This window comes from Schistocerca gregaria, chromosome 3 (assembly GCF_023897955.1).
Source record: "Schistocerca gregaria isolate iqSchGreg1 chromosome 3, iqSchGreg1.2, whole genome shotgun sequence".
Taxonomy (NCBI): Eukaryota; Metazoa; Arthropoda; class Insecta; order Orthoptera; family Acrididae; genus Schistocerca; species Schistocerca gregaria.
In genome coordinates this window covers 94,756,845-94,901,023 of record NC_064922.1, presented here as the reverse complement: position 1 = coordinate 94,901,023, position 144,179 = coordinate 94,756,845, and the positions used below count along the sequence as shown (strand labels likewise).

The following is a 144,179-nucleotide window of genomic DNA, read 5'->3' as shown; positions in this document are numbered from 1 at the left end:
GAGGTCAACGTCTAGGAAAGTGGCATGGGATTTGGAGTAGGACCAGGTGAATCTGATGGAACCAAAGGAGTTGAGGTTAGAGAGGAAATTCTGGAGTTGTTGTTCACTGTGAGTCCAGATCATGAAGGTGTCATCAATAAATCTGTACCAAACTTTGGGTTGGCAGGCTTGGGTAACCAAGAAGGCTTCCTCTAAGCGACACATAAATAGGTTGGCATACGAGGGGGCCATCCCGGTACCCATGGCTGTTCCCTTTAATTGTTGGTATGTCTGGCCTTCAAAAGTGAAGAAGTTGTGGGTCAGTATGAAGCTGGCTAAGGTGAAGAGGAAAGAGGTTTTAGGTAGGGTGGCACGTGATCGGCGTGAAAGGAAGTGCTCCATTGCAGCGAGGCCCTGGACGTGCGGGATATTTGTGTATAGGGAAGTGGCATCAATGGTTACAAGGATGGTTTCCGGGGGTAACAGACTGGGTACGGATTCCAGGCGTTCGAGAAAGTGGTTGGTGTCTTTGATGAAGCATGGGAGACTGCATGTAATTGGTTGAAGGTGTTGATCTACGTAGGCAGAGATACGTTCTGTGGGGGCTTGGTAACCAGCTACAATGGGGCGGCCAGGATGTTTGGGTTTGTGAATTTTAGGAAGTAGGTAGAAGGTAGGAGTGCGAGGTGTCGGTGGGGTGAGGAGTTTGATGGAGTCAGGTGAAAGGTTTTGTAGGGGGCCTAAGGTTCTGAGGATTCCTTGAAGCTCTGCCTGGACATCAGGAATGGGATTACCTCGGCAAACTTTGTATGTAGAGTTGTCTGAAAGCTGACGCAGTCCCTCAGCCACATACTCCCGACGATCAAGTACCACCTCAAAATTCCTGTTAACACAATCTGGAACCACAACACCCCAATTCAGTAGTTAACCTTTCCTCCAAACCCCTCTCCCAATCCGAAACCTCTGTCCTATCCAAAGGCCTCACCTTCAGCCCCACTCCTAGGTTCAACCAAACTGCCCTTGTCAAGGATTTACTGTCCTACACTCGTAGTCTCTGCTGGAAATATCACTTTGCCATGAAGAAAAACAATCCTGATCCAACTCCCCAAGACACTATCCAAATTTAACCCTGCCTGCAACAGTTCCGTTCTCCACCACAGCGGGACCCACCTCCTCTTCCTCAAAATCACCCTCTCCAAACCTTCCAGGAATTTCTCACTTCCAGGCTTGCCTCTCAATCTTTCTTGAAAAACCTTAATCCTACTCCCAACATCACCACAGCCGAATCCCAGGCTATCCGTGATCTGAAAGCTGACCGATCCATCATCATTCTTCCAGCTGACAAGGGTTCCACGACCGTGGTACTTGATCGTCGATAGTGTGTGGCTGAGGGACTGCGTCAGCTTTCAGACAACTCTACATACAAAGTTTGCCGAGGTAATCCCATTCCTGATGTCCAGGCGGAGCTTCAAGGAATCCTCAGAACCTTAGGCCCCCTACAAAACCTTTTACCTGACTCCATCAAACTCCTCACCCCACCGACACCTCGCACTCCTACCTTCTACCTACTTCCTAAAATTCACAAACCCAAACATCCTGGCCGCCCCATTGTAGCTGGTTACCAAGCCCCCACAGAACGTATCTCTGCCTACGTAGATCAACACCTTCAACCAATTACATGCAGTCTCCCATGCTTCATCAAAGACACCAACTACTTTCTCGAACGCCTGGAATCCGTACCCAGTCTGTTACCCCCGGAAACCATCCTTGTAACCATTGATGCCACTTCCCTATACACAAATATCCCGCACGTCCGGGGCCTCGCTGCAATGGAGCACTTCCTTTCACGCCGATCACGTGCCAACCTACCTAAAACCTCTTTCCTCGTCACCTTAGCCAGCTTCATCCTGAACCACAACTTCTTCACTTTTGAAGGCCAGACATACCAACAATTAAAGGGAACAGCCATGGGTACCAGGATGGCCCCCTCGTATGCCAACCTATTTATGGGTCGCTTAGAGGAAGCCTTCTTGGTTACCCAAGCCTGCCAACCCAAAGTTTGGTACAGATTTATTGATGACATCTTCATGATCTGGACTCACAGTGAAGAACAACTCCAGAATTTCCTCTCCAACCTAACTCCTTTGGTTCCATCAGATTCACCTGGTCCTACTCCAAATCCCATGCCACTTTCCTAGACGTTGACCTCCATCTGTCCAATGGCCAGCTGCACACATCCGTCCACATCAAACCCACCAACAAGCAACAGTACCTCCATTATGACAGCTGCCACCCATTCCATATCGAACGGTCCCTTCCCTACAGCCTAGGCCTTCGTGGCAAACGAATCTGCTCCAGTCCTGAATCCCTCGACCATTACACCAACAACCTGAAAACAGCTTTCGCATCCCGCAACTACCCTCCCAACCTGGTACAGAAGCAGATAACCAGAGCCACTTCCTCATCCCCTCAAACCCAGAACCTCTCACAGAAGAACCCCAAAAGTGCCCCACTTGTAACAGAATACTTCCCGGGACTGGATCAGACCTTGAATGTGGCTCTCCAGCAGGGATACGACTTCCTAAAATCCTGCCCCGAAATGAGATCCATCCTTCATGAAATCCTTCCCACTCCACCAAGAGTGTCTTTCCGCCATCCACCTAACCTTCGTAACCTCTTGGTTCATCCCTATGAAATCCGCAAACCACCTCCCCTACCCTCTGGCTCCTACCCTTGCAACCGCCCCCAGTGTAAAACCTGTCCTATGCACCCTCCCACCACCACCTACTCCAGTCCTGTAACCCGGAAGGTGTACACGATCAAAGGGAGAGCCACATGTGAAAGCACCCACGTGATTTACCAACTGACCTGCCTGCACTGTGATGCTTTCTATGTGGGAATGACCAGCAACAAACTGTCCATTCGCATGAATGGACACAGGCAGACTTGTTTGTTGGTAATGAGGATCACCCCGTGGCTAAATATGCCTTGATGCACGGCCAGCACATCTTGGCACAGTGTTGCACCATCCGAGTTATCTGGATACTTCCCACCAACACCAACCTATCCGAACTCTCGAGATGGGAACTCGCCCTTCAGTATATCCTCTCTTCTCGATATCCGCCAGGCCTCAACCTCCGCTAATTTCAAGTTGCCGCCGCTCATACCTCACCTGTCTTTCAACAACTTCTTTGCCTCTGTACTTCTGCCTCGACTGACATCTCTGCCCTTACTCTTTGCCTTTAAATATGTCTGCTTGTGTCTGTGTATGTGCAGATGGATATGTGTGTGTGTGTGTGTGTGTGTGTGTGCGCGCGAGTGTACACCTGTCTTTTCTTCCCCTAAGGGAAGTCTTTCCGCTCCCGGGATTGGAATGACTCCTTACCCTCTCCCTTAAAACCCACATCCTTTCATTTTTCCCTCTCCTTCCCTCTTTCCTGACGAAGCAACTGCCAGTTGCGAAAGCTCGTAATTCTGTGTGTGTGTTTGTGTGTTTTGTTCATGTGCCTGTCTGCCGGCGCTTTCCAGCTTGGTAAGTCTTGGAATCTTTGTTATGAAATTCATGTTAAGTTTGAAATAAAATGTCACTGACAAGGTGTTACAAATACCTCAAGTCTCTTTCAGTTAGGATATTTTTACAATCACTGTTAACATGCTGTGCTACAGAGCTATGAATTGTACAGCTGTCCAAGGAGATATTTACAGAGGTATACCTCTTTTAATGACTTTACTTCAAAGAAAACTGTTTGTTTTTACTTCTCTTTATCTTCTATCAAATTTTTAAAACTTTTTAGTAATTACTAGAAATACTTGAACTAATTAGTATAAACACTCAAATCTGTTTTGAAATTTGTCTTAATCTTTCACATCCAATGATAAACAGGCACTGGACAATATTTAACTAAATACATGTAATACAACTCATTTATAAAAGGATCAACAACTACATCTACATCTATGTTTATACTCCACAAGCCTCCCCGCAGTGTGTGGTGGAGGGCACTTTACGTGCCACTGTCATTACCTCTCTTTTCTGTTCTAGTTGCATATGGTTCGTCGGAAGAACAACTGTCTGAAAGCCTCCATGAGAGCTCGAATCTCTCTAATTTTACATTCATGATCTCGTCGGGAGGTAGCAGTAGGGGGAAGCAATATATTCGATACCTCATCCGAAAACGCACCCTCTCGGAACCTGGCAAACAATATTCACCGCGATGCAGAGCGTCTCTCTTGCAGAGTCTGCCACTGGAGTTTGCTAAACATCTCCATAACACTATCATGGTTACCAAATAACCCTGTAACGAAACACGCTGCTCTTCTTTTGATATTCTCTATCTCCTCCATCAACCTGATCTGGTCTGATATTCCGTAGGCTGTTACTTTGTTTATCAGGTGACAGTGCGGAAGTCAAGGAAACTAGCATCTACCTGGGAGTCTGTATCTAATATTTTCTGAGTCTCATGAACAAATAAAGTGAGTTGTGTCTCTCGCGATTGCTGTTTCCAGAATCCATGTTGATTCAGACAGAGTAGATTATGGGTTTCCGAAAACGATGTGATACTCGAGCAAAAAACATGTTCGACGTTAGAGATATAGGTCTATACTTTTGCGCATCTGCTCGATGACCCTTCTTGAAGACTGGGACTACCTGTGCTTTTTTCCAATTATTTGGTACCTTTGTTCCTCTAGAGACATGCGGTACACAGCTGTTAGAAGGGGGGCTAGTTCTTTCGCGTACTCTGAGTAGAATCAAACTGGTATCCCATCAGGTTCAGTAGACTTTACTCTGTTGAGTGATTCCAGTTGCTTTTCTATTCCTTGGACACTTATTTTGATGTCAGCCATTTTTTCATTTGTGTGAGGATTTAGAGAAGGAACTGCAGTGCAGTCTTCCTCTGTGAAACAGCTTTAGAAAAAGGTGTTTAGCATTACAGCTTTACATGTGTCATCCTCTGTTTCAATGCCATCATCATTCTGGAGTGTCTGGATTTGCTGTTTTGAGCCACTTACTGATTTAACATAAGACCAGAACTTCCTAGGATTATCTGTCAAGTCAGTACATAGAATTTTACTTTCGAATTCACTAAACGCATCATGCATAACCATCCTTACGCTACATTTGACATCATTTAGCTTCTGTTTGTCTTAGAGGTTTTGGCTGCGTTTTCATTTGGAGTAAAGCTCTTTGCTTTTGCAGTAGTTTCCTAACTTTGTTGTTGAACCATGGTGGGTTTTTCCCAGCCCTCACAGTTTTACTCGGCACGTACCTGTCTAAAACGCATTTTATGATTGCCTTGAACTTTTTCCATAAACACTTAACATTGTCGGTGTTGGAACAGAAATTTTCATTTTGACCTCTTAGGTAGTCTGAAATCTGCGTTCTATTACTCTTGCTAAACAGATAAACCTTCCTCCCTTTTTTATATTCCTATTAACTTCCATATTGAGGGATGCTGCAATGGCCTTATGATCACTGATTCCCTGTTCTGCACTTACAGAGTCGAAAAGTTTGGGTCTGTTTGTTAGCAGTAGGTCCAAGATGTTATCTCCACGAGTCAGTTCTCTGTTTAATTCACATGAAACACACACTATACAGAAGTGCTCAACCTATGGTTTTTATTTTTATCTAAGTCTGATGACCTCTAACAATAGTTTACAATGGTATCCAATGCCACTTAAGTCTTGTGTAGGCTTAACTACAATTTTAAAATATTTTTGATTTATGAATGCATTAAGGGATGTGTATCCCTGATAATTAATATACCGTATTCAATTATAATTTTGTTGTAAACAACAAAATAGACTATTTTTTGGGAGTGTGTAACTTTATCCACCCCATTCATATGTATAGATTTGTGTGTTATTCCAAACATTAAAATTGTTAATATTTTGAATCACATATTTCTTCACCTCCTTTGAGATAATTGTGTATGGACTGCAAGGTGACTTATGCTACCAGTACAATGGCTTCACACTGACGGTTTGTCCACCCTCAGCCCACAGATGTCTCTCTTCACTAGTGTGTGCTTACGAATACCACAAGGACATCCGTGTTGCGAACATGATGCAGTATACAAACAATTTGTTGATACACGAAGAGTTACATGTGCCACCAGGGGGCACTAGCCACATTTCTACAGAGTGCACTCATCAGGAAACAGAGGGCAGTGCTATCAAGGAAACACATCCCATCTGCACATGATGTGGTAATGTACATTCAATTGTTTACTCAGTTCCACTCCAGGTGTTGGCTAATTCTCATCTAGCCAAGACCAGCACAGATGCTCCATTCTACACCACACTGCCACTGCACTGCATCATGGTATACTAAACAGTGTGCTGCCCCGCCACCATCCTCTTAACTCCCCCCCTCTACCATCATAATGTTATCACCTTCACACCCTGTGTTTCTGGAAGGCCCGTGCTTCTGACTTCTGTGTCTTCATCGTGGCAGAAGCTGATAAGGGTGCTTGTGTAGGAGGGGCGATGGGAGGAAGAGGAGACATCGACCGGGCGATCTTAGCACTGGCCGAAAGGACGACCGTAGTGCTGAATGTCAGATCGCATGTCTGTATCGCCACCTCCCTAGTAGTCCGAGGAGAGGCGAGGACAGTACTGTACATCCCCGCTGAGAGCAACGTGGGCTTCCTTCTAGCGAAAAGCTTGCGAGCAGCCGAGATGGAGACTCTCTTTGACCTGAATTTCTTGGATACAGCATTCTTCCTTGTAGATGGGACAGATGCGGGAGGACGCTGCATGGTCACCGCGACAGTTCACACGACGAGGAGACGGAGGTGGACAGTCACCCTCATGGGCATCCCTGCCACAAGTCACACATGTAGCCGCATTGGAGTAAGAATGGCGAGTGTGATTAAAACACTTACACTGGTACCAGTGCGAAGGTGTCGGGACATAGGGGCGAACAGAAATAACCTCGTAGCCCTCATTGATGCATGACGGCAGCTGAACACTATCAAAGGTAAAGAAAAGTGTCCGGGTCGGTACAAGGTCATTATTGACCTTTTTCATGACCCTATGGACAGCCGTCACACCCTGCTCAGCGAGGAAAGACTGAATCTCCTTTTCAGTCAATCCGTCGAGTGATCTAGTATAGACCACACCACGAGACCAATTCAAAGTGCAGTTAGCCTCCACCTGGACAGGAGTGTGGCCCGAAGCAGTTTTTGTGAATGAAAGGCGCTCTCAGTTTCTAGTAACGAGGTACCATTACGCAACCTGGTACAAGACTTGACAGATCCGGCTATGGCATCTACACACTTCTGGATAACGAAAGGGTTAACAGAGGAAAAATCCTTTCCGTCCTCACATCGAGAAACTATGAGGAACTGAGGGCCGGCGGTAGTACTTTTGTCACTGGTGGCTGGTCAAGTTTCCATTTGTGGGCAGAAGTCGAGAGAGAAGAAGAAGAGAAATCTATTGCAGAGGAATCCCCCATGATTGCCAGCATCTCCGATGGCGCGCTCCTTCCTTGTGGGGACCCTCTCAGAGGGCACTCCCGCTTTAGGTGATTGTTCACACCTCAGGTCACACCTCCCGAGAAACGGATGGAGGGACCAATCGGCATGGTCGGAAGGTGTCAGCTCAGGCAATCACCTGTCCCTGGGACTGGCCTTTACCAGGGGGTACGTGCGTGCCTTACTTGTCTACCCAGGGCGGGGAATTACGCGTTACCCCGTCACCGGCTACGTGTGCGAACGCGTGGGTCGGCCTTCAGGCATGTACAGGGAGGAAGGAAGAAGAGGAAAAAGAAAGGAGAGAGGGAAAGATAGGACAGACTGTCTCAAACGCCGAAGCGGAGACCAGAGAAGGAGAAGAAAGCAAGGAGAAGATGGCAAGGAGAAGAAGGCAAGGAGAAGAAGGCAAGGAGAAGAAGGCAAGGAGAAGAAGGCAAGGAGAAGAAGGCAAGGAGAAGAAGGCAAGGAGAAGAGTAAGTAAGACAGTGAGATGGAGAAGAACAAAGAAAGGAACCAACCGAAGGAAGGAAGAAACCAGAAGAAGTGAAAAACCAAAATGAACGCAAATATTGGTCGTGATACCATCCGTCTCCGGACGCAGGCGCTAACTAGCCCCTTGAGGGGGAGTTACTCTTTTTAGTTGCCTCTTACAACAGGCAGGAATACCTCGGGCCTATTCTAACCCCCGGACCCACAGGGGGGAGGTTTGTACTGAATTAATACCGTGTTTGTGTGTGTGTGTGTGTGTGTGTGTGTGTGTGTGTGTGTGTGTGTGTGTGTGTTTCAGAAAACGCTGCTCAAAAAAAAAATCATTTTGTTCAGTAATGGAGTGACTAATTTGTTAGCCTCCAAAATGGAAACAATGACATATATATGCACTGTATTAATAGGCAAAGGTATTGCACACAAAAAATGTAGATTTGGAAAATTCCACATGCAAGAGGATCAATGTCTAATTCAGCATTTGCATCATCATCATCATCATCATCATCATCATCATCATCGTGTTCTGTTTCAGTGATGAACTAATGATTGTTCACCATTGAAGTCAAGTTGTGTCAGATACCGTAAAATCTCAAATATTTCCAAACCAGTAAAATCAGACCTGTACTTTTATTATTAGTTTAAATCCAAACAGGTTAATGGGTTAAGTGGAGTTCCAGAAAAACAGAATCTTGCCCTCAATGTAAAGAAGTTTTCGAAAAAGCCACAATGCTGAGGGAAAATTACAAATATTTTTACAGTTTTCTGGAAAATCTGTAATTAATTTTCCTAACATTTTCATTCTGATACCCAAATTATTATTTTAATTAGTGGCACCTGTATTCATCATACAACCCTGTTAGGCTCCTTTTGAAGACAGATTAAGACAGTGATCAAGTCAATTGTACTTTGGTCTACACAGAATCACAGTGACTTGTGATCTTCTTGAACAGTGGAACTAATAAGGAAAAAGGACTGCAGTGGAGAAAAACAGCAAGTATTTGTAAAGGCACATCTGTATTTAAGGGGAAAAGTTAAATTTAAAAAATGATAAATACCTCAATCCCTCAAAGTGGAGATTGCCCGCCTCCAGTATAGGGCACCAATCAACCAGCTGTATTTCCTGTTCCTGAAATAAATTGGTTGTGTGTATGGTATAGAACAACAAACAAACAAATTTACAAAAATTAAATAAGATTATACTATGTCACATTTAAAGCAATTTGCCAATCATTGCATCGGTTTGGAAACCTATCGACACGTGACTATTTATATACAGTACATCATTACAGATAAATGTCATCTCTGCAAAGACTGAATGTCTATTAATATTGCTTGTCTTGTCATCACTATACAATGTAATGAGGATCATAACATGATTTCCTTGCTGGAAGCTACAACTAATATCCGTATCTGTACCTGCCTTATTTTTTGCGTTAGGTTGTAAGTGCCCATGTCATAACCTTACAACACAAATATGTGAAAGTCATTGAGAGCAACTATATGCTAACCCAAATAAACAGAAGGAAACAGATAAAAACAAGGACTTCCTCTTGAAGAAAGGTCCCTAAAATTTGCCATAGTGACATTAGAGGTCCCTAACCAAATATTAACCATCCATTACTCACACGAAAATTCGTGACACCATCACTCGTGTGGATGACTGGTGTCATCCACAAAGCAAGTGAACTATTTGTACACTTTGAATAGTGTTTACGACTGGTTTTATGATTTTTTTATTAAATCTAAATATAATATATTTAATATTTGTACACACTGTAAAATATTCTGTGGTTTGAAACAGTGTGACCATTCGAAGAACAATATCTTGTAGTGAATTACTGGCATTACATAGCCTTTCTTGTTTCTTACCAATGCATTGTTCTAAACCCAAAGTGTAAGCAGTTTTTACATCAACCAAAGCAAACACTTTTAACCCATACTTTGCTGGTTTGCTAGGAATATATTGCCTGAATGGGCAGGTTCTTCTAAATTCCAAAAGCTGTTTGTCAACAGTAAGACATTCACTAGGTGAAAAATATTTTTGGCAATTGTTCATGAAAAGTTCACATACCTCTCCAAGAGCTCTGACAGCAGCCAACTTGTCAATCTCTCTGAGAACACTTCTATCACAGATATTATTGAATCTCAGGCATCTCAACAGAAGGCGGAATTGGTTTACACTTACGCATAAATAACGTAAATCAAGTCTGTTTCCCTTTGAGTTATCCCACAATTTTGATATACTCTTCCTAGAACATCTCTAACATCCACATAGATATAAGAAACCAATGAAAGCTCTGATTTCTACCACCTCTGTTCCTTTAGCATCCCTTTCCTTAGAGAAGTCACCACAAACTTCATTGATGTGTATATTAGTGCATGTTGCGATAATGCTTATTATGTTTCCATCCAAGAACAAATTCAGAATTTCTATTTCTGTCTTTTTATATGAGTTTGCTTTTTTGGTCTAGGCAAATGCATAATAAAATTACAACATCTTCTTCTAACACTGGTAGGATATTTATTTTTCCTCCGTTTAGTTATTCCATCTTTCCCTAAAAAAATGTATCCTCTTGACTTCCTTTTTTTTTTTTTTTTTTTGATTCAGTCTCTGAGACAGTGCCATCACTATTAGCATCTTCATCACTCAGCTCATTGAACCATTCCACCCATACGTTAGGATCCCTACTGAACTCTGTCTGAGATTTTTTGCCTTTGACATTTCTTCCACAATTTAAAAATAAAGACAATACTAAGCAACATGGAAGGCAACTCCAATGAGTTTCAATACATCTAAATTTACACCTATGAAAGATTGACTGAATCTAGGAAAGCAATGAAGTAATAAAGTAATACAGACCTGATTTGTTTCAGACTGTGGCAGCAGAGCTGTTCTCCAGACTATAATAATGTTTCATAAACAATGATTGGAGCTAACGGCCAGAGAGTTAACAGAGAGGTACTGAAAATGGTGTGAACTGAGTCCAGCCATGTCAGAGAAAACTGAGCAAGAAAAATCATGTGGATGATGAGTGCCATCCATGCAAGCAATGAAGGGTTAAATGTCCCTTAAAAAATTGCTATCACTTCTAAAACAGCCTGCATGCAGTATGCTAAAATGGCCAATAATTCAGGCAGCAAACATATAGTGAAACATAAGCATTTCAGAAAAAGATATTGGCTCAAGAAATAGCAAACCACCAATTCATTATTATGACAAGCACAAATTGGTGAAGGATCGCTGCTTATCAAATGGTAATGGCCAAATAGACAGTGCCCAATAAAAGGCCTAGCTAAAACAATCATCTTGTGATGAAAGGGCCAAGAGGTGGCCAGCCAAACCATTGGGAGAGGTTCAATTCCCTGGAGCTTGTTCCTGTGAAGAGAAGACTAGCAGTTATTCCCAAGTGGTACCATCTACCAACAGAGAGCAACAAGGAGATCATCCAAAGCAACGGAAGAGCTAGCAGGTCGAGGTAGGAATGTAGCTTCGGCAGCAGCCTCATTTCTCATCAGACCAACATGACAAGGAAATCGTGGTGGCTCCCTTGAAAGCAAGCAAGTGTAAGCTTTCTTGGACTTGTTGCATTAAGTACAATGAAGACCTGAATGCTCCTGAGAGAATTGGAGCATACGGCCCAGTTAAAAAGTATATGTTGTTGGGTGTACTAGGTGGTCTGACAGAGGAAATAGCTCTGCTCTAAAAATCTACCAGTTTACAGGAAGCTCATAACAAAAATGGTCAGTGCCAGTCACCAAGGCACATCTGACGCCACGGGCTGTCTGAGTCAACAGTCTACATCAATATGCTTCCACTAATTTGTGTGCAAAGGTTGACGAATCCAAACAGAAGAATGGTGTGACCCATACAGGCAATTGAGGGAGGCATCAAAATACAGGGCATAGGATGTGTGGCTGGGCACACACAACGAATGGCATTCATATTAGCCAAGGAGAAGATCATGCCAGGAGCGCAGTTGTAGTTAGGCAGCTTGTGCATAGAGGCTCTCAATGGGACTACGTAAAGGTTGCCAGTGGCCTAACATATTCCACTCTGGTGGATTGGGTTACATCCATGTACAGTGGATGGATGTGTAGATTAATAAATCAAACAGATGTAGTCTAGTTTCAAATGGACAAGGGATCAGTAAAAATGGAGGAGGGTGATCTGATTTAAGCCCAAGGAAATACCGCTTTGGACATGTAGGACACTGATAGACTGGATACAGTGTGTGGCCAAACAAGACATGTGGGAGGGACAAAAAAGTTTCCTAACAAGCACAACTTCCATGAATTTTGTAGTTGCAGTGAAACAAAGAACAATGGGTCCAAGATGTAATGATGGTGGAACCCATTGCACCACTAGAAATTTGTACAAACTGTTTTTTTTCCCAATGGAAAAGCAAAAGCCATTTTTGATGCTGCACAAGTAAGGAGAATCCAGACACCACCAAAGATGTTGGTCAAGGAGATGAGTCCATGGAGAACTGCAATAGATTGCTAAGTCATCAACTAAAAAGGAAGTCCGAGATGCCTGGGGGGAATCGCCTTAGCAGGGTTAATGGCGCTTAGGACAAAGCCTCGAGGCACTCTGTGCTTTTGGATAAAGGTATACAATAAGGGTGAACTACCATGTACCTTGGAAATTTGGTCTTTTAAAGATTTGTACACAATATGGGGCTGGCAGCATGGGAAGCCCCACATGTATATAGTACAAAGGGTACCAGTTCTCCAACTGGTGTCACAGGCTTTCTCTAAATCAAAAAGCCTGATCACAGTCCACAGTTAGTAGATTGTGAGACTCCAGGCTCCACACCAGCTGGCCATGAATCATACATTCCATCATCCTGCAAACATGACTGGTGAGGGTAATGGAGTGGCAGCTAGAAGACACGTATTTTGTCCTTACCAGGCATATGGATAGGTACAAGAGTGGCTTCTGCCAGTGTCGGGAAAACATGACATCTGCCCAAAAGAGTGTGTTACTATGAAGAAGAAAGTGATTCCATTCTCTAGTGGGCAAACAGTGTCTGGCTCTGGGGTGGAGGATTGCGATGAGGTGACAGCACATAAAGGCTACATTGTAGTATTCATAATTCTGAGAGGAGAAGTATATCATCCAAGCTGCCTCCACTCATTTCAAAAGGAGGAAGTTGTGGTGACAGTGAGTGTAGCTATAATTCTACAAAAAATAGTGGCCCACACTGTTGGAGACTGGTGTAGGGTCTACAATGACATCTGCTACAGTCAGACTGGTCATCTGTCAACAGACCTCCATCACAGACGTTGCAGGGTGCACCCTGTGACAGAAGATGAGAAGATGGGGGTGGAACTGTTGAAAGAATTAGTAAAAAAAATTCATTTAGTTTTCTTGCTACCCCGAAGAATGAAATGGCACTGTACATGCAACAGTTTATAATCAATATATTTTGCCATCATGGGATGACAGTTAATAAAGGGGAGAGCACTTCTCTGCATGTAAATTTCATCACAGCATGCCTCAGACCACCAGCTGATCAGGACACAGTGCGGTAAAGAACTGTGTGGTATGCAACATTCTGCAGCAGTAAAGATAATGTTCATCAGGTACTGTATGTGGTTATCTTAACTGGGCAGATGATGTCCGTTGAAGGTAGTCAGGGGCAACAAAGCCTCCAGTTGGCCTTGGGAAGCTGGTAATTGGGTTTACACATAGATGGAGGTATGAGTCGACAAATGGATAGTGCCCAGTAAATGGTTGCTCGGGTATGTGTCAGAGAGAAATGACCACTGAAGATGACAGGCAAGCTGGGCAGTGCAGAACAAGACATCCATAGGTGTGTATGGTGTCTGAAAGGAACTTGGGTGCTGCCGTGTTAAGGTAGATGACGTTGAGTCAGTTGAGAAGGTCAGTCAAGAAGGAACCTATCTGACAGGTTTTCAAACAGCCCCAAACAGGATGGTGGACATTAAAGTCATTGAGCAGGAAAAAAGGGGTGAGGGAGCTGACCATTAAGATGCAATTGTGACAGGTAATGATGGAGGAACAGACCTTGAGAAAAGGTTAAATGAAGAAGGAAAATGTGGACTGCAACAGCTTGCACCTGTGTATTCAATAAGATTGTTTGGCTACAGTCACACCAAATGAGCAGCACAATGAGTGATTTCACTGTAATTTTCCCGTAACTTGGTAAAATCCTGTGTAGACCTGACCTTACTGATATTGGTTTCCAGGAACTAATTAAGCTTGTTTTCAGATTACATAACAATTTGTGGAACTTTAGTTAATATTGTCAGTAGCTGTGGAAGTCATGGATAAAATATTGTAGGTAACAAAACAAATTGTTTCCATCCCATCAAACTAAATATCAGGACCCACAGGCAACTGGGACAATGCAATGGCATTATCATACCCGGTGTTGGGCCAAAAGTGGCTATCATCAAAATAATTGTTGAGAAATATTCCTCAATGGTGTAGTGTGAGCCATCTTTTCAGGAAGTCTGGCCTTAGGTTTAAACAATAGTACTTACTGTTTATGATCCATGACCAACTGAGATTTGGAGCCATACAGGGAAACTTAAAGCTTTTTTAACACCACCTCTGTCAGAGAGTAATTCATTTCGGTGGGTGGAAAGGTCTTAGTCCCAAAGATAATTATCTGCTGTGATGCATCAGTAGCCAATATTATGGTTTTCTTGGGATCAAAGGTTGTAAGGCAATGATCATCAACAATGTTTTAACCACAAAAGGACATTCTGACAAGTGTCTGACCAAACAAATTTTGCATCTTTCTTAAGGAGCTGATTGAGAGAGTGAGAGACCACAGATGCTTTTGGTTTGGATTTGTTTTAATAGTTACCCCTGGCAAGGAACAACAACATCCAGCTCCTTCAAGTTCTGATGTCCAGGCAGCTAATCAACTGGTAGAAAGCAGTCATTTAAGGCATGGCGTTAATACTAGACACGGGGTGCAAAAATGTACAATTTCCCAACCTACAATGCAGACCACTGTCCTCCACACCCGAACCACCACCTGTAAGTACTGAAAATACTGGCAGCACCTCTGAAAAGTAGATCATCCAGATAAGATGCACACTTCATGTTATGGTGAGCTCTCTGCTTTATGACTTTCTCCAACTGTAAGAACACCAAAAGGAAATCTGGTAAACTTATAGAAGCCAAATGTCATATTAGTAATTGGCAACTGCAGTTACATGTATCTCTAATCACTGTTTGAAAAATAATGTCCACCAGCCACCCTCATTAGTATCTCCTTGGTGCCAGTGACCGGATCAAGTTCCACCTCACACTGTTTTTTAATTCTGGCTTTAAAACTGCCACATGATCCAATTACTGCACTGGGTTTTTTTAATCAACATTAACTGTATTGCCTACTGACTCAATGCTGCAGGCAAAATAACCCTTAATTCCTATAGTTTAGCTAATTCAGTGTCAACTGCAAAACTCATAACAAATGGCAAAGTGCAAGCACAGAAAACCTTCGGGTTCACAGGTCACTCTAGCTAAATGTGGGCTAGCAAATCCCTTGCTTCACCCAGCATTGGCTCAAAACACTGTTTATGCAACTGTGAAAGTTATTAAAGGTCACAGAAGGAAATGACTCATGACACTAAATTAATACAATCAACAACTTTGAAATCAAAATGCTGTGAAAGCAACTAATCAAAAAGAATGTTGTCAAAGAGAGATCAACCACCAAGAATGCTACTCGATTCTCCAAATTCTCATACTCTGCAGGCCACAACCAGTTGACCTCTTAATGGAGCTTTTTGGCAACTACAGGAGACACTTTCTTTGCTAAATGCTACACAGCTCATGATACATATGGCACATTTACCAACAAGGCCACAGTGCCAATATCAAGCTGAAACACAACTAGCCATCTCAAAATAGACAAGTGCATTATGAGATTGTGGGCTGTTTACCTGATTTGTGAGCTAGGCATGGAAAATGTGTTAATTGACAACTAGTCCGCATTGTAAACACTCCACTCCACAGCATAGACATCAGTGATGTGGCTGCTGTGGTTGCACCTGACAACACCTTTGTTTACATGCAGACATTTCCAGCACTTATGTTGAGTGTAGCAACTGAGGCATGCCCTACAATATAAGAAGCTTACCAGTGCCAAGGAGGTGGCAGGTATCTTCTCTTATACTGGACAACAAATTGTGATACCACTGCACCTTTCATATGAAGACATGTCCACTAATGGGGAAAGCTTGTCCCTACTGTCTGTCTTATTAAGTTGCTTAACAGAGCTGGAGCAAGACTGCTTTTTGACAACTAATAGTGGCAGGTGCAGATAAGCCCCAAGGAATGAGACCCTATTGTGTCATCTGACAATTGACTACAGGAACAGCTACAATCGTCTTACGCTATATGGCACTCATCAACAAATGCTTCCCAGGTCTGTGCAGACAGCTTGTATGACCATACCAACTGTGCTATGTCATCTACAGATACATCAGTCAACTGAAGACTTCACTTTCAACAACTGATTAAAAAGGAACCTCATAATTATATCACAGATAATGGCATCTACATAAGATATGCCACACTGATGACATTCAAACTTACAATTTCTAGACATATTATGTAATTCTGCTATCCACTCTGCATCCAATTTTTTAGCACACATCTATCACCAATTTTTTAGCACACATCTATCACCAATTTACCTTAAGCTACATTGCCACAACTTGCAATTTACATTCAACATTTGCAGTTATTGATTTACACTAACAATCAAATTTCAATAAGTTGGGATCACACCAAATTATAAAGAAAGGAACTAGAATGAATGAAGTCTGCACTCACAGCCAGTTCAGGCATTTGTTCCATTTCATACATACATACATACATACATACATACATACATACATAATAACGTCTAGAAATTTGGATGGGTTAGGGGAAACGGGAAGGGTGCCTGGTGTCAGTGATGTGTGTTTCTATAGCTTCTCTCAAAATGACAACACTTGAAGAAGGTGAACTGTCCAGCATGTTGTTACTATATTGCTCCTGCTGATGCCGTTGCTACCGCCATAGTTCTGTAAAGTGGCTGCATGAGATGATGCAATTGTATCGATGGATGCACGAGCCACAATTGTCACCACTTTTACAACTCACTCAAAGGGTTCAAGTTCAGATATGCTAGGTCACAAATCGGGGTGGGGGGTGATGACATCACACCCTATCCAGCCTATACCAAATTGTGAACATCAGTAATTTGAACTTTCGAAGAACTGAGCCAATTCAACACTAGACAGAAAAGGGAGCATAATACATCAATAGAGGAAACAGGCCACATCTATGACTGGTAGAATATCAGCAGGCCTGACTTTTAAGCAACCACCCTACCAAAAGCATCAAGTCAGTGGTTACCTTCCGTTCCCTTTATGCCTCATAAACCAGAGGCTTTTCCAACATACATGATTAAGTCAAGCTCTGTCAGCAGACACTGTAACTGCACCCCATTTGCTGGCTGCTAGCATTGTTGTTTCTGATCTGAGAAGGGGCTAGGCAAGTGAAGGAAAATGACTAGTGAACGAAGGTTGAGGCCAGTAGGGTTACAGAAATGTTGGGTACATTCTAAGGAGAGTTCACTACTGTGAAGTTGAAAAACGCTGATGTTGGTAGGAAGAATGCAGAAGGCACAGGCTGTGAAGTAGTCTTTCGAGGGAAGAACATGTCAGGCAGCATGCCCTCCAACTGGGTGGTCTAGCTGTCTCTCAGCAACAGTATGTCAGTGGCCATTCATATGGAAATACAGCTTGCCGTTTGCTATGCTCATGTAGAATGCAGCACAGTGATTGCAGCTTAGCTTGTACATCATGTGACTTATTGCATAGGTGGCCCTGCCTCTTGATGAGGTAGGTGATTTTGTGACTGGACTGGAGTAGATGGTGGTGGTAGGAGGAAGTACAGTCCAGGCCTTGCACCAAGGTCTATTACAGGGATATGGGCCAACAGACAAGAGATTGGGAGCAGGGGTTGTGTAGGGATGGGTGAAGATATTTTGTAGGTTTGGTGGGCAGCAGCATACCACAGTTTGAGAACTGGGAAGGATAGTGGGTAGGACATTCTTCATTTCAGGCCACAATGAGTGGCAGTTGAAACCCTAGGAGAGTATGTGATTCAGTTGCTCCAGTCCTGGATCATAATGAGTCATGAGGGTAATACTCCTCTTCAGCTGGACAGTGGGACTTTGGAAGATGGTGGGTGACTGGAGACATCACAGGCCTCATCTCTCCAGTCATTCAATCACCCCCTGTAAGCCCCACCATCCGGCCACAAAGGAGCCTTCTCCTCGTGACTCAGTACCACCCAGCAGCGGAGTAACTGAATCACATTCCCTACTAGGATCTATTGCCATGGCCTGAAATAACCAATGTCCTTCCTACTAACCCTCCCACCCATCCCATAGTGGTATTCTGCCACTCACTAGAACTACACAATAACTTCCGCAATCATTACACAACCTCTATTCCCAAACCCTTGCCAGACCAAGGTTTCCCACACCAACACAACCACCACCACCACCACCACCACCACCTACAGTCCCATCAGAAGCAATTACTATCCCATAAAATGCCAGGCTATTTGTGAAACAAGTCATGTGATGTACAAGCTAATCTGCAACCACTGTTCTGCATTCTACTCAGGCAAAACAACAGATAAGCTGTCTGTGTGTATGAATGGCCATGAACAAAGTATCTTGAAGAAACAACTGGACCACCCAGTTGAGAAAGCTGTCCAACACTGTGTTGTAATGACTGTATCCACCAATGGGCTGCCTGCCAACTGCAACTTTTTAATACTATACTGATAAGATATATGTTGTTGTTGTTGTTGTCTTCAGTCCTGAGACTGGTTTGATGCAGCTCTCCATGCTACTCTATCCCGTGCAAGCTGCTTCATCTCCCAGTACATACTGTAGCCTACATCCTTCTGAATCGATTTAGTGTACTCACCTCTTGGTCTCCCTCTATGATTTTTACCCTCCAGGCTTCCCTCCAACGCTAAATTTGTGATCCCTTGATGCCTCAAAACATGTCCTACCAACCGATCCCTTCTTCTAGTTAAGTTGTGCCACAAACTTCTCTTCTCCCCAATCCTATTCAATACCTCCTCATCAGTTACATGATCTACCGATCTAATGTTCAGCATTCTTCTGTAGCACCACATTTCAAAAGTTTCTATTCTCTTCTTGTCCAAACTATTTATCGTCCATGTTTCACTTCCATACATGGCTACACTCCAAACAAATACTTTCAGAAATGACTTCCTGATACATAAATCTATATTCGATGTTAACAAATTTCTCTTCTTCAGAAACGCTTTCCTTGCCGTTGCCAGTCTACATTTTTTATCCTTTCTACTTCGACCATCATCAGTTATTTTGCTCCCCAAATAGCAAAACTCCTTTACTACTTTAAGTGTCTCATTTCCTAATCTAATTCCCTCACCATCACCCGATTTAATTTGACTACATTCCATTATCCTCGTTTTGCTTTTGTTGATGTTCATCTTATATCCTTCTTTCAAGGCACTGTCCATTCCGTTCAACTGCTCTTCCATTCCTTTGCTGTCTCTGTCAGAATTACAATGTCATTGGCGAACCTCAAAATTTTTACTTATTCTGCATGAATTTTAATACCTACTCCAAATTTTTCATTCGTTTCCTTTACTGCTTGCTCAATATACAGATTGAATAACATCGGGGAGAGGCTACAACCCCGTCTCACTCCTTTCCCAACCACTGCTTCCCTTTCATGCCCCTCGACTCTAATAACTGCCATGGGGTTTATGTACAAATTGTAAATAGCCTTTTGCTCCCTGTATTTTACCCCTGCCACCTTCAGAATGTGAGAGAGAGTATTCGAGTCAACATTGTCAAAAGCTTTCTCTAAGTCTACAAATGCTAGAAATGTAGGTTTGCCTTTCCTTAATCTTTCTTCTAAGATAAGTCGTAAGGTCAGTATTGCCTCACGTGTTCCAACATTTCTACGGAATCCAAACTGATCCTCCCCAAGGTTTGCATCTACCAGTTTTTCCATTCGTCTGTAAAGAATTCGCGTTAGTATTTTGCAGCTGTGACTTATTAAACCGATAGTTTGGTAATTTTCACATCTGTCAACACCTGCTTTCTTTGGTATTGGAATTATTACATTCTTCTTGAAGTCTGCGGGTATTTCACCTGTCTCATACATCTTGCTCACCAGCTGGTAGAGTTTTGTCATGACTGGCTCTCCAAAGGCCGTCAGTAGTTCTAATGGAATGTTGTCTACTCTGGGGACCTTGTTTTGATTCACGTCTTTTAGTGCTCTGTCAAACTCTTCACGCAGTATCTTACCTCCCATTTCATCTTCCTCTACATCCACTTCCATTTCCATAATACTGTCCTCAAGTACATTGCCCTTGTATAAACCTTCTATATACTCCTTCCACCTTTCTGCCTTCCCTTCTTTGCTTAGAACTGGTTTGCCATCTGAGCTCTTGATATTCATACACGTGGTTCTCTTCTCTCTTTCCTGTAGGCTGTATCTATCTTACCCCTAGTGATGTAACCTTCTACATCCTTACATTTGTCCTCTAGCCATCCGTACTTAGCCATTTTGCACTTCCTGTCAATCTCATTTTTGAGACATTTGTATTCCTTTTTGCCTGATTCATTTACTGCATTGATAAGATATATAGCAGCGTGAATTCCCCTGTTCCCATAAACCTACTGGTCTGTACTTTAACTACTTAACTGCTTGCCTGTTCCCACTCCAGCATCACACAACCTTTATTCCACAAGAGCACTCATAGTCTTTTTCCTTCCCTCATTCCCCCAGTTCCCCTCCAATACACCATGTGAACTCCCCAATGCATCTCGCTGTCCTACCCTCTCCTCACCATATCCCTGCATAAAACTTGAAACAACATGGGTTGGACTAGACACACTGAAATCTTGAGGGTGGCAGGGATGAAATACAGCGAGCAAAATATTATTTGCAACTTCAGAAACCAGCTGTAATTGTAAGAGAAAAAAAAACAGATAAATATGGGCAGTGCAGTTGAGGAGAGAGGGAGACAAGATTATAGCCTATCCCAAATGTTATTAAGTACACATTTACACCTACAGTTATACTCTCTGCAGACTGCAGTGTAGTGTATGGTAGAAGTACTTCCTATGGTACCATTGTTTGGGCTTCTTTTATATTCCATTCATGTATAGATCTTTGAGAGAATAACTGCTGAATTCATCTTCCTCAGTATCCATAAATGATATAAATATGGGACTTAACCTTCTTCAATCTATTTTGATAGGCAAATTCTAAAGACAGTATTGACATTTCTGCAGTACAAAATCTAAACTTCCTAGAGATAATGTTCTATCTTTTTATTGACAGCAGTCACATCTCCCCCAGGAAATGTCAGTTTAAAATGTGGTGTCAAAATATCTATCTCACCATTAGATCTATTAGAAAGCTTCCAGTGATCCCAGATATTTCCCAAATATACAACCATTTTTTATTGTAGCTTGCATTTCATATTCTCCTCCTCCTCCTCCTCCTCCTCCTCCTCATCATCATCATCATTCATTATTAAACCTATTCCATAATTACTGCTATTTAACTTTGTGTTGACAGCCCTGAAATGCCCTGACCAGGTATCCTATTCTTTCTTCCACAGTATTTTACTAGTTCTCACTACATATATCTTTTCATTACAAAGGAAGATACAGAAGAATTGGTTCAGTTTCCTTTTTACACCACTGCAAAGATGACTGATGTAGATATTAGTGTCACTGGAATTCAGAAACAGCTAAAATCACTAACATTGAACCAGAATTAAGGGCCTGAAAAATTCTTGTCGTTACCTATATACAATTTCCAGCTGAGGTAACTCCTGTTTTCACTCTAATACATTACACCATAAATACCTCGAGCTAACAATCTGTGCCCAGTGATTGGAAGGAAGAACAGGACATACCTATCTACAAAAAGGATATTAGAAGTGTTTGACAGAACTAACATACTATTTCATTGACATTCATGAATTGCAGAACCTCAGAACATATTTTGAAATCAATATTTGAACAGAATTACATACTAGATGCAAACCACCAAAGATTGCATGCTGTGCGAAATGTTGGGCGAAGGATGTAGGGACAGTAGTTTACAATAGGTTACCATAGGTTAGCATAGGTTACCATAGGTTGAGGGCAGGATGAATTCTGGAGCAGTGAATGTGCTGTAAGGATAACTCCCAGCTTCACAGTTTGGAAAAGCTTGTGGTGGTGGAGACAAACCAGATGGCCTGGGCTGTGAGGCAGCAACTGTAATTTGATAGGTTATGTTCATTTGCATGTTGTGCACTGTGCTCCACTTTGCTCTTGACCACGTGTTACGTTTACAATGAGCATCAGTCTATCCTTTATGGAACTGCTTTTTTGTCGTCAGTTATCTGACTGGTTTGATGTGGCTCACCATGAATTCTTCTCGTGTTCCAACCTCTTAATTTCAGAGTAGCACTCGCAACCGATGTTTCAATTATTTACTGGATGTATTCTAACTTGCGCTACAATTGTTTCCATCTACAGCTCTCTATAGTAACACAGAAGTCATTCCCTGATGTCTTGACCCATGTCCTATCAACCTGTCCCTCATCCATATCAATGTTTTCCACATATTCCTTTCGTCTTCAATTCCGGCAAATCTTCCTCATTCCTTAGCTTATCAGGCCCTATATTTTTCAATATTCACCTAGAGCACATAATCTCAAATGTTTTGATTCTCTTTTCTTCTGGTTTTTCTGCTGTCCATGTTTCACTATCACACAAGGCTGTGCTCCAAACATACATTCTCAGAAATTTCTTCCTCAAATTAAGGACTATGTTTGATACCAATTGACTACTCCTGGCCAGGAACACCATTTTGCCATATCTAGTATCCTTTTGATGTCCTCCTTTCCCAGCTATCATTGGGTGTTTTGCTGCCTAGGTAGTAGAATTCCTTGGTATCATCAACCTCATCACCATCATTTCCAATGTTAAGTTTCTCATTCTTTTCATTTCTGCTACTTTTCATTACTTTCATCTTTCTTTTAATTTACTCTCAATTCAAATTCTGTACTCATTAGATTGTTCGCTCCATTCAGCAGATCACTTGATTCTTCTGCACTCTAGCAAATGTAATCAGTGAACTGTACTACAGATATACTCTCACCTTCAATTTTAATCTCATTACTGATTTTTCATCATTGCTCCTACGCTGTACAGATTTTAACAGTGGGGGCAGAAGATTACATCCCTGTGTTACACCACTTTTAAACCAAGCAATTTGTTCTTGGTCATTCACTTATTTATCCATATTAGCTATTGTAAATATTGTATATTACCCATCTATTCCTATAGCTTACCCCTATTTTCCTCAGAATTTCAAATATCTTGCACCATTTTACACTGTTGAAAACTTTTTCCAGATCAACATATCATATGAACATGTGTGTATTTGTCTTTAATCTTGCTTCAATTATGAACTAAAACATCAGTAATGTCTCTCTCATGCATTTACCTTTCCTAAAGACAAACTGATCATCATGCAATACATCCTCAATTTTCTTTATGATTCTTATTCTTATCAGTAACTTGGATGCATGACCTGTTAAGCTGATTGTGTGATAATTCTCACATTTGTCAGCTTGCAGTCTTTGGAATTGCATGGACAATACTCTTCTGAATGTCAGATGGGATATTGCCAGACTCATACATTCTACACACCAATGTGAATTATTGTTTTGTTGCCACTTCCCCCAATGATTTTAGATATTCTGATAGAATGTTATCTACCCACTGTGCCTTATTTTATCTCAAGGGTTCCAAAGGTCTTGAATTCTGATTCTAATACTGGATACCCTATCTTTACCAGATGGACTCCTGTTTCTTCTTCTACCACAGCTGGCAAATCTATCCCTTCACAGAGGCCTTCAAAGTACTTTTCCACCTATTTACTCACTTCCATGAATTTATCAGTTCAATTCGAATTACATTCTTAATGTTACCACTCTCACTTTTAATTTCAGCAAACATTGTTTTGACTTTTCTACATACTGATTTAGTCCTTCTGACCATAATTTCTTTTACGATTTCTTCACATTTTTCATGCAGTTATTTCATCTTAGCTTCCCTGTTCCTTTTTATTTCATCCCTCAGTGACTTATTTTTGTATTCCTTAATTTCCCTGAACAGTTCTGTACTTCCTTCTTTTATTGATCAACTGCACTTCTTTGTGTATTGAGTCTTCATGACCAATCTCTTGAATGTCAGCCTTCTCTTCACAACAGCTGACACTATGAATTAAGTAACTGAAAGGCCAGTAGATTCTGAATATTTAGTTTAGATATTCAAGAAAATGCTTCTATGATACTAGACAGTCAATTTATTTTTCTGTATTGGGGAAGAAATGTAAATTATGAACTTCATAGTTTTTCTGGTGTAAATTACAAAGAGTTACTCGTCACGTTGCCTTTATTAAATCTAATACAAATTTGAGTCAGCACTTACAGACACAAATAATGAAACAAGAAAGATAAATGAAAATTTCCAAGTGGCATTGAAATGTTCAACTGTCATTTTACAGATAATCCACATGACCAGGATAAATAAAGGTTCTTTATCTTCAGAACATAATAAATCTTGAAATTTGATGCTGCTCTCTCCTGGGTACCATTATGTCCTGATTGGTTTTCCAAGCAGGTTACCCCATTAGGCTGTGATGTTCTGTTTCTTTGCTTGACAAATATTTTTGGTTTTGTTGTGAACCATAACATTTTGTTGGTGTTCCTTTTCTGCTAGCAAAAAATTCAAAACAATATTTGATCTGAGTATTTTGAGACCTGCAATGAGATGGTGGTTCTTTTTGCTATAGTTGTGGAGTAGATATAATACCATGAAATGCTGTAGCATGTGTGTTAGATACTGTGGCCATTTATCTGTCATTCTTTGGCAGTGTTCTGTGAATGTTCTGGATGAATTCTCTCTACATTAGAGTTATAACTTGGGGAGAACTGTTCACTGCTGAATGATTAGATAATAAGTTAAAGTCATCTCAGGTGAAATTTGACGCTCTGTAAAAACTGAACATGCAAGTCTAGACTTGGGAATAACTTGAGGATTTGAAGGAAAGATTCCTGTTTCTTTGAAACAGTCAGCTCACCTTGTGCCATTTCTTTCAGCCAGGCACTTCCAACAACACATGTGACTGGTTTATCTCTTCCAATTATCCAGTACTTAGGTCAGCAACATCCCAAAATATTCAGATGGTTTGAAAATACCCTTTTAAAGTAGGGAATGTTCACATTTCTAATTTCTTTAGAAGCAATAAAGTATCTATTGTTTAATTAAGCAGCAGCAACAATAATTGGCATCACGACATGATTTACCTCCATTAACAATGAGGGAGGTTTTGTGAGGATACTGGCTATCACTGAGCCTTTTCTGTTACTTCATGCAAGTGTTGCCAGATTAATTAATGTGCCTTTCACCTTTATACATCTTTCCTCTAAACAAAATCATGGGAGCAATACTTTTAAGTACAGCATTTACATGTTCAACTACTGCTACATTCTGAGCTTGTTCATGAGCAGTAATCTAAAGTCCTCTTATTACAACAAATGTATGAAGCAAGTGCCACCAAGGTTTTATTAGAGACCTACTTTTCCTCATTCAGCTACTCACTAGCTTCATACCACAAATAAATTTGCAAATTTAATAACTATGTCCTAGTAACAGAGAAATGAGCTTTTGAGGCATATATAATGACAGTTTTCTTACAAATTACTTTGGATATCTGAAGAATTCACATTATTTGAAGCTGGTCTAATGTAGCACTCTAACCGAATTTTTCAAGGGGCGAAGGGGGAGGGGGGGGGGGATAAATGATATCATAGCTTAAATACATTACTAGTGCTTAAGCATATACAAGCAGAAGATTCAGTGCAAGCTGCAATATTCCACATCTCACTCATACTTTCAGAACTGTGAGCTGTGGGTTTCATTTGAAACTAGAAAACTTACTTCTTTATGCCCCATTCGCTCATAATAAATTATTCACAGTAATCAAGTTAAAATAATTGGAAACTAAAACAGTTTCCACAGTAAAACTTTCTCTCAAAACCTGGCAGAAAATCCAAAGAGATTCTGGCCGCATGTGAAGTATGTTAGCAGGAAGAAACAATCAATGCCTTCTCTACATGATTGCAATGGAGATACTACTGAAGACAGTGCTACCAAAGCAGAGTTACTAAACACAGCCATCCAGAACGCCTTCACAAAAGATGATGGAGTAAGTATTCCATAACTCAAATTGTGTAGAGCTGCCAAAATGAGTAACATAGAAGTAAATATCCTCGGAGTAATGAAGCAACTTAAATCATTTAATAAAAGCTAGTCTTCTGGACCAGACTGAATACCAATTAGGTTCCTTTTGGAGTATGCTGATGCATTAGCTCCATACTTCATGGTCATATACAACTGTTCGCTCATTGAAATATCTTTACCCAAAGACTAGAAAGTTGCGCAGGTCAGGAACAGTAGTAGGAGTAACCCACTAAATTACAGGCCCATATCATTAACATCGATATGCAGCAGGATTTTAGAACATATATTGTGTTCAAACATTATGAATTGCCTCAAAGGAAACGGTCTATTGATGCACAGTCAACATGGGTTCAGAAAACATCGTTCCTGTTAAACACAACTAGCTCTATTATCACATGAAGTGTTGAGTGCTATTGACAAGGGATTTCTAAAAGGCTTTTGACACTACCACACAAGTGACTGGTACTGAAATTGCGTGCTTATGGAATATTGCCCCAGTTATATGACTGAATTTGGATTTCCTGCCAGAGAGGCCACAGTTTGTAATAAATGAAGGAAAGTCATCGAGTAAAACAGAAGTGGTTTCTGGCATTCCCCAAGGAAGTGTTTTAAGCCCTTTGCTGTTCCATATCTATACAAATCATTTTTGAGACAATCTGAGCAGCCATCTGAGTCATTTATCGACTAATAAAGTCATCAGAAGAATAAAACAAACTGCAAATTGGTTTAGAAAAGATATCTTAATGGTGCAAAAAGTGGCAATTGACCATAAATAATGAAAAGTGTGAAGTCATCAACATGAATGCTGAAAGGAACTTGTTTAGCCTAATCTAAAAGCCACAAATTCAACTAAGTACCTAGGTACTGCAATAACAAACAACTTGAATTGGAAGGAACACACAGAAAATGTTGTGGGGAATGCCAACGAAAGACTGACTTTTATTGGCAGTTCAGTTAGAAAATGTAACCGACCTATTAATGAGACTGCCTACACTACACTTGTTCATCCTCTTTTAGAATACTACTGTGCAGTGTGGGATCCTTACCAGATAGGATTGACAGAGTACATCAAAAAGATCAAAGAAAGGCACCACATTTTGTCTTAATGAGAAATATGGGAGAGATCGCGAAAGAAATGATACAGGATTTGGGCTTGAAATCATTAAAAGAAGGCCGTTTTTCATTGCGATGGAATCTTCTCACAAAATTTCAATCACCATCTTGCTCCTCTGAATGCGAAAATATTTTGTTGACACTGACCTACATAGGTAGGAACAATAAAATAAGGGAAATCAGAGCTCATATGGAAAGATGTGTGTGTTTCTTATATAAATAGCAAAACTACTTTACTACTTTAATTGTCCCATTTCCTGATCAAATTCCATCAGCATCATCCAACTTAATTCAACTACATTCCATTATCCTCGTTTTGCTTTTGTTGATGTCCATCTTACACCATCCTTTCAGGACACTGTCAATTCTTTTTGACTGTTCTTCGAAGTCCTTTTCAGTCTCTGACAATTAAAATTTCATCGGCGAACCTCAAAGTTTTTATTTCTTCTCCATGGATTTTAATACTTACTCCAAATTTTTCCTTTACTTCCTTTACTGCTTGCTCAATATACAGATTGAATAACACCGGGGAGAAGCTACATCCCTGTCTCACTCCCTTCCCAACCACTGCTTACTTTTTGAATCTCTCAACACTCATAACTGCCATCTGGTTCCTGTACAAATTGTAAATAGCCTTACACTCCCTGTATTTGACCCCTGCAACCTTTAGAATTTGAAAGAGAGTATTCCAATCAACAATGTCAAAAGCTTTCTTTAATTCTACCAATGTTAGAAACATGTGTTTGCCTTTCCTTAATCTTTCTTCTAAGATAAGTCATAAGGTCAGTATTGCCTCACAAGTTCCAGTATTTCTATGGAATCCAAACTGATCTTCCCCAAGGTCAGCTTCTACCTGTTTTTCCACTCATCTGTAAAGAATTCATATTAGTATTTTCCAGCTGTGACTTATTAAACTGATAGTTCAGTAATGTTCACATCTATCAACACCTGCTTTCTTTGGTATTGGAATTATTATATTCTTCTTCAAGTCTGAGGGTATTTCACCTGTCTCATTGATCTTGCTCATCAGATGGTAGAGTTTTGTCAGGACTGGCTCCCCCAAGGCACTCAGTAGGAAAAGGGAGAGAAGGAAACCTAGTAGGTGAACATGTATTGGAATGTTGTGTAATCTCGGGGCCTTGTTTCAACTTAGATCTTTCATTGCTCTGTCAAACTCTTCACATAGTACCTTATGTCCCATATCATTTTCATCTACCTCCTCTTAAACTTCCATAATTTTGTCCTCAAGTACATAGCCCTTGTGTAGATGCTCTACATAATCCTTCCACCTTTCTGCTTTCCCTTCTTTGCTTAGAATTTGGCTTCCATCTGAGCTATTGATATTCATACAATTCTGTAGCCAGTATCTATTTTACCCCTAGTGAGATAATCCTCTACATCCTTACATTTGTCCTCTAGACATCCCTGCTTAGCCATTTTGAACTACCTGTTGATCTCATTTTTTGAGTTGTTTGTATTCCTTTTTGCCTGCTTATTTTAATAAATTTTGGGTGTTCTTCTTCTTCCATCAATTACATTCAGTATTTCTTCTGTTACCCAAGGATTTCTATTAGCCCTCGTATTTTTACCTACTTGATCCTCTTGCCTTCATTTCTTCATCCCTCAGAGCAACCCATTCTTTTTCTACTACATTTCTTTTCCCCATCCCTGTCACTTGTGCTTTTACACTCTCCCTGAAACTTTGTACAACTGCTGGTTTATTCAGTTTATCCAGGTCCCATCTCCTTAAATTCCCACCTTTTGCAGTTTCTTCAGTTTTAATCTACAGTTCATAACCAATAGAATGTGGTCGGAGTCCACATCTGCCGCTGGAAATGTCTTACAATTTAAAACCTGGTTCCTAAATCTCTGTCTTACCATTATGTAATCTGTCTGATACCTTCTAGTATCTCCAGGATACTTCCAAGTATACAACCTTCTTTTATGATTTTTGAACCAAGTTTTGGCTATGATTAAGTTATGCACTGTGCATTAATCTACCAGGTGGCTTCCTCTTTCATTTCTTACCCCCAATCCATACTCACCTACTAGGTTTCCTTCTCTCCCTTTTCCTATTATCAAATTCCAGTCACTGTCACTATTAAATTTTCGTCTCCCTCCACTACCTGAATAATTTGTTTTATCTCATCAAACATTTCATCAATTTCTTCATTTGCAGAGCTAGTTGGCATATAATCACATACTACTGTCATAGGCATGGGCTTCACGTATATCTTGGCCACATTAATGTGTTCATTATGTTGATTGGAGTAGCTTACCCAAACTCACATTTTTTTATTCATTATTAAACCTACTCCTGCATTACTTCTAGTTGATTTTGTATTTATAACCCTGTATTCACCTGACCAAAAGTATTGTTCCTCCTGCCACCGAACGTCACTAATACCCACTATATGTAACTTTAACATATCCATTTCCCTGTTTCAAATTTTCTATCCTACCTGCCCGAGTAAGAGATCTGCCATTCTACACTCTGATCCATAGAAGACCAGTTTTCTTTCTTCTGATGACTATGTCCTCTTGAGTAGTCCCCACCCGGAGATCGGAATGGGGGACTATTTTACCTCTGGAATATTTTACCCAAGAGGACACCATCATCATTTAACCATACAGTAAAGCTGTATGCCCTGGAGAAAAATTATGGTTGTAGTTTCCCCGTGCATTCAGCTGTTTGCAGTACCAGCACAGCAAGGCCATTTTGGTTAGTGTTACAGATGAGTCTATCATCCAGGCTGTTGCCCCTGCAACTACTGAAAAAGCTGCCCGCCCCTCTTCAAGAACCACACGTTTCTCTGGCCTCTCAACAGATACCCCTCCATTGTGCTTGCACCTACGGTATGGCCATCTGTATCACTGAGGCACGCAAGCTTCCCCACCAACAGCAAGGTCCATGTTTCATGTGGGGGATTTATCTTCAAAAATAGATTAAGGGAAGGCAAGCCTATGTTTCTAGCATTTGTAGACTCAGAGAAAGCTTTTGACAATGTTGACTGAAATACTCTCTTTCAAATTCTGAAGGTTGCAGGGGTAACACACAGGGAGCAAAAGGCTATTTAGAATTTGTACAGAAACAATATGGGCGTTATAATAGTCAAGGGTCATGAAAGGGAAGCAATGGTTGGAGAAGGGAGTGAGACATGGTTTTAGCCTATTTCCAATGTTATTCAATTTGTATATTTAGCAACAAGTAAAGAGAAAAAAAGAAAAAATAGGAGTAGGAATTAAAATCCATGGAGAAGAAATTAAAACTTAGAGGTTCGCCAATGAAATTTTAATTGTGTCAGAGACAGCAAAGGACTTGGAAGACCAGTTGAATGGAATGGACAGTGTCTTGAAAGGATGATATAAGATGAATATCAACAAAGCAAAACAAGGGCAATGGAATGTGGTCGAGTTAACTCAGGTGATGCTGAGGGAATTAGCTTAGGAAATGAGACACTTAAAGGAGTTTTGCTATTTGAGGAGCAAAGTAACTGATGATGGTTGAAGTAGAGAGGATATAAAATGTAGACTGGCAATGGCAAAAGAAGCGTTTCTAAATAAAGAGAAAATTGTTAACTTTTTGTATAGATTTAAGTGTCAGGAAGTCGTTTCTGAAAGTATTTGTATAGAGTGTAGCTATGTATGGAAGTAAAACATGGATGATAAATAGTTCAGGCAAAAAGAGAATAGAAGTTTTCGAAATGTGGTGCTACGGAAGAATGCTCAAGATTAGATGGGTACATCACATAACTAATGAGGAGGTATTGAATAGAATTGGGGAGAAGAGGAGATTGTGGCACAAGTTGACTAGAAGAAGGAGTCGGTTGGTAGGACATGTTCTGAGCCATAAAGGGATTACCAATTTAGTATTGGAGGGCAGCACAGAGGGAAAAAGTCATAGAGGGAGACCAAAAGATGAATACACCAAACAGATACAGAAGGATGTAGGTCAGTAGATACTAGGAGATGATGAAGCTTGCACTGGATAGAGTAGCATGGAGAGTTGCATTAAACCAGTCTCTGGATTGAAGACAACAACAACAACAACAACAACAACGACAACAACAACAACAACATATGAGATGGGAATAATAGAGAATTGTGACGGTGGTTCTATGAACCATCTGCTAGGGACTTGAATGTGATTTGCAGAGTATGCATGTACATATAGGTGTAGATGTTGATGTAGTGACACTCAATGGAGTGTCTCATACTTTACATAACCCTCAGCTTAAGACAGTGGATCCAGAGGTTAACCATTGATATCCAACATTTTTACACATACATTTTATGTCCCATACAGAGGAAACAGCTCTCAGTAATATAACAGCAGTCTCTCTACAGTTTAAGTAGTAGTTTTTATGTACAAGTGAACACAGTGAAAGAAGTACATGCGTAATCCATAAACACAACCAGAATGATGAGAGGCCAAACTGAAAGCCAAAAGGAGGATGAGGGATAGGTAAAAATTTGTGAGCAGAAATTCGAGTGAAAGAGGAGGCATTTCATTTCGGCTTATGTAACACTGGCTGAAAAACTTAAGAATGATGAAGTTATGCATTTCATTGGTTACAGTACTCCAATGACATTTTCCAGAAACATAATTTTACAGAATCTCAATTTGCTACAGTATCACAATGCAAACAGATGAACAATTTTTGTAAACACCAAGACACATCTGTACATTCATACATAAATATTTGAACAATAAAGAAAACCAGGACTGAATATTGATGATAATAATAATAATAATAATATGAAAATAGTAGCTTGCTACTTACCATAGAGTGGAGATACGATGTATACAGGCACAACAAGAAAACTACCAAACATGTGAACTTATGGCAAACAGCTCACATGCAAATAACCACTGTCTCTGCCAATGAAGGTGGGACTCAGAGCAACTGCACATGATGGGAGAAGCCATCTGGGTGGGCAGGGCAGATATGAGGCTGGGGCAGGAAGGGGGGGGGGGGGGGGGTGATACCAGGGTAGGGGTACGTGACTGAAGTGCTGGTTGTGGTTGCATACAGTGATGTGGTTGTGTGGTAGGGACAGGGCAGGGGAATTATGTGCAATCAGAATTTTGGACAAGGAAGAGGGATGGGAAAAGGGGGGGAAGGAGATAGGAAAAGGAGAGAATTAGAGGAGGGGGGAAAAAAGACTCCTTGTACTGCGTAGTGGTGCATTTGGAGGACAGGGACTAATAGAGTTTGATGCTGGTGGAAGGGGGGGGGGGGGGTGAAGAGATGAGGTGTGGTCTCCAGGGACATATGACATATTGCAATGGGGAGGGGGCCATTCGCACCTATGCAGTTCACAGAAGCTAGGTTGGGAAAGAAGGGTACAGATGGTGCACGCTGTGAAGCAGTCATTAAAGGGTGGACGCTCTGTCGGGCGGGACGCTCTGTCGGGCAGCATGTTCTGTCAGGCAGCATGTTCTGTCGGGCAGCATGTTCTGTCGGGCGGGACGCTCTGTCGGGCAGCATGTTCAACAACTGGGTGGTCCAGCTATCTCTCTGTGACCATTCATGTGAACCTACAGCTTGTTGGTTGTCTCATCCAATAGAACATGGCACAGTGATCACAGCTTAGCTTTTAGATTACATGACTGCTTTTAGATTACATGACTGCTTTTACAGGTAGCCTTGTCTTTGATGGGATACGTGATGCTTGCGAGCGGACAGGAGTAGGTGGTTGTTCAGTTGCTACACTTGACCGAGCCAATGGAGTACACTGCCCTCTCTCAAGCCATTTCTATCTGAGGGACAATGGCCAAGATGCCACCACTCCTAGTGTGACTAATAGGACACTTGCCACAGCAAGAGGGGGGAACAGTTGTGAAAGAGTACTTAATCTGGCATCTGTCACAGGTCACTGCATATGCTCCTCTTACACTAAAGGGTGAATGTGTGTGTTTTCTTTTGTGTGTGGTAAGTGTTAATTATAAGTGATTCTTTACACACACCCTCATTCACTGCCATCTGAATGGATCTGAACCATTATACATCCTTTAAATTCCCGGTACTCAGATAAAACTGATGATTTAAATTCCTGTCTGTGGACACTAACATTTTGGTCCATGTGGGCTGGACTGTTATGGATTCGATGAAATAGCAAGTTGGGCAGCCACCTGTGGGTGAAAATGCAGTGAGCTTCAATGGAGCAGCATGGGGATGAAGGCAGTGACAGACACGGCACATTATAAGCTAACTACATGGTCTGGTTATTCTGCTTCCTGTAAATTTCCCACTCATTCTGAATGCTGCATCTGCTTACACATGCTTTGCTAACCTTCCATGATGGACAAATTTTTAAGAAAGGAACTTGTTATTACAACCTCAGTGGTGAAAGCATGGCTCACATGTTTGCTGAAGTTTGCAAATGAATTTGGCATAAAGGGGATTTTGAACACTTTGGGTACTACTGTCAGGCTGGAACAGCTCCCAAAGATAGTGGATAAATATGAAGATTCACAGCCACAGAGTGAATTGTTTAAGACATAGACAGACAGACGTGCTGATAACAGGGAAAACTTCAGAAACATGCTATTTGAGGTTTCAAAATAACAGATCATGCCAATGCAGGTGACAGGATTTCATTAATGACGCAACTGACTTGACCAATTCGTTCATTGAGAGGGGTTATGGGACCAAACAGCGAGGTCATCATTCCAGCGATTCCAAAGTTAGACACAGATGAAAGAGAGTCCGCTGAAAGTGTATGCACCCAGTCAGGGGTGTCAAATAGTAAAATAATGAAGATTAAAGAGACGCAGCAAACGCCATAAAAGGTTAGACCAAATCTAAAAACTGGAAAAAGAAAGGAAAAAGCAGAAAATGTGGAGTGGTCTTTCCATGGGGGAGTGTTCATGGGGTCCCACACTGAAAAGACGGTAAAAGAGGTCCCAAGCCCTGCTCTAAGATTACTGAAGTAGAAAATTATATCTGGAAATAAAAACCACTTTCACAAAGGAAACTGAGGACCTGTTCAATCATCCAAGATTCATCTGGTAATATTAAATTTAAGGGGAGCTGGAATAATCCATCTCCTCCATGTTAATTTTAGCAAATAGAAGGAACATTTTTTTCTAAAATCATGAAACATATTGCTCTGAAATTTCACATACATGTTCAATGAGTACTTCTCTACAAACATATATTGCCATGTTAAGAAATATTTATTGGTTTTTCTTTTTTAGACAGATGCTCATTTTTCTCTAAAATTTTGCACTTTTTCTTCTTTAACTCTTGTTATATACAATATTTTTTTACAATTTGTTATAAAAATGAAGGCAAAGAAGTAACCAATATTCTGTATAAATTTCATTGATATACTGTTAGCAGTTTTTGAGAAAATGTTCCTCAAAGATAAAAATTTTAAAGTTACAGGAAATGGCTTCCTAAGTTTTTTAATACATTCCTGTCCCATATGATGGATTATCAGCATCCTCTTCTGTTTGCAGTGTTAGTTTCCTTTTCACTGACATTTTCTTCCCTTTTGCTGCATGTTGTAGGCTTTTGTCTCTTCTTCCTGCAACTCTTAGTCTTTCTCCATCAATTAAGCACTTTGTGGAAATTGTGGTGTGTCCTGGTTGTAAACCTGAACGTTTCAGCACATCATATTTGACAATGTTTCCTTCATTGTATGTTTCCACTGCATCATACACTCCAAAGTGCAATATTTTTGTCTGTACTAGCACACTTTTGGGAATCCTAATCCAAATTAAATTATTTACACCTTCATTTGGTTTTTGAGTTTTCCCATGTAAAAACTTTACCAATAAACTTGGCTGTGATAAATCTCTGAATGTGGGCTTAATTAAATCAATTACAGCATTTGGGAAACACTTTTTATGGGCATATTCCTTTCCTGATAGGTACTTACACCATGAGTCATCACCTGTGGGGCACAATGCATGTTGTCGATGTTCGTTTGTTGATGCAGTATGAAAATGTAATGCCCATATCGCTCTACTCATATGAACAATGGTTCTTGTATTTTGCATAATTGAACACCCATAATATCTCTGTAATCTATCAATTGCTTTGTCTGTCAATCTTCCTCTTCCTCCTAGCGTCTTACCACCACCAAACTTCTGGGATCCTAATGCCTGCTTTAGTTTGCACAAGTGAGCCCCCATGTGCTTCTGCACATGTCCAAAGCACTCCTGTTTTTTAATGTGAATTTCATTACCATAAGGTTTGAGTTCGTCTACAGCTTTATATCCCTTAGAATCGCCATCTCCTAGTTAGTGTATTGTACATCATTCCATTCCTGTGATCTGAAAAATATTGCTTTTACTCCCTCTACTTCCATCGCTCCACTCGTGCCATGAAAATTTGCTTCACAACTTTCAATATGGTCATCCTTGGTATTGCCCTTACATCTACAATGTTTTATGAGAACAACAACATCAATTACTTTGCAACTGTCTCCACTTGTAGCTGTCACAACTCTGTTTAGAGATTTATGACCTCTATGTTGCCTTGATCTATGTAAAGCAATGGTTAAATCTCTAAAATTCCCATTATCTGTTACAGATTTTTAAACTGCTTTCTTCTGTGTTGCTTGAGCAATATCTTCAGCAGAAGATCACACCAATTCATTACAAAATTCAAACTTGGTTGGCGGTTTTGGTAAGTTCATAATTCCACATAACATTTTCCCTGCAGCACTGCCCTTGCCAATGCAACGCAAGCCATACATTAGCCTAACAATTATATCTTACACTTTCATTCCACTATTACCACTATGAGGATTAATGTTAGAAAATGAAGCTTCTGCAGCACATTTGTTACACTTCAATAACATGCCAAACAAATGTTTGAAGTTATTTTCAATTCCAGTCCTCTCTCTTTGCAAATTTGGCATAATGTGTTATGTTTCAAAATATAAGAGAGCAAGGAAAGGTTAGTTATTTCATTCACATCATTACTGTCACTTTCGTAATTTTCAAATTTTTCTTTCCTGTCACAAAGTTTCTTGCTGGAAAAAGTTTTGTCACATTCATTAGGAGTTGTCGGTGAAGCAGTCTGAGCAGCATCTCCCTTTGAAACAAAACAAAACAAAACAAAACAAAAAGATTTCTTCTTCCTTGCAATGTGCCTTTTCTTAAACACTCAATTGCTGAAGCAGGGCATATTGATATCCACAAACCAAATATGTAAAACAGGTATGAGCAAAATTCATCAAATATGCAAAATTGAACAGCTAAACGACACAAAGCAAACTCCACAAGTCAACACATATGGCAAAGCATTTATGTTTACAGATATGAACAGTCACTTGTCACACAGAAAGCCATACCACATCTGAAAACAAAACGTTGTCTAATTCCGCAAAGATACCCTGCTTGCAGTCAGCGAGCACTGCCATCAGAGGTTACACACCAAGTTGCTACAACCATTTATGCGGTGCATCTACTTTGCAGCAATAAGAAAACACACTTAGAATTCCATGAGAAGTGTGAAACTTGATTTGTTTTATTCAGAAAATCCAAATAATTTTATACTGAAAAAAAGAAACATTTACAGGATACCATCAGTCTGGCTCAACAACCACATAGAGGGATGGTGGGGTAGAGGAGGGGGGGGCATTACATAGATTACTTAGGAGGAAACAATGGGTGAGCCTGGTAGGACCAATGCATTGATGGCCGAAAACATTGGACTCCCTCTGAGAGGAGTAGACTACTTGATTGTGGTGAGTTTATTACTATGAGCAGTAGCACACAAGCTGTCATTCCATTTTTGGGCAAAGAGGGATATGACATAGATCCGCATATCCACACCTGGAATCATGGAAGGAAATGGCAGTAAGTATCTGCTTCTCTAGTCAAATGGTTAGCCAGTTCATTCCCAGGGATGCCCACATGACTTGGGACCCAGAGAAAGACAACTGAACAGGCGGCACACTCAGGGGCAGAGAGAAGGGCATGGATAACAGAGACCTAGGATGATGAGATTAGCATTGGTTGATAGCATGCATGCTGCTCATTGAGTCTGAAGTATTGGAACACTTGGAGGGAGGCCTGAGAAACAAAAGTGGAGGGCTCTGAATTGCTAGAATCTATGCTGTGAACACACTTAATGATCCCAGCAGTAAATTTTTCGCTAAGACAGTAGGAGACATGAAAGTGTATTCCACCTTACTGCCTGTCTTATAATGATCAGTGTACAAGATTGTGGCACCCTGGAACTCTTCAAGGATGGCACGTACATATTGGTGGAGAACGAAAGGAGCAACACAGAGATCTTCGGACCATGGAATAGATCAGTCCTAAACCATGGTCTAGTTACAATCGAAAGGGGGGGGGGGGGGGGGGTTATGGAAGGAAAGACACGAGGTGCATTACAGTGAGTGGAGATGGGGATGCTAACACAGGGAAGTGTGACGCATGCCAACTGTCAGTCCCACACAAGAGCGGGTCTCAGGAGCAAGACATCCCTTATTGGTGAACAGCACAGGGTACATCGGATGGTCAGGGAACAGGCAAATGATGACTGCATAAGAAAGTGATAGTTTGCTCTGTTGTATCTGTGGCGGGGGATGCCCCACTTCTGTGAGGGACTATCGATAAGACTAGTGTGAAAGTCTGCAGAGCCATAAACCTGACTACCACAATCTAGTTTGGACAAGGCCAGATCACAGTAAAGATAGAAAAGAGTGATACAGTTTGCACGCCAAGAGACATGGGCCAGAAAGTAGTGAGCATTAAGCTCCCACATACAGTCCTTAGGTGGCAAATGTAGGGCAGCCATGTCAGCTTGTTACCAAAGATAAGGCCCAAGAAACAGGACTGTGGTACAACATCGAGGAACTGGTCACCTAAATAAAGATCTGAATTGGCGTGTACTGTGAGTCTATGGTAAAAATGCATAACCCACATTTTGGAGAGAGAGTACTTTAAGGCATAGGAGGTGGCTCACGCAGAGATCCATGGGATGGCATCTTGGAGCCGGCGCTCACCAGATGCTATTTAGTTGGAGCTACATCACATGCAAAAATCATCAATGTACAATGCCAGGGTAACCAGAGGCTCAACAGAGGTTGATTGCAAAGAGGAAGAGTGGGACACTTACCACCGACCCCTGTGGGATATCATTCTCTAGAATGCCAGGGTGCTGAATGAAGCGCCAGCTTGAACCTGAAAGAGACGCTGAGAGAAAAATTTGTGGATAAAATTCTGAAGCGGACCACTGAAGCCTCAGTCATGGAGGGTAACTAAAATGTGATGGCACCAACCCATATCATGGGCCTTAGGTAAAAAGAAGACCACGACAAGATGTGGGCAGTGGGTAAAAACCTGTAGGTGGCTGTTTCCAATCCGAGTAAATGGTCAGTTGGAGATTGTCTTGCTTGATATGGGGACAAAAGGCACAGAGATTTGCGTACCCAACATAATTTGAAGCTAACCATCCTCTCAAGCAGTTTACATAATACGTTCGTCAGCTTAATTTGGTGGTAGCTGTCGGGAGCTGTTGGGTTCTTCCTGGTCTTAAGGAAAGGAATACCTATACTGTCTCGTCATTGTGACCATAAATCAGATGTGAACCAAATGCAGTTTAAGTTCCAAGACAATCTGGTTGTGGATGTAATCTTGGCCAGGTGCCATGTCCCGTGAAGAGGTAAGAACCTGCAACAATTTCCATTCAGTGAGGGGTTCATTATAGGGCTCCGTGTGGTGTGGGATGAAACAAAGAGGGGTCTAGTCAACACCGCACTTCTGCTGGAGAAAGTTAGTAGGAAAGAAAGATGATGTCAATGCCATCACAAAGTGTGTAGCAAGGTGTTCTGTGAGGACCAATGGATCAGTGCACAGACCACATTCAAGGTTAAGGCCCCGGACAACTGATGGTCACTGGCAGCCCAGAACGCTGCGGAGCGTGGACCAAATCTGCGATGAAGATGAATATGTCCCCAGAGAGGACACATAGTGCTCCCAGCATTCCTTTTTATGCTGCTTAATAACATAATGAGCCTTATCATGGACACACTTAAATGCGAAGAGGTTGGTCTCTGAAAGGTATCACTTAAATTGCTGCAATGCTCATCAGTGGTTATGGACAGCGACTGTGATGCCCTTGACCCACCACAGTATCAGCTGACAATGGAGGACCTGTGGATGGGGGGCACAGCAGTGCCAGCAGCGTGAAGAAGAGTGGCATATATACCTTGACTGACTATATCAATGGAATTCAACATGGAGGTGTACAAATGCATAGCACACATATATAAAGGAAAATTGGCCCTGAATAATGCATAACTTTGAGACCTGTCTGCCTGGCAGCAGCAGGTATACAATAGAATCACTGGAAACTGGTCACTATCACAAAGGGTCATCATGTGATGACAAATGTAGGGAAACCACAAAGGCAGGGGAGGAGATCATGAGATCAATAGCAGTAAAGGTGTCATGATGAGCACTGAACTGGGTAGAGGAACCATCATTGAGGAGACACAAATTCAGGTTTGTAATAAGCTAGTTATTTAAGAGACCCCTACCCATTGAAGACATACTCTCCCATAGTCAGTTGCAGGCATTCAGGTCCCGAAGGAGGAGAAACAGGGGTGGAAATTGCTGGATTAAGGTACAGTGCAACATAAGGAGTTATCTTACCTGGAGAAAAGTGGACACTGCAAATGGTGATTCCCAGAGGTTGCTTCCAGGTTGATACATAGGGGGATCTGGTCACTAATGACATTGGAGTGAATTAAAGGGAAGATCCTACCAGATGCTGCCTGGGGCCAGTACAGTTCTGACAGAAGGTTGCATTTCTGGTAGGTGATTATAGTATCCATGGAAATTCCTCTGGATGATTGTGTGGCCAAAATTCAGGTGAAAATAACACCTTGCTGTTAATAGTCGTCACCGACAAGGATGAGGTGATATACATAAATAAGATGATGTTTCCATTATTATTATTATTATTATTTCTTTCTGATCTCAGACGTTATGTCTGGTCTAAAGTAGAAAGTGACGTGAACCTTGATCAAGTGTGCCTTCCTTTTAACTGTATGGTATATGTTATATTGCATTTAGGAAATTTCGGGTAATTGAACATGTATCAATAATTACGGATATCTGTAGTTGTATATATAAGTTTGGATGTAGGTGTATTGCGTTGTTGTACTGGTGGATATTGTGTAGTATGAGTCCTGTAATTGACAGAATAATTGGTATAATGTCAACTTTATCCTGATGATACATATCCTTGTCTTCCTCAGCCGGTTGGATGTATTTTTTAATTTTTTATCCTGTTTTCTTTTGTATATTTGTCATATTGGGTATTGATATTTCGATTAGTTGTTAATTTCTTCTATTTATTGGTGAGTATGATGTCAGGTTTGTTATGTGGTGTTGTTTTATCTGTTATGATGGTTCTGTTCCAGTGTAATTTGTATTCATCATTCTCCAGTACATTTTGTGGTGCATACTTTTATGTGGGAACATGTTGTTGTATAAGTTTATGTTGTAAGGCAAGCAGTTGATGTATTATTTTTGCTACATTGTCATGTCTCCTGGGGTATTCTGTATTTGCTAGTATTGCACATCCACTTGTGATGTGATCTACTGTTTCTATTTGTTGTTTGCAAAGTCTGCATTTATCTGTTGTGATATTGGGATCTTTCATAATATGCTTGGTGTAATATCTTTTGTTTACTGTTTGATCCTGTATTGCAATCATGAATCCTTCCATCTCACTGATTATATTGCCTTTTCTTAGCCATGTGTTGGATGCGTCTTGATCGATGTGTGGCTGTGTTAGATGATAGGGGAGATTGGCATGTAGTGTTTTTTTTTCCAATTCACATTCTTTGTATCTGCTGATGTTTTGTGATCTAAAGGGTTGTAGAAGTGGTTACGAAATTGCAGTGGTGTGACCGATGTACTTATATGAGTGACTGCTTTGTGTATTTTGCTAGTTTATGCTCGTTCTAGAAAGAATTTTCTTAAATTGTCTACCTGTCCATAATGTAGGTTTTTTATATTGATAAATCCCCTTCCTCCTTCCTTTCTGCTTAATGTGAATCTTTCTGTTGCTGAATGTATGTGATGTATTCTATATCTGTGGCATTGTGATTGTGTAAGTGTATTGAGTGCTTCTAGGTCTGTATTACTCCATATCACTACTCCAAATGAGTAGGTCAATATTGATATAGCATAAGTATTTATAGCTTTTGGTTTGTTTCGTGCTGTCAATTCTGTTTTCAGTATTTTTGTTGGGCTTTCTCTATATTTTTCTTTTAGTTCTTTAATATTTTTATTATCTATTCCTATTTTTTGTCTGTATCCTAGATATTTATAGGCATCTGTTTTTTCCATTTCTTCTATGCAGTCACTGTGGTTATCCAATATGTAATCTTCTTGAATGTGATTTTCACTCTGCAGCGGAGTGTGCGCTGATATGAAACTTCCTGGCAGATTAAAACTATGTGCCCGACCGAGACTCGAACTCGGGATATTTGCCTTTCGCGGGCAAGTGCTCTACCAAGTTTCATATCAGCGCACACTCCGCTGCAGAGTGAAAATCTCATTCTGAAAACATCCCTCAGGCTGTGGCTAAGCTATGTCTCCGCAATATCCTTTCTTTCAGGAGTGCTAGTTCTGCAAGGTTCGCAGGAGAGCTTCTGTAAAGTTTGGAAGGTAGGAGATGGATACTGGCAGAAGTAAAGCTGTGAGTACCGGGCGTGAGTCGTGCTTCAGTAGCTCGATTGGTAGAGCACTTGCCCGCGAAAGGCAAAGGTCCCGAGTTCGAGTTTTTGTAATCTTCTTGTTCAGTTTGTTTTCCCTTGACTATGCTATTTCTCTTACATTTGACTATTCTAAAAGCCATATTTATATAATTGCTGAATGCTTACCTTATCTTTAGTTATTGGTTGAGTTGTTGATTTGTTGCTGCCAGTAGTTTTAGATCATCCATGTATAGCAAATGCGTGATATTGTGTGGGGATGTTCCAGTAATATTGTATCCATAATTAGTATTATTTAGCATATTGGATAGTGGATTCATAGCAAGGCAGAAGCAGAAAGGACATAATGAGTCTCCTTGGTATATTCCACGCTTAATCTGTATTGGCTGTGATGTGATGTTATTTGAATTTGTTTGAATATTAAGTGTGGTTTTCCAATTTTTCATTACTATGTTTAGGACCCGTAGCAATTTAGGATATAATTTGTATATTTCCAATATTTGTAGTAACCATGAGTGGGGTACACTATCAAAAGCTTTTCGGTATTCAATGTATGCATAGTGTAGTGACCTTTGTTTAGTTTTAGCTTGATATGTTACCTCTGCATCTATTATCAGTTGCTCTTTACATACTCGTGCTCCATTGCAACAGCCTATTTTGTTCTTCATTTATAATTTTGTTCTGTGTTGTATGTGTCATTAATTTCTGTGTAATGACTGAAGTTAATATTTTCTATATTGTTGGTAGGCATATTATGGAGCGGTATTTAACTGGGTTTGCTGTGTCTACTTGATCTTTAGGTTTCATATAATTTATTCCATGTGTAAGTGTATCAGGGAATCTGTATGGGTCTGCAATGTAACTGTTAAATAATTTAGTTAGATGTGAATGTGTTGAGGTTAAATTCTTTAGCCAGAAATTTGCTATTTTATCTTGTCCAATTGTGAGTAGAATTAATTGCTTTGGTGACTTCATGTTGCAAAATTATCACTTCAGGCATTTGTGGTATAATCTTGTATATGCCTGTTTCTGCTTGAATCCACCATGCATGCCTGGTACACTGTACCAGGTTTGACCACATGTTGCTCCAGAAGTGTCCCATGTCTGTTATGTTTGGTGGATTGTCCGTTTCAATGTGTGTGTTACATATTGTCTTCTAAGATTTCTTTTGGTTTGTGTTGAATGTTTGGTTTTGTTTCCTTCTATTTCCACATTTTTGTATCTTCTAAGTCATTTGGCCAATGTTTGTAATTTCTGCTTCTTTTCATCTAATTGCTCTATCGCTTCTTGTTGTTAGATTTTACCTAACCTTTTTCGTTTTTTTCTGACTTTTGATGGCTTATAAATTGCGTTAGCTGTCCGATGTCTTTTCTCAGTTTTTCTATTCTGATCTGTAGTCTGTGTTGCCATGCTGGTTTTGTGGGTTTCTTCTGTGTGTTGATTGGTTCTGATCTCTGCCTAGTGTGTATATTTAGTGTACTGAGTGCTCCTATATAAACCAGTAGTTTTAACTATTCCATAGTTATGTTTTCATTTATTTTGTTGTGTATGACTGTGTTGATAGTTTTTATTGTTGTTTTGACTTGTGGGTTATATGGCAGGCTATGCAATAATGGTCTAATGTCTGTATTTGTGTCTTTATATGCTATATATGTCAACTGAAATTTTTCTTCTGTATCTAACATGTGTGCCACTTCGTGTTTTATTTGTGTTGGTTCTGGTGGCTGTCTTATGATTTTATTTTCCTCTGATTGTTTATTTGATGCGTGTTGTTCTTTGATTGTTTGCTCTGGGATGTGAGAGCCTATTACTGTTTTTTCACCTTTTACTGATTGCACATTATTTTGTTCCAGTATTTGTTGTACTTGTTGTTTGATGTTTTCTGATTCTGACTGTGGTATCCTGTTATTTTTGATCATTACACGAATCTCATCAGCTAGTCGTTGTTCTGTTAAGAATTTTAATATGGGGTATCTGGTAATAAATGTTGTGTATACTTGTGATCTGTATCCAGTTGTGTTTGTTCCTATGCTTGTTGCATTGTAATAACAGAACATGAGGTGTTGATTAACTTCACCTGACCATCTCATCCTCTGTCTTTGTTTTCCATCTAGTGTGGTCGCAGGAAAGATATCCTGGAAAACAGCTCTATTTGGATTTATATCATTTTCCAGTTGGCTTGCAGTGTCGTTACCATTGTGGGCGGGCATAGGGTTCAAGCGTCGTCCCCAACCATGACGGCACTTGTCCGAGGCTTCTTTAGTTGTGTCCTGAACCAACTAATCACACTAAAAAGGTGGGTTAGCAATAATAATGGTTTGTTGTTTTCGTCGCCTTTTATGACTGGCATAATGTACCGGAGGCCTATTCATTTTCCGGGTCTCCACAGGCATTGTTGTTTTTGTTGTTGTTGTTGTTGTGTTTATTATTATTATTATTATTAGCGGGTAACCTTGGGTTGGAGTGATGCACCGTACAGTGATGGTAAGAGACTTCCGGATTGAGAGATGCTGGGAAGTGGGGTTCTGGGAAGTAGCCAAGTTACTGGCGAAGGAAGTGGAGACTTTTTGGGCTGGGGAGTAGGAGCAGGATGGGGTGGGGTGGGAGGGAGAGTCCGGCGAGGGAAGGGAGAGACCAGGGCTGTGCAAGGAAGACGTTAAATGAGCAAATAAGTAATGGACAAGAACATAGGAGAAAGTTGAAGATACTAACAGTGGATGAAGTGTCTCATTCTTACGGCCATCCTCAGAAAAAATACAGGTGATACAGACACTTGTATACTTTGATCTTCTCTCTTGTACACTGGGCAAATCTGGAGAGTGGGTGGTGTGTATTTCAGTTCATTTATCACACGCAGGTGTTACGACAGAGGGGCTTTCATCATGAACTCTGTGTTCACAGTCACTAAAGGGTCTGCTGTACAGTGGAATGACATTCTCAAAATGCAACCATGGAAAGAAGCACATAGGAGGAGGGATGAATGGCTAACGTCACATCTGTAGCATGAAACCTTGACCTCCTCTGGGAGGGTATCCCCATCAAAAGTTAGAATGAGGCCACCAGTATTGGATGGTTTTCTTTCTGGCCTTTCTGAACACATCAAACAAAAAGAATGCCACAAAAATCCAAATTAACCTAAAGTTCCTCATCAGTTTGCAGGATGAGATCCCTATGAAAAATCACTCTCTGCAACATATTAATAGATTGGTAAGGGTAATAGACACTGGAACATTGCCAAGATGATTAAAGGTACAAGCAGCTGCCGAATAGGTGGCAGAAGACTTTGATCAACAAATTTATGCTCAATATATTCCACAAAAAACAATGTCTTTCTCACAAAGCATGTGTCCCATATCTGGCATCCCACAGATGAGGTAATGGAGGAAGTGTTTCATATAATGTACTTGAGATAAAATTTTGGTCACCAGTGTAGACCAAGTTGCAAACGTTGTGGGGCCAGGAAAGAGTGTGGTGAAAAAAACACTGAGAAAGAAAGTGGAAATGAATAGGATACATAGGAACGAGTTTACTAATTAAAATGAGGTTGTGAAGGGCAGTGCACAAAAGGGATGAAAACCCTGAGCTGTTGAAACGTATGAGCACCCGGGAAGAAGGCCAGGAAACACTGCGGGGTTCATTACATGCCATGAAACCTTACTAGTTTTGCTACTGGTGAGACTCACCTGTTCTCGGCCAGTCTCACTGGTGCTATCCTCTACTCTCTCTCACTCACCTGAGCAATAGGAGGTGGGACTTGCTCTTCAACAGGGCCTGATTGACAAGAAAAGAAATTGCATGTTAATATAAGAACTACTTTATCTGCAAAGGTAACACAAACAGGTGATTAAGTAAGAATGTTACAATATGACAAGGTACAGAAAAAAATTGTTTCAATCTTTTAGAGCGCCTACTGATCATTGAACAACTGAGCATCTGATCTACTTAATTATGTACAGCAGTGAACATTACTAACCGATTTACAGAAAGCCAGAACTTTACTCCAGTTGGAGGCTGCTATCTGAAGACTGACAGGGACAAACAAAATTTTTACTGTCAACATTTCACATAATGTTTGACCAAATTTTACAATCCTGTAGTAACATACTTATTGAAACATACAACTTTATGTAACAGGATTATCTCACTGTGGCAAGTGGAACAGTTAGGAACTGTGTGTAAGACTGTTTATGCAGCATCATTCACTGGAGGCATATGCAAACATTTATTCATTATGTATTTGACAATGAGAGCACTTAATGACTCGCAGGGAACTTCACCCCCAATTTCAAATTATCATGAATTTTTTCTCAGGGATACCCCAAATCACAAACTCTTCATCAACTGTAACTTCAGATTGCCATGACTATGTTAATAAGAATGTAGTCCTTAATATTGACATCACCAGTGCAACTTACACATTCGGTGCCTTCAGCAGTGCTTCTCAGTTGTTAGAGAGAGAGTGCTGAAATGGAGATTCAAGGAATACTTCTCATAGTAGCAAATATCTTTCAGTGGATCAAGGCATTCTCTATCTTGCCTTCACTAGAAATCTGTTTCATTATCTGCATGTTGTTACACACAATCTGTGTTGCTATGAAGCTCTATTCACATTGGCTACTCAGGAACATCTCTTGTGCTGTATTCATTACTTCTTTGTCTGTGGAAACTTATTACCAGTGTCCTGTGCTCCACTGGGTAGCCTTCATCTCTGTGTCATTCCACCTCACCATCCTTCTTCAATGATGATGTGGCCAATTCCTTTATTCTTCTTCAAGGTCAGTGCCTTCTGGATGGCACTGCCACCACCTCCATGAGGATGTCAATCGTCATATTTTTTGCTGCTGTTACAGACTGCTTTTCCTCTGAGCACAACAACAACATTGGAATCTAGGACACCACCAGTGCAACTTGCAGTGCTCATCTAACACCTTAAATAATGATTCTTGTATTAGTGACAGCCTTAGTGCATATGAGAACTATTTTTATGTTGGTTGCACTAGGAAGCTGCTTCACTTGCACAACATTATCATGTGCCTTCTGTGCTGAAACAGAGTTATAATGGTATGGCTACCTGAGGTAACTAGGTGGGACATGGGACTATGAGTGTGGGTGGCAGATGGCACTTTCCTGCTGGACTCCCTGTAGAGAGGTGAAGCAGAAATACAAATAGATTGGTTTGGGAACAGACTGTAGTGAAAACCTTAATGGGAAATATTTTATAAACAAAGGAAAAAGTGATACTGTACATACATTATCTTTGGATACATACTATCAGCCATTCTCTCCACATGTGTAAAAATATTTCTCCTATGGAGACAGAGAAGAGTCTGAATGTGTGAGAAAACTGACCAATCAAGGTTGAAGCCATGGGGTTATGGGAACAAAGAATATACTGCAGGGAGAGTTCAGACTTGTGCAGTTCAGAAAAGCTAGAGTTGGTTAGAAGGATCCATAATGTCACAGGCACAGGCGCCAGACTTGTTGGTAGCACCACAACATGTGTACTGCATTCTCCAGACCCATCTTCAGTCCACTCACCCACTGCACTTCTGTGCAGGGAGGGTTCCCACCTTCAAATTTCAGAAAAGCTGGTGTTTGTGGGTATGATCTGTATGGCTCAGGGTGGGAAGCAGTCATTGAAATGAAGGATGTCATGTTGGGCAGCAGGCTCAGCAACAGGGTGGTCCACTTGTTTACTGGCCACAGTTTGTCAGTGGACATTCCTGCACACAGACAGCTTGTTGCTTGTCAGTCACATGCAGATAGCAGCACAGTGGTTGCGGTTTATCTTGTAAATCACATGACTCGTTTCACAGGAAGCCCTGCCTTTGGTGGGATAGGTGATGTAAGTGAGATGACTGGAGTAAGTGAGGGTGGAAGGATGTATGGGACAGGTCTTGCATTTAGTTCTGTTACAGGGATATGAGCCATGATGTAATGGGTTGGGAGCAGGGGTTGTGTTCTGATGGCCAATTATATAATGTAGGTTTGATGGACGGAGGAATACCACTGTGGGAGGGGAGGGAAAGATATTAGGCACTGAATTTCAAATTTCAGAGCACAATGATGGGTAGTCAGAACCTTGGCAGAGAATGTAATTCAGTTGTTCTAGTTCTGGGTGGTACTGAGTTACAATGGGAATGCTCCTCTGTGGCCAGACAGAGAGACTTAGGGGATTGTGGGAGACTGCAAAGGCAAGGCACAGGAGTTTTGTTTTTGTACACTTTATTGAGACCACCAGTACATTTCGAGGAGAAATGTTCACAACTGTCGATGCGACAACTGTGGGTGGATAGGCTGTATGGAAGGAAATTCTAGGTACTGAATGGTTGGCAGTTGTCAAAATGGAAGCATCACTTGTGTTTAGAATGTTGGATATGGACAGAAGCAGTGATGTAGCCATCTTTGAAGGATGTCAATTTCTGTGAAGGTGGATTGTTGCCTTAAGAAACTCCAGGTGAAACAAAGGGATCCAGATCAAAAATATTTCTTCAGTAAATCTGAAAAAGAGGAGGGGTTTAGGATTCTCAGTGTTTAAAAAGGATTTTCAAACCATTACCTCATCACTCATATCCATGTTACAGTCCTAGATGTAAGACCTGTCCATTCACCACCACCACCACCACCACCACCACCACCACCACCACCACCACCACCGACTGCTCCTGTGCAGTCATAATCACGACCTATCCCATCAAAATCAGGGCTACCTGTGTAACCAGTCATTTGATACATAAAACTTAGATGCACCCATTGTACAGCACTGTATTTGGGCATGACAATGAATGAGCTGTCTGTCCACAGTAATGGCCAGCTACAAACAGGGCAAGAAACAGGTTTATACCCTGTTCCTGGGCAGGCTGCCCAACACAACATCCTTCAGTTCAATGACTGCTTCCCACCCTGAGCCATACAGATCATACCAACAAACACCAGCATTTCTGAAATGTGAAGGTGGGAACCCTCCCTGCACGGAAGTGCAGTGGGTGAGTGGACTGGAGATGGGTCTGGAGAATGCAGTACACATGTTGTGGTGCTACCAACAAGTCAGGCGCCATATACTCTGTAGCATGTTGTCATTTGGTAGTCAAATAGCCTCTTGGCAGGTGATGGTGAACTGTGGCACCCAGCTGTGTCAGACTATTTCACACATCAGATAGGTGGCAAAATACTGCTATGGGAAAGAAGAAGGATTACAAGGACAGTAGTCTTCATTTCATGAGATGATGATAAGGTTTCAAATCACTGGCCGTGAATGTGGTTAACTTGTTCCGGTCCCCAATAACTTTGTCAAATTTCCTCTTTAAGAAGCTCAAATATGCCAAGCAATAATTGTATACTTAAAAATATTTCTCTCAAGATGATGATTTTAGTTTGAGCCATGACTACAGAATAAGGGGACTGTGATCTAAACATTAGTACTTGTTGTAGTGTGCCAATTAGTGATATGAGCTTACCTTTACAATGACTTATTTTTTAAATGTCAATTTCCTACTTAAATACCTGTCTTCTTCCTCTTTGATCACGTTTTCCTCACAATCTATCACAGTACACTTTTGAAACACAACTGAACATTTGTGACCAATCACTTGTAGTTACAAAGGCACTGTCAATTTTCAGTATGAATTATGTACTAGATAATTAATATCCAGTGTCAGGTTCTAGCATAAAATTCTGAACAACTGTTTCACTAACATGCTTTAGCACACAATCAATGAAGAATTAATGTCAAAGAAAATTATGAAAAAATGTGCCATACAAGATAACATTAAAGTGATTACATTAACATGTAATTAAGCTACTGAAGAAAGTGAAAATCTCACCTGCTACTACCTCTTCTGCTTGCACCTCTTGTGGCTCCTGAAAAAAAAAAAAAATAAATAAATAATAATAATAATAATAATATGAATAACTTTACATCAACTTAATTTAAAGGTAAATCAAATACCTTAAATGTGCCAGTGGTATGTCATCTCGCTGCACATGCCCTTGTAAGTTGGCAAATTAAATATTGATAGCGAATAGGAAGCAGGTGCAGTGACAAGTATATGAATATGAAATTCTATTAATATGAGACTGATAAAGCTGCATAATGATCCAAGTTAAGAATCACAAAATATTTGAGTTTTAATTGAGCTTAACGGTCTGAATTCCAGCTGCTACATACAGCCACTGTCACAGTGTAGGCCAAGGTGCCCACAAAACGCAAGTCAACAGAATGGGAAAGCAGACCATAGTTGCTAGATGTTTGAAGGCTGGTGTAACGATACTGCCAGTGACCAAAATAGAAGTACAGCATAGTTTGCTGGATCAAACACCCCTCACAATGGCCTGGTGTAGTAGTCCAAAGGATAGTGGAAGGGGAAATGTATAACAGACCATTATAAAATCACAGCTCATAGAGATAGTGATAGGGTCCATCATGACTACATCTGCTGCTACTCGGACAGGAATTTGTGAGTTGATCTTGGTCCCAGAGAGCCATTTGAGGTTCACACACACACAAGAGAGAATGAAATTGTTAAAAGAACTATTACATTATATAAAGCCAGCTTTTTGCTATCCTTAAGAGTTCGATGACACTGTGTGTGCAACTGTTTATAATGAATGCAATTTACCATCATAGAATGATGGTTAAAAACATGGAGAGCACATCTCTGCATGTGAGATGAGTCACTAAATGGCTCAGTCAATCGAGTGACTGTGACATGGCACAGTAAAGATGAAGTGCAAGAATGGAACATTGTGTCGCAGTAATGATTACATTTGTAAGATATTCTACCTGGGCATCGCAACTGGGGAAATAATGTTTCTCAAAGGGTGCCAGGGACCACTGAATTTCTTGTCATCCTTAGAAAGCTTCCTTGTGGGTGTGCACAAAGGTGGCATAGGAATCAGAAAATGGATGTTGTTGTTGTTGTCTTCAGTCCTAAGACTGATTTGATGCAGCTCTCCATCCTATTCTATCCTGTGCAATCTTCATATCCCAGTACTTACTGCAACCTACATCCTTCTGAATTTGCTTCATGTATTCATCTCTTGGTCTCCCTCTATGATTTTTACCCTTAACACTGCCTTCCAATACTAAATTGGTGATCTCTTGATGCCTCGGAAGATGCCTACCAATCAATCCCATCTTCTAGTCAAGTTGTGCCACAATCTCCTCTTCTCCCCAGTTCTATTCAATACCTCTTCATTAGTTATGTGATCTACCCATCTAATCATCAGCATCCTTCTTAGCACCACATTTGGAAAGCTTCTAATCTCTTGTCTGAACTATTTATCACCCACGTTTCACTTCATTACATGGCTACACTCCATACAAATACTTTCAGAAACAACTTCCTGACACTTAAATCTATACTCGATGTTAGCAAATTTCTCTTGTTGAGAAACACTTTACTTGCCATTGCCAGTATACATTTTGTATCCTCTCTACTTCGACCATCATCAGTTATTTTGCTCCCTAAATAGCAAAACTCCTTTACTACTTTAAGTATTTCATTTCCTAATCTAATTCCCTCAATGTCACCTGACTTAATTCTACTACATTCCATTATCCTCGTTTTGCTTTTGTTGATCGTTGTCTTATATCCTCCTTTCAACACACTGTCCATTCCGTTCAACTGCTTTTCCAAGTCCTTTGCTGTCTCTGAATAAACTACAATGTCATCAGCAGACCTCAAATTTTTTATTTCTTCTCCATGGATTTTAATACCTACTCCAAACCTTTCTTTTGTTTCCTTTACTGCTTGCTCAAAATACAGATTGAGTAACACTGCAGAATTTGAAAGAGTATTCCAGTCAACATTGTCAAAAGCTTCATATAAGTCTACAAATGCTAGAAACGTAGGTTTGCCTTTCCTTAATCTAGCTTCTAAGGTAAGCCATAGAATCAGTATAACCTCATGTGTTCCAATATTTGTACGGAATCGAAACTGATCTTCCCTGAGGTCTGTTTCTACCAGATTTTCCATTTGTCTGTAAAGAATTCGCATTATTATTTTCCAGCATGACTTATTTAAAAGATAGTTCAGTAATTTTTCACGCCTGTCATAACCTGTTTTCTTTGTGATTGGAATAATTCGAATTATTCTTGCAGTCTGATGATAGCAAATGACAAATGGTCACTTGGTTTCTTACCATAGATACTTGGACTACTTCAAGCAATGTTCATGTGCTGATGGCATTACAACTAAATTAATCCTTGCAAGACATGACTATATCTCACGTATTTGTAGAAAATGTTGACCAGTCTGTGAGAACAGAATTTAAATTGCATCGGAGTTCAAAAGCTTTCTGACATTAGGAGAGAGGTAGGTTTTTCTGTAAAATAAATGCAAATCTGAAATCAAGAAGGATACAGACCTACATGGCACAGCACATATGGGAACAAACAGCAGACTTCCTGCAATACCAAGCACTTTGCGCATTTGAAATTGATCTAGTCCCCGATAGTGCTGCATTTGTCATGTGCCACTTGCCTCATACTTTGCAGAAGTGCAGAAAATTCAGGCAAGCCACATGTAGTGAACACAAACCTATTCTGATGCCCAACAAATTGTTTGCTTAATTGCTTAAAGCGTGTTTGTAGGGCTTCTAGTTGCACATCTGTATGCTGTCATGCTTGTCAAAAATCACACCACACAGAAATAAAACACACAAAATGGAAAAAGGTAGGGGACTGTCCTAGTGACAAAATACAAACACAATGGTATACATTCATCACCTGCATTATGTTATTGCTCACCTAAATCATCCCTGGCAAACAAGTATTGCTTACAACAGTGACAATATGGTTAAAAGATAGCAGTGGCACATGAAAAACTTATGCTCTCTCAGTTTCTGACTTGCAGACAAGATTTATATCTCAACCATGTGCACAGTGCCTCTGACTTCACAAATGGCAAAGTAGAGCACACATTCAAGGAACAGATGGAATCAAACCAGAAACAAAACAGTGCATCTTCATTCAAATTGACTCGTGTATAAAAGTCTTCATTTTACCTTCTGTGTGTTTAATGTTGCTGAAGATAACTGACATCTCATCTCAATCACATTGTGTTGGATTTGATGAGTATATAACTTGTTGATCCAGAAATTTGGTCACCTGTCAAGATGGACATGTTGCTGGGATCACAAGTTTGTGTGTACATTCATAAGGCAAGGACTCTCTCCATAGGAACTGATCATCCTGTGCTTCAAGAGAGAGAACTGTGTTGGGTTCTGTGTGTCAAAGCAGTATCAAATGGTAGAACACAAAACTTTGTCAAGGTAGCCATTTGTGTTATGCTCTGTGAAGACTTACACTGACTTTCTTGAAGAAACTGAAGGACAGAAGGATGAAATCAAGTCTGAGCCACAGTATCTCAAATCTTGGTGGTACTGTATTCCACTGGCATCACTAACTACTTAGGTTGCTGATATTGATTAGATTGCAAGTTGCAAGCTAAGATCTTTGATCAAAGCACACGTGCGATTGTGCATGTGTGTCCGTTTGGTGGGGCCTGGAGAACAGTTGGCAGGAGTGCATATGGCTGGCAATTTGTTACTTTTGGGGGACTCCCACTATCCAGTGCAGGACAAAAGATACCACTGAAGGTCGAGTCAGTGAGAGAAAAATGGACCAGATTACATGAGGACCAACAGCGGTGCCATGCAAGAAGACATACGGACATTGCACACAACCTGCTTCGCAAGTTACTGGCTTACTCTACAAGCTTAAATTTTATCGCTCCTTGATGATCACAAGTGGGGGTAGGATGCAATAATACCCTGGCTAAAATCCTGCATAGTCACTGCTCCTTCACAACTGAGTCAAGTTTTGAGTTGTTTTGTTATATTTGAGTAAGGTCATATCTGTGTTATCTAGAATTGCATCTGTAATAATAATGCACCTATGAGTGATTCAGTGCATGATCATCAGTAAATGTTATTAATTGCAATTTGTGTTCTGGGTCATGCATCATGCAAGTGTAAGAGTATTCCGTGTTTTAAGTCATGATGGGAATCTACTCCAACACAATCTGTGTCAGAGGCAAAGCAACCTCGGTACATGTGTACACTTGAGCTAATGTATCAGGACGTGCTTAAATTTTTGCTTCTGAATAATACAAATTTTAAGGAGTGTTAATTTGTATCTCTAGTCAGTTGTGCCAAGCATTCACATTTTCTACTTCCTGGCCCTTATTGTGTGAAGCTTTATTTGTGCAGACCACTGTTCCCATTGATGTGTGTCAGCGGGAAATGACATGTTGCTATTCCCTGAACACAGAGCAGAGGTATGTTTGCATTTGGCCATGGCAGCACTTCTGTCATCACGTGGCACCCAGATTGACTGGCAGTATGCTGCCCCTACCAGTCAAACTGTGGGGCCTCGAAGGAAGTGGGGCAGGAACCAGTAATCTGCTATTATTTTATTGATTTATTGAAATCAGGAGATTAAGGCATATTTCCTAAGCCTGAGGTTCCTCCTCATTATGCCTTTAACTACTTGCTTAAACCTAGCATTCTTAATCCTAATTCTCAACACGTTTAGTTTAAACCCTGTTAGCTATCAGTATAAACTGTCAATCGTTACCTCAGTGAATAGTCATTAATTAACCCCACTTGGGGAATTTGGCTGTTTGCTCCTTGTTGACTGTGGTAGCTCTGCTGTAGTTCTCAGCTTATTCTGAATTTGGGACGAATGTTTATTTATTAAAGGCAATTTTTCATGTTTGTCTGCAATGTACAGGTTACTGCTTAAGGGTTATTCTTTCTTTTTGTTGTGTGTTAAACATTGCTGAGGGACCTTCCAACAGCAACAATAAGTGATGTGACTTGCAAATCTTCCTGTGTTTGTATGAATGTTATTCAGTTGTGTAATAGTTACAAAAGCAGCAAGTTCTTAGCACATTTAATGTCTGTCATTGTAAATCATTTAACTCATAATATTTTTGTTTAACCTGCCCAACTGCTGCGACGTTTCCTTGTTTTGTGACCCGTGTACTTCAAATTTCATGCCCTGTTTGGAATGGTACAACTGACAAAATATGGCTTCTAATTAATTAAGCCTGTTCAAGTTTCAACTGTGAATATCGTGACTTTAAGTAAGCTATTAATTTGTAATAATAATAATAATAATAATAATAATAATAATGTTGTAAATAAGAAAGTGTATTACATAAAATAACAAGTTACAAAATATGCGAGTCCACATTCCATTTCTTTTACTTAAAGCTGTTCCAAACCTAGTTGTGAGGTATCAATGTCTTAATTATGTAAGAAGAGCAGCAATGTGACTCACCCATCCTGGAACACACAACTGAAGATTCAACAGACAGATTCATTGTTCATCTTCCATTTCAGGAAGAGCTGAGTTTGTTATTCAATTCTTTCCACAATACAGCAAGATTACTCTATTAAACTGAACAGAAACTTGCAAGACAATCAAAGTTTGTGGAAAGCTACACAGAGTTTATAAGGAAGTATGAAGATTTAAGACATATGGTAATAGTAGTTATGACAGATGCCATTTAATATTGCATGCCGATGAATATTGTGGAGGAGTGATAGATTTGCACCACTTCAGGAATACCAACGAAAGACAATCACATAAAAAATGACTTGTGCCCCCTTCCTTGCAGCACTGTGTCTGTTATAATTAGCTCATGAAGAGAGTGAGCAGAGTGAGGCAGCAAACATTCTCAGTAATCACTTCAGTATGGACCACTTTATCTCAGTTTGTGATACAGTAAGGGTTGAAATTCAGCTCCAACAAGATCTCATGATGATATTGATCAGAAGTTGATCTTCACTATGGAAATGGTACAACAACAGTGCCAAACTATTCAAAAATATCCCCTCTGTGGAGCATGAAACACAACTACTTTTACTGCTTGGTAATGATGAGGATATTAGAACACCTGGTTTATTCTAGCATCCAGCTTATGATCATTCAAAAATTGTAAACAATGTCAAAGCAACACCTAGTATCTGCAGCTTCACTAAACACACACTACTCTGTGACACATAAAACATTTTTAATTTCTTTGGATTAATTAGACACATTGTCATCACATTTGAGATATGTTTGCAATATCTATGGCAGCATAGGTTAATGTGAATTGGGCCCTTGCCCTCAGAGTTTCACTCCTTGTGGCAGACACTATATAGTCAAATTCATATGACATACAGCATGCACATTGATCGTATAATCATTGCAGGAGGGACACCTATCAGCAAACATAAATCAGTACAAGATTTGGATGATCATCCAAATATTTATCACTTGATTCTATTTCATGTATCAGAGACCTACCTGAATATTACTGGAAGCAAATCCCAAAAAACAAAAGTAGCTACACCCTTACTTTTACTTCACTCAGCACAATCTGTGATACATGAGATACCAAACATGAAGTTAGTTTTATTGAATTACTAAGCTACATGTGTTAAAATCTTCACACCCAGAGACAAGATGATCTCTCTATGAAAATCACAAGATATCTATTAAATAGCCACACAAATATCGAAAGAAGATTTTTTTTAAGTTTGTCTGGCTATGATAATAGCAAGAAGTGTGACTACTATCAATGTAGGAATGTACGTCTTGTGTAGTTGCAATAACTAAATATTTTACACAAATTAGTTATCATATCTACTGCTGTGTAACCTAAAACTTGGCGAAAGTTACATGTTTCACAATGTCTATAGGACCGATGAACAATGGCTGCAGCAATAAAGTTATATTTTACTTCATACAGTTGATTTAAACTTTTATTTACTTCAGGAATTTTTTTCTCTTGTGGATGAACTCTGTTGCAAATTTATGAAGAATTTCTACAGAGTGGGAAAACGATAGTTGCACTATTAGGCTTCACCGTACCTGCTGATTTTTGGTTTATTCCTTGCTACCCCATTCCTGTTCAGTGATGTACCTAGCCCATAGATCTGTAAGCACAGTGGCAACTGTCATTGTACCAGGAGAAAAACCTGAAGGTGAGCTGTCATTAGCCAGTATGAAAGTATTGTTTGAGAAAGTTTTTGGATTCTTCAGTACACAATTTTATCTTGACAATTTATTTGAGATAACATTTTGGTAATCAGTGTAAACAAAGTTGCATATGTTGTAGGGGCCAGGAAGGAGTGGAGTGGAGTGCAAAAAAACAATGAGAAAGAAAGTGGAGATGAATAGGATACATAGAAAGGAGTTGATTAATTAAAATGAGGTTGCGAAGGGCAGCACACACAAGGGATGAAAACCCTTGGCTGATGAAATTAGTGAGCACTCTAGGAGGAGGGCAGGAAACTGTGTGACACAAAACCAAACTTGTTTCGCTACTGGTGAAACTCACCCATGCTCTGACAGTCTCACAGGTGCTACCCTCTAGTTTCACTCACCTGAGCAGTAGGAGGTGGAACTTGCTCCTCGACAGGCCCTGATTGCGAGAAAAGAAATTGTGTGTTAATATAAAAACTACTTTATCTGCAAAGGTAAAAAAAAAATAGGTGATTAACTAAGAATGTTACAGTATGACATGATAAAGAACAGAATTATTTCAATCTTTTAGAGTGCTTACTGATCAGTGAATAACTGAGCATCAGATCTACATAATTATGTACAGCAGTGAACATTACTAACCGAGTTCCATAAAGCCAAAACTTTATTCCAGTTGGTGGCTACTGTCTGAAGACTGCATAGTGCAAACAAATTTTACTGTCAACATTTCACATAATTAAGGTCAAAATTTTACAATCCTGTAGTAATGTGCTTATTGAAACAAACAACTTTATTTAGCAGGATTAACTCACTGTGGCAAGTGTAACAGGTAGGAACAGTGTATATGACTGGATATGCAGCCGCACTCATTGCAGGCATTGCCAACATTATATTCATCAAGAAGTTGACAATAAGAGCACTTAGTGACTTGCAGGATACTTCACCCCCAATTTCAAATTATCATGAATTTTTCTCAGGAATACCTCACACAAAGTAATACCAAAAATTTTGATCACTTACCACATTTTTGATGTTCGTGCAGTCAAACTGCCACATCAAACAAATGCAATGCAACCCTTCTTTCTTTATTTACAGATGGGTAGATATAGCCACAAGAAGGCATGGAAGATGATGTGGGGTACTTCTCAGGTGCTTTCTTCACAGGGGTGAGGTGGGAAGAGCTTTGATGGGTATGGCAACAGGATGGAGCAGGAGACATAACAGGAATTAGGTGGACATGGGCGGTGTACCATCTGGATGGTTCCTTACAATTCTGTCTTGTGAAATTCAACAGAGGGCTCTCTGTTGCTGGCATATTAAGAGGCTTGAAACGAACTCAGTATAGCTCATCTTTCCCATGACAGACACTGCATAGTTTCTGTACAGAGGCCCATAACACTGGACAATTTTCCAGTACTCCTGCAATGCACAGCCTTCATAGATCACTGCACAAGGTCTTACCAGCCCACCCAGGTCACAAACTCTACATCAACTATAACTTCAGAGTGCCATGACTATACAAATAAGAATGCAGCCCTCAATATTGACATCGCCAGTGCAACCTACACTTTAGGTGCCTACAGCAGTGCTTCTCAGTTTTTACAGACAGAGTGCTAAAATGGAGAGTAAAGGAATAGTTCTCATAGTAGCAAATATCTTTTTTGTGCATCAGGGCATTCTCTACCTTGCCTTCACTAGAAACCTGTTTCATGCTGTTACACACAAAATGTGTTGCAATGAAGCTCTATTCCCCTTGTCTACTAAGGAACATCTCTCTTCTTGTGCTATTTACATTACTTCTTTGTTTCTGGAAACTTATTACCAGTGTCTTGTGTTCCCGTCAGTAGCCTTCATCTCCGTGTCATTCCACGTCACTATCCTCCTTCAATGATGATGTTGCCCGATTCCGGCATTATTCTTCCAGGTCTGTGCCTCCTGGATGGCACTCCATGAGGATGTCAGTTGTCACATTTTTGGTGCTGTTATAGACAACTTTTCCTCTGAGCACAACAACAACATTGGATACTAGGACACCACTAGTGCAACTTGCAGTGCTCACCTAACACCTTTAAGAATGATTCCCACATTAGTTATAACCTCAGAGCATATCAGAACTATTTTTGTGTTGCTTGCACTAGGAAGCTGCTTCACTTGCACAACATTATCATGTGCCTTCTTTTTTGCAACGAAGCTACAACGGTATGGCTACCTGAGCAAACTAGGTGGGACATGGGATTATGAGTGTGGGTTGCACATGGCAGTTGCCTCCTGGATTCCCTGTAGAGAGTTGAAGCAGGAATACAAATAGATTGGCTTAGGAACAGACTGTAGGGAAAATCTTAATGGGAAATATTTTATAAACAAAGGAAAAGTGATACTGTACATACATTATCATTGGATACTTATTATCAGCCATTCTCTCCACATATGAGATAATATTTCTCCTATTGAGACAGGAAAGGGTCTGAATCGGTGAGAAACAGACAAATGAAGGTGAAGGTGGGAACCCTCCTTGCATCATATTCTATGTTTCTGTGACCCTTCTGGACTCCAACTTAGTTAGTGATGTTTCTCATTCATCCATATCTTCCTATTCCAGCACTGCAGCACTGCTCAGCCCCCATTCTGCCATTGCACGGAGTCTTCAATATTCTCCTTAACTGCTAACACTCCCCCCAACCCCCCCCCCCCCCCCCTCACCTTACCACACAACACATGCTCACACACAGCCAGGTTACCATCATGCTACTGCAGGGCAGCATAGGAGTAGCGACTACCAGCTTGAATGAGTTTTGTGGAAGTTAAGGATGAGTTAAGAGGGAATAACACATGTTCAAATTAAGAAAGCTGGTATGGGTGTGCAGTTTGTAGGACTGGAGATGACCTAGAGAATGCAGTACACATGTTTTGGTGCTACCAACATATCAGGGACCTTGTACTCTGTAGCATGCTGTCATTTGGTAGTCAATTAGCCTCTTTGCAGGTGATGGGTAACTGTGGCACTCAGATGTGTCAGGCTATTTCACACATCAGACAGATGGCAAAATACTGCTTTGGGAAAGAAGAAGGATTACAAGGACAGTAGTCCTCATATGAAGACATAATGATGAGGTTTCAAATCACTAGCCATGAATGTGGTTAACTTGATCTGGTCCCCAATAACTTTGTCAATTTTCCTCTTTAAGATGCTCAACTATGCTGAGCAATCGTTGTATACTTAAAAATATTTCTCTCAAGATGATGATTTTAGTATGAGCCATGACTACAGAATAAGGGGACTGTGATCTAAACATTACTACTTGTTGTAGTGTGCCAATTAGTAATGTGAGCTTGCCTTTACAATGACTTATTTTTTAAATGTCAATTTACTACTTAAATATTTGTCTTCTTCCTCTTTGATCACGTTTTCCTCACAATCTACCACAGTACACTTTTCAAACACAACTGCACCTTTGTGACCAATCACTTGTAGTTACAATGGCACTGCCAATTTTCAGTATGAATTATGTACTAGGTAATTAATATCCAGTGTCAGGTTCTAGCATAAAATTCTGAACAACTGTTTCACTGATATGCTTTAGCACACAATCAATGAAGAATTAATGTCAAAGAAAATTATGAAAAACTGTGCCACACAAGATAACATTAAAGTGATTACTTTAACATGTAATTAAGCTACTGAAGAAAGTGAAAATCTCACCTGCTACTACCTCTTCTGCTTGCACCTCTTGTGGATCCTGCAAAAGAAAAAATAATAATAATAATAATAATAATAATAATAATAATATGAATAACCTTACATCAACTTAATTTAAGTGTAAATCAAATACCTTAAATGTGCCAGTGGTATGTCATCTCACTGCACATGCCCTTGTAATTGTTAATGAGTTGGCAAATTAAATATTGATAGCGATTAGGAATCAGGTGCAGTGACAAGTATATGGATATGAAATTCTATTAATGTGAGACTGATAAAGCTGCATAATGATCCAAGTTAAGAATCACAAAATATTTGAGTTTTAATTGAGCTTAACGGTCTGAATTCCAGCTGCTACATACAGCCACTGTCACAGAGTAGGACAAGGTGCCCACAAAACACAAGTCAACAGAATGGGAAAGCAGACCATAGTTGCTAGATGTTTGAAGGCTGGTGTAACGATACTGCCAGTGACCAAAATAGAAGTACAGCATAGTTTGCTGGATCAAACACCCCTCACAATGGCCTGGTGTAGTAGTCCAAAGGATAGTGGAAGGGGAAATGTATAACAGACCATTATAAAATCACAGCTCATAGAGATAGTGATAGGGTCCATCATGACTACATCTGCTGCTACTCGGACAGGAATTTGCGAGTTGATCTTGGTCCCAGAGAGCCATTTGAGGTTCACACACACAAGAGAGAGTGAAATTGTTAAAAGAACTATTACATTATATAAAGCCAGCTTTTTGCTATCCTTAAGAGTTCGATGACACTGTGTGTGCAACTGTTTATAATGAATGCAATTTACCATCATAGAATGATGGTTAAAAACATGGAGAGCACATCTCTGCATGTGAGATGAGTCACTAAATGGCTCAGTCAATCGAGTGAATGTGACATGGCGCAGTAAAGATGAAGTGCAAGAATGGAACATTGTGTCACAGTAATCATTACATTTGTAAGATATTCTACCTGGGCACCACAACTGGGGAAATAATGTTTCTCGAAGGGTGCCAGGGACCACTGAAATTCTTGTCATCCTTAGAAAGCTTCCTTGTGGGTGTGCACAAAGGTGGCGTAGGAATCAGAAAATGGATGTTGTTGTTGTTGTCTTCAGTCCTAAGACTGGTTTGATGCAGCTCTCCATCCTATTCTATCCTGTGCAATCTTCATATCCCAGTACTTACTGCAACCTACATCCTTCTGAATTTGCTTCATGTATTCATCTCTTGGTCTCCCTCTACGATTTTTACCCTTAACACTGCCTTCCAATACTAAATTGGTGATCTCTTGATGCCTCGGAAGATGCCTACCAACCAATCCCATCTTCTAGTCAAGTTGTGCCACAATCTCCTCTTCTCCCCAGTTCTATTCAATACCTCTTCATTAGTTATGTGATCTACCCATCTAATCATCAGCATCCTTCTTAGCACCACATTTGGAAAGCTTCTAATCTCTTGTCTGAACTATTTATCACCCACGTTTCACTTCATTACATGGCTACACTCCATACAAATACTTTCAGAAACAACTTCCTGACACTTAAATCTATACTCGATGTTAGCAAATTTCTCTTGTTGAGAAACACTTTACTTGCCATTGCCAGTATACATTTTGTATCCTCTCTACTTCGACCATCATCAGTTATTTTGCTCCCTAAATAGCAAAACTCCTTTACTACTTTAAGTATTTCATTTCCTAATCTAATTCCCTCAATGTCACCTGACTTAATTCTACTACATTCCATTATCCTTGTTTTGCTTTTGTTGATGGTTGTCTTATATCCTCCTTTCAACACACTGTCCATTCCGTTCAACTGCTTTTCCAAGTCCTTTGCTGTCTCTGAATAAACTACAATGTCATCAGCAGACCTCAAATTTTTTATTTCTTCTCCATGGATTTTAATACCTACTCCAAACCTTTCTTTTGTTTCCTTTACTGCTTGCTCAAAATACAGATTGAGTAACACTGCAGAATTTGAAAGAGTATTCCAGTCAACATTGTCAAAAGCTTCATATAAGTCTACAAATGCTAGAAACGTAGGTTTGCCTTTCCTTAATCTAGCTTCTAAGGTAAGCCATAGAATCAGTATAACCTCATGTGTTCCAATATTTGTACGGAATCGAAACTGATCTTCCCTGAGGTCTGTTTCTACCAGATTTTCCATTTGTCTGTAAAGAATTCGCATTATTATTTTCCAGCATGACTTATTTAAAAGATAGTTCAGTAATTTTTCACACCTGTCATAACCTGTTTTCTTTGTGATTGGAATAATTCGAATTATTCTTGCAGTCTGATGATAGCAAATGACAAATGGTCACTTGGTTTCTTACCATAGATACTTGGACTACTTCAAGCAATGTTCATGTGCTGATGGCATTACAACTAAATTAATCCTTGCAAGACATGACTATATCTCACGTATTTGTAGAAAATGTTGACCAGTCTGTGAGAACAGAATTTAAATTGCATCGGAGTTCAAAAGCTTTCTGACATTAGGAGAGAGGTAGGTTTTTCTGTAAAATAAATGCAAATCTGAAATCAAGAAGGATACAGACCTACATGGCACAGCACATATGGGAACAAACAGCAGACTTCCTGCAATACCAAGCACTTTGCGCATTTGAAATTGATCTAGTCCCTGATAGTGCTGCATTTGTCATGTGCCACTTGCCTCATACTTTGCAGAAGTGCAGAAAATTCAGGCAAGCCACATGTAGTGAACACAAACCTATTCTGATGCCCAACAAATGGTTTGCTTAATTGCTTAAAGCGTGTTTGCAGGGCTTCTAGTTGCACATCTGTATGCTGTCATGCTTGTCAAAAATCACACCACACAGAAATAAAACACACAAAATGGAAAAAGGTAGGGGACTGTCCTAGTGACAAAATACAAACACAATGGTATACATTCATCACCTGCATTGTGTTATTGCTCACCTAAATCATCCCTGGCAAACAAGTATTGCTTACAACAGTGACAATATGGTTAAAAGATAGCAGTGGCACATGAAAAACTTATGCTCTCTCAGTTTCTGACTTGCAGACATGATTTATATCTCAACCATGTGCACAGTGCCTCTGACTTCACAAATGGCAAAGTAGAGCACACATTCAAGGAACAGATGGAATCAAACCAGAAACAAAACAGTGCATCTTCATTCAAATTGACTCGTGTATAAAAGTCTTCATTTTACCTTCTGTGTGTTTAATGTTGCTGAAGATAACTGACATCTCATCTCAATCACATTGTGTTGGATTTGATGAGTATATAACTTGTTGATCCAGAAATTTGGTCACCTGTCAAGATGGACATGTTGCTGGGATCACAAGTTTGTGTGTACATTCATAAGGCAAGGACTCTCTCCATAGGAACTGATCATCATGTGCTTCAAGAGAGAGAACTGTGTTGGGTTATGTGTGTCAAAGCAGTATCAAATGGTAGAACACAAAACTTTGTCAAGGTAGCCATTTGTGTTATGCTCTGTGAAGACTTACACTGACTTTCTTGAAGAAACTGAAGGACAGAAGGATGAAATCAAGTCTGAGCCACAGTATCTCAAATCTTGGTGGTACTGTATTCCACTGGCATCACTAACTACTTAGGTTGCTGATATTGATTAGATTGCAAGTTGCAAGCTAAGATCTTTGATCAAAGCACACGTGTGATTGTGCATGTGTGTCCGTTTGGTGGGGCCTGGAGAACAGTTGGCTGGAGTGCATATGGCTGGCAATTTGTTACTTTTGGGGGACTCCCACTATCCAGTGCAGGACAAAAGATACCACTGAAGGTCGAGTCAGTGAGAGAAAAATGGACCAGATCACATGAGGACCAACAGCGGTGCCATGCAAGAAGACATACGGACATTGCACACAACCTGCTTCGCAAGTTACTGGCTTACTCTACAAGCTTAAATTTTATCGCTCCTTGATGATCACAAGTGGGGGTAGGATGCAATAATACCCTGGCTAAAATCCTGCATAGTCACTGCTCCTTCACAACTGAGTCAAGTTTTGAGTTGTTTTGTTATATTTGAGTAAGGTCATATCTGTGTTATCTAGAATTGCATCTGTAATAATAATGCACCTATGAGTGATTCAGTGCATGATCATCAGTAAATGTTATTAATTGCAATTTGTGTTCTGGGTCATGCATCATGCAAGTGTAAGAGTATTCCGTGTTTTAAGTCATGATGGGAATCTACTCCAACACAATCTGTGTCAGAGGCAAAGCAACCTCGGTACATGTGTACACTTGAGCTAATGTATCAGGACGTGCTTAAATTTTTGCTTCTGAATAATACAAATTTTAAGGAGTGTTAATTTGTATCTCTAGTCAGTTGTGCCAAGCATTCACATTTTCTACTTCCTGGCCCTTATTGTGTGAAGCTTTATTTGTGCAGACCACTGTTCCCATTGATGTGTGTCAGCGGGAAATGACATGTTGCTATTCCCTGAACACAGAGCAGAGGTATGTTTGCATTTGGCCATGGCAGCACTTCTGTCATCACGTGGCACCCAGATTGACTGGCAGTATGCTGCCCCTACCAGTCAAACTGTGGGGCCTCGAAGGAAGTGGGGCAGGAACCAGTAATCTGCTATTATTTTATTGATTTATTGAAATCAGGAGATTAAGGCATATTTCCTAAGCCTGAGGTTCCTCCTCATTATGCCTTTAACTACTTGCTTAAACCTAGCATTCTTAATCCTAATTCTCAACACGTTTAGTTTAAACCCTGTTAGCTATCAGTATAAACTGTCAATCGTTACCTCAGTGAATAGTCATTAATTAACCCCACTTGGGGAATTTGGCTGTTTGCTCCTTGTTGACTGTGGTAGCTCTGCTGTAGTTCTCAGCTTATTCTGAATTTGGGACGAATGTTTATTTATTAAAGGCAATTTTTCATGTTTGTCTGCAATGTACAGGTTACTGCTTAAGGGTTATTCTTTCTTTTTGTTGTGTGTTAAACATTGCTGAGGGACCTTCCAACAGCAACAATAAGTGATGTGACTTGCAAATCTTCCTGTGTTTGTATGAATGTTATTCAGTTGTGTAATAGTTACAAAAGCAGCAAGTTCTTAGCACATTTAATGTCTGTCATTGTAAATCATTTAACTCATAATATTTTTGTTTAACCTGCCCAACTGCTGCGACGTTTCCTTGTTTTGTGACCCGTGTACTTCAAATTTCATGCCCTGTTTGGAATGGTACAACTGACAAAATATGGCTTCTAATTAATTAAGCCTGTTCAAGTTTCAACTGTGAATATCGTGACTTTAAGTAAGCTATTAATTTGTAATAATAATAATAATAATAATAATAATAATAATGTTGTAAATAAGAAAGTGTATTACATAAAATAACAAGTTACAAAATATGCGAGTCCACATTCCATTTCTTTTACTTAAAGCTGTTCCAAACCTAGTTGTGAGGTATCAATGTCTTAATTATGTAAGAAGAGCAGCAATGTGACTCACCCATCCTGGAACACACAACTGAAGATTCAACAGACAGATTCATTGTTCATCTTCCATTTCAGGAAGAGCTGAGTTTGTTATTCAATTCTTTCCACAATACAGCAAGATTACTCTATTAAACTGAACAGAAACTTGCAAGACAATCAAAGTTTGTGGAAAGCTACACAGAGTTTATAAGGAAGTATGAAGATTTAAGACATATGGTAATAGTAGTTATGACAGATGCCATTTAATATTGCATGCCGATGAATATTGTGGAGGAGTGATAGATTTGCACCACTTCAGGAATACCAACGAAAGACAATCACATAAAAAATGACTTGTGCCCCCTTCCTTGCAGCACTGTGTCTGTTATAATTAGCTCATGAAGAGAGTGAGCAGAGTGAGGCAGCAAACATTCTCAGTAATCACTTCAGTATGGACCACTTTATCTCAGTTTGTGATACAGTAAGGGTTGAAATTCAGCTCCAACAAGATCTCATGATGATATTGATCAGAAGTTGATCTTCACTATGGAAATGGTACAACAACAGTGCCAAACTATTCAAAAATATCCCCTCTGTGGAGCATGAAACACAACTACTTTTACTGCTTGGTAATGATGAGGATATTAGAACACCTGGTTTATTCTAGCATCCAGCTTATGATCATTCAAAAATTGTAAACAATGTCAAAGCAACACCTAGTATCTGCAGCTTCACTAAACACACACTACTCTGTGACACATAAAACATTTTTAATTTCTTTGGATTAATTAGACACATTGTCATCACATTTGAGATATGTTTGCAATATCTATGGCAGCATAGGTTAATGTGAATTGGGCCCTTGCCCTCAGAGTTTCACTCCTTGTGGCAGACACTATATAGTCAAATTCATATGACATACAGCATGCACATTGATCGTATAATCATTGCAGGAGGGACACCTATCAGCAAACATAAATCAGTACAAGATTTGGATGATCATCCAAATATTTATCACTTGATTCTATTTCATGTATCAGAGACCTACCTGAATATTACTGGAAGCAAATCCCAAAAAACAAAAGTAGCTACACCCTTACTTTTACTTCACTCAGCACAATCTGTGATACATGAGATACCAAACATGAAGTTAGTTTTATTGAATTACTAAGCTACATGTGTTAAAATCTTCACACCCAGAGACAAGATGATCTCTCTATGAAAATCACAAGATATCTATTAAATAGCCACACAAATATCGAAAGAAGATTTTTTTTAAGTTTGTCTGGCTATGATAATAGCAAGAAGTGTGACTACTATCAATGTAGGAATGTACGTCTTGTGTAGTTGCAATAACTAAATATTTTACACAAATTAGTTATCATATCTACTGCTGTGTAACCTAAAACTTGGCGAAAGTTACATGTTTCACAATGTCTATAGGACCGATGAACAATGGCTGCAGCAATAAAGTTATATTTTACTTCATACAGTTGATTTAAACTTTTATTTACTTCAGGAATTTTTTTCTCTTGTGGATGAACTCTGTTGCAAATTTATGAAGAATTTCTACAGAGTGGGAAAACGATAGTTGCACTATTAGGCTTCACCGTACCTGCTGATTTTTGGTTTATTCCTTGCTACCCCATTCCTGTTCAGTGATGTACCTAGCCCATAGATCTGTAAGCACAGTGGCAACTGTCATTGTATCAGGAGAAAAACCTGAAGGTGAGCTGTCATTAGCCAGTATGAAAGTATTGTTTGAGAAAGTTTTTGGATTCTTCAGTACACAATTTTATCTTGACAATTTATTTGAGATAACATTTTGGTAATCAGTGTAAACAAAGTTGCATATGTTGTAGGGGCCAGGAAGGAGTGGAGTGGAGTGCAAAAAAACAATGAGAAAGAAAGTGGAGATGAATAGGATACATAGAAAGGAGTTGATTAATTAAAATGAGGTTGCGAAGGGCAGCACACACAAGGGATGAAAACCCTTGGCTGATGAAATTAGTGAGCACTCTAGGAGGAGGGCAGGAAACTGTGTGACACAAAACCAAACTTGTTTCGCTACTGGTGAAACTCACCCATGCTCTGACAGTCTCACAGGTGCTACCCTCTAGTTTCACTCACCTGAGCAGTAGGAGGTGGAACTTGCTCCTCGACAGGCCCTGATTGCGAGAAAAGAAATTGTGTGTTAATATAAAAACTACTTTATCTGCAAAGGTAAAAAAAAAATAGGTGATTAACTAAGAATGTTACAGTATGACATGATAAAGAACAGAATTATTTCAATCTTTTAGAGTGCTTACTGATCAGTGAATAACTGAGCATCAGATCTACATAATTATGTACAGCAGTGAACATTACTAACCGAGTTCCATAAAGCCAAAACTTTATTCCAGTTGGTGGCTACTGTCTGAAGACTGCATAGTGCAAACAAATTTTACTGTCAACATTTCACATAATTAAGGTCAAAATTTTACAATCCTGTAGTAATGTGCTTATTGAAACAAACAACTTTATTTAGCAGGATTAACTCACTGTGGCAAGTGTAACAGGTAGGAACAGTGTATATGACTGGATATGCAGCCGCACTCATTGCAGGCATTGCCAACATTATATTCATCAAGAAGTTGACAATAAGAGCACTTAGTGACTTGCAGGATACTTCACCCCCAATTTCAAATTATCATGAATTTTTCTCAGGAATACCTCACACAAAGTAATACCAAAAATTTTGATCACTTACCACATTTTTGATGTTCGTGCAGTCAAACTGCCACATCAAACAAATGCAATGCAACCCTTCTTTCTTTATTTACAGATGGGTAGATATAGCCACAAGAAGGCATGGAAGATGATGTGGGGTACTTCTCAGGTGCTTTCTTCACAGGGGTGAGGTGGGAAGAGCTTTGATGGGTATGGCAACAGGATGGAGCAGGAGACATAACAGGAATTAGGTGGACATGGGCGGTGTACCATCTGGATGGTTCCTTACAATTCTGTCTTGTGAAATTCAACAGAGGGCTCTCTGTTGCTGGCATATTAAGAGGCTTGAAACGAACTCAGTATAGCTCATCTTTCCCATGACAGACACTGCATAGTTTCTGTACAGAGGCCCATAACACTGGACAATTTTCCAGTACTCCTGCAATGCACAGCCTTCATAGATCACTGCACAAGGTCTTACCAGCCCACCCAGGTCACAAACTCTACATCAACTATAACTTCAGAGTGCCATGACTATACAAATAAGAATGCAGCCCTCAATATTGACATCGCCAGTGCAACCTACACTTTAGGTGCCTACAGCAGTGCTTCTCAGTTTTTACAGACAGAGTGCTAAAATGGAGAGTAAAGGAATAGTTCTCATAGTAGCAAATATCTTTTTTGTGCATCAGGGCATTCTCTACCTTGCCTTCACTAGAAACCTGTTTCATGCTGTTACACACAAAATGTGTTGCAATGAAGCTCTATTCCCCTTGTCTACTAAGGAACATCTCTCTTCTTGTGCTATTTACATTACTTCTTTGTTTCTGGAAACTTATTACCAGTGTCTTGTGTTCCCGTCAGTAGCCTTCATCTCCGTGTCATTCCACGTCACTATCCTCCTTCAATGATGATGTTGCCCGATTCCGGCATTATTCTTCCAGGTCTGTGCCTCCTGGATGGCACTCCATGAGGATGTCAGTTGTCACATTTTTGGTGCTGTTATAGACAACTTTTCCTCTGAGCACAACAACAACATTGGATACTAGGACACCACTAGTGCAACTTGCAGTGCTCACCTAACACCTTGAAGAATGATTCCCACATTAGTTATAACCTCAGAGCATATCAGAACTATTTTTGTGTTGCTTGCACTAGGAAGCTGCTTCACTTGCACAACATTATCATGTGCCTTCTTTTTTGCAACGAAGTTACAACGGTATGGCTACCTGAGCAAACTAGGTGGGACATGGGATTATGAGTGTGGGTTGCACATGGCAGTTGCCTCCTGGATTCCCTGTAGAGAGTTGAAGCAGGAATACAAATAGATTGGCTTAGGAACAGACTGTAGGGAAAATCTTAATGGGAAATATTTTATAAACAAAGGAAAAGTGATACTGTACATACATTATCATTGGATACTTATTATCAGCCATTCTCTCCACATATGAGATAATATTTCTCCTATTGAGACAGGAAAGGGTCTGAATCGGTGAGAAACAGACAAATGAAGGTGAAGGTGGGAACCCTCCTTGCATCATATTCTATGTTTCTGTGACCCTTCTGGACTCCAACTTAGTTAGTGATGTTTCTCATTCATCCATATCTTCCTATTCCAGCACTGCAGCACTGCTCAGCCCCCATTCTGCCATTGCACGGAGTCTTCAATATTCTCCTTAACTGCTAACACTCCCCCCAACCCCCCCCCCCCCCCTCACCTTACCACACAACACATGCTCACACACAGCCAGGTTACCATCATGCTACTGCAGGGCAGCATAGGAGTAGCGACTACCAGCTTGAATGAGTTTTGTGGAAGTTAAGGATGAGTTAAGAGGGAATAACACATGTTCAAATTAAGAAAGCTGGTATGGGTGTGCAGTTTGTAGGACTGGAGATGACCTAGAGAATGCAGTACACATGTTTTGGTGCTACCAACATATCAGGGACCTTGTACTCTGTAGCATGCTGTCATTTGGTAGTCAATTAGCCTCTTTGCAGGTGATGGGTAACTGTGGCACTCAGATGTGTCAGGCTATTTCACACATCAGACAGATGGCAAAATACTGCTTTGGGAAAGAAGAAGGATTACAAGGACAGTAGTCCTCATATGAAGACATAATGATGAGGTTTCAAATCACTAGCCATGAATGTGGTTAACTTGATCTGGTCCCCAATAACTTTGTCAATTTTCCTCTTTAAGATGCTCAACTATGCTGAGCAATCGTTGTATACTTAAAAATATTTCTCTCAAGATGATGATTTTAGTATGAGCCATGACTACAGAATAAGGGGACTGTGATCTAAACATTACTACTTGTTGTAGTGTGCCAATTAGTAATGTGAGCTTGCCTTTACAATGACTTATTTTTTAAATGTCAATTTACTACTTAAATATTTGTCTTCTTCCTCTTTGATCACGTTTTCCTCACAATCTACCACAGTACACTTTTCAAACACAACTGCACCTTTGTGACCAATCACTTGTAGTTACAATGGCACTGCCAATTTTCAGTATGAATTATGTACTAGGTAATTAATATCCAGTGTCAGGTTCTAGCATAAAATTCTGAACAACTGTTTCACTGATATGCTTTAGCACACAATCAATGAAGAATTAATGTCAAAGAAAATTATGAAAAACTGTGCCACACAAGATAACATTAAAGTGATTACTTTAACATGTAATTAAGCTACTGAAGAAAGTGAAAATCTCACCTGCTACTACCTCTTCTGCTTGCACCTCTTGTGGATCCTGCAAAAGAAAAAATAATAATAATAATAATAATAATAATAATAATAATATGAATAACCTTACATCAACTTAATTTAAGTGTAAATCAAATACCTTAAATGTGCCAGTGGTATGTCATCCCACTGCACATGCCCTTGTAATTGTTAATGAGTTGGCAAATTAAATATTGATAGCGATTAGGAATCAGGTGCAGTGACAAGTATATGGATATGAAATTCTATTAATGTGAGACTGATAAAGCTGCATAATGATCCAAGTTAAGAATCACAAAATATTTGAGTTTTAATTGAGCTTAACGGTCTGAATTCCAGCTGCTACATACAGCCACTGTCACAGAGTAGGACAAGGTGCCCACAAAACACAAGTCAACAGAATGGGAAAGCAGACCATAGTTGCTAGATGTTTGAAGGCTGGTGTAACGATACTGCCAGTGACCAAAATAGAAGTACAGCATAGTTTGCTGGATCAAACACCCCTCACAATGGCCTGGTGTAGTAGTCCAAAGGATAGTGGAAGGGGAAATGTATAACAGACCATTATAAAATCACAGCTCATAGAGATAGTGATAGGGTCCATCATGACTACATCTGCTGCTACTCGGACAGGAATTTGCGAGTTGATCTTGGTCCCAGAGAGCCATTTGAGGTTCACACACACAAGAGAGAGTGAAATTGTTAAAAGAACTATTACATTATATAAAGCCAGCTTTTTGCTATCCTTAAGAGTTCGATGACACTGTGTGTGCAACTGTTTATAATGAATGCAATTTACCATCATAGAATGATGGTTAAAAACATGGAGAGCACATCTCTGCATGTGAGATGAGTCACTAAATGGCTCAGTCAATCGAGTGAATGTGACATGGCGCAGTAAAGATGAAGTGCAAGAATGGAACATTGTGTCACAGTAATCATTACATTTGTAAGATATTCTACCTGGGCACCACAACTGGGGAAATAATGTTTCTCGAAGGGTGCCAGGGACCACTGAAATTCTTGTCATCCTTAGAAAGCTTCCTTGTGGGTGTGCACAAAGGTGGCGTAGGAATCAGAAAATGGATGTTGTTGTTGTTGTCTTCAGTCCTAAGACTGGTTTGATGCAGCTCTCCATCCTATTCTATCCTGTGCAATCTTCATATCCCAGTACTTACTGCAACCTACATCCTTCTGAATTTGCTTCATGTATTCATCTCTTGGTCTCCCTCTACGATTTTTACCCTTAACACTGCCTTCCAATACTAAATTGGTGATCTCTTGATGCCTCGGAAGATGCCTACCAACCAATCCCATCTTCTAGTCAAGTTGTGCCACAATCTCCTCTTCTCCCCAGTTCTATTCAATACCTCTTCATTAGTTATGTGATCTACCCATCTAATCATCAGCATCCTTCTTAGCACCACATTTGGAAAGCTTCTAATCTCTTGTCTGAACTATTTATCACCCACGTTTCACTTCATTACATGGCTACACTCCATACAAATACTTTCAGAAACAACTTCCTGACACTTAAATCTATACTCGATGTTAGCAAATTTCTCTTGTTGAGAAACACTTTACTTGCCATTGCCAGTATACATTTTGTATCCTCTCTACTTCGACCATCATCAGTTATTTTGCTCCCTAAATAGCAAAACTCCTTTACTACTTTAAGTATTTCATTTCCTAATCTAATTCCCTCAATGTCACCTGACTTAATTCTACTACATTCCATTATCCTTGTTTTGCTTTTGTTGATGGTTGTCTTATATCCTCCTTTCAACACACTGTCCATTCCGTTCAACTGCTTTTCCAAGTCCTTTGCTGTCTCTGAATAAACTACAATGTCATCAGCAGACCTCAAATTTTTTATTTCTTCTCCATGGATTTTAATACCTACTCCAAACCTTTCTTTTGTTTCCTTTACTGCTTGCTCAAAATACAGATTGAGTAACACTGCAGAATTTGAAAGAGTATTCCAGTCAACATTGTCAAAAGCTTCATATAAGTCTACAAATGCTAGAAACGTAGGTTTGCCTTTCCTTAATCTAGCTTCTAAGGTAAGCCATAGAATCAGTATAACCTCATGTGTTCCAATATTTGTACGGAATCGAAACTGATCTTCCCTGAGGTCTGTTTCTACCAGATTTTCCATTTGTCTGTAAAGAATTCGCATTATTATTTTCCAGCATGACTTATTTAAAAGATAGTTCAGTAATTTTTCACACCTGTCATAACCTGTTTTCTTTGTGATTGGAATAATTCGAATTATTCTTGCAGTCTGATGATAGCAAATGACAAATGGTCACTTGGTTTCTTACCATAGATACTTGGACTACTTCAAGCAATGTTCATGTGCTGATGGCATTACAACTAAATTAATCCTTGCAAGACATGACTATATCTCACGTATTTGTAGAAAATGTTGACCAGTCTGTGAGAACAGAATTTAAATTGCATCGGAGTTCAAAAGCTTTCTGACATTAGGAGAGAGGTAGGTTTTTCTGTAAAATAAATGCAAATCTGAAATCAAGAAGGATACAGACCTACATGGCACAGCACATATGGGAACAAACAGCAGACTTCCTGCAATACCAAGCACTTTGCGCATTTGAAATTGATCTAGTCCCTGATAGTGCTGCATTTGTCATGTGCCACTTGCCTCATACTTTGCAGAAGTGCAGAAAATTCAGGCAAGCCACATGTAGTGAACACAAACCTATTCTGATGCCCAACAAATGGTTTGCTTAATTGCTTAAAGCGTGTTTGCAGGGCTTCTAGTTGCACATCTGTATGCTGTCATGCTTGTCAAAAATCACACCACACAGAAATAAAACACACAAAATGGAAAAAGGTAGGGGACTGTCCTAGTGACAAAATACAAACACAATGGTATACATTCATCACCTGCATTGTGTTATTGCTCACCTAAATCATCCCTGGCAAACAAGTATTGCTTACAACAGTGACAATATGGTTAAAAGATAGCAGTGGCACATGAAAAACTTATGCTCTCTCAGTTTCTGACTTGCAGACATGATTTATATCTCAACCATGTGCACAGTGCCTCTGACTTCACAAATGGCAAAGTAGAGCACACATTCAAGGAACAGATGGAATCAAACCAGAAACAAAACAGTGCATCTTCATTCAAATTGACTCGTGTATAAAAGTCTTCATTTTACCTTCTGTGTGTTTAATGTTGCTGAAGATAACTGACATCTCATCTCAATCACATTGTGTTGGATTTGATGAGTATATAACTTGTTGATCCAGAAATTTGGTCACCTGTCAAGATGGACATGTTGCTGGGATCACAAGTTTGTGTGTACATTCATAAGGCAAGGACTCTCTCCATAGGAACTGATCATCCTGTGCTTCAAGAGAGAGAACTGTGTTGGGTTATGTGTGTCAAAGCAGTATCAAATGGTAGAACACAAAACTTTGTCAAGGTAGCCATTTGTGTTATGCTCTGTGAAGACTTACACTGACTTTCTTGAAGAAACTGAAGGACAGAAGGATGAAATCAAGTCTGAGCCACAGTATCTCAAATCTTGGTGGTACTGTATTCCACTGGCATCACTAACTACTTAGGTTGCTGATATTGATTAGATTGCAAGTTGCAAGCTAAGATCTTTGATCAAAGCACACGTGTGATTGTGCATGTGTGTCCGTTTGGTGGGGCCTGGAGAACAGTTGGCTGGAGTGCATATGGCTGGCAATTTGTTACTTTTGGGGGACTCCCACTATCCAGTGCAGGACAAAAGATACCACTGAAGGTCGAGTCAGTGAGAGAAAAATGGACCAGATCACATGAGGACCAACAGCGGTGCCATGCAAGAAGACATACGGACATTGCACACAACCTGCTTCGCAAGTTACTGGCTTACTCTACAAGCTTAAATTTTATCGCTCCTTGATGATCACAAGTGGGGGTAGGATGCAATAATACCCTGGCTAAAATCCTGCATAGTCACTGCTCCTTCACAACTGAGTCAAGTTTTGAGTTGTTTTGTTATATTTGAGTAAGGTCATATCTGTGTTATCTAGAATTGCATCTGTAATAATAATGCACCTATGAGTGATTCAGTGCATGATCATCAGTAAATGTTATTAATTGCAATTTGTGTTCTGGGTCATGCATCATGCAAGTGTAAGAGTATTCCGTGTTTTAAGTCATGATGGGAATCTACTCCAACACAATCTGTGTCAGAGGCAAAGCAACCTCGGTACATGTGTACACTTGAGCTAATGTATCAGGACGTGCTTAAATTTTTGCTTCTGAATAATACAAATTTTAAGGAGTGTTAATTTGTATCTCTAGTCAGTTGTGCCAAGCATTCACATTTTCTACTTCCTGGCCCTTATTGTGTGAAGCTTTATTTGTGCAGACCACTGTTCCCATTGATGTGTGTCAGCGGGAAATGACATGTTGCTATTCCCTGAACACAGAGCAGAGGTATGTTTGCATTTGGCCATGGCAGCACTTCTGTCATCACGTGGCACCCAGATTGACTGGCAGTATGCTGCCCCTACCAGTCAAACTGTGGGGCCTCGAAGGAAGTGGGGCAGGAACCAGTAATCTGCTATTATTTTATTGATTTATTGAAATCAGGAGATTAAGGCATATTTCCTAAGCCTGAGGTTCCTCCTCATTATGCCTTTAACTACTTGCTTAAACCTAGCATTCTTAATCCTAATTCTCAACACGTTTAGTTTAAACCCTGTTAGCTATCAGTATAAACTGTCAATCGTTACCTCAGTGAATAGTCATTAATTAACCCCACTTGGGGAATTTGGCTGTTTGCTCCTTGTTGACTGTGGTAGCTCTGCTGTAGTTCTCAGCTTATTCTGAATTTGGGACGAATGTTTATTTATTAAAGGCAATTTTTCATGTTTGTCTGCAATGTACAGGTTACTGCTTAAGGGTTATTCTTTCTTTTTGTTGTGTGTTAAACATTGCTGAGGGACCTTCCAACAGCAACAATAAGTGATGTGACTTGCAAATCTTCCTGTGTTTGTATGAATGTTATTCAGTTGTGTAATAGTTACAAAAGCAGCAAGTTCTTAGCACATTTAATGTCTGTCATTGTAAATCATTTAACTCATAATATTTTTGTTTAACCTGCCCAACTGCTGCGACGTTTCCTTGTTTTGTGACCCGTGTACTTCAAATTTCATGCCCTGTTTGGAATGGTACAACTGACAAAATATGGCTTCTAATTAATTAAGCCTGTTCAAGTTTCAACTGTGAATATCGTGACTTTAAGTAAGCTATTAATTTGTAATAATAATAATAATAATAATAATAATAATAATAATGTTGTAAATAAGAAAGTGTATTACATAAAATAACAAGTTACAAAATATGCGAGTCCACATTCCATTTCTTTTACTTAAAGCTGTTCCAAACCTAGTTGTGAGGTATCAATGTCTTAATTATGTAAGAAGAGCAGCAATGTGACTCACCCATCCTGGAACACACAACTGAAGATTCAACAGACAGATTCATTGTTCATCTTCCATTTCAGGAAGAGCTGAGTTTGTTATTCAATTCTTTCCACAATACAGCAAGATTACTCTATTAAACTGAACAGAAACTTGCAAGACAATCAAAGTTTGTGGAAAGCTACACAGAGTTTATAAGGAAGTATGAAGATTTAAGACATATGGTAATAGTAGTTATGACAGATGCCATTTAATATTGCATGCCGATGAATATTGTGGAGGAGTGATAGATTTGCACCACTTCAGGAATACCAACGAAAGACAATCACATAAAAAATGACTTGTGCCCCCTTCCTTGCAGCACTGTGTCTGTTATAATTAGCTCATGAAGAGAGTGAGCAGAGTGAGGCAGCAAACATTCTCAGTAATCACTTCAGTATGGACCACTTTATCTCAGTTTGTGATACAGTAAGGGTTGAAATTCAGCTCCAACAAGATCTCATGATGATATTGATCAGAAGTTGATCTTCACTATGGAAATGGTACAACAACAGTGCCAAACTATTCAAAAATATCCCCTCTGTGGAGCATGAAACACAACTACTTTTACTGCTTGGTAATGATGAGGATATTAGAACACCTGGTTTATTCTAGCATCCAGCTTATGATCATTCAAAAATTGTAAACAATGTCAAAGCAACACCTAGTATCTGCAGCTTCACTAAACACACACTACTCTGTGACACATAAAACATTTTTAATTTCTTTGGATTAATTAGACACATTGTCATCACATTTGAGATATGTTTGCAATATCTATGGCAGCATAGGTTAATGTGAATTGGGCCCTTGCCCTCAGAGTTTCACTCCTTGTGGCAGACACTATATAGTCAAATTCATATGACATACAGCATGCACATTGATCGTATAATCATTGCAGGAGGGACACCTATCAGCAAACATAAATCAGTACAAGATTTGGATGATCATCCAAATATTTATCACTTGATTCTATTTCATGTATCAGAGACCTACCTGAATATTACTGGAAGCAAATCCCAAAAAACAAAAGTAGCTACACCCTTACTTTTACTTCACTCAGCACAATCTGTGATACATGAGATACCAAACATGAAGTTAGTTTTATTGAATTACTAAGCTACATGTGTTAAAATCTTCACACCCAGAGACAAGATGATCTCTCTATGAAAATCACAAGATATCTATTAAATAGCCACACAAATATCGAAAGAAGATTTTTTTTAAGTTTGTCTGGCTATGATAATAGCAAGAAGTGTGACTACTATCAATGTAGGAATGTACGTCTTGTGTAGTTGCAATAACTAAATATTTTACACAAATTAGTTATCATATCTACTGCTGTGTAACCTAAAACTTGGCGAAAGTTACATGTTTCACAATGTCTATAGGACCGATGAACAATGGCTGCAGCAATAAAGTTATATTTTACTTCATACAGTTGATTTAAACTTTTATTTACTTCAGGAATTTTTTTCTCTTGTGGATGAACTCTGTTGCAAATTTATGAAGAATTTCTACAGAGTGGGAAAACGATAGTTGCACTATTAGGCTTCACCGTACCTGCTGATTTTTGGTTTATTCCTTGCTACCCCATTCCTGTTCAGTGATGTACCTAGCCCATAGATCTGTAAGCACAGTGGCAACTGTCATTGTACCAGGAGAAAAACCTGAAGGTGAGCTGTCATTAGCCAGTATGAAAGTATTGTTTGAGAAAGTTTTTGGATTCTTCAGTACACAATTTTATCTTGACAATTTATTTGAGATAACATTTTGGTAATCAGTGTAAACAAAGTTGCATATGTTGTAGGGGCCAGGAAGGAGTGGAGTGGAGTGCAAAAAAACAATGAGAAAGAAAGTGGAGATGAATAGGATACATAGAAAGGAGTTGATTAATTAAAATGAGGTTGCGAAGGGCAGCACACACAAGGGATGAAAACCCTTGGCTGATGAAATTAGTGAGCACTCTAGGAGGAGGGCAGGAAACTGTGTGACACAAAACCAAACTTGTTTCGCTACTGGTGAAACTCACCCATGCTCTGACAGTCTCACAGGTGCTACCCTCTAGTTTCACTCACCTGAGCAGTAGGAGGTGGAACTTGCTCCTCGACAGGCCCTGATTGCGAGAAAAGAAATTGTGTGTTAATATAAAAACTACTTTATCTGCAAAGGTAAAAAAAAATAGGTGATTAACTAAGAATGTTACAGTATGACATGATAAAGAACAGAATTATTTCAATCTTTTAGAGTGCTTACTGATCAGTGAATAACTGAGCATCAGATCTACATAATTATGTACAGCAGTGAACATTACTAACCGAGTTCCATAAAGCCAAAACTTTATTCCAGTTGGTGGCTACTGTCTGAAGACTGCATAGTGCAAACAAATTTTACTGTCAACATTTCACATAATTAAGGTCAAAATTTTACAATCCTGTAGTAATGTGCTTATTGAAACAAACAACTTTATTTAGCAGGATTAACTCACTGTGGCAAGTGTAACAGGTAGGAACAGTGTATATGACTGGATATGCAGCCGCACTCATTGCAGGCATTGCCAACATTATCTTCATCAAGAAGTTGACAATAAGAGCACTTAGTGACGTGCAGGAAATTCACCCCCAATTTCAAATTATCATGAATTTTTCTCAGGAATACCTCACACAAAGTAATACCAAAAATTTTGATCACTTACCACATTTTTGATGTTCGTGCAGTCAAACTGCCACATCAAACAAATGCAATGCAACCCTTCTTTCTTTATTTACAGATGGGTAGATATAGCCACAAGAAGGCATGGAAGATGATGTGGGGTACTTCTCAGGTGCTTTCTTCACAGGGGTGAGGTGGGAAGAGCTTTGATGGGTATGGCAACAGGATGGAGCAGGAGACATAACAGGAATTAGGTGGACGTGGGCGGTGTACCATCTGGATGGTTCCTTACAATTCTGTCTTGTGAAATTCAACAGAGGGCTCTCTGTTGCTGGCATATTAAGAGGCTTGAAACGAACTCAGTATAGCTCATCTTTCCCATGACAGACACTGCATAGTTTCTGTACAGAGGCCCATAACACTGGACAATTTTCCAGTACTCCTGCAATGCACAGCCTTCATAGATCACTGCACAAGGGCTTACCAGCCCACCCAGGTCACAAACTCTACATCAACTATAACTTCAGAGTGCCATGACTATACAAATAAGAATGCAGCCCTCAATATTGACATCGCCAGTGCAACCTACACTTTAGGTGCCTACAGCAGTGCTTCTCAGTTTTTACAGACAGAGTGCTAAAATGGAGAGTAAAGGAATAGTTCTCATAGTAGCAAATATCTTTTAGTGCATCAGGGCATTCTCTACCTTGCCTTCACTAGAAACCTGTTTCATGCTGTTACACACAAAATGTGTTGCAATGAAGCTCTATTCCCCTTGTCTACTAAGGAACATCTCTCTTCTTGTGCTATTTACATTACTTCTTTGTTTCTGGAAACTTATTACCAGTGTCTTGTGTTCCCGTCAGTAGCCTTCATCTCTGTGTCATTCCACGTCACTATCCTCCTTCAATGATGATGTTGCCCGATTCCGGCATTATTCTTCCAGGTCTGTGCCTCCTGGATGGCACTCCATGAGGATGTCAGTTGTCACATTTTTGGTGCTGTTATAGACAACTTTTCCTCTGAGCACAACAACAACATTGGATACTAGGACACCACTAGTGCAACTTGCAGTGCTCACCTAACACCTTGAAGAATGATTCCCACATTAGTTATAACCTCAGAGCATATCAGAACTATTTTTGTGTTGCTTGCACTAGGAAGCTGCTTCACTTGCACAACATTATCATGTGCCTTCTTTTTTGCAACGAAGTTACAACGGTATGGCTACCTGAGCAAACTAGGTGGGACATGGGATTATGAGTGTGGGTTGCACATGGCAGTTGCCTCCTGGATTCCCTGTAGAGAGTTGAAGCAGGAATACAAATAGATTGGCTTAGGAACAGACTGTAGGGAAAATCTTAATGGGAAATATTTTATAAACAAAGGAAAAGTGATACTGTACATACATTATCATTGGATACTTATTATCAGCCATTCTCTCCACATATGAGATAATATTTCTCCTATTGAGACAGGAAAGGGTCTGAATCGGTGAGAAACAGACAAATGAAGGTGAAGGTGGGAACCCTCCTTGCATCATATTCTATGTTTCTGTGACCCTTCTGGACTCCAACTTAGTTAGTGATGTTTCTCATTCATCCATATCTTCCTATTCCAGCACTGCAGCACTGCTCAGCCCCCATTCTGCCATTGCACGGAGTCTTCAATATTCTCCTTAACTGCTACCACCCCCCCCCCCCCCCCCTCACCCTACCACACAACACATGCTCACACACAGCCAGGTTACCATCATGCTACTGCAGGGCAGCATAGGAGTAGCGACTACCAGCTTGAATGAGTTTTGTGGAAGTTAAGGATGAGTTAAGAGGAAATAACACATGTTCAAATTAAGAAAGCTGGTATGGGTGTGCAATGGGTAGGACTGGAGATGACCTCGAGAATGCAGTGCACATGTTTTGGTGCTACCAACATATCAAGGACCTTGTACTCTGTAGCATGCTGTCATTTGGTAGTCAATTAGCCTCTTTGCAGGTGATGGGTAACTGTGGCACTCAGATGTGTCAGGCTATTTCACACATCAGACAGATGGTAAAATACTGCTTTGGGAAAGAAGAAGGATTACAAGGACAGTAGTCTTCATTTCATGAGATGATGATGAGGTTTTAAATCACTGGCCGTGAATGTGGTTAACTTGTTCCGGTCCCCAATAACTTTGTCAATTTTCCTCTTTAAGAAGCTCAACTATGCTGAGCAATAATTGTATACTTAAAAATATTTCTCTCAAGATGATGATTTTAGTATGAGCCATGACTACAGAATAAGGGGGCTGTGATCTAAACATTACTACTTGTTGTAGTGTGCCAATTAGTAATATGAGCTTACCTTTACAATGACTTTTTTTTAAATGTCAATTTCCTACTTAAATATTTGTCTTCTTCCTCTCTGATCACATTTTCCTCATAATCTATCACAGTACACATTTGAAACACAACTGCACATTTGTGACAATCACTTGTAGTTACAAAGGCACTGTCAATTTTCAGTATGAATTATGTACTAGATAATTAATATCCAGTGTCAGGTTCTATCATAAAAATCTGAACAACTGTTTCACTGATATGCTTTAGCACACAATCAATGAAGAATTAATGTCAAAGAAAATTATGAAAAACTGTTTCATACAAGATAACATTAAAGTGATTACTTTAACATGTAATTAAGCTACTGAAGAAAGTAAAAATCTCACCTGCTACTACCTCTTCTGCTTGCACCTCTTGTGGATCCTGCAAAAGAAAAAATAATAATAATAATATGAATAACTTTACATCAACTTAATTTAAGTGTAAATCAAATACCTTAAATGTGCCAGTGGTATGTCATCTCACTGCACATGCCCTTGTAATTGTTAATGAGTTGGCAAATTAAATATTGATAGCGATTAGACATTTTTTGCTATCCTGATGGGTGTGACAACACTGTGTGTGCAACTGTTTGTAACATATGTTGTTTGCCATCATAGAATGATGGTTGAAAAACATGGAGAGCACATCTCTGCACGTGAGTTGAGTCACAACATTGCTGTGTCAGACGAGTGACTATGACATGGCATGGTAAAGATGAAGTGCAAGAATGGAACATTGTTGGCAGTAATGATTACATTTATAACTGGGGAAATAATGTTTCACAAAGGGTGCCAGGGAGCATTTAATCTCTAGTCATCCTTACAAAGCTGCTATTTATGTGTGCACGTGGGTGGGGTAGGAGTAAGAAAATGGATTGCAAATGGGAAATGCTCACTTGTTTTTGTTCTGTAGATAATGATGAGAGGATGGGCAAATTGGGCAGTGCAGGTGAGGTCCAGATGGGGATTGGAGTGCATGGAGAATGAAAGGTATGTGGGTACTAGCACAGTAAATATAAGGTGACAGGAAGTCAATGAAGTGGGCACCTTTCTGACAGGTTCTGTGAGAGCCCCAAGAGGATCAGCAGAAAGGGGTGATTGAGTTGGCCAGTAAGCTGGAAGCAGACTGTTCAGTGACTTAGGGATGTAAACAGTACAAATGGAAAAGTCCTGGCAAGGAAGTAAAAGGCAGACAGGAATAGTTTGAAGCTGGTTAGTCAGGAAAACTATGAATGTCATCCTAATAAACAGCACGACTCCATTGCATGACATAGAATCTGTCCCTGGGTAGGCAAAAGTTTGTGGCTTGTTTGCACAGCTGGAGAAGAGGAGGAGGAGATGGGGCTGCTACTCTGACACTGTGTGATTTTACAACCACAGTGCTGTATTCCATATCATATGTCTAGATGTCCATGTCCTTCATGCACTGAGATGTAGCATGTACAGTACTGTAACTGCCTGATGGTAGAACACAGGGTTACTGACAAGCCGACAATTTTCTAGTGACCTGGTAAGGCATCATTCTCCTTGACCAAGATTTCCTGGATCCCCCATCATTAAGGTACAAGAGACAACCTCAGGCAGAGGTGGCATGGTCACCTTTACAACTTTTGCAGCTGGAGGAGGAAGGAGCCAGGTTACACAGTTGGCTGTGTGTCACCAGGACATTCGAGTGTGGTCATAATGATGATGCTGGTAGCAGTTAATTTTGTTCAGAATGTGTTGTCTTACTGATGTTTGACAGAAGCATCACTCTATCAAAAGTGAAAAAAAGAAGGCAAGCCTGGACCTCCTCCCACAGTGTAGCCAGGGAAGGAAGAGTTGCTGGGTAATATGAAATAGCATTCTATGATTGTTCAACATTCACAGGAATGCCCATTTGATATCGGCCAGAATTTTGCAGCTCAATACGCTTCATGCATCAAGCATCCCACCAATACCAGCCACTGTGACAAGGGAGCCCTCCACAAGGACACCACCATGCCACAGCAATGGCTGTCTGGAATGGCAGCCACTGCTGCGAGTCCGATGCTCTGAGAAAACAAGCAACAACTATTTGCCATACATGGGGAGTGAACAACTCAGGAATCAGGAGTGTGATCCCTGTGTTGTCAGGGGGTTCAGCCATATGGGTACATAACAGCCCCATGATCCTGGTAGCTCAGCAGGGTTGAAGGGGACTACAGGGAGAAAGGGCGAGGGAAGGAATGGGGGAAAAGAGGCATTCACACCACAGATGCCAGGGAGGGAGTTGTTCCTCAATAGGCTCACACTAAAGTACAGGAAATTTTAAAGTGGAGGTTAAACCTGAAGTAGGGAACTAAACACCAAAAAGGATGAATGACAAGGCAGAAGAAACAAAATTGCAAACAATACAAGAAAGCAATTGGATAGTGATGTCGATTTAAATCAGAACACTGAGAAAGCGGAAGGAGGGGGGCAATGCAGAAAAAGCAGGGTGTCAAATGCAGCCAATAAAGAAGAAATGGATGCATTGCCCCATGTGCACCACATCTGAACTAAGGAAACAACTGTGAGACCCCAGGGAGGGATCTGACCCGAGTGCATCAGAATTTTCCATCAATATGCCCATCATAAAACTGCCATCATTCAGAGATTATGTAAAGCAGTTCAGGCATTTTTGTGACATTTGTGAGTCTTGTGGTAAATAATAAGGGGTTATAAGACACTGCTAAATAAACATTTACTTAGATCAGTAACATGTGCCACTCACAATGTAATCGCCCATCTTCTGGTGGCTAGCACTAATTTCAATGCAGCTTTTGCTACAGTTTGCAACAGATGCAATAACCCTAGATTGCATCTTCATTCAAATTGACTCCTGTATAAACATCTTCATTTTACCTTCTGTGTGTTTAATGTTGCTGGAGATAACTGACGTATCATCTCCATCCCAATGTGTCGGATTTGTTGAGTATAAAAATTTTTGATCCAGAATTATGGTCACCTTGCATGATTAACATGATGTTGGGAGCAGATGATTGTCTGTACATTCTGAAGGCAAGGACTCTCTCCTTAGGAACTGATCATCATGCTCTTCAAGAGACAGAACTCTTTTGGGTTAAGTATGTCAAAGCAGTATCAATTGGTAGCCACAAAATTTTGTCAAGGTAATCATTCGTGTTGTGTTCTGTGAAAACTTAGGCTGTCTTTCTTGAAGTAACTGTGAAGGACCGAAGGATCAAATCATGTCTGAGCCAAAATATCTCTAATCTCAGTGCACAGCATTCCACTGGCATCACTAACTACTTAAGTTGCCAATATTGATTTGATCTCATGTTCCAAATTTATCGATGCACAAGTGTGATCGTGCATGTGTGCATGTGTGTCAGTTTGGTGGAGCCTGGAAAACATTTGGCTGAAGGGCACGTGGCTGGCAAGTTGTTGCTTTTGGGGGACTTCCACTGTCCAGTGCAGGTCCCTAGATGCTGCTGAAGGTCGATTTGGTGAGGGCAAACTGGGCTGGATCACATGAGGACTGATAGCGGTGACCTGCATGAAGACATACCACTGTCCAGTGCAGGTCCCTAGATGCTGCTGAAGGTCGATTTGGTGAGGGCAAACTGGGCTGGATCACATGAGGACTGATAGCGGTGACCTGCATGAAGACATACGGACATTGGGTGCAACATGCTTGGCAAGTTACTGGCTTATTCTAAAGGCTTAAATTTTATCGCTCCTTGATGATCACATGTGGGGGTACAATGCAATAATGCCTTGGTTGGAATCCTGCAAGGCACTGCTCCTTCACAACTGAGTAGAGATTTGAGTTGTTTTGTTATAATTGAGTAAGGTCATTTCTGCATTACCTGAAACTGCATCTGTAATATTAATGCACCTATGGGTGATTCAGTGAATGATCATCAGTCGATGTTATTAATTGCACTTTGTGTTCATGGGCCATGTATCATGCAAGTGTAAGACTATTCTGAGTTTTAAGTCTCATGAAGGGAATCTACTTTAACACTATCTGTGTTTGAGGCAAAGAAATCTTGGTACATGTGTACACTTGAGCTAATATATCAGCAGGTGCTGAAATTTTTGCTTCTGAATAATACAAATTTTAAAGAGTATTAACTTGTATCTCTAGTCAGTTGTGCCAGACATTCACATTTTCTACTTCCTGGCCCTTATTGTATGAAGCTTTATTTGTGCAGATTACTGTTCCCATTGATGTGTGTCAGCAGGAAATGGTGTGTTCCAGTTCCCTGGGCCCAGAGCAGAGGTATGTTTACATTTTGCCATGGCGGCACTTCCGTCGTCACGTGGCACCCAGATTGACTGGTAGTCTGCTGCCCTTAGTAGTCACACTGTGGTGGCTCAAGGGAAGTGAAGTTGCTAATTTGACATGTGCCATGGTGGAGTGTCACCTCTGGGCAGGAACCAGTAGTGTGCTCTTTTTGGAGCATCTCTTGAAATTGGGAGATTAACGCACATTTACCAAGCCTGAGGTTCTTCCTCATTGTACCTTTAACTAATTGCTTAAAATTTGATCTCTTACTACTAATTCTCAAGACATTAAGTTTAAACCCTGCTAGTTAAAAGTGTAAACTGTCGATTGTTAACCTGATGCACAGTGAGACACTAACTCCACTTGGGAATTTGGCTGCTTGTTTCTTGTTGACTGTGATAGCTCTCTGCTGTAGCTCTCAGCTTGCTATGAATTTTGGATGATGGTATATTTGTAAAAGGTCATTTTTAATGTTTGTTTGCAATCTATGAATTACTACTTAAGGGCTTTCCTTTCTTTTCGTAAGTGTTATACATTACTAAGAGCCCTTGCAACAGCTTCAATCAGTGGTGTGACTTGTGAATCTTCCTGTACTTGGAATAATGTTATTCAATTGTCTAACAGTTGCAAAAGCTGCAAGTTGTTAGCTCATTTTCTGTCTGTCATTGTAGTTCATTGGACAGATAAATTTTTTTGTTGAACCTGCCCAATCAGTGTGACCTTTCCTTGTTTTGCGACCTGTGTACTTCCAATTTCATGCCCTGTGCAAAATGGTACAATTGACAAAATACGGCTTCCAATTAATTAAGCCTGTTCAAGTTTTGACTGTGAGTATTATGCTGTAAGTAGTACTACTACTACTAGTAGTAGTAGTAGTAGTAGTAGTACTAGTAGTAGTACTAGTAGCAGTAGTAATAATAATAATAATAATAATAACCGTCGAGGACCGGGAAAAGAATTGGCCTCTGTTATGCTCTGCCAGTCAAAGGCATCGAACAGAACAAACCACTAACAGGGCTAACCTCCCTTTTAGTGTGATTAGTTGGTTCAGGACACAACTAAAGAAGCCTCGGACAAGCGCCATCATGGTCGGGGACGACGCTTGAACCCTATGCCCGCCCACAATGGTAACGACACTGCAAGCCAACTGGAAAATGATTTAAATCCAAATAGAGCTGTTTTCCAGGATATCTTTCCTGCGACCACACTAGATGGAAAACAAAGACAGAGGATGAGATGGTCAGATGAAGTTAATCAACACCTCACGTTCTGTTATTACAACGCAACAAACATAGGCACAAACACAAATGGATACAGATCACATGTATACACAACATTTATTACCAGATACCCCATATTACAATTCTTAACAGAACAACAACTAGCTGATGAGATTCGTGTAATGATCAAAAATAACAGGATACCACAGTCAGAATTAGAAAACATCAAACAAGAAGTAAAACATATACTGGAACAAAATAATGTGCAATTAGAAGAAGAAGAAAATACAGTAATGGCCTCACACATCCCAGGGCAAACAAACATTGAAAAACACACATCAATTAAACAATCAGAGGAAAACGAAATCTTAAGACTGCCACCAGAACAAGTACAAATAGAACACGAAGAGACGCACATGTTAGATATAGAAGAAAAATTTCAGCCGATATATATAGAATACAAAGACACAAATACAGACATTAGACAATTTTTGCATAGACCGCAAAATAACCCACAAGTTGAAACAACAATATAAACTATCAACACAATCATACACAACAAAATAAATGAAAACACAACTATGGAAGAGTTACAACAACTGGTTTATATAGGAACACTCACTACACTAAATATACACACCAGGCAGAGATCAGAACCAACCAAAACACAGAAGAAATGCACAAAACCAGCATGGCCACACAGGCTACAGATCAGAATAGAAAAACTGAGAAAAGACATCGGACAGCTAACACAATTTATAAGACATCAAATGTCAGGAAAAAAAGAAAAAGGTTAGGTAAAATCTCACAACAAGAAGCAATAGAGCAATTAGATGAAAAGAAGCAGAAATTACAAGCATTGGCCAAATGACTTAGAAGATACAAAAATGTGGAAATAGAAGGAAACAAAACCAAACATTCAACACAAACCAAAAGATATTTTACCAAACAATAGATAACACACATTGAAATAGACAATCCACCAAACATAACAAACATGGAACACTTCTGGAGCAACATATGGTCAAACCCAGTACAACACAACAGGCACGCACGGTGCATAGAAGCAGAAACAGACACATACAAGATGATACCACAAATGCCTGAAGTGATAATTTTGCAACATGAAGTCACCAAACCAATTAACTCTACTCACAATTGGAAAGACCCTGGAAAAAATAAAATAGCAAATTTCTGGCTAAATGAGTTCACCTCAACACATTCTCATCTAACTAAATTATTTAACAGTTACATTGCAGACCCATACAGATTCCCTGATATAATAACACATTCAATAACTTATATGAAACCTAAAGATCAAGTAGACACAGCTAACCCATTTAAATACCGCCCCATAATATGCCTACCAACAATATACAAAGTATTAACTTCAGTCATTACACAGAAATTAATGACACATACAACAAAGAACAAAATTATAAATGAAGAACAAAAAGGTTGTTGCAAAGGAGCATGAGGATGTAAAGAGCAACTGATAATAGATGCAGTGGTAACATATCAAGCTAAAACCAAACAAAGGTTGCTACACTATGCATACATTGATTACGTAAAAGCTTTTGATACTGTACCCCACTCATGATTACTACAAATATTGGAAATATACAAAGTTGATCATAAATTGGTACAGTTCCTAAACATAGTAATGAAAAATTGGAAAACCACACTTAATATCCAAACAAATTCAAATAACATCACATCACAGCCAATACAGATTAAGCGTGGAATATACCAAGGAGACTCATTATGTCCTTTCTGGTTCTGCCTTGCTCTGAACCCACTATCCAACATGCTAAATAATACAAATTATGGATACAATATTACTGCAACATACCCACACAAAATCAAACATTTGCTATACATGGATGATCTAAAACTACTGGCAGCAACAAATCAACAACTCAACCAATAACTAAAGATAAAGTAAGCATTCAGCAATGATATAAATATGGTTTTCGGAGAAGAAAAATGTAAGAAACGTAGCATAGTCAAGGGGAAACACACTAAACAAAAAGATTACATATTGTATAACCACAGCGACTGCATAGAAGTGATAGAAAAGACAGATGCCTATAAATATCTAGGATACAGACAAAAAATAGGAATAGATAATAAAAATATTAAATAACTAAAAGAAAAATATAGACAAAGCCTAACAAAAATACTGAAAACAGAATTGACAGCACGAAACAAACCAAAAGCTATAAATAATTATGCTATACCAATATTGACCTACACATTTGGGGTAGTGAAATGGAGTAACACAGACCTAGAAGCACTCAATACACTAACATAATCACAATACCACAAATATAGAATATATCACATACAATCAGCAACAGAAAGATTCACATTAAGCAGAAATGAAGGAGGAAGGGGATTTATTGACATAAAAATCCTACATTATGGACAGGTAGACAATTTAAGAAAATTATTTCTAAAACTGGCATAAACTAGAAAAATACAAAAGGTTCAAATGTCTCTGAGCACTATGGGAGTTAACAGCTGTGGTCATCAGTCCCCTAGAACTTAGAACTACTTAAACCTAACTAACCTAAGGACATCACACACATCCATGCCCGAGGCAGGATTCGAACCTGCGAACGTAGCAGTCGCACGGTTCCAGACTGCGCGCCTAAAACCGCGAGACCACCGCGGCCGGCTAGAAAAATACACAAAGCAGTCACTCATATAAATGCATCGGCTACACCACTGCAGTTTCATAACAACTTCTACAACCCTTTAGATCACATAACATCAACAGATACAAAGAAAGTAAATTGGAAAAAGAAAACACTACATGGCAAGCATCCGTAACATCTAACACAGCCACACATTGATCAAGATGCATCCAACACATGGCTAAGAAGAGCCATACATGCAGTGAGATGGAAGGATTCATGATTGCAATACAGGATCAAACAGTAAACACCAGATATTGCAGCAAGCATATTATTGAAGATCCTAGTACCACAACAGATAATTGCACACTTTGCAAACAACAAATAGAAACAGTAGATCACATCACAAGTGGATGTACAATACTAGCATATACACAACACCCAAGAAGACATGACAATGTAGCAAAAATAATAGATCAACAAAAAGCCATACAGCATAAACTAATAAAACAACACGTTCCCACATACAAGTATTCACCACAAACTATACTGGAGAATGATGAATAAAAATTATACTGGAACAGAACCCTAATAACAGATAAAACACCACCACTTAACAAACCTGACATCATACTCACCAATAAAAAGAAGAAATTAACACAACTAATCGAAATATCCATACCCAATACAACAAATATACAAAAGAGAACAGGAGAAAAAAATGAAAAATACATCCAACCAGCTGAGGAAGCAAGGACATGTGGCATCAGGATAAAGCTGACGCTATACCTACTATACTATCAAGTACAGCAGTCATACCACACAATATCCTCCAGTACATCAATGCCATACAGCTACATCCAAACTTGTATATACAACTACAGAAATCTGTAATTATTGATCATGTTCAATTACCCGAAAGTTCCTAAATGCAATGTAACATATACCACACAGATAAAAGGAAGTCACACTTGTTCAAGGTCCACATCACTTTCCATTTTTAACCAGACATAACGTCTGAGAAAGGAAAGAAATAATAATAATGTTGGTAAGTAATAAAGGGTATTACATAAAACAACAAGGGACATAATATGCGAGTCCACATTCCTTTACTTTTCCTTAAAGCTGTTCCAACCTTAGTTGTGAGGTATCAATGTCTTAATGATGGAAGAAGAGCAGTGATGTGAGTCACACTTCCTTGAGCACACAACTGAAGATTCAACAGACAAATTCATTGTTCGTTTTCCATTTCAGGAAGAGCCAATTTTGTTATGCAATTCTTTCCACAATGCAGCAAAATGATTCTCTTAAACCGAACAGAAACTAGCAAGACAATCAAAGTTTGTTGTAAGCTACACAGAGTTTATGAGGAAGTATGAAGATTTAAGACATATGGTAATAGTAATCATTACAGATGCCATTTCATATTACATGCCACATCAGCTATCTTTAAAAAACCAGCTCAACTACTAAAGCAAGAGTAATGTTTGATTGTCTTGCCAAATGGAATACGAAACTGTCACTTAACAGTCTTCAAATGGTGGGACCAACCATGAAATATTATTTGTACACCTTAACGTTATGCTTCCAAATGCATCGCGTTGTCTTCACAGTAGGCAAGGAGAATATGTTTCGACAAGTTCTGGAAGTAGATGAAGAGCACACTTTCCGATGAATGTTGTGGAGGAGTGATAGATCTGCACCACTTCAGGAATACCAATGAAGGATAAACACATACACAATGACTTGGGCCCCCTTACTTGCAGACGTGTGTCTGTCAATAGCTCACAAAGAGAATGAGCAGAGTGAGGCAGCAAACATTTTCACTAATCATTTCAATATGGACTACTGTATCTCAGGTTGTGATACAGTAAGGGCTGAAATCGATCTCCAGCAAGAACTTCTGAAGGTATTGATCAGAAGTGGATCTTCACTATGGAAATTGTACAATAACAGTGCCAAACTATTCAAAAATATCCCCTCAGTGGAGCAAGAAACACAACTACTTTTACTGCTTGGTAATGATGAGGATATTAGAACGCCTGGTTTATTCTAGCATCCAGCTAATGATCATTTTAAAATTGTAAACAATGTCAAACCAGCACCTAATATCTACAGCTTCACAAAACACACATTACTGTGTGACACGTCAAATATCTTTGGTCCTTTTGATGAATTAGTTCAACTGTGATAAAACTTAAAACATTTTTGCAATGTCTATGGCAGCGTAAGTTAGTGTGGAATGAGCTCTTGCCCTCGGAGTTGCATTCCTTGTGGCAGACTTTATACAGTCAAATTCATATGACAGACAGCATGCACGTTGATCGTATAGTAATTGCAGGAGGGACACCTATCAGCATACAGAAGTCAGTACAAGATTTGGAAGACTATCCAAAGATTTATCATTTGATTCTATTTCATGTATCAGAGACCTATCTTAATATTACTGGAAGCAAATCCCAAAAAGCAAAAGCAGCTACACCCTTACTTTTACTTCACTCAGCACAATCTTTGATACATGAGCTACAAAACATGAAGTTAGTTTTATTGAATTACTAAGTTACATGTGTTAAAATCCTCACAAGCAGAGACAAGACGACCTCTCTATCAAAAACAAAAGATATCTATTTAACAGCCACGAAAATATCCTAAGAAGATTTATTGAAGTTTGTCTGGCTATGATAATAGCAAGAAGCGTGACTCTGCTATCATTTAGAAAGGTACTTGATGGGTAATTGCAATAACTAAATATTTTAGACAACTGTATTTATCATATCTACTGTGGTGTAACCAATCACTTGGTTAAAGTTTCATATTTCGCAGTGTTTATAGTACCGATGAATGATGGCTGCAGCAATAAAGTCATATTTTAGTTCAAACAGTGCGTTTAAACTTTTATTTGCTTCAGGAATTTTTTTCTCTTGTGAATGAACTTCTTTAGAGATGTATGAAGAATTTCCACAGAGTGGGACAATGATAGTTGCTTTATGAAACTTCACCGAACCTGCTGATTTTTGGTTTATTCCACGCTACCTCAATCTGGTTCCGTGATGAGCCTAGTCCCTAGATCTGTGAGCACAGTGACAACTGTCATTACATCAGGACACAAACATGAAGTTGAGCTGTCATTAGTATGTAAATATTGTTTGAGAAATTTTTTGGATTTTTACTGTAGACAAATTTATTGTGATAATGGACTTGATATAACATTTCAGTCACCGGTGTAAATGAAGTTGAATAGGTTGTGGGGACAGGAAGGAGTGGTGTACAAAAAACAATGAGATTGAAGTGGAGATGAATAGGATACATAGAAAGGAGTTGATTAATTAAAATGAGGTTGTGAAGGGCAGCACACACAAGGGATGAAAACCCTTGGCTGATGAAATTAGTGAGCACTCTAGGAAGAGGCCAGGAAACTGTGTGGTGTTCATTACATGCCACAAAACGAAACTTGTTTCGCTACTGGTGAAACTCACCCATGCTCTGCCAGTATCACAGGTGCTACCCTCTAGTTTCACTCACCTGAGCAATAGGAGATGGAACTTGCTCCTCGACAGGGCCTGATTGCGAGAAAAGAAATTGCGTGTTAATATAAAAACTACTTTATCTGCAAAGGTAAAAGAAACAGGTGATTAACTAAGAATGTTACAATATGACATGATAAAGAACAGAATTATTTCAGTCTTTTAACGTGCCTACTGATCAGTGAATAACTGACCATTGATCCACTCAATTATGTACAACAATGAACATTACTAACCGATTCCAAGAAAGCCAAAACTTTATTCCATTTGGAGGGTGCTACCTGAAGACTGCCAGTGGCAAATAAATTTTTAGTCAATATTTCACATAATTAAGGACCAAATTTTACAATCCTGTAGTAACGTGCTTATTGAAACATACAACTTTATGTTACAGGAGTAATTCACTGTGGCAAGTGGAACAGTTAGGAACAGTGTGTATGACTGTATATGCAGCCTCACTCATTGCAGGCATTGCCAACATTATATTCATCAAGAAGTTGACAATAAGAGCACTTATTGACTTGCAGGAACTTCACCCCCAATTTCAAATTATGAATTTCTCTCAGGGATACCCCACACAAAGTAATAGCAGAAATGGTTATCACTTACCACATTTTTGCAGTTCATGCAGTCAAAGTGCCACATCAAATAAATAGAATGCAACCCTCCTTTCTTTACTTACCAGCCAACCCAAGTCACTAAATCTGCATCAACTATCTACTTCGGAGTGCCATGGCTATATTAATTAGGATGCAGCCCTCAATATTGGCATCACCAGTGCAACCTACACTTTAGGTGCCTACAGCAGTGGTTCTCAGTTGGTACAGACGGAGTGCTGAAATGGAGATTCAAGAATAAGACTCATTTAGTAAATATCTTTCAGTGGATCAGCACATGTTCTACCTCGCCTTTCGTAGAAATTTGTTTCAGTAGCTGCATGTTGTTACACACAATCTGTGTTGCAATGAAGACCTATTCCCCTTGGCTACTGAGGAACATCTCTTCTTTTGCTATTTTCATTACTTCTTTGTCCCTGGAAACTTATTACCAGTGTCTTGTGTTGCATTGGGTAGCCTTCATCTCTGTGTCATTCCACCTCACCATCCTCCTTCAATGATCATGTGGCCCGATTCCTGTATTATTTTTCGAGGTCTGTGCCTCCTGGATGGCACTGCCATCGCCTCCATGAGGGTGACAGTCGTCATTTTTTACTGCTGTTACAGACTAGTTTTCCTCTGAGCACAACAACAACATTGGAATCTAGGACACTACCAGTGCAACTTGCAGTGCTCACCTAACACCTTAAAGAATGATCCTTATATTGGTGACAACCTTAGAGCATATCAGAACTATTTTTATGTTGCTTGCACTAAGAAGCTGCTTCACTTGCACAACATTTTAATTTGCCTTCTGTGTTGCAATGAATTTCTAACATTATGGCTAATTGAGCACATTTCTCCCCTTGTGCATGGATCATCCACAATAGGTGGGAGATATGACGAAGTCCAGTCAAAACCTTGGCAGAGAATGTAATTCAGTTGTTGCAGTATGTGTCAAGAAGGAATACTCATCACTATAGATTTGACAACTGTGGGTGGACAGGCTGTATGGGAGGAACCTCTAGGTATGGAATGGGTGGCAGTTGTCAAAATAGAGGCACAACTTGTGGTTAGTAGATATGATATAGACAGAAGCAGTGATGTAGCCATCTTTGAAGTGGATGACGATATCTATGAAGGTGGCTTGTTGGCTTTAGAAGGTCCTTGTGAAGCAAAGGTGGAGAAGCAGTTGCAGATCTGTGGAATGTGGATAGGGTAACTTCACTCTCGATCCAGATCACAAAGATGTCTTCAGTGAACCTGAACGAGAGGAGTCCTTTAGCCACCACCACCACCACCACCACCACCACCACCACCACCACCACCACCACCACCACCCCCGCCGCCTACTCATACTCCAGTTCGGGCACAATCACCACCTATCCCATCAAAGCAAGGCTACCTAGGATATATAAGCTAAGATGCAACCATTGTGCTGCTTTCTATGTGGGTACGGCAACTAAAAAGCTGCCTGTCCACTTAAATGGCCACCTACAAACAGGGCAAGAAACAAGTTTATACCCTGCTGCTGGGCAAGCTGCTCAACTCAACATCCTTCATTTCAATGACTGCTTCACAGCCTGAGCCATATAGATCATGCCCACAAACACCATCTTTTCTGAAATGTGATAGGTGGGAACCCTCCCTGCATCATATTTTATGTTCCTGCGCCCCTCTGGCCTCCACCTCCGTTAGTCACTTTTCTTATCCATCCATATCTTCCTATTCCATCACTGCTCATCCCTTATTCCACAATCACACCCAGTCCTCACTTTTCTCCTTTTCTGGTACCACCACCCACCTGTCCACAACACCCTCCTTTTCTGGTACCACCAACCACCTGTCCACAACACCCTCCTCCTCTCCTCCCCCCCCCCACCCCATTCACACAGCCCCCCATCATGTGACTACGTCCATCCACCCTACTCTCTCCCCACCTCATCTCTGGGAGCTTTCAAGCAGCACTTCACTTTCACTCCCACCCGAAACACGGCTCGTTAGTACCTCCACTTTTCACTTCAGTGCAGTGCTTCAGTTTTATGTCATTCACCCCAGTTACATACAGTCCCATTTTGTGTTTAATCAACTATTTCTCCTTTGTAATTTAATTTGATAGAGAAAAAATTACCTGCCATGCAGCAGCAGAACATACACATGAAACAAGGTAATATGTGATTAGATGTATTTATCTATCCAAATAAATTACACTGTTCAAGAAGGTTCTATTTCTGATATTTAAGGGTGTGCTTCTAACACAGTTTACCACAGGAAATTCAAATATGCAATCAAAATATCATTGTGTGGGATACTTTTTATGTAATATGTAACGATGTATATATCCATGATTCAAACACATGGACGTTACAGAGAAACAAGTAAGTTGCCGCATCCAGTAATAATGGAATATGACAGTTGCCTGTTCAACAGCGTGTGAGAAGAATTCGATGTCATTGTGTTATATTCCCCCCCCCCCCCCATGTGTAAGTCATTGAGACCACCTGCAATAGCTCATTATCTCTATTGGTGAATGCCGATCGCTGCATCGAAAACAAGTCTCAAGGGTGTTTTGCTGTACAACGGAAATAAGATACCTCTGCTCCAGTAGCTTATGCCAGATTCACCCAAGAGAATTACAAATTCATAGGAAGGGTATTAAATTCATTACTATACCATGAATACAAATGGAAAGTATTTGCAGAGTTCAAAGTAATTGCTACGGTACAGAGAATGCAACAAGGCTACCTGATATATGCCCGTTTCCTTTGTGAGTAGAATAGTCGAGAAAGAAATTGTCACTATGTGAAAAGGAAATGGCCTAGGTGGAGATGGAAAGTGGGCAAAAAGAATGTGCAACATTAAAGTCTGGTAGCTCCTTAAGGTATACTACATCCACCACTTCACATCAAACTTGGCCTAATGAAACTATTTGTAAAGGCCATGGATCCAACAGGCAGTGGGTTGGCATATCTAGCTACTAGATTCCCCCATCTTCCAGCTGCAAAAGTATAGCAAGGTGTATTTGTGGAACCACAAATAAAGGAGCTGCAGAAAGATGCCAGTTTTGAAGCGTGTTAAACTGACGAAGAAAAGACAGCCTGGTCCTGTACCAAGACGCTGTCAGAAACCTTCCTCGGAAGGAAAAGAGCTACTAACTACAAAGCCCTGGTGAATGAGATGATCAAAGAGTAACAACATTTGTGGTGCAGTATGTCTTTCAAGGTATGTTTGATGGACTCTCATCTGGACTACTACATAGAGAGCTGTAGTGACATATTGGATGAACATGGTGAAAATTTGATGAAGACATTTCTACCATAGAAAGGCGTTAGGAGGGAAGTGGGTACCTTCTATGTTAGCAGAATATTCATGGGATATCATTCAAGAGAAGAAAGATTCACTATACAAGACAAAAAAGTGATGTGCATTAGAATAATGTGGTTCAATTTCTTGTCAATTTTCTGTAATTTCCCATGTCGAATAAATGTTACAAAGCATATCCAGAAACATTACTGTGTTACATGTTAGATCTCACCTTCCATTAATGTAATGAACTTATGATATCATAAAAACCTGAATTTGTTTTTCGAATTTCACCTCAAGTTTGCTGCAGTACATCAGAAACAGAAAAGAGAAATAAAATTGTAATGGCTCATAACCAATCACTGACATAAAATATTAAAACAAGTTTTTATAATATTGAACAATTTGGGGGTCAGTACTCCCTCTTGCTGTTAGATACAGTTCTCTTCTATGGTTGCAAGATATTCTTATTCCTTTAGTTAGCCAAGGTTTTTATATGTTTTCTTGGAATTATGTTTCACTGTTTTCTTGGGAAAACAATTTTCAAATACCCTTAAAAATGTATCGTGAAATATGTTATATCTCAAGTTTGCATCGGGTTCCACATACACTTCATCCCAGTCTAGCTCCTTTAGTCTTTCCCTAAAGTTTGCAGTATTTATATTGTTAATTGAACGCACTGCTTTGAAATTCTTATTTGATATACTGCATGGAGCTATGGCATGTACTGTAACTAGCTGTGCACCATGATCTGAAAGACCATCCTCAACAGGATAAGCATTTATGTCCTTAAACTTATCTTGGTCTATAAAAAAGTCATCTATCAATGTCCTGCTGTTCTTTGTTATCCGAGTAAGAAAATCAATGCCGGAGCTCAAATTGAAAGAACTTAGTAATACTACAAGGTCATTCTTCCTATCACACTCTTTCAGGGAATCAACATTGAAATCCCCACAAATGACAATTTGCTTCCCCCTGTCTGACAGATAGCACAACAAAGCATCCAAGTTTTCTAGAAATAGCTGGAAATTCCCTGAGGGGGACCTATACACTGTTACAATTATGAAAGTGCCATCATTTAGTTTTAGTTCAGTGGCACATGCTTCCATATGTTGCTCTACACAAAAATTTTTAGTTTCTAAATGTTTTGCACTGTGCAAGCTTTTGACATATATGGCAACTCCTCCTCTCATCATATTATCTCTATTTACATGTGCAGCTAATTTGTACCCATTGATGCTAACCTTTTGCATATCAGTGACAATGTGATGCTCAGACAGGCATAGTACATCTATTACATTCTCAGTTTCTATATCTTCTAAACAAAGCAGAAGCTCATCAATTTTATTCTTCAATCCCCCAACATTTTGATGAAATATACTAACATTTTTCATTTTACTTTTGTGAGTATCTTTAACTTTTTTAACATCTTTAGTACTGGCCTGGCTGAGTTTCCCACTGGACACTGATCTTACACTAAAAAGAGAGTTACCACCACGAGATGTAGTTCCTGCCCCCTTTAAATTTCCTGCTATCAGCCCATGTCTAGTATAGTCCCACCTACAGAGTGAATCAACAGGAACCACACCAATGTGTGATCCAGCAAAAGAGCCAAGTAGCCGTTCCAACTCCAAATTAACTCTCCTGACAGAAGAGCTCAAATGAGGCCGGTCGTGGCGCTCCAGAACTGACACAAACCCAACACTGGTATGACTCGATGCCGATGCAATATTTGCCAGGTCACACACTATGCTGTACCCCGGATCTTTGTCAATACAGTTGCCCGGCCCAACCACAATAACCACGGTATCTTCCTTAGTAAAGCCTCTCCATAGTGAACCTAAATCCTCTGTAACCTGCCCCAGTCCAGCACTAGGATTGATAAAATTTGTGACCTGGTATTCTGACCCTAATTCATCCTGCAGAAGTTGGCCCACACCCCTAGCATGCGAACTACCTAGCAACAAGACTTTCTTTCTCTTTGCACACTTCCCTACCTTCTTATTCAATTTGCTGCCGAAAGCTTGTTGAGCCCTGTCTACATCTACTTCTGTGAGAGGCTCATCAGTTTCCGACTGAGGCAACAGGTCAAACCTATATTGTACATTAATAACAAAGCTGTCAGAAGAATTTCTTGGCCGGTTCCTTACGCCTGTTGCCACTTCCCACCCCTGTTTACCCTTCTCCCCCCTTAACCTGCACAGTTCTCGTCTAGCGTCATTTAACTCAGCCTGAAGGGCAGCAATTTTCCCCTCCTGTTCCACAATCTTTCTATCTCTACTGCATAGCCTACAGAACCACTGATGAGTCTCGCTCATTTTCCCAATTCCCAAACCACTACAATCTCCCCAATGAAAAGAGTTACTACATCCATCACACCAGACCCCAGAGCTAACAATTCTATGGCACGTCAGGCACTTTACACTCATGGTACAAATCGATTTTAGTGACAGAAAGACAATTAAGTTACTGGAAAACAATGAAAATACGTGTACAAAAAATTAGGCCTACTCGCGACAATGTAAACAATGGTTCAGAAGTTTCTTACTGAAAATTACTTTAGAGACGACGATACTCTACAGATATAAAGCAGCAGCAAACGTATTTGGCACACTAAACTATCAGTAAATGCACTTAAAATTGCGGTATGAAGTTTAATCTGAAAGCTCAAAAGTTTGGCCTGGCCCCAATAGGTAAACAAAACGAACGTTGCTTGATTACTATGAAAATACGCAAGTAAGACAAAAACTTTTAATGGTACACTTGAAGAGCACTATAATTAACGTAATAAATTAGTTTAAAGTGTTAGAAACCGTTTATTACTACTAAAATTACTTATCTTGTATGGGAGCTGTGACTCAAACGTCTGTATAGCAGGCGCAGGGCTACCAAATTGTTATATTTGTCAGGTAAAACACATTCTGTGGTGTAGGGCATTTAGGATTATGTGAAATTATTCAGGTGTTTAATCATGATGTCCATTTAGCTAAAGTTGTTGGCATCAATTGAATAGAGAAGCGAATTACTACAAGCTCAAAATATTACCACTGATGTTGTGGTAAGACACTCGGAGCTTATGAAGTGACTTAAAATATTTTTATGAAAATTGGGGCCCCACTCCCCCTGGACTAAAGTTGCTGCCAGTGAAGTTAATATCAATCATGAATTTCACTAGGTGTTCCTTGATGAAACCAGGAACAGATTTATTCAAGATAAATATATCTTATCTTATTGACAATCTAACTTTAAAGGCAATATGAAACAGTGAAAACTTTAGATGAAACATTTCCTGAAAGATAGGCCCACTAATTGTCATTGCCAGTGTAACAGTCAGAAGGTTATAATATGCTACCCACTACACAAATAATGGTGATTTACATGAGAGTGCACTGTTTACTGAAATGTGTGGGCATGTTGGGGAAAGAACGGGGACTCAATACTCCATATCACACCAGGCATTTCATCATCTTACACGTAAGTACAATATTTAGTAGTTTTTATACTGAAGTAGTAAAAGTAATTTTAAAAATTAAATGAAATGGAGCATACATACATTTTACAATAATTCATTACTGAGCAGCATCTGAAGGTGAGCTTGTAAGTTTAGCAGTAATATTTGTTTTCTACCTCATCATGTAGCTCATGGTTGAGCTATCATTCTGTTACCTAGCTGTGGTGGTCTCGGGCTCCTGAAAAACTGTCTTCCATCATTACTTTTCCAACTCATATGTTACTATTATTTCTGTCTCCTCCACCATGAAGACATCATGGTGATAGTACTTTTTATCACTTGCCATGATTTATCTAGTGTTTGTGCCCTTTCCAAGCCACAGTGGGAAACTGGAGTTAGGGTTCATGATTACATTTTTGTTTTGCTATGTTCCAGATAATTTTAATTGTAATAAATTTCATACAAGATCTATCATAATAGCTATTACTAGTCTTGTGAAATAACAGAGGGCAATAAATTAAACATTTTTCTTAATAATGAAATGTCCATTACTGCATTCTTTTTGTACTTATGCTGGGATTTAATGAAAGGGCTGGAAGTACTTCACAGCAAAGCAAATGAGATATTTAGAGCAACAACTTAGCAAGGGCTCATCATACGGATATACTATTGTTTTATTTCTATGAAATCATCATAATTAAATACAATTAAATTTGCAAATACAGTTTTAAATGTTATTTAAATTTGTTCATAGCAAAATCTAATTCTGACTGAAAATGTGTGTGAATGCAGAAAATGTGCTTGTAAAATAAATAAATTACTTATTGGTGGCAGCAATTTTAGCTTTCATTGTCAGTTCTGTAATTAGGTCTCCTGTCTTTCCATACTATGAAATGGAAAGCTGTTGCACACCGCATAGCGGAGATGCTGAGTTGCAGGTAGGCACAACAGAGAGACTATTGTTGATGAAGGCCTTAACGGCCTTTTATGTGGGTGTCTTTTTGTTCTGCCTATGTACGACTCCGCATCTCTGCTATATGGCGAATAGCAACTTTCCTTCTCATAATATTGTTACATTACATCCCAGATTTTCCATTGTTTCCCTTTTGTCTTTCCATACTTTCATAGGGAAACACTCAAGTATTTTTATGCCTGAAATGAAGTAAATAAAGTTTACATATAACACTAATTTCAGTAATTCCTTGTCTCTGTGGGAAGAAATACAGCTGAAGGAAAACATCTAAAAATCAGAGTGATGAGCACTCTCTCTTGCACAGAAAATGAAGTATTAGGAGGCAATGTAGTATTGATTAGTAATGCTTACATCGCTGTCCTCTATCCAATGAGAAGATTATGAACTTCAGTGTCCACATGTTCCACAATACAGGATAACACTGCATGCAACATGCAACCAAAGGTAGTACTGTCAACAGTGGCTAGACAATACACTTTTTTAGACTACCACATTCTCTGATTCAATGTACTGCACCACAGACAACTATTAATTTGCTCTACTCTGTACATCAGTATCTCATGCAACAAATAGTACCATAGGGCAAACCACCGGCAAAATGCTGCTGTTAAGGCACGTGAAAGATGAACACATTCCTCTTCAAAATACTTGCATTAGAGTGGGGAAACAGCTGCCCCAGTCTACATTTTGCCTTCCTCACCCAAAATCTTTGTATGTGAACATATTCCCACTGTATTTAACACACAAGAATCTAAAATCATTTACCTGGTCTCTCTCTGCAGTGAAACCTTCATACTCAGCATCTCCATCTCACTGTCCCTGTGTATGTATATGGCTCTCTGCCACTCTCTCTTTCTTCTCCCACTGTCTCATTTTTTCCCCACCTATTTACAGTATATCCCACTGCCAATGTCACCTCTCTCAATCACACTGTTTGCATTTGCCTTTACTCCCACTGTCTCCACAACTCCTTAACAGCTCAAAAATAGTTCTGGGGTATCCAATTTGGTTTTTTTCCCTTATATTCAAGAGTGTAAAACCTCAGGCCAAAATTGTCACTCCCCCACACCTGTGTTTTCAAGTACACAACAAGACTGATGTATGGCGTCCACAAGTCTTTTTGTCTACACTGGCTCCTATCTCTTTTCCACCCACTTTTCTTTCACATATCTTTCCTCCTCTTTTACTACCACTGTCCCACTGCCCACCAATATCTCCTTACCTTTCTTTTTAAAGAAATTTCCATCATTTGACTATTAATAGTTCATTTGTTTTACACAGTCATGATTTCAGCTGTATACCCATTCTCAAGCTCATGTCTGTGAGTCATAGAAAAATTGTATTATTGGTCTTATGATGTGTTCTACTGCAGGATATGAGTACATGAGGAGGATATGTAAAATGGCTGTCATTGTGCACAGTTGAAAACCACAAATTAGCCTATAAAGATAGAAATACCTTTTTCCAATAACAGAACAACACAGCATGACAGACATATTAACATTTCAACATGCATTCAAGAATGGCTATAAAGATAAAGCCATTATTGTGAAAAATAAAAGCACACTCTAAAGTCAATTTATGGAAATTTGTTCTAAAAAATTCCCCACGTTTGTTCCCTCATGTCCATTCCACCATTGTGTAGCATTTGAATGCAATGGAGAACGTTCAACAATGAAGTTTATGAGTACCACAAGCCATGTCAGAAAAATTACTGGTTGGCCTTATGTGCATTATCCTCTTGCTTGTCCTCAATTAGTATGTGAACGCCACTGATCATTCCTATCCTGTTTCATTACTGCTGACTAGAAAATTTTTCTTTATGTTAATCTAAGGGAAAGAATAGAAAGGTATTCTTTAGTCCAAACAATCAGCAATGCCACATAGAAAGACTTATTTGCATCCACATAAGATATTGTTATGCATCTGGTCAAACAGTGGCCATGTGGTGTACTATGAGTTCCTTGCAAAACAGACATCTTGCAGATGCCTTTCTGCACCCACCTTTTTCCATCTGATATTGCACACTCCAGTTTCATCTTTTCTGCTCTCTGTTCGACGATCTTCACGTACTCCCTTTTGGAGTGAAAATACAGTTTGAACATGGCTCTGTGTGTTCTTTGCTACAAAACTAAATGAATTCTAAAGTTGTGGATTGAGAAAGTTACCCCTACACTGGAATATGGTAGTGAACAGTGCAGCAGATTACGTTATTTGATGACTTAATTCTCCATTATGTATAATATGCGTTTTTTGAGCTTATAGTAAACACTACAGCTTTATTTATTGGACTAAGATGATCCATTGGTCATGAAAGGGTTAATCTGGAAACAAACAGTAAAAGGCTAAGTATGGAATAACATTTGCCACAGTCAATCCCTCTGCCAATCAAATAAATTGTCTTAAACCAGCAGGCTAACTGCATGAGGAGTTGTGGTGGACAGAGTGAGAATGTCAGTGAGGGGATGGGATGACAGAGGGTATAATATAGGAGGCACAGGGACAGGGATAGAGTTATGCATGCAAAAGGGCAGCATGAGATGAGTATGTGCCAAGCAAGACGGCAAGAGGTGGAAATGAGTCACCGTGGTACAACAAATGAATTAGAAAAATGCTGCAGAAGCAAAGGGAACTTCACAGCAAACATAAACATAGCCAAAGCTTTGCAGACAAACAAAAATTACACAAAGCGAAATGTGGTGTGAGGAGGGCTATGCGAGAGGCGTTCAGTGAATTCGAAAGTAAAGTTCTATGTACTGACTTGGCAGAAAATTCTAAGAAATTTTGGTCTTACGTCAAAGCGGTAGGTGGATCAAAACAAAATGTCCAGACACTCTGTGACCAAAACTGTACTGAAACAGATGATGACAGACTAAAGGCCGAAATACTAAATGGCTTCTTCCAAATCTGTTTCACAGAGGAAGACTGCAGTGTACTTCCTTCTCTAGATTGTCGCATAGATGACAAATTGGTAGATATCGAAATAGATGACAGAGGGACACAGAAACAATTAAAATCGCTCAAAAGAGTAAAGGCCGCTGGACCAGCTGGGATAGCAGTTTGATTTTACACAGAGTACGCGAAGGAACTTGGCCCCTTTCTTGCAGTGGTGTACCGTAGGTCTCTAGAAGAAGGTAGCATTCCAAAGGATTGGAAAAGGGCACAGGTCATCCCTGTTTTCAAGAAGGGGCATCTAACAGATGTGCGGAACTATAGACCTATATCTCTAACGTTGATCAGTTGTAGAATTTTGGAACACGTATTATGTTCGAGTATAATGTCTTTTCTGGAGACTAGAAATCTACTCTGTAGGAATCAGCATGGGATTCGAAAAAGACGGTCGTGTGAAACCCAGCTCGCGCTATTCGTCCATGAGACTCAGAGGGCCACAGACACTGGTTCACAGGTAGATGCCGTGTTTCTTGACTTCCCCAAGGCGTTTGACACAGTTCCTCACAGTCGTTTAATGAACAAAGTAAGAGCATATGGACTATCAGACCAATTATGTGATTGGATTGAGGAGTTCCTAGATAACAGAACGCAGCGTGTCATTCTCAATGGAGAGAAGTCTTCCGAAGTAAGAGTGATTTCAGGTGTGCCGCAGGGGAGTGTCATAGGACCGTTGCTATTTAAAATATACATGAATGACCTTGTGGATGACATCAGAAGTTCACTGAGGCTTTTTGTGGATGATGCTGTGGTATATCGAGAGGTTGTAGCAATGGAAAATTGTACTGAAATGCAGGAGCATCTGCAGCGTATTGACACATGGTGCAGGGAATGGCAATTGAATCTCAATGTAGACAAGCGTAATGTGCTGCGAATATATAGAAAAATAGATCCCATATCATTTAGCTACAAAATAGCAGGTCAGCAACTGGAAGGAGTTAATTCCACAAATTATCTGGGAGTATGCATTAGGAGTGATTTAAAATGGAATGATCATATAAAGTTGATCGTTGGTAAAGCAGATGCCAGACAGATTCATTGGAAGAATCCTAAGGAAATGCAACACGAAAACAAAGGAAGTAGGTTACAGTATGCTTATTCGCCCACTGCTTGAATACTGCTCAGCAGTGTGGGATCCGTACCAGATAGGGTTGATAGAAGAGATAGAGAAGATCCAATGGAGAGCAGCGCGCTTCGTTACAGGATAATTTAGTAATCGCAAAAGCATTACGGGGATGATAGATAAACTCCAGTGGAAGACTCTGCAGGAGAGATGCTCAGTAGCTCGGTATGGGCTTTTGTTAAAGTTTTGAGAACATACCTTCACCAAAGAGTGAAGCAGTATATTGCTCCCTTCTATGTGTATCTCGTGAAGAGACCATGAGGATAAAAGAGAGATTTGAGTCCACAAAGAAGCATACCAACAGTCCTACTTTCCACGAACAATACAAGACTGGAATAGAAGGGAGAACCTCTAGAGGTATTCAGGGTACTCTCCGCCACACACAGTCAGGTGGCTTGCGGAGTATGGATCTAGATGTAGATGTAGGGGCTACCAACTACTGAGGGAGGAGGATTGTGGAACTTAAGAACAAGTTAATGGGAAATCCCATATGTTTAAGTTGGTGAAGCTGGTATGGGAGTGGTGAGAGGACTGGAGATGGGTCTCGAGGATGCTGTACACCTGTTGTGGAGCTACCAACAAGTCAGGCACCTTGTACTGAGTGACTTGTTGTCATTAGGTAGTCTAGTATGCTCTCGGCAGGCAAAGGATGCAAATTAACTGTGGCACCCAGATGGGCCAGGCTATTTCATATGTCCGTCAAGCGATAAATACCGCTTTGGGAGAAAAGAAGGATTACACAGACAATATTCTCCATTTCACAGCATGATGAGATTCCAGGTCACTTGCTAAGAATGTGGTTAACTTGTTCCAGTCCCCATTAACATTGGCATATTTTCCTCTTTAAGAAACTCAACTACGCTGAGTGATAGTTGTATACTTAAATATATATTTATCTGAAGATGCTGATTTTAATATGTGCCATAACTATGGAATAAGTGGACTGTGGTCTAAACACAACTACAATTAGTAATTTTTGCTGACCTTTACAATGACTTATTTTGAAATGTCAATTTGCAGCTTAAATATTTGTCTTCTTCCTCTTTGATCATATTTCCCTCACAATCTATGACAATAAACATTTAATTGCTATTGCACATTTGTAACCAATCTTTCATAGTTATGATGACAATGAAAATTTTCAGTGTGAATTATGTACTACATAATTAATGTCCAGTGTCAAGTTCATGTACACAATTTTGAACAACTATTTGACTGAAATACTTTAGCATACCACCAATGAAGAATTAGTTTCAAAGAAAAAGATGAAAATAATGTACCACATAAGAAAATATTAAAGTGGCAACTTTAACGTATAATTAAGCTACTGTCATAAGCGAAAAATCTCACCTGCTGACTGTTCCTCTAGGTGTACCTCTTGTGGCCCCTGCAAGAAATTAAAAAAGCTGAATAACTTTACATCAACTTAATTTAAGTGTAAGTCAGACACCTTGAAACATGGCAGTGGTATGTCACCTCACTACACATACTCACCTCGGTGTTAATAGGTTGGTAAACTAAAATAATGATGGAGATTAGGAATCATGTACAGTGACAAGTTGATAGTTATGAAATGTTATTGAAGTGAGAATTATTAAAAATGCATAATTATCTAAGTGAAGAAGCACAAAATATTTAAATTTTAAATGAGCTTAACAGTCTGAATTCGCTACAGCTGACATCTGCGACACAGCTTCCGTCAGAGAGCAGGACAAAGGTGCCCAAAAAATTCAAGTTAACAAGGATACTGCCAGTGGCCAAAACAGTAGGACAGCACAGTTTGGTGGAATGAACTCCCCTCAACTATTACCTGGTGGAGTAGTCCAAAGGATCATGGAAGGGGAAATGAATGATGCACCATTTTAAAATCACAAATTATAGAAACAGTGATCAAAATAAGGTCCATTTTGACTTCATCTACGTCTGTCAGGCCAGAAATTGGAGAATGGTTCTCAGTCCCAGAGATCCAACTGAGGTTGGCCCACACAACAGAAAACTAGGTGGAATTGTTGAAACACCTAGCAAACGAAATACAGTAAGTTTTTTTCTATCCTGATAAGATGTGACAACACTTAGTATGGAACTGTTTATAATGAAGATAGTTTGCCTTTGCAGAATGATGGTTAAAAAGTGAAGAGCATATCTCTTTGTGCGAGTTGGCACGTGACATACCTCAGTCCACCAAGAGACCAGAATACACCACACTAAAATTGTGTGAGAATGTAACACTGTGGTGGTAAGGATAACATTTGTAAGATATTCTACCTGGTCATCACAGATGGGGAAATGATGTTTCTTGAAGGGTGCCAGGGAGCAGTAAATCTCCAGTCATCCTTAAAAAGCTGCCATTTGGGTGTTCTCGAGGGTGGGGTAGGAGTCAGAATGTAGCCAGCAAATGGGAAATGGTTGCTTGAATACTTATCAGAGACAATGGAACATTAGAGATGATGGGCAAACTGGGCAGTGCCAGAGAGCTATAGATGGAGGTAGGAGTGCACAGAGTCTGGAAGGAATGTGGGTGCTCCCATGGTAAGGCAAATGAGGTTAAGGTAATTGAGGATGTCAGCCAAGACGGCATCTATGAAAGGTTAGTGGAGAGCCTAAAAGGGGATGGTGTGCATTACAGTCAATGAGCAGCAGGACAGGGTGAAGAAGATGCCTAATAAGCTGGATGAACTCTGCCCATGACACTGAATGACTGCGGGATTTAAACAGTACAAATGGATACGTTCAGGTACGGAAGTAAAATGAACACTGGAATAGCTTGAAGCTGTGTGTCAGGGAGACTATGATCATCATTCTCAATTAGCAAAATCTGTCTACTACATTATGTATAAGAAGTGTTTGGGGGATGGGTGTGGATCTCAAAGCTGACTAGAAAGAAATGCGAGAACTCGAAGCAGTCATTAGGACGCAGTTTTGTTTTGTGCAGGCACAGAACAAGCAGAGGTTGCGATTCCTAGAGCAGACGGAAGTCCTCTTTTTGGATCGAAGGCCACAAACATTCCATTGGAAGAGTGTCATGATTAGGGAAGGGAAGAGGGGGAAGAAATGGAGGGGTGTCACCTCAGCAGCTATGGAGTGGCAGCTTTCAAAGGATCACTGCTAAAGGGCACAGAGGCTGGATTATACTCCTGTACAGAGTTGTTGTCACTCTCCTTCTGTCTGTCCTCAGAGTCCAGAGCAGAGAACAAGCAGAAGAGGTGACACGGTCACTATTGAAACTGATGCAGCAGAGAGGAGAAGGCAGACAGGCTACACAGTTGGCTGGGTGTAGACACGACCTACAATCGTGGTTGCAATGATTATACTCATAGCAGTGCAGTGGGTTCTGAATGTATTGTCTGACTAAGATATTTCGGGCAACACTTATGCAAATTATGGAATTGAGTGTGAGAGAAATGAAATTTCTGCACTTTTTGCATATGGGCTTCACTCTTAGATTATATTCTTAAAGTACCTGTAGCTAAAGTCATGAAATTTATAATGTCTTGTGATAGAGAATAGGCCACGGCCTTTGACAGAAACACCACTCTAATAAAAGTGAGAAAAAGAGTGTGTGTTTTCTCTAAGAATGCCTCTGATGATGATGACTGGTTTTCGGGGCACTGAACTACAATATAAGCAGTGTCCATGCAAAGTCCCAATTTTTACACAGTCCAATTTTTTTACACAGTCCAGTCTGGAGACTGTCATGAATGATGATGATGATGATATGATGAGGACAATGGCACACTACTTCAACAGGCGCCCCTCTCAGTGGGGAGCGCATCTGCCTTGTGTGATTGTTCACAACTCAAGTCACACCTCCTGAACACCTGACAGACAGATGGACGGACGGACCAATCTGTAATTTGGGAAGGTAGCAGCTGAGGCAATCACCCCTCCTTGGGCCTTGCCTGTCCTAGAATTTATGTGCAAACCTTACCTGTTGACCTGGGGCTGGGATATGGGTCACAACATTGTATTTGGTGGTGTGCTCAGCAACAGGGTGGTACAATCATTTCTTGGTCACAGTTTATTAGTGGCCATTCATGCAGACAGGCAACTTGTTGTTTATCACCTCCTTGTAGAACGCAGTACAGTGGTTACAGCCTAGCTTGTGGATCACATGACTGGTTTCCCAGGTTGCCTACCTTTAATGGGATAGGCTACGTTCATGACTGGACTTCAGTAGGTGGTGGTGATGGGAGGATGTGTGGCCAAGCCCTGCCTCTAGATCTATTACAAGGGCATGAGACATGAAGCAAGGGAGTTGGAAGCAGATATTGTGTAGGGATGGACTAGGGCACTGTAATAGCATTGTGGGGGTTGTGGGAAGCATAGTGGGTAGGAAATTTCACATTTCAGGACACAATGAAAGGTAGTGAGAACCCTGCTGGAGAATGTAGTTCACTTGCTTCAGTTCTGGGTGGTACCAAGTCACAAGTGAATGCTCCTCTGTGGCTGAACAGTCAGACTTTGTGAGGTGGGTGGTGACTGGAAATAAATGCCACAATGTTGGAAGGGTAATTACTGTCTGTAAAGACATGAATGACACCCTTTATATTTTAAGGCTCTGTGGAAGGGGTTTCTTGGTATGGAATGAGTGGCAGGTGCCTATGAGGAGGAACTCCTAGTGGTTGGTAGGTTTGATATGGACAGACATACTGATGAAGTCATATTTCAGGTGGAGGTCACATTGAGGAAGGTGGCTAGTTGGGTAGAGTAGGATCACATGAAGCAAATGAGAGAGAAGGTGCTGTGGTTCTGGAAGAATGTAGATAGGGTGTCTTCACCCTCAATCCAGAGCACAAAGATGTCATTAAGGAATCTGAACCAGGTGATCAGTTTGAGGGTCTAGGTGTTTAGGAAAGACTCCTCTGGATGCCCCACGAATAGGTAGGCATAGGATGGTGCCACGGGGTGCCCACAGCTTTTTTTTTAACAGAGGCCTTGTTAGGTGAAAGCTCTAATCCAAAGACTAACTTTGTTGTGTCTATCTGTGACTCAGAATCTTGGCTACACGGTGAGTAGCAACTATCCTTTTCACAATATTATTGCAAACAAATTTAGTGTTTCAGTCTAGTCCACAGATGTCTAACACTTTCAGACAAAGAGATCCTCACCAAAGAATTACATCACATAAGAAAAGTGTTACAAAGAATGAGTAGCCACATGATCAAATTGAATGGGTGTTGCAGTGAAATTCAACAACAGCTGAATAAGAAATTGAGAGTGAGAGTGTAAGAGAATCCAAAAACTACTTTTTTAGCTTATGTTGACCCAATATATGAGAAGATTGGGAGACTCCTATGGATACACAACATCCTGTGTATTTTTTTCTTTTCAGCTAGGATAAGAAGTCTCCTTTGTAACATCAAAGATGAACTAGATAGAGCACCAGCAACACAACCAAGTGAAACAAAGAAGTAAATCAAATGTCACCAAAGTCTGCTCTGAATATAATCATGAAATGAAATGTGGTGAGACCATTTTCATGTTGGACACTTCAGATAGCTTGAACAAAGTCATTAAAGCTCTAGTGGGTGCACCTACGTATAAAGTGCACCAACTGCAAATAACATTCTATTGTATCACTTGATTGTTATTTTACATTTGGGAGTCCACTTCTCTTTCTTCATTATTGCTTTAGCTAACACATTGGAAAGCTGTGTTGTTACACGTCCAAGTGAGCAGCAGTATCATAAAATACACAGTGAACCAGGTGAGAAAAAATTACAACCTGTGAAAGAGAAGACCCAGAGTCTGAGATAGCAGCACAACCCCTTAATGAGGCAATTGCCTATGAGATAAATAGTACTTGAATATATGTCTGGCTGGGATCTGATGCAACTGTGATGTTTGATACACTGAGTAGGTCATAATTGTGCAACAACACTCTTAAGCGGCAACAGAGTTACACAATCAAGATTATTTTGTTATTGTTTAGTTAAAAAGTGACTCAGCCAATATAGCAGGGGTTTATTTTATCATTGCTTGGTTAAATTAAGATTAAACTGTCATTTTTCTCATAAGTGTTTACCTCAGTAACAAGACAGCCACCCTTTACATGTGTATAAAGTACGCCACAAGCTTGCTCGCGTTACAAAAATCAGCACAACCGCCAAGGGTTAAGGAGTGTTGAAATAAATATGTCAGAAAATCTAATAAACATAAACAGTCATTTCCATTTAACAAGGCTTGGAGTGCAGTGTTGAATTTATTAAGCTCTCACTGCCAACCAAATTCACTAGTGCTGAGATAAACACACAATAGTTGCATGTCATGGAATATCGGAGTAGTACATGAAAGGGCATAGTGGATATGAGCAATCAAACTTTGTTGTTGGTCATGTACCACTATCAATAACAAAGGCTTCTTTGTCGGGTTGGATACCTAGCACTGAGTTCATGTAACTCCAGACATGCAGCACCTGAAAGGGCCTGCTCAATATGTCATCAAAATATTATGCATAAAATGTTAAAAACTCTGCAGGACTCCTGGAAGCACAGAATTAAACACTGACAAGGCTTCCCCATTAGATATTTTCAAGTAGGTGCTAAGATATGCTTATGTAAAATTCACAATGTTTCATACTATATTTGTGACACTGCAATAGACTGCATCATCACTTTAAGTACGTGGTCTGGACAAGAGGAGGGGGTTAAGCTTTGGAACTTCTGCCAAGTGTGCCACACTACCTTGATGAAGGTCTGTAAATGATGAACCATGCATACAAATTCAAGAGCTTTTAGAATTTCCAGAAAATGTAACAAAGTAATAAGAAAATAATACTAACTGCTAGTGGTCCTCCTCAGCCAAATGAGCATTTTCCAAAAGACAAAGGAAGATACTTTTCTTGTAATTACTGTAATGTTGGAACTTAACTGACCTCAAACTTCACAGTGATTTGTTAACATGTTCAGAGAAACAGCAAATGTAATGACTGTATTGTCTATTCTGTGGATCAATGAAAACAGGTTTTTTACCTGTCGGACACATATTTTTATGTACTTGGTAAGGGCTTGATGCCAAAATCATGACAGTAATGAAAATAAAGAAAAAGAAGATAAATTGATGAATGAAGTAGGGCATTACTCATCTTACAGAAAAACCAACACAATTGATGCCAATCATTTGAAACTAATGTCATCCTACCTTACAAAGCTCCCAAGGGTAGCTCCAAATGGGTATCTCAAAACACAATGTCTGGAAAAAACTGTAGATCTTGTGCTTATTCCACAAAGAAGTACAATGGAAATTATGAATTTGAAAGTAGTAATGAATGGTGAACTTGAAGTCCAACTCCTACATAATAAAGAATGAAGAGAGACACAAAGGTCACTAAAATATAATGCAGACAGACTCGCTACACCAAAAGAATCTGTTAAAAGCTATTAGCATGAAATTAAACTGACTAAACATGGCCCCTGGCAAAAAGATATCCACAGTGATCAATAATGCTGCACAAAAAATATTTCAATCTATAGAAAATTAAAGGAAAATATGGGGGAATGAAATATGCAAACAAACCATAGCAGAGAGGCCTGAAAGGCAAGAAACATGAAAAAGCTCAAAGAAAATTCAAGATTATGATCAATTTAAACAACAAAGAAAGAAAATAGCCAGATTAATCAGAAATACCAATGAGCATTTGAAAATGAGAAACTTTTGCACATAGACAAAACTTTGTAATAATCGTTCCCATGATTTTTAACAAACTTTGAAAAACAAATGACATGGATACCAGATTGCAAATGTGTTTCTAAAATGGAAACGGCCAAACTGGGTTGAGCAATACTGGAAATTATGATATAATGGCAAGATATCATTATCAGCTTCTGAACTGTTCTGAACAAAGTCATACATCTGAATTATGAGATATTAATGAAAATTCTGAAGTTTTACCACCAGCTATGTAAGAATCTGAAGAATTACTTAACACCCTCAAAAATAACACAGCTTGTGGAGAAGATTCTATTACAGCTGAACTTTTGAAGTGGTCTTTGCCAAATAAAGCAAATGAGCTAGATTTACTCTTTGATGAAACCTGGAAAAAAGAAAAAAAAATTCCAGAGAATGGAGATTTGCCTTGATACATCCACTGCACACGGAAGATAATAAACAGGATGTAAACAACTACATAGTAATCTATTTACTGTCAGTAGCATCTAGGTATTTTCCAAAATTGTATTAAGCAGAATAACAACAACACTAGATGACCATTTAGGTGAATATCAAGGTTGTTTTAGGAAGGGATGGTCATGGTCATAACAAATATTTAATCCCAAGACAATAATTCATCATCAGTTACTTAATTCAAAGGACACTGTAGTTATCTTGTGGATAACAAGAAGGCTTTTCATTAACTTGACAGAAAAACTATAGATAAAAATGTGGCATCTACTACAACACAAATTTCTGTAAGAAATAGGCAGTAGAACTGGCTTAAAGACTTATATAGGACAAGAACAATTTAACAAATGGTAAGAAAGCTAGAAATCCCTGAAAAGAGATGTCCAAATAGAGAGGGTAAGAAAAATTAAAATATGTAGGGGAGATAACACAAGAATGTGATTTACAAAATTATGCAGTACAAAAAAATTTGAATACATTGGGGAGAGCATAGATCATCACTAAGTAACTATGGAATAAAAAGTGCCTCACAAAAATTGCAAAGATAAGGCATTACAACAACAGTAATGAAGTCACAATGATTATATTCAAGTGAATGCCTAGCAATATACTGCAATTTAGATAAATTAGTAGTATTACAAAGGAGAGTTACAACGAAAATATTAAGACCACAAAACACAGCAGAAGGTTGGAAATTACAAATTAATGTTGATATACACTGTAATACAGAAAATATTTCAAATTTAGCTGAAACTTAAACATGGTCCTGAAATGGTCTATTCACAGGGAAAAAAATAAAAGTTATCCATGATCTTCATACAAATGTTCCTTTTTTTGTTTGTCAATCATTGTTTTCTTTGTTAAACAATGGAAAATCCAGGTGGAATATAACAATATATGACAAAGGCCTTACTGGCCAAAAGCTATGAGTGTGTGTATCTTTTTAATGTGACTATCAAGATTCAGCACCTGTGCTATACGGTTTTCTTTGTATTTCAAATAACCTGTTTCAGACCCAAGATGTTATATGCATATTTGAGAAAGTCAAATAGTGACAAAAGTAATAAGATTATAGTTGAGACGAAATTTTGCAGATTAATATGTGACAAATTTTTCCCACGACAGTACTGCGCCATACTGGAATGAAGCAGCATGCAGATTCAGCCAAAACCTTCCCTCCACTACACACCGTCAGGTGGCTTGCAGAGTATGGGTGTAGACGTAGATATAGACCAAGAAGGAAGAAACATTCTCTAAGCCAAAGAGGGTGCAATTTTGGAATTACATAGAAGGAACATTGTGGGCACAGTATGTTGTTGCTGTGGTCTTCAGTCCTGAGACTGGTTTGATGAAGCTCTCCATGCAACTCTATCCTGTGCAAGCTACTTCATCTCCCTAGTACCTACTGAAACTTACATCCTTCGGTATGTGTTTTGTGTATTCATCTCTTGGTCTCCCTCTACAATTTTTACCCTCCATGCAGCCCTCCAATACCAAATTGGTGATCCCTTGATGCCTCAGAACATGTCCTACCAATCGATCCCTTCTTCTAGTCAAGTTGTGCCATAAACTTCTCTTCTCCCCAATCCTATTCAATACCTCCTCATTAGTTGTATGATCTACCCATCTAATCTTCAGCATTCTTCTGTAGCACCACATTTCGAAAGCTTCTATTCTATTCTTATCTAAACTAGTTATCGTCCATGTTTCACTTCCATACATGGCTACGCTTCATACAAATACTTTCAGAAACAACTTCCAGACACTTAAATCAATACTCGATGTTAACAAACTTCTCTTCTTCAGAAACGCTTTCCTTGCCATTGCCAGTCTACATTTTCTATCCCCTCTACATCAACCATAATCAGTTATTTTGCTCCCCAAACAGCAAAACTCCTTTAGTACTTTAAGTGTCTCATTTCCTAATCTAATTCCCTCAGCATCACCCGACTTCATTCGACTACATTCCCTTATCCTCATTTTGCTTTTGTTGATGTTTATCTTATATCCTCCTTTCAAGACACTGTCCATTCCATTCAACTGCTCTTCCAAGTCCTTTGCTGTCTGACCAAATTACAATGTCATCGGTGAACCTCGAAGTTTTTATTTCTTCTCCAAGGATTTTAATACCTATTCCCAACTTTTCTTTTGTTTCCATTAATGCTTGCTCAATAAACAGATTAAATAACATCGAGGACAGGATACAATCCTCTCACACACCTTCCCAACCACTGCTCCACTTTCATGACCCTCAACTATTATAATTGATATCTGGTTCCTGTTCAAATTGTAAATAGTGTTTCACGCACTGTATTTTACCTCTGCCACTTTCAGAATTTGAAAGAGTATTCCACTCAAAATTGTCAAAAGCTTTCTCCAAGTCTACAAATGCTAGAAACCTATGTTTGCCTTTCCTTATTCTTTCCTCTAAGATAAGTCATAGGGTCAGTATTGACTCAAGTGTTCCAACGTTTCTAGGGAATCTAAACTGATCTTCATCAAGGTCAGCTTCTACCAGTTTTTCCATTCATCTGTAAAGAATTCGCATTAGTATTTTGCATCTGTGACTTATTAAACTGATTGTTTGGTAATTTTCACATCTCTCAGCAACTGCTTTCTTAGGAATTGGAATTATTATATTCTTCTTGAAGTCTGAGGGTATTTCGTCTGTCTCATAAATCTTGCTCACCAGATGGTGGAATTCTGTCAGGACTGGCTCTCCGAAGGCCATCAGTAGTTCTTATGAAATGTTGTCTACTCCGGGGGCCTTGTTTCGATTCAGGTCTTTCAGTGTTCTGTCAAACTCTTCAGGCAGTATCGTATCTCCTATTTCATCTTCATCTACATCCTCTACCATTTCCATAATATTGTCTTCAAGTACATCACCATTTTATAGACCCTCTTCATACTCCTTCCATCTTTCTTCTTTCCCTTCTTGCTTAGAACTGGGATTCCATCTGAGCTCTTGATACCCATACAAGTGGTTCTATTTTCTCCAAAGGTCTCTTTAATTTTCCTGTAGGCAGTATCTATCTTACCCCTAGTGAGATAAGCCTCTACATCTATACATTTGTCCTCTAGCCATGCCTGCTTTGCCATTTTGCACTTCCTGTTTATCTCATTTTTGAGACGTTTGTATTCCTTTTTGCCTGCTTCATTTACTGCATTTTTATATTTTCCCCCATCATCAATTAAATTCAATATTTCTTCTGTTACCCAAGTGTTTATACTAGCGCTTGTCTTTTTACCTATCTGATCCTCTGCTGCCTTCACTACTTCATCTCTCAAAGCTACCCATTCTTCTTCTACTGTATTTCTTTCCCCCATTCCTGTCAATTGTTCCCTTATGTTCTCCCTGAAACTCTGTACGACCTCAAGTTTAGTCAGATTATCCAGGTCCCATCTCCTTAAATTCCCAACATTTGCAGTTTCTTCAGTTTTAATCTACAGCTCATAACTAATAGATTGTGGTCAGTGCCCACATCTGCCCCTGGAAATGTCTTAAAATTTAAAAACTGGTTCCTAAATCTCTGTCTTACCATGATATAATTTATCTGATACCTTCTAGTATCTCCAGGCTTCTTCCATGTATACAACCTTCTTTTATGATTCTTGAACCAAGTGTTAGCTATGATTAAGTTGTGCTCTGTGCAAAATTCTACCAGACGGCTCCCTCTTTCATTTCTTAGCCCCAATCCATATTCACCTACTACGTTTCCTTCTCTCCCTTTTCCTACACTCGAATTCCAGTCACAAATTACTATTAATTTTTTTAAATTCATTATTAAACCTACTCCTGCATTACCTGTAGTTGATTTTGAATTTATAACTCTGTATTCGCCTGACCAAAAGTCTTGTTCCACCTGACACCGATCATTACTAATTCCCAACTATATAGAACTTCAATCTATCCATTTCCCTTTTTAGATTTTCTAACCTATCTGCTAGATCTGACATTCCACACTCCAATCCGTAGAATGCCAGTTTTCTTTTTCCTGAAACATCATTCTCTTGAGTAGTCCCCGCCCGGAGATCCAAATGGGGGATTATTTTACCTCTGGAATATTTTGCCCAAGAGGACGCCATCATCATTTAACCATACAGTAAAGCTGCATGCCCTTGGGAAAAATTACAGCTGTGGTTTCCCCTTGCTTTCATCCATTCGCAGTACCAGCACAGCAAGGTTGTTTTGATTAATGTTGCAAGGCCAGATCTGAAAATCATCCAGACTATTAACCATGAAACTACTGAAAAGGCTGCTGCCCCTCTTCAGGAACCACATGTTTGTCAGTCCTCTCAACAGATACCCCTCCATTGTGGTTGCACCTAGGGTACGGCTATCTGTATCGCTGAGGCAATGGCAAGGTCCATGGTTCTTGGGAGAGAGGGAGGGGAAGGGGGGATGGCACAGTAATAGGAGAGCAATTGCAGCATATGCGAAAAGTAGCAAGTTATAACGTAGGACAAGAGGGGCTTGATATTTAGGCTCATCAGATAAAAAAAAAATCAAGAGAAATTGCTGATTTGACAAAGTTATTTAACACATTACAGTGACTATAAAATTTAAGACTTTTAGCCTTACCTGTATTTGACCTTCACAGCTCCCTCTACTATCAGCTAATGAGACAAAGAGAAGATTTTTTCCAAGGTTTCTTAGAACTTATCTAATTTTTCCCTCTAATAAAAATAGGACCTTGGAAAACTGTCTCTTTAACGATTATTGATGCCTTCTTTATCAAGTCCACAGAAGGTCATGAAATACACTTTTCTGAAGACAAACTGGATGCATTTTTGCAGCCACCAACCTTGAGACATTTCAGTAGTTTCCAGGAGCTTGCTTTGTCTGCATACATAGATAGTCTAAAGCCACACTGATACTGGTATAATTATCCCTATAATTTCTGGAGTCGTCAGTTCACACCTTACACCCCCCCCCCCCCCCCCCACTTTGTTAGACAACAGTAAGCAGTATGTGCCATTTTCTAAGATGATCATTTGTCGTATTTAATGAGTATCAACTATGATGTAACCTATCAATCTGGTAAAATTATGGATCTCACAGTCTAATGTCTACAGTACTGATGAACAATGGTCACCACCAGAAAGTCATTTTTTAGTTGAAATGGTGCATTTAAACTTTTAATCACTTTAGAAACATCCCATCTTGTACATGAAATCTTGTACAGATTCATGCAGCATTTCTGCAAGGTGGGATAATGATAGTTGCTTTATTGTCCTTCATAGTACGTGATGATTTGAGTGATTTATTCCATGATAAAGATATCTGGTTAGGGAGGCACTCAATTGCATGGTTATCAGCATCCATTCAAAGTCCCAATTTTTGCGTGGTCCAGTCCTGATACTTTTTATTCCATATTGTCTCATTCTGGGTCAGTGATATGCCTTCCCCCTACATCTGTGATCACTGTGAAATATGCAATTACATGAAGATGAAGTTTAACTCTCATTAAGATTCAGGTTAATAACCACTCACACACAACACAGCATTAATTTTTAAGGAGAGTTGCTTGTTGTAAATTAATAGCCAGTATGTGACTGGTCTTTGAGAAATGTTTTGGATCATTTAGCAGATAATTTAGACTTGAGATAGCATTTCAGTAACCAGTGCAATAGAGGTTAAAGAGTTTGTGGGGTCAGGAAACAAACCAGCATGGGAGATGTAATTAGAATGGAATGGAGATGAATAGGATATGAAGAAAGGAGTTTACTTGATTAATTAAGTCAGTAACCTGTGGGAAGTATTGTAATTGCTCAAAGCCCTGAGCTGGTGAAAGTTGTGAGCGCCCTGGAATGAGTCCAGGAAGGAGGATGGTGTTAATTACATGCCACAAAATTAACTTTCTGCCAGTGGTGAAACTTACCCTTGTTCCACTGGTCTCTAGAGTCCCCTCTTCAATTTCACGCTCTTCATTAATAGGAGAGAGAACACCTGAACATGATTGACAGAAAAAAATTCGAGTCAATATAAAAAAATACTTAAATGCATAAGTAAAAAGCAAACAAGTGATACACAAAGATTGTTTCAACATTACAGGATAAAGAACAGAATCAATTATTTCAATTTATTAGAGTGCCTACTGATCAGTAAATTACTGAGCATCTAATCTACTGAATTATGGACAATAGTGATAATTACTAACCTTGTTCCAGAAAGCCAGAACTTTATTTCAGTTGCAGGCTGGCTATCTGAAGACTGACTGGGACAAATAAAATTTTACTGTCAACGTTTTAAGTAGTTGACAAAATTTTAATATGTAAAATCCTTTAGTAATATGCTTATAAAAACATACAACTTTATGTTACAGGATTAACTCACTGTGGCATGTGTAAAAGTTAGGAACTGTGTGTATGACTGTATATGCAGCCTCACTAACTGCATGCATACGCCAAAATTATATTTAGCCAGTATTTGACATTAAGAGCACTTAGTGACTTGCAGATAACTTCACTCATCATTCAAATTATCATAAATTTCTCTCAGGGTTACCCAACACAAAGTAATAGCAAAATTGTTTATAACATACTATATTTTTGCTGTTCATGCAGTAAAATTGCCACATCGTAACACATACAATGCGACCCTCTTTTCCTTATTTACAGCTGGGTACACGAAGTCAGGAGAATGAATGGTAGATGAGATAAGGTGCTGTATTTGTAGTGGTGATGTAGGATGAAAAACTGATGGATACAATGACAGTATGGAGTAGGAGACATAATAAGAATGATGTGGATGTGGGTTGTGTAGCATCTCTGTGGTGCCTTATTATCCTGCCTTCTGTCACACAATGCAGGGCTGTCTGTTGCTGGCATGTTAAGAGGCCTGAAACAAACTCAGTGCTGTTAATCTTGCCCAGACAGCCACTGCACAGTTTCTGTACAGGGGCCATGTGATACTGGACAACTTTCCAGTATACCACCACTGCACAGTGTTCATATGTCACTGTGCAGTGGCTCACCAGCCAACCGAAGTCCTAAACTTGACATCAATTATCTACTTCTGAGTGCCATGATTATATTACTAAGAATGCAGCCCACAATATTGTCATTTCCAGTGCAACATACACCAAATGTGCCTAAAACAATGATTGTCAGTTGTTACAGAGTGCTGAACTGGAAGCTTCAAGAATAGTACTCATATTAGGGACAATCTTAAAGTGGATCAGGATAATCTCTACCTTGCCTTCACAAGAGAGCTGTTTCATTTGCTGTGTGTTGTCACATACAACCTGTGCTGCAATGAAACTCTATTCCTCTTGGATACTCGGGAACATCTCTCTTCTTGTGCTTTTTTCATTACTGCTTTGTCCCTGGGAACTTACTTCCAGTGTCTTCTGTTCCATTGGGTAGCCTTCACCTCTGAGTTCTAGTGCTTCTGCACACTTTTTGTATGGTTTTGCTTCATGACCAAAACAGTTTCCATTTCCTCTGAGTTGCAGATGACTCTACATTTTTGTTCTTGCATGTTCTTTGATTCATTACCTTATTATTACTTGTTTTATCTTGTCTCTGTCTTGTACCTCTTCATTTCTTCATTCTGTTGTAATTCTGCCTGTACCACCCCTTCATTGGCTGCTGTTACAGTCACAACATTTCCTCTGGGCACAACAACAACATTGGACTCTAGGACATCACCAGTACAACTTGCAGTGCTCAACTTGCTCCTTGAAGAATGATTCTCATACTAATTTCAACCTTACATCACATCAGGACTATTTTTATGTTGCTTGCAATAGGAAGCTGGTTCACTTACCCAACGCTATCATGTGACTTCTGTGTTGCAAATGAAGTTCTAATGTTATGGCTACCTGGGCATGGATCATCCACAATAGGTTGGATGTGTTACTATGAGTGTGGGTGGCAGATGGGGCAAGGCAGTTCCTTACTGGGCTCCCTGTAGGGAGGTGAGGCAGGAAGACAAACAGACTGGTCCTTGAACAGACTGTAGTGAAAGTCTTAATGGGGAATAATTTATGAGTAAAGGGCCTGGCACCAGAGATAAACCAAGAGACCAAGAAGTGACACTGTATGTACTTTATCAATTGCAAATACACAGATAAGCTGTGTGTTTAATAAGAAATTATATTTACTTTAGATTTCATCTCAGTGTGTATTTTTTCTGTATCATCAATACTCCCCAGACTATGTTATGTTTCACTCTCACTCAGTAGTCCTGGTTACAAAAGCTGGGCTGATTCTGAAAGCCACACATTCCTGGTCTCAACATTAAGCAATGCTGAATGTCGTGTAATGAGCAATATCCACTACACAGTGGACATTTGGAAGCAAGGGATTAGGAGCGAAGTGACAAATCATTCTGTACTCTATGCCAATGTAATGGAAGGAGTTGTGTTAGCTGAACACTGTTAACTTTACGTGCCATCATCATTAGTGCCAACAATGATGTGCAAAGAAGGCAGTGTGACAGTATGCAATTGCTCCTCTTAACTTGTTCCCTCCTTATCACACTTTAGAAAATGTGTATTTGACAGCAGTTTACTGTCTACAGCAGAGGAAGAGTTCAGGCACAATGACTGACTGAATCAGCTCAACAATTTTGTGGACAGTTATATTACTGCATTGAGCTTGCCCACCAATGTTCCAACCAGAAAGCAATGGATCATCTTAGGGACAAGTTATAATGGTGACTTCACTCCAAACCCAATGTCCTACATCTTTACCTTCTTTGGGTTCGTCTCTCAAGGAAGAATGGGCTGCCATTCCTTCACAGAGGTTTGGGTGTTAACAGAACAGTTCATGCCACTATAAAGGAGACGGGTGGACGCACACACCATCTTAATGTTCACTAATATGTGACCTGATACATTTGATTCACAAGCCTCCCCTTGTGGGCTCTCACTGCTACTCACCCACTGAGTGCTTGGCGTCTCCAGCCTTGTCCTCTTGCTCGAGCTGCCGCCGTCTTTCAGCAGCTGCAGCTATACACACACAGAGAGAGGAAAGCATCTTTTAATAACCTTACTTACTGCTCTAGTGAAATGCTTCTTCTACTATTTTGAAATTATAGCTGCAACAACTGGCATATGTGCATCTTTTAACATACACAGTGCCATATTGAGCCTTCTGCTAATCTTAGAAGGAATTACTAAGAAATAGAAAGCCACATACATGGTGTGTGTAAAAAGAAAATTTTTTGACAGTGTCCATTGGAACAACTTTCATGGACCACGCTTACATAAACCACTTTGAAGGAGTGATGAATATACCGATGTCTCTTAACAAAGACTGACATTTTTAAAAAATATGTCACTAATACAGTATGAATAAAGTAACACAAAACAACTTGCGATGCATACGAATATCGTTCATTTGATTTATTAGATTTATTTCCATTTTGTTTATGGTGAGTTACGTCAGGAGAAAATATGCATTGTCACAGCAGCATTGCGTGATAAACTATATGCTCAGCTGTGGGAATAGGTGTTCTGTGGGTCACCACACTGCCCTGCAGTTGTATAGGTTTCCAAAGTGCAGTTATTTTAAAAACTGGTACACTTTCTGAGACATAGAAGAGGAGCCTTGGAAACATTGTAACTGTCGCTCTTGTACAGGGAGGGAGGGGAGGGAGGGGAGGGAGGGGAGGGAGGGGAGGGAGGGGAGGGAGGGGAGGGAGGGGAAGGGAGGGAGGGGAGAGGAGGGAGGGAAGGGATGGAGGGGAGGGAGGGGAGGGAGGGGAGGGAGGGGAGGGAGGGGAGGGAGGGGAGGGAGGGGAGGGAGGGGAGGGAGGGGAGGGAGGGGAGGGAGGGGAGGGAGGGGAGGACAAATGTGTAAAATGAGAAAACACTGTTTGAATTTCAATACTGAAGAAATTTTCATTTGCCACTATTCAATTGTTCATTGCCCTATTCAAGTAGAAGCCAGAAATTTCATTCAATAGATCTAGATAATGTTTCAGTCCAAAGGCTTTCAACTTGTGTATAGTTCTTGGGTACATCCAGCAATGTCTTCTCATTTATGGCTGAGTAATCTTGCAGCTTGAGGTAGCCAATTCAGTGAGGAGTAAGGCACAAACCAGTGCATACACATTGTGGAAGTAAATTGGGGGGGGGGGGGGAGTAGGGGGTTTCTTATCAGTGAAGTGTAGAATTAATTTTGATTGGTTGTGTATAGAAACAACATGTCTAGTCTGTACATATTGCGCATGTACTGCTTTTGCTTTATGGTGTTTCAGGAAACACTTCTTTAAAGCAACCCATCTGTAAGGAAACCCACACTGTCACAGCTCTTTCAGGGATACTGGATATAATAAACAACTCTAACATGGAAGTGTGCTGCAATGTGAGCCAAAGACACAAGTCATCCTAAGGCTATTTCTGGTGAAGGTTTCAAAGAACTAGTCAAATAATAAATAGATCTAGGTGAAAATTTCATAGTATTTCAGATGTACTGAATTCATCAGCACAACACTGCAAATATAAATTATACCTGCTATGTATTGCTGGGAAACAAACCTGTTCCATTCATTAATAGTACTTGCTGTTAGCAACATAATGCTGATCTTACTCTTCTCTTTCGAACTTGCATTCAGTGCTGCTCAGTTCTGTCTCAGGTTTGTTTTTGCATCTCTATTAGTTCTATGTGAACAATGATATTCAGAACTACAGATAGCGTAGCTCACTAACAGACCCACGCCACCAGTGGCAAGGGGCAAGGCACCTCAGACAATGCAACTACATAAACGTAACATATATTTTTTTTTTGGCAGTACAAGAAATATGTATTTTAGTCAAAAATGTTACAGAATTTAAAAACTACAGGCATTTTAGGGTTAAAAAAGGATTAAAAATTATGAAAAAATAGGACTACCTGGTACTGTTTTCCATATAAAGAAAAATTTAGAAGATTATGTGACAATTCAAACTGATTAACACAGTGACATGAAAAATAAACAGGATACCATTATTAATTGCCAAGTTCCAATTAATGATGACAATAAGAAAACTATGAGTGAAGTAAAAGCACTCTGGGAACTTTTGGAAAATACAATATAAAAAATTCCAAAAGCACGTAATGTGATAATGGTGGAGAATATTAAGAGAATATCTAGCCCATAAAGGAACCAACCAGAAGAAGGTCAAGAATAATTAAACTTAGTAGAACAATTCAGTTGAAGTAAATGTCAACTTGTACTAAAAAATTTGATAGTAACAAGAAAATGGGAAATTAAAGCTGATCATTATCTAACGAAAATTGACCTGAATCTTCTCCCTAATAAAAACAAAAAGATACAGAAAACATTCATTGAATGTGGCACAGACAGGCTTAACAACACAAAAGAGACAGTAAAACATTTTTCAGAAGAAATGAAAACAGCTAAATCAGGAAAATGGAAGAATTATCCAAAGAAATGAATAGAGCACTGAAGAATGCATTTGGATTAACAAAAATGGAGAAAAAAGTCTATGAAGGTTAATGTTTTCTGTTGAATTACTAATTATACAAACTTTATGTCCTAGAATGATGAATCACTTGAAAAACACTCAGTTTGCTAAGAAATCCAGAGGTATAGATATTAAGGAGTAAAGAAGTAGTATACTGCAACATAGGAAACACAACTGAATTGCTACAGGAGAGTTGACTGCTATTTTTTGGCCATTTTTGAAGAATGAACAGCAACAGGTTAACCAAACAGATTGTTAAGTATCTTTGGGTCAAAGTGTCAACAATAGCATCGATACAAGAAGTTACGAAAGATTTCAAAAGGAATACAAGAAACGTGTGCAGTAGAAAGGCAGATTTTCAAGAAGCAAGTTTTGCAAATGGAAGGATTCCAAGGCAGGAGGAAGAAGAGGGCAGGGTCATAATGGTCTGAGAAGAGAAAAAGGATAGGTAGTGAGAAGATGAAAGAAACCTGGAAGAAGAAGAAAGAGGAACAAAGGAGTAAGCATTGAAATTAACATGTGGTCATTAGATGTCCCAAAGGCAAAAACAAAAAACCAAAAAAATAAGAACAATTATATCTGCAACATTATTAATACACAACATCAACACCAAGGGCCCAACACACTTCCTTGGAAAACATCTTAAGTTACTTCTACAATGTTCTATGTAATTCTATGTAATGTCCTACCAATAGATATATCCTCAGCCTTGTCACTAGTTTCATTTCTTTTGTACATATCTTAGTGAAAGAACCTATCAACATTTTGTGATGCTGGTACATTAGATGTTAGGAGCACAAATGAGAGACATCTTTAAGCAGCTGATACCAATAATGGTAACAGTGAGCAAACAATGCATGCCTTTAGTCAGCCTTTCCCATCTTTGTGCTTTTTGTTGTTAGTGACATTACATGTGATCTAAGACAAGTTGATATGCCTAGAACCCAAAGGATACAGTCTGCTTTTTCACAATTTTTATGGAGTACATTACCTAATTCTCACCTAATGTGGACACATTCTTTTAGATTAATAGTCAACCTATGAATATTATGTTGACACAAAGCATTAATAGATTTTAATTTAAAATGGCTAAATGGGCTAAATGAGAACAATGGTGCTTACAATAAGTGGTTTCAATGGCAAGTGGCAAAAATTCGTTTAAAAGTAAATTTATTTTCCCTATGAAACCTAGCCACAAAAAATTAAAAATATTAGGTTGGAGCTCAAGTAGCTAGGGTTTTTTGCATGTTGGTATTCTGGTTGCTATTGGTTTATTTATAAATTGTCATTTTGTATTTTAGTTCGCAGTAGCTATTCGATTTTCATATTGTCATTCTGTCATTTCGCATGAATGTGGTTAACTTGTTCCAGTTCCCAATAACGTAGGCAAGTTTTTCTAAGAAGCTCAACTATGAAGAGTGATAGTTGTATACTTAAATATATTTATCTCAAGGTGACAATTTCAATATGTGCCATGTTAATGGAATAAAGGAATTGTGAATTAAATATTACTACTTACATATTGTGCTAATTTGTAATGTTTGCTGATCTTTAAAGTGGAGTACTTTTAAATGTTAATTTGGTACTTAAAAATTTGTCTTCTTTCCCTTTGACCACATTTCCTTCACAATCTACCACATTACACATTTTAAAAGCATCTACACATTTGTAACCAATCATTTGTATTTACGATAACACTGCCAATTTTCAGTATGATGTATGTACTACATAATTAACATCCAGTGTTAAGTCAAAGTATACAATTTTAAAAAACTGTTTTACTGAAATACTGTAGCACATCATCAATGAAGAATTAATGTCAAAGGAAATGATGAAAAATAATTTACCACATAAGAAAATATTGAAGTTGCAAATTTAAAGTGTAATAATGCTACTGAAGAAAGCTAAAAACTCACCTGCCAATAGCTGTGCCATCGGTAACTTCTGCGGACCCTGCAAAAAAAATTTACAAAGATGAATAACTTTACATCAACTGAATTTGAGTGTAAGTCAAACACCTTGAAACATGGCAGTCCTATGTCATCTCACTGCACATGCTCACCTCAGTTTTAATAAGTTGCTAAACTGAAATGATGGAGATAGGAATCAGGTGCAGTGACAAGTAGGTGGATGTGGAATTTTATTAAAGTGAGATTGACAAAAAGTGAATAATGATCCAAGTGAAGAAACACCAATTTTTTTAAACATAAAATTACAGACTGTCTCTGTTAGGGGGTAGGAGAAATTATGTCATGTATAATACTAACAGTGTTCTATAAGTTTACAGGTTACTGATCACAAACAGATCCCAAAATGTTGAGCCATTGTAGTTTGTAGTTAAATGTGGCAGAAATCCGGAATCATATGCCATGTAGTATAGCAAAGTTGTGGCAGCTTACAACTTTAAATTCATTGGTGACTCACTTTCTTGTGTATTGGCAGTGTGATGTTGATAGGATGCTGTAGAGGTCACACAACCAGTGGGAATGCTGACTGAAGCACTTTGAATTTCTTGCAACTGTTGTAATGACTGTATACCTACAAAACTGGAGGACACTGGCCTCAACAATACACTATGATTTTATGAGATTTGTCAATTTACGGGTGTACTAGACTGTCCCACAACATTGCTGCGTTAGAATAATTCATCATCAGAGTCCATATCTTGGAATCCAACACAGTAATAGCTGCACCGGAGGTTAGATCAAGGAAATTTAACATGTTGAAGATGTGCCCACGGATACTTAAGATGCAGGGCCAGCAAGCACGTTTTCAATTTTATTCAGTCATGCAACCCTCTTGGGCAGCTTCTTACTTATGCAGGTAGGTTGTTCAAGGTACATTGTTGGTTAGGTCTTGGATAGCCATTTTCTCTCTATGTGAATCTACATAATGTGTGTTGATTAGCACATGGTCAGTTAGCCCAAAACTGCAGTCAATAACTACTGCAGTTCACATCGCTACAGCAGACTGCAAACTTGATTGAAATATGGCACTGTAGACATCCAAATAGCTATCACTGGCAGTGTCCTGTAAAAAATGTGTCTGACACTACTGGCAACAGTGTATGAGCCTCACTGAATTGTAGCTGTACACACAGAACAAGTGAGGCTGGTGTGTTTCATAGTGAACAAATTGGCGGAAGCCACTTCACGCTGTGGAAAGTGTTAAGGTTCTATGCAGAAATGTATGTCTAATTTACAAAGAAGGTAGTCTAGCTGTCTTGAAGTGGACTGCGTAACATTGGTATCAGTGACATATAAAGCAAAAATACTATGACAGCTTAACACATATCCATAGCAACACTGCAGAGAGGAACAGTGACTGAGTGAAGAAACAACATACTCACATGGGAGTTCCAACACATCCAAACTTTTATATCCAGCAACTAAAGGAACCATATTTCAATTTCGATGTGCAGCATAACCAGCAAAACTATCATGCATAAGTGTGGCAATCCTTACAGGTACTGCTGTTACAACTTTTGCAAGAATCTAATAAAACATTTATACTAAATCCAACTGCAATGTCAATTTGGATTCTGTGACAGGCAAATGGTGAGTCTTACATCACATGGAGAGGAAAGGAAATGTTGAAACTTAAGGCTTTAAAATAATCAATAAGGGTACAGTTTGATAGAACTACAGACAATTCATCTGTACTCCATTTTTGGTGCAGTCGAGCATTTAATTGGGTAACTGTCAGAGCAGTGGCTGTGGACAATTTTTAAGCTTCTTTGTATTTTGGCCAGGTGTATCTCTGTAGTCATTGCTGTCTGAGATAGAAGCTGACATTATGATAGCAGAAACACAATGTGACTAATGTGAACATGTTCAATAAAGAGGTCATTGCAAATTAGGGTCCCAATGGCATTCACAACATGGTGTGAAGGATGGATGGTAGGTATTACATAATGCAGAGTCTGCAGTTGCAATTTTTCTCCATTATAGGTAGAATGATGTCTGGAAACAGATTAATGCTGTAGTCCAGCTTTGGACAAAATATGTTTGTTGCTTGTCTCAACACAAACAAAATGCCATATTGTTTCTTATTCTACGTGAACCATGAGAGCACATGTGTGCTCCATCATACAAATGCAGCACACAGAGAAATTTCAATATTTAAACATGATTAGAAACTACAAATTATCACAATGTCCTGTTTTCTTATATGGTCATCAGAGACATTGCCATTTGAGGGATATATATATATATATATATATATATATATATATATATATATATATATATATATATATATATATATATAGAGAGAGAGAGAGAGAGAGAGAGAGAGAGAGAGAGAGAGAGAGAGAGAGAGAATATAATATTAGAAGGTATATTTTGCACATTTCTAGTCGAGTCCAATGGGTGGCAATGAAAGGGAACTGAGAGATGATTTTGATGTAATGTGAAATAGCCTTAAAAATGGAAATCTGGATTTATTTGTCTTATGTATATAGGCAGGGAGCAAGTGAAGAGGATGTACTATTCAAAACATAAAATTGCAAGAAATTTATTTCAGTTTCAAGAAGAATGTTAAATAGAACTAGCTCAAGTTTTCTTACCTCATGTTCAGTATTTTTCATTGCCAAGGGTTTTTGTGCTAGCTCTCACTAACAGGAAACTGAGCAGCAGAACAAAGAAAGTAAATTATTTTTAGGGCTTTATTTTTTATTCAGAATACCCCATTATTTCTAACTTCAGTCATGTACTCTGACACTGAATCTGTGAAGCACTGGCCATAAATGTCAGAAGAGCCAATTCCCTCCACAGCTTCAATAAAGCAGCACCAAAGAGCATCAGCTATAAATGGTTCATTTCACAGCCAGTTCTCTGACAGAGTTCCTGCTACCTCCAAACACACATTTTACATTGCATTCATGTAAGCAGTCAGTCACAGCCAGTCCATTACATTTATGTCCATGTCGGACAGCTGCTGTTTAATGAAGTAGACTTGTACACAAGTGAATGTACTTTCTGTAGCATTAATTCTTCCCATCAATATAGCATTCACACTACAGGCAGTACTACTTTCTTCAAAATGTTGGCATACTGCCTGCAATTGAGGAAGCATTCCTGCTCCTCTCACAGAAATCCAATCCCTCCAGGAAACTGACTATCTGCTAGTACTGCATGTTATCACCCCTTTTTCTTCATTATGTCTCAACCCTCAGGGCCATTAAACTACTCTTGGACCATTGTAAAACACCGTATCAGTCAAAAGTACATTTTCCCACACCTCGTTCAGGTTGAGCTCTGTGACTGCCACTCAGCACAACACATTTTTCTCACTCAGTTCCTGTATCATAGTGGATATTAGTACATGCTGTACAGCTTTCCTCAGCCTTCAGTGAACTGTCTCATCAGAACTGGCAAGTTGGTCACTCACTACAACTGCTTCATATCTAGGAGAGGGAGTTGTTAGCTCTTACATGCAACCTCTGTGTTGTCCTGCTGTGTGCTCAGTCTCTTCCTGCTCAAACCAGGAATTCTGCCAATATGCCTCTTTCAACATAACTGTTCCAACATCTCTTTACAGTAGTGAATGGCATGCCATACGTCCTATATTCATCTCCAGTCAAAAACTTGTCTCCTTCAATCAGAATGTTGAATGCTTCTGGTGACCTATCACAACTGACTGCTCCTGACGTTATTTCCTCTTGGTGTTGTGCTGATGCCTGGGGAGGAAGTATACATTTTGCCATCAGGAGTGGCAGTGGCGACAGATGTATAACTAAGTCTCAACATAAACCTACGCAGCTCCAGCCTGTGGAGGTGTAGGGTGAGACATTTTAGGGGTCATAGATTCGAATCCCACATATTGCATGTATGATGTTACCTTGAGATTATGCTCATCTGTGCATACCTGTGTTTTTCCCCAAACAAAAATTTGTTTGCTAGTTCTTAACAAACTTAGTCAAATTTGAACAAATAATTGATAACTGTACTGTGCAGTTGCTGAATGCCAGTGGCTATAGCAGACATGTCGAAGTCTAATGTCTTTGAAAGATATATAGATAAAGGGAAAAAGTTTGTCTGGTTGACCTCTTATTGCAGAGGGAACTAAGGTGAAAAGACAGAGGTTGTTAGTTTGAATTTGGTCCAGGGATGAACTATTTAATATGCATGTATCCCATCTTGAATTCTTAAGCAAAAGGAAGAAGAATAGAAATACACTATGTCAGTAGAAGCATCTGGACACCTGGCTGAAAATGACATGTTCATGGCACCCTCCATTAGTAATGATGGAATTCAATATGGTGTTGACCCACCCGTAGCCTCGATGATAGCTTTCCCTCTCGCACGCATATCGTCAGTCACTTACTGGGAGTTTCCTTGGGGAATGGCAGCCCATTCTTTGTGGACTGCTGCACTCAGAAGATGTATCTATGTCAGTTGGTGAGGCCTGGCATGGAGTTGGCGTTCCAAAACGTCCCATAGGTTTTCTATAGGATTCAGGTCAGGACTGTGCAAGCACGTCCATTAAAGGGATGTTATTGTCATGTAAACACTCTGCCACAGGCTATGCAATATGAACAGGTGCTCAATTGTGTTCAAAGATGCATGTCCATACCCCAATTTCTTTTCAATGGTGGGAAGCAAGAAAGTTCTTGAAACACCAATGTGGGCCTGTGCTGTGGAAGTGGCATGAAAAACAACAAAGGGGGCAAACCCCCTCCATGAAAAACACAACCACACCATAATACCAGGATTTATAAATTTTACTGTTGGCACTAGACACGCTAGCAGATGATGTTCACCAGGCATTTGCCATACCTACACCCTGCCATCAGATCGCCACATTGTATACCATGATTTGTGACTCTGTACAACATTTTTCCACTGTTCAGTTGTCCAATGTTTATGCTCCTTACACCAAGTGCGGCAGCATTTAGCATTTACTGATGTGATGTGTGGCTTATGAGCTGCCACTCAACCATGAAATCCAAGTTTTGTCACATTTCACCTAACTGCATAGTACTTGCAGTGGATCCTGCTGCAGTTTGGAATTCCTGTGTGATCGTCTGGATAGCTGTCTGCCTGTTACACTTCACAACCCTCTCCAAATGTCTGCAGTCCCTCTCAGTAAACAGGTGAGGCCAGCCTGTACACATTTGTGCTGCACATGTCCCTTCACATTTCCATGTCACTATCACAACTGAAAGAGTGGATCTAGGGAAGTCTAGGTGTGTGGAAATTTTGCATACAGACGTACGACAAGTGACATCCAATTATCTGACCACACTTAAAGTCCACAGAGAGCCCCATTCTGCTCTCTCACAATCTCTAATGACTACTGAGGTTGCTGATATCGAGTACCTAGCAGTAAGTGACAGCACAATGCACCTAATATGAAAAACATATGTTTTTGGGGGTCTCTAGATAGTTTTGATCCCATAGTGTAGCTACAGCAGACACTTTAGGTGATGTGTGTCCGGCTGTTTGTTTGTTTGTCCCGAACACCATTCATTTACTGGATCCAGATATCAAGTTTAGGGTTAGACTTCTGACATTCCAAAGATTCATCCATCACATGGTTGATATTTAATCCAAAGTTCCCAGTACTAAGGCAACTTCCATTCCCATAGTCGCCCTTGAGGTGAATTTGTATAGCTTTAAAAATACATATTACTACCACTGAATAGTTGCCATATGAACACAAGAATGGGCAGTGTCATTAAAGGAGGGTATATGATGGACATCAACAAAAGCAAAACAAGGATAATGGAATGTAGTCTAATTAAGTTGGGTGATGCTGAGGGAATTAGATTAGGAAATGAGACACTTCAAGTAGTAAAGGAGTTTTGCTATTTGGGGAGCAAAATAACTCATGATGGTCCAAGTAGAGAGGATATAAAATGTAGATTGGCAAAGGCAAGGAAAGCATTTCTGAAGAAGAAAAATTTGGTAACATCGAGTAAATATTTAAATGTCAGGAAGTCATTTCTGAAAGTATTTGTATGGAGTGTAGCCATGTATGGAAGTGAAACATGGACAGTAACTAGTTCGGACAAGAAGAGAATAGAAGCTTCTGAAATGTGGTGCTACAGAAGAACGCTAAAGTTTAGGTGGGTAGATGACATAACTAACAAGGAGGTATTGAATAGGATTGGGGATAAGAGGAATTTGTGGCACAACTTGACTAGAAGAAGGGATTGGTTAGTTTGACATGTTCAGAGGCATCAAGGGATCACCAATTTTGTATTGGAGGGCAGTGTGGGGGGTAAAAATCAGAGAGGGAGACCAAGAGATGAATACACTAAGCAGATTCAGAACGATGTAGGCTGCAGTAGGTACTGGGAGATGAAGCTTGCACAGCAGAGAATAGCATGGAGAGCTGCATCAAACCCGTCTCAGGACTGAAGATAACAACAATAACAACAACAACAACAACATCAACAACAACACAGGATACCTAGAAATTCATGAATCTGCCAGATATGCGATATGAACAGATGGAAAGTCAAATTATCTGCATAATGCTTACACTGGAGGACAGTCCATGTGGTCGAAGGAAAGTTCCTTTACCACTTTCACCATTATCAGCATGACGAGAGAGAAATCAACATTGGATTAATTTGGCATTTCTAACATATAAGACAAACACTTTTGACAATACCTCAGTTACAGACATCCTTTCACAATCAGAAACACAAGAATATCACAGTCAAGCAGACATCAATGATTTGAGATGGGCCGAGGGCATGGGTAATAACAACCAAAGGTGTATTCATTTATTTATTTATGTTTATTTGTTACTAGTAACTAGGGTCTCACTTGTGTTCAAAGGCCTCCCATCACACCTTCCACTGCTCTGTGTCCCTAACTATTGTTGCTATGATGGTCTATCAGAAGACTGCAGCTCACCACCACCACCACCACCACCACCACCACCACCACCACCACCACCACCCTTCTCACTGTTTCTCGAACAATTAGTCTGTTGTCAAACAGCTTGTAAATAACTGTAGGTGCATCCAAAGGATATACAGTGCACTAGGACTCCCATTCAAAACACACATCATACAACGATAACCTGCATAATATCGTAAATCCCGAGAAGTAATTGAACCTTCTTTTTGCTGTAGAAATGTTTATGGAAGTGCACTTCACAGTGTCAACATTGTGCTAGATCATACACAAGCACAGCAATGGGAAGTGAAATTATAGTTTGGCAAATGTGACAGATGATATGTGTTGGAATGTGATCAAGTATCTTGTTGGAACACTTTGCTTACCTAGGCCAGGAACTGGATGATACTGTTAATTATTAGTTTTACTGTTTTTATTCCTTACATTTATGTTTGCTTTGCATTGAACAAGCTACATCAAACTTAAAGCAAATTCCACATTTAAATGAGCAAATGCACGCAAGTCAGTGCTTAAGAGGTGAGCATCCAAGATCGTATGCATCTGAAAGCTTTTGCTGCTGACTTTCATTTTGTCTAGTGGTTTATAATACATGTAATATATTACATAGTTAATATTCTCTGGCAAGTAGGTGACCCAGCAATGTTGCTTAAGTAATTTTATGATGTTACACATCCAATAGAGCTTCAATGGCTGCATGTAGGTGCACAAGTACATTGTTAATTGATCACACTTTCTCAAAGCATTCAGTCATTAATTTATTGAGAAAATTTAACCACAGATTTAAATATGTAAGTATTTTAAGTATTATGTGCAACTGTACTAATCTGTAACATTTCTTATGACAAATTGGTAATGGTTTCATGTTCAATTATATATTTTGAAAAGAGCTCTTCAAATGTTTCTTTTGTGATTGGTTATTTTCTCTATCACAAGACATTTTAACTTTCATGACTTTAGCTACAGGTACGTTAAGAAAATAATCTGGAAGAGTGAAGCCCATTTGCAAAAAGGGCAGAAATTTTATTTCTCTCACACTCAATTCCATAATTTGCATAAATGTTGCCCAAAATAACTCTCTCTCTCTCTCTCTCTCTCTCTCTCTCTCTCTCTCTCTCTCTATTGAATTTGTACAAAAATTAAAGAAATGGAAACCTGTAGCATTGTACTCTGCAACCTCAGGTTACCAAGCAACGCTTCTGTCATTACACTTTGAAGAATGGATGTGAGACAGACTCCACATGCTCACAGAAGGTAATTTTGCTGCCCTAACCTTTGTTCCAAAACATGGAAAGATATATTTTCAAGTTGCAAGAGATGAATATGAGTCACTGCAAAATATAAAAAACGTGTTGGTAAAATTGGTCTTCCATTCTTAATCAACTGAATGGTACAGAGTGAGCACTTACAAGCACACTCTTAGCCTTTCAGGACCTCCATGTAGCATATTTATTATCATTCATGACAGTCACTGACATGAAACTTCTGACAGTCAGGTCCATAATCCATGGAGTTAAGTAAGCAATCACTAGCACATGGGGGCAGAAGTGAAAACTGAGTTAGTATGAGACAGCTCACATTTACAGAACTGATGACCCTCTTCATTTCTACAAAATCACTCTCTGGTCCAGTTGTTATGGCACTATTGCCAAATGATCTGATGTTTCCTGCCTTTTGTCTGCTGAGGCACAATTTTTTGTTTGCTGATGAGTGTACACTGGCCCATACCTCTGCACCTCAATGCCTCAAGCCATCACAATCCTTCAAAAAAAAATTCAACAATATTATGAAAAGGGTAACTGCTACTCACCATAAAGCAGAGATGCTGAGTCACAGACACACAACAAAAAAACTGTCAGAAAGTGAGCTTTCAGTCAACAAGGCCTTCTTTAGAAATAGGTAATGCACACGCACACGCGTGACCACAGTCTCTGGCAGCTGAAGCCAGACTGGGAGAAACTGCATGTGATGGGACAGGCAACCAAGCAGGGTAAGGAAGAGGCTGGGACAGGGAGGGTGAGGGATACCAGTGTAGGGGTGGGGACAGTAAACTGCTAGAGATGACATGGGGGAGACAGAACATAATAGGATTAAAGGCAATAGTAATGAGGGCAACGCTCAGGGCAGTACCCTTAGGAACACTGTCTTCCTGATACAGGTGTCCAAACAAGACAGACCCCACACGTACCTTAGAAACTCCGTATATTAAAAATTCCTGAAGGAAATGGAACACGTGGCCTGTGAATCCCCACATGTAAAGAGCATTGAGGATACCAATCCTTCAAGAGGTGTTTTAGGCTTTATCCAAATTGAGAAACACTGCCACAGTTGCTATTTCCACAGAAAACCTTTCATGACACAGATTGATGAAGTGACGTGATGGCCAAATGCAGAACAGCCTGCTCGAAATCCACACTGTGTAGTGAGCGGTAAATTGCCAGACTCTAGCCACTACACCAGCCAAGCATGAATTATATGACTTTGCAAACACAGCTCATGAGAGAAACGGGACAGTAACTAGAAGGAAGTTGTTCGTTCTTATCATGCTTGGGTATGGGTATGACAGTGGATTCATGCTAGCATCTGGGAAACATGCTTTCTGTCCAGATGTGATTGTACATATGAAGCAGCAAGTGCTTGCACACAACGAAAAGGTTTTGCAACATCTGAATGGGAACATCACCCAGCAATGGGGTGGAGGATAGGTAAGAAAATGAGTGCAAGAGCTTGTAGCACTCACGAATCTGGCAAAAGAAGGTTATTGCCTGAGATTCCGTCACTTGTTTCTGATGCAAGAAAGCAAAGTGATAGTGGGTGGAGATCAAAATCTCTGCAAAATAGGAGTCCAATGTATTGGAGATAGTGAACCTTCTGCTGTCAGGACAGAAACTTGGGAATCCATCTTGGTCCCATTAAGCCATCAGACGTTGGCCCACACAACAGAAGAGGGAATGGAACTCTTAAAACAATTAGCAAATAAAATACAGCCAATTTTTTGCTATTCTGAAAGCTGTGACAAGATTGAATATGAGACTGTTTATAATGAAGACAGTTTGCCAATGCAGAATTAGAGGTAAAAACATGGAGAGCACATCTCTGTACAAAAGTCGGGTCACGAAACACCTCAGTCTACCAAGGGACCAGAACACGGCATGCAAAAGAAGTTCGAGAATGCAACACTGGTGGTGGTAAGGGTAACATTTGTAAGATATTCTGCCTGGTCATCAAAAATGGGGAAATAATGTTTCTTGAACATTGTCAGGGAGCAGTAAATCTCCAGTCATCCATTTGGGTGTGCATGTATGTGTGGTAGGAGGCAATAATGGATAGCAAACGGGAAATGGTCACTTGATTTTTTACCACACATAATAATGAGATCATCATCAGGGCAAATTTGGCGGTGCAGGAGAGGTCCAGATGGGGGTAGGAGTGCATGGAGTGTGAAAGAAATGTGGGTACTCCCACAGTAAGTCAAATGAGGTTAAGGTGACTGAGGAGGTCAGCTAAGAGGGAAGCTCTCTGACAGGTTCAGGGAGAGCCCCAAGGGGAGCAGCAGAAATGGGTGAGGGAGTTGGCCAGTAAGCTGGAAGCAGACTGTCCAGTGACTGAGGAAGGTAAACAGTACAAATGGAAAAGTCGAGGTGAGGAAGTTAACGGCAGACAGGAATAGCTTTAAGATGGGTTGTCAGGAAGACTATGAACATCATCCTCCTTAAGCAGCCCAACTCCACTGCATGACATGTAATCTGTCCCCTGGGTGATGGTGAGAGGTGGGGGGCATGTGAAAGCAGACTGGAAACAAATGAGAGTGTTCAAAGCAGGCCGTGAGCATGCAATTTTGTTTCCTGGAAGCAGAGAAAAAGTAGAGGCTGTGATACCAAGAGCAGCCATAAATCCTCTTTGTTGTATCAAAAGCCACAAACATTCCACTGGAAGAGTGCAACAAGGGGAAAAGGGGAAAAAATGGAAGGGTCTCACCTCAGTGGCTATCGAGTGGCAGCTCACAGCTATAGGGCAAAGAGGCTGGATATTCCGCCCCTACGAGATCTACAGAGGTGTCGGCATTTTCATTCTAACCGTCCTTTAAGTCCAGAGCAGAAAAATGGCTGGAGGTGCATTCCGGCAACAAGGTGGTCAGCCAGCCAAGCACATCATGTGCTGACACCATCAAGGAGGATCTCCAAGCCAATAAAGATGATCGTTTGCCTTTCTTTGATTTCTTGGAGCCTTTCTGGTTGGCAGAGGAAGACTCAGATGTTTGTTGGCTGGAGGAATATGGAAAGTTTTTGTGGGAGTATTACTTCTACCCTTCCTGGCCTGTCAGTTGTGTAGCAGGTGACTTTCTCCTGTGAGACAAAAGTTTGTGGCTTGATTGGAAAGGATGGGGCAAGAGGAGAGGCCGTGGGTTATTGACAAGGTGACAATTTGTGAGTGACCTGGTAAGGCATCTTTTTCCTTGACCTAGATTTCCTGGATGCCCGACCATCAAGGTACATGAAACAATCTGGGGAGAAGGTGGCATGGTCACCATTACAACTTATGAAGCAGGGAGGAGGAGGCAGCCAGGTTACACAGTTGGCCATTACATTTGAGTGATGGTCATAATGAAGACACTGGTTGCAGTGCATTTTGTTCAGAATGTCTTGTCTTACTGATCTTTGATGGAAGCATCACTATCAAATATGAAAAAAAGAAAGGAAGACAAACCTGGCCCTCACACAACAGTGTAGCTAGGGAATGAAAGGTTGCTGGATAATATGAAGTTGCATTCAATGATTGTTCACCATTCATAGAAACCACTGTTTGAGATCGTCCAAAATTTTGCAGCTCAATATATTTCATGCGTCAAGCTACCACCCCAATACCAGTCATTCTGTCCAGGGGCTCTCCACAAGGGCATCACCAAGCCAAAGCAAGGGCCGTCTGCCACATAGAGCATTTGAGATGAATCTAGTACCTTCTAGTGCTGCATTTGTCATGTGCCACTTGCCTGATGCTTTGCAGAAGTGCAGAAAATTCAGGCAAGCCATGTGTAGTGAAAACAAACCTATTATGATGCCCAACAAAGTGTTTGCCCAATTGCCTGAATGGTGTCCATAGGGCTTCTAGTTGCACATCTGCATGCTGTCATGCTTTTCAAAAATGACACCGTACAGAAATAAAACACAAAAAGTGGAACAAGGTACGACTGTCCAAGAGATATAAAACACAAACACAATGGTATACATCCATCAAGTACATTGTGTTATTGCTCACTTAAGTCATCCCTGGCAAAAACAATTGCTGCTTACAACAGTGGCAATTTGGTTAAAAGGTAGCAGCGGCACATGAAAAACTTATGCTCTCTCAGTTCAGACTCACAGGGATGATTTATATCTGAAGCATGTGCACAGTGCCTCTGAATTCACAAATGGCAAAGTAGAGCACCCATTCAGGGAACAGATGGAAACATACAAGAAACAAAACAATGCATCTCTGTTCAAGTAGACTCATGAATAAATGTCTTCATTTTACCTTCTGTCTGTTTAATGTTGCTGGAGATAACTGGCATCTCATCTCGATCCCAATGTGTCGGATTTGATGAGTATAAAAATTATTGATCCAGAAATTTGGTCACCTTGCAAGATCAACATGATGTTGGGAGCAGAAGTTTGTCTGTACATTCAGAAGGCAAGGACTCTCTCCATAGGAACTGATCATCATGTGCTTCAAAGGACAGAACTGTGTTGGGTTATGTATGTCAAAGCAGTATGAATTGGTAGAACACAAAATTTTGTCAAGGTATTCACTCGTCTTGTGTTCTGTGAAAACTTAGGCTGTCTTTCTTGAAGAAACTGAAGGGCAATGTCTGAACCACAGTATCTCTAATCTTGGTGGAACAGCATTCCTCTGGTATCATGAACTACTTAGGTTGCTGATATTGATCCGATCGGTTGCCACAAGCTAAGATCTTTGATTGATGCACACATGCAATTGTGCATGTGTGTCCCAAGATGCCGCTGAAGTTTGCATTGGTCAGGGCAAACTGAGCTGGATCTCATGAGGACCAATAGTGGTGACCTGCGTGAAGACATACAGACATTGCATGCAAACTGATTGGCAAGTTAAAGGCTTACTCTACAAACTTAAATTTTATGCCTCCTCGACAATCACCTGTGGAGATAGGATGCAATAATACCCTGGCTGGAATCCTGCAAGGCACTGCTCCTTCACAACTGAGTCGAGTTTTGAGTTGTTTTGTTACATTTAAGTAAGGTCCTGTCTGTGTTATATAGAATTGCGTCTGTAATAATAATGCATCTATGAGTGATTCAGTTCATGACCAATAGTCAATGTTATTAATTTCACTTTGTGTTCTGGGTCATGCGTCATGGAAGTGTAAGTGTAAGTGTAAGAGTATTCCATGTTTTAAGTCTCATGAAGGGAACCTACTCTAACACGATCTGTGTTGGAGGCAAAGCAATCTCGGTACATGTGTACACTTGAGCTAATGTATCAACAGGTGCTGATATTTTCTACTTCCTGGCCCTTATTGTATGAAGCTATATTTGCGCAGATTACTGTTCCCATTGACGTGTGGCAGCAGGAAATGGGTGTTCCAGTTCCCTGGGCCTAGAGCAGAGCTATGTTTGGATTTTGCCATGGTGGCACTTCCATCATCCCTTGGCGTCCAAATTGACGGGCAGTCTGCTGCCCCTACTGGTTGCACTGTGGTGGCTCGAGGGAAGTGAAGTTGCTCATTTGACATGTGCCGTGGTGGAGTGTCGCCTCTGGGCAGGAACCAGTAGTTTGCTCTTTTTGGTGAATTTATTGAGATCAGCAGATTAAGGCATATTTACCAAGCCCCAGGTTTCTCCTTATTATACCTTTAACTACTTGATTAAACCTTGTATATTTAATACTAATTTTCAACAAATTAAGTTTAAACCCTGTTAGCCATCAGTATAATCTGTCAATTGTTACCTCAGTGAATAGTCATTAGCTAACTCCACTTGGGAATTTGGCTGCTTGTTTCTTGTTGACTGTGATAGCTCTCTGCTGTAGCTCTCAGCTTGCTCTGAATTTTGGATGATGGTATATTTATAAAAGGTAATTTTTAATGTTTCTTTGCAATGTATGAATTACTACTTAAGGGCTTTTCTTTCTTTTTCTGAAGTGTTATACATTACTAAGAGCCCTTGCTTCCGCTTCAGTGGTGTGACTTGTGAATCTTCCTGTATTTGGAATAATGTTATTCAATTGTCTAACAGTTGCAAAAGCTGCAAGTTGTTAGCTCATTTTCTGTCTATCATTGTAGTTCATTGGACTGAAATGTTTTTGTTGAACCTGCCCAATCAGTGTGACCTTTCCTTGTTTTGTGACCTGTGTACTTCCAATTTCATGCCCTGTGCAATATGGTACAATTGACAAAATACGGCTTCCAATTAATTAAGCCTGTTCAAGTTTTGACTGTGAGTATTATGACTGTAAGTAGTTTATTAATTTGTAGTAGTAGTAGTAGTAATAATAATAATAATAATAATAATAATAATAATAATAATAATACCCGTGGAGGACCGCAAAAAGAATTGGCCTCTGGTATGGTCTGCCAGTCAAAGGCATCGAAAAGAACAATCCACTAATAGGGCTAACCTCCCTTTTAGTGTGATTAGTTGGTTCTGTACACAACTAAAGAAGCCTCAGACAAGTGCCGTCATGGTCGAGGACGACGCTTGAACCCTATGCCCACCCAAAATGGAAACGACACTGCAAGCCAACTGGAAAATGATTTAAATCCAAATAGAGCTGTTTTGCAGGATATGCTTCCTGCAACCACCCTCGAAGGAAAACAAAGACAGAGGATGAGATGGTCAGATGAAGTTAATCGACACCTCATGTTCTGTTATTACCACACAACAAACATAGGAACAAACACAACTGGATACAGATCACAAGTATAAACAACATTTATTACCAGATATCCTAAATTACAATTCTTAACAGAACAACGACTAGTTGTTCAGATTCATGTAATGATCAAAAATAACAGGATACCACAGTCAGAATTAGAAAACATCAAACAAGAAGTAAAACAAATACTGGAACAAAATAATGTGCAATTAGAAGAAGAAGAAAATTCAGTAATGGCCTCACACATCCCAGAGCAAACAAACATTGAAAAACACACACCAATTAAACAATCAGAGGAAAACGAAATCTTAAGACTGTCACCAGAACAAGTACAAATAGAACATGAAGTGACACACATGTTAGATATAGAAGAAAAATTTCAGCTGATATATATATATATATATATATATAGAAAAACAAAGATTCCAAGACTTACCAAGCGGGAAAGCGCCGGCAGACAGGCACATGAACAAAACACACAAACACACACACAGAATTGCTAGCTTTCGCAACCGATGGTTGCTTCTTCAGGAAGGAGAGGGAAAGACGAAAGGATGTAGGTTTTAAGGGAGAGGGTAAGGAGTCATTCCAATCCTGGGAGCGGAAAGACTTCCCTTAGGGGAAAAAAAGGACAGATGTACACTCGCGCGCACACACATATATATAGAATACAAAGACACAAATACAGAGATTAGACCATTCTTGCATAGACCGCCAAATAACCCACAAGTCGAAACAACAATAAAAACTATCAACACAATCATACACAACAAAATAAATGAAAACACAACTATGGAAGAGTTACAACTAGTGGTTTATATAGGAGCACTCACTACACTAAATATACACACTAGGCAGAGATCAGAACGAACCAACACACAGAAGAAACGCACAACCCAGCATGACAACACAGGCTACAGATCAGAATAGAAAACTCAGAAAAGTCATCGGACAGGTAACAACGTATAAGACATCAAATGTCAGAAAAAAACGAAAAAGGTTAGGTAAAATCTCACAACAAGAAGCGATAGAGCAATTAGATGAAAAGAAGCAGAAATTACAAGCATTGGCCAAATGACTTAGAAGATACAAAAATGTGGAAATAGAAGGAAACAAAACCAAACATTCAACACAAACCAAAAGAAATTTTACAAGACAATAGATAACACACACATTGTAAAAGATAATCCATCAAACATAACAGAAATGGAACACTTTTGCAGCAACATATGGTCAAACCCGGTACAACATAACAGGCACGCACGGTGCATAGAAGCAGAAACACACACATACAATGTGATACCACAAATGCCTGAAGTGATAATTTTGCAACATGAAGTCACCAAAAACAATTAACTCTACTCACAATTGGAAAGACCCTGGAAAAGATAAAATAGCAAATTTATGGCTAAATGAGTTCACCTCAACACATTCTCATCGAACTAAATTATTTAACATATTCAAAAACAAAGATTCCAAGACTTACCAAGCGGGAAAGCGCCGGCAGACAGGCACAATGAACAAAACACACAAACACACACACACAATTCCTAGCTTTCGCAACCGATGGTTGCTTCTTCAGGAAGGAGAGGGAAAGACGAAAGGATGTGGGTTTTAAGGGAGAGGGTTAGGAGTCATTCCATCCCGGGAGTGG

General features: G+C 39.7%; 1 protein-coding gene across 1 annotated transcript; it reads right to left on the bottom strand.

Moving 5' to 3' along the window:
• Positions 1-49,906: 49,906 nt before the first annotated feature.
• LOC126355264 (chaplin-A-like) lies at positions 49,907-129,163 on the bottom strand. The gene is made up of 13 exons (XM_050005552.1): positions 129,112-129,163; positions 127,679-127,715; positions 121,881-122,024; positions 121,683-121,788; positions 107,575-107,611; positions 93,828-93,865; positions 82,540-82,576; positions 79,256-79,293; positions 71,679-71,715; positions 68,382-68,419; positions 60,808-60,844; positions 57,509-57,546; positions 49,907-49,984 (listed from the first exon to the last, which is right to left on the bottom strand). The coding sequence occupies exons 1-13, from the start codon at positions 129,161-129,163 to the stop codon at positions 49,907-49,909; spliced, it is 717 nt and encodes a 238-aa protein (XP_049861509.1).
• Positions 129,164-144,179: the final 15,016 nt, after the last annotated feature.

Bases quoted from the DNA above. Each gene is read 5' to 3' on its own strand.
- LOC126355264 (XM_050005552.1), bottom strand. From the start codon at position 129,163: ATGGTTCCTTTAGTTGCTGGATATAAAAGTTTGGATGTGTTGGAACTC. The intron at 121,789-121,880 runs GTACAAGACAGA...TCTGCAACTCAG, and splicing joins CAGAATGAAGAAATGAAGAG to AGGAAATGGAAACTGTTTTG. The intron at 68,420-71,678 runs GTGAGATTTTCA...TCTCGCAATCAG, and splicing joins AGCAGAAGAGGTAGTAGCAG to GGCCTGTCGAGGAGCAAGTT.